At 42.6% G+C, this 113,702-nt stretch overlaps 2 protein-coding genes across 3 annotated transcripts; one reads left to right on the forward strand and one right to left on the reverse strand.

Moving 5' to 3' along the window:
- Nucleotides 1-8,058: 8,058 nt before the first annotated feature.
- RNF214 (ring finger protein 214) lies at nucleotides 8,059-43,699 on the reverse strand. Of its 2 annotated transcripts, none has more exons than XM_056542788.1 (15): nucleotides 43,642-43,699; nucleotides 42,130-42,355; nucleotides 40,392-40,451; nucleotides 40,097-40,237; nucleotides 39,602-39,741; nucleotides 30,457-30,525; nucleotides 28,677-28,773; nucleotides 26,345-26,433; nucleotides 25,432-25,522; nucleotides 13,523-13,621; nucleotides 11,900-12,174; nucleotides 11,243-11,384; nucleotides 9,841-9,933; nucleotides 9,682-9,759; nucleotides 8,059-8,245 (listed from the first exon to the last, which is right to left on the reverse strand). In XM_056542788.1, exons 2-15 carry the CDS (start codon nucleotides 42,283-42,285, stop codon nucleotides 8,180-8,182), a joined length of 1,596 nt encoding a protein of 531 aa, XP_056398763.1. In that variant the 5' UTR covers nucleotides 42,286-42,355; nucleotides 43,642-43,699; the 3' UTR covers nucleotides 8,059-8,179. The 2 variants fall into 2 exon arrangements, with proteins under 2 accessions (XP_056398763.1, XP_056398764.1); XM_056542789.1 differs by lacking the exon at nucleotides 43,642-43,699 and adding an exon at nucleotides 43,608-43,627.
- PCSK7 (proprotein convertase subtilisin/kexin type 7) lies at nucleotides 43,661-112,441 on the forward strand. The gene is made up of 16 exons (XM_056542787.1): nucleotides 43,661-43,776; nucleotides 47,829-48,292; nucleotides 51,013-51,147; nucleotides 51,473-51,638; nucleotides 51,923-52,013; nucleotides 55,821-55,875; nucleotides 65,191-65,329; nucleotides 65,880-65,980; nucleotides 70,622-70,789; nucleotides 73,316-73,423; nucleotides 74,004-74,106; nucleotides 104,047-104,203; nucleotides 104,313-104,407; nucleotides 106,583-106,682; nucleotides 106,931-107,048; nucleotides 108,450-112,441. Exons 2-16 carry the CDS (start codon nucleotides 47,876-47,878, stop codon nucleotides 108,861-108,863), a joined length of 2,367 nt encoding a protein of 788 aa, XP_056398762.1. The 5' UTR covers nucleotides 43,661-43,776; nucleotides 47,829-47,875; the 3' UTR covers nucleotides 108,864-112,441.
- Nucleotides 112,442-113,702: the final 1,261 nt, after the last annotated feature.

Below are 113,702 nucleotides of genomic sequence, written 5' to 3' on the forward strand. Positions count from 1 at the left end.
CTGCTGCATGAATCTAACATTGGTGTGAATGGGTTTTCTGTTGACCCATCTAAACTGCAAAATTTCTGTGGCGGAATTTAATTCAGGATTCCAGAATATTTGGCGGAAATCCGCAGAGATTGCATTGCCATCAATGGTGACAGCGCAGGTCGAGCGGCCTTAGTGCCAAGGGATTTACAGTGGCACCCGTTGCGGACAGAAACTTTGCATGGAATATCTCCAGGCAGAGATTCCATAGTGTGAACATACCCGGCCATAGGCTTACTTTCAGGACCTGCATTTGTTGCATTTTTTTCTGTTTTCCTAATACAAATTGTAATGTACTGTATAGGTCACATGATTCAATGATTTTCTTTGACTCGCATCATCTGTAATGTAACAAAAGAAAAAAGAAAAGCGTAACAAAACACTATAGAAAACCGCAATATTTAAACAAGATTTTTAGATAAGAAAAAAAATACAAGAGTTCTATGTGAGAAAAAGACCACACCTACAGCACACTATTTTTTTTTTGGGGGGGGGGGGGGGGAATGAGACGGACCCCAAAAAAGGAACCAAAAGTGACGTAAAACACCACAAAAAAACACATTGCTAATAGAGCATTTTAGATTTCTCTAGTAACTAACAATTAAAGGGGTTATCCAGGAAAAAACTTTTTTATATATCAACTGGCTCCAGAAAGTTAAACAGATTTGTAAATGACTTCTATTAAAAAATCTTAATCCTTTCAGTACTTATGAGCTTCTGAAGTTAAGGTTGTTCTTTTCTGTCTAAGTTCTCTCTGATGACACGTGTCTCGGGAACCGCCCAGTTTAGAAGCAAATCCCCATAGTAAACCTCTTCTAAACTGGGCGGTTCCCGAGACAGGTGTCATCAGAGAGCACTGAAAAGAACAGACAGAAAAGAACAACCTTAACTTCAGAAGCTCATAAGTACTGAAGGGATTAAGATTTTTTTAATAGAAGTAATTTACAAATCTGTTTAACTTTCTGGAGCCAGTTGATATATAAAATTAAGTTTTTTCCCGGATAGCCTTTGGGAGTTGTAGTTTTGCAACATCTGAAGGCACATTGGTTGGGAAACACTGAGCTGCAGTGTAAAAATGAAGACTGTGTGTGACACCAGCCTTAAAGTGTCTTTGTGACACGTAGTGTATGTAAATGATTAAACGTAAATTCATATCAAAATGAATCACTTATCAATACAATTTTATTAACCATTAAGTATGTGCACTATGTAAACAATGCTGTCATCCCTAGAGTTGTCGAATGCCATAGTCCTATAGGCGCATTATCAGATTGCACCAGTACAGATCATGTAAAATCCTCTAGTCATTACACAGTGGGAACTGTCAGTATGGTGGGCACGATAACATGGCCATATTGTGTGTAACCCCGAAAGACTCCTTTAAAGGGATACTAAACTGGAAAACATTTTTTTTTAAATCAACTGATGCCAGAAAGTTAAACAGATTTGTAAATTACTTCTATTTAAAATCTTAATCCTTCCAGTACTTATCAGATGCTGTATGTTCCAGAGGAAGTTCTTTCTTTTTGAATTGACCACAGTACTCTCTGCTGACACCTCTGTCCATTTTAGGAACTGTCCAGAGTAGGAGTCAATTCCCAAAGCAAAACTCTCCTGCTCTGGACAGTTCCTAAAATGGACAGAGGTGTCAGCAGAGAGCAGTGTGGTCAGACAGAAAGGAAATTCAAAAAGAAATGAACTTCTGTAGCATACAGCAGCTGATAAGTACTGGAAGGATTAAGATTTTTTTTTATAGAAGTAATTTACAAATCTGTTTAACTTTCTGGCACCAGTTGATTGACAAAAAATGTTTTCCAGGGGAGTACCCCTTTAGGGTCTATTCACACGTACAGTATTCTGCACAGATTTGATGCGCAGGATTTTAAGATGTGATCAGTTTACATTAAAATCTGCAGCAGAAAATCCTGCGCAACAAATCTGCACAGAATACTGTACCTGTGAATAGACCATTAAGGTGACTTTACTGCTGGACAGAATATTGTTCATTTAGACTGATGTTTAATTCTTTTCTATGCGTTTCACTGTGGTTTCTTTGCAGGGCATTTTTTTATTAATTTTTTTTACTTTTTTTTTCATATTCTCCAGGATATAACTATCCTGCAATGGAACGAGAAGGAAGTCTGCCTGTAAAATGTTCTCATCCCCTCCACAGAAATGGCCTTACAGAAATATACTTCTCTTAATGTTTCTCATGGTGTAATGTATATATTTCTCAGTTGGATGTTCAATTGATTTTATAGATGTTGTAAAGGATGTGTGTGTCTTATAAAAAAACGAAATGTAATAGTGGATGTTATGTCTGTGAGGTATACATGGGACAGGAAAAATAGGTGCAAATCCAGGAAATACTTTATAAATCACATGCACACATATAAGTGATCGTCCAAATACACCTACACACAGAAGGAATCTGAAGGAGACTTGTAGACAAAGTTTGGTTCATTGTACATCTGCCCATATGCTGGATGATAGTAGAGTGCTCACTTGTAGGGAACGTGTAGATAGGACCCCTCCCTTGTAGTTAGTTTGACCTCTGGATACAGGACCCTCTCTGTAGGTCAGTGTTTCCCAACCAGGATGCCTCCAGGTGTTGCAAAACTACAACTCCCAGCATGCCCAGACAGCCGAAGGCTGTCTGGGCATGCTGGGTGTTGTAGTTTTGCAACAGCTGGAGGCACCCTGGTTGGGAAACAGTGCTGTTGGTAGTTTACCTCCTGTATATAGGACCGCCCTGTAGGTAGTTTACCTCCTGTGTATAGGACTGCCCTGTAGGTAGTTTACCTCCTGTGTATAGGACTGCCCTGTAGGTAGTTTACCTCCTGTATATAGGACTGTCCTGTAGGTAGTTTACCTCCTGTATATAGGACTGCCCTGTAGGTAGTTTACCTCCTGTATATAGGACCGCCCTGTAGGTAGTTTACCTCCTGTATATAGGACTGTCCTGTAGGTAGTTTACCTCCTGTATATAGGACTGCCCTGTAGGTAGTTTACCTCCTGTATATAGGACCGCCCTGTAGGTAGTTTACCTCCTGTATATAGGACTGTCCTGTAGGTAGTTTACCTCCTGTATATAGGACCGTCCTGTAGGTAGTTTACCTCCTGTATATAGGAACGCCCTGTAGGTAGTTTACCTCCTGTATATAGGACTGCCCTGTAGGTAGTTTATCTCCTGTGTATAGAACCGCCCTGTAGGTAGTTTACCTCCTGTATATAGGACTGCCCTGTAGGTAGTTTACCTCCTGTATATAGGACCGCCCTGTAGGTAGTTTACCTCCTGTGTATAGAACCGCCCTGTAGGTAGTTTACCTCCTGTATATAGGACCGCCCTGTAGGTAGTTTACCTCCTGTATACAGGGCCGCCCTGTAGGTAGTTTACCTCCTGTATATAGGACTGTCCTGTAGGTAGTTTACCTCCTGTATACAGGGCCGCCCTGTAGGTAGTTTACCTCCTGTATATAGGACCGCCCTGTAGGTAGTTTACCTCCTGTATATAGGACTGTCCTGTAGGTAGTTTACCTCCTGTATATAGGACTGCCCTGGAGGTAGTTTATCTCCTGTGTATAGAACCGCCCTGTAGGTAGTTTACCTCCTGTATATAGGACCGTCCTGTAGGTAGTTTACCTCCTGTATATAGGAACGCCCTGTAGGTAGTTTACCTCCTGTATATAGGACTGCCCTGTAGGTAGTTTATCTCCTGTGTATAGAACCGCCCTGTAGGTAGTTTACCTCCTGTATATAGGACTGCCCTGTAGGTAGTTTACCTCCTGTATATAGGACCGCCCTGTAGGTAGTTTACCTCCTGTGTATAGAACCGCCCTGTAGGTAGTTTACCTCCTGTATATAGGACCGCCCTGTAGGTAGTTTACCTCCTGTATACAGGGCCGCCCTGTAGGTAGTTTACCTCCTGTATATAGGACTGTCCTGTAGGTAGTTTACCTCCTGTATATAGGACCGCCCTGTAGGTAGTTTACCTCCTGTATACAGGGCCGCCCTGTAGGTAGTTTACCTCCTGTATATAGGACTGCCCTGTAGGTAGTTTACCTCCTGTATATAGGACCGCCCTGTAGGTAGTTTACCTCCTGTATATAGGACTGTCCTGTAGGTAGTTTACCTCCTGTATATAGGACTGCCCTGGAGGTAGTTTATCTCCTGTGTATAGAACCGCCCTGTAGGTAGTTTACCTCCTGTATATAGGACCGTCCTGTAGGTAGTTTACCTCCTGTATATAGGAACGCCCTGTAGGTAGTTTACCTCCTGTATATAGGACTGCCCTGTAGGTAGTTTATCTCCTGTGTATAGAACCGCCCTGTAGGTAGTTTACCTCCTGTATATAGGACTGCCCTGTAGGTAGTTTACCTCCTGTATATAGGACCGCCCTGTAGGTAGTTTACCTCCTGTGTATAGAACCGCCCTGTAGGTAGTTTACCTCCTGTATATAGGACCGCCCTGTAGGTAGTTTACCTCCTGTATACAGGGCCGCCCTGTAGGTAGTTTACCTCCTGTATATAGGACTGTCCTGTAGGTAGTTTACCTCCTGTATACAGGGCCGCCCTGTAGGTAGTTTACCTCCTGTATATAGGACCGCCCTGTAGGTAGTTTACCTCCTGTATATAGGACTGTCCTGTAGGTAGTTTACCTCCTGTATATAGGACTGCCCTGGAGGTAGTTTATCTCCTGTGTATAGAACCGCCCTGTAGGTAGTTTACCTCCTGTATATAGGACCGTCCTGTAGGTAGTTTACCTCCTGTATACAGGGCCGCCCTGTAGGTAGTTTACCTCCTGTATATAGGACTGTCCTGTAGGTAGTTTACCTCCTGTATATAGGACCGCCCTGTAGGTAGTTTGTTCCCTGTATATAGGACCGCCCTGTAGGTAGTTTACCTCCTGTATATAGGACTGCCCTGTAGGTAGTTTACCTCCTGTATATAGGACCGCCCTGTAGGTAGTTTACCTCCTGTATATAGGACTGTCCTGTAGGTAGTTTACCTCCTGTATATAGGACTGCCCTGGAGGTAGTTTATCTCCTGTGTATAGAACCGCCCTGTAGGTAGTTTACCTCCTGTATATAGGACCGTCCTGTAGGTAGTTTACCTCCTGTATATAGGAACGCCCTGTAGGTAGTTTACCTCCTGTATATAGGACTGCCCTGTAGGTAGTTTATCTCCTGTGTATAGAACCGCCCTGTAGGTAGTTTACCTCCTGTATATAGGACTGCCCTGTAGGTAGTTTACCTCCTGTATATAGGACCGCCCTGTAGGTAGTTTACCTCCTGTATACAGGGCCGCCCTGTAGGTAGTTTACCTCCTGTATATAGGACTGTCCTGTAGGTAGTTTACCTCCTGTATACAGGGCCGCCCTGTAGGTAGTTTACCTCCTGTATATAGGACCGCCCTGTAGGTAGTTTACCTCCTGTATATAGGACTGTCCTGTAGGTAGTTTACCTCCTGTATATAGGACTGCCCTGGAGGTAGTTTATCTCCTGTGTATAGAACCGCCCTGTAGGTAGTTTACCTCCTGTATATAGGACCGTCCTGTAGGTAGTTTACCTCCTGTATATAGGAACGCCCTGTAGGTAGTTTACCTCCTGTATATAGGACTGCCCTGTAGGTAGTTTACCTCCTGTGTATAGGACCGCCCTGTAGGTAGTTTACCTCCTGTGTATAGAACCGCCCTGTAGGTAGTTTACCTCCTGTATATAGGACCGCCCTGTAGGTAGTTTACCTCCTGTATACAGGGCCGCCCTGTAGGTAGTTTACCTCCTGTATATAGGACTGTCCTGTAGGTAGTTTACCTCCTGTATACAGGGCCGCCCTGTAGGTAGTTTACCTCCTGTATATAGGACCGCCCTGTAGGTAGTTTACCTCCTGTATATAGGACCGCCCTGTAGGTAGTTTACCTCCTGTATATAGGACTGTCCTGTAGGTAGTTTACCTCCTGTATATAGGACCGCCCTGTAGGTAGTTTACCTCCTGTATATAGGACCGCCCTGTAGGTAGTTTACCTCCTGTATATAGGACTGTCCTGTAGGTAGTTTACCTCCTGTATATAGGACCGCCCTGTAGGTAGTTTACCTCCTGTATATAGGACCGCCCTGTAGGTAGTTTACCTCCTGTGTATAGAACCGCCCTGTAGGTAGTTTACCTCCTGTATATAGGACCACACTGTAGGTAGTTTACCTACTGTATATAGGACCGCCCTGTAGGTAGTTTACCTCCTGTATATAGGACCGCCCTGTAGGTAGTTTACCTCCTGTATATAGGACCAACCTGTAGGTAGTTTACCTCCTGTGTATAGGACCGCCCTGTAGGTAGTTTACCTCCTGTATATAGGACCGCCCTGTAGGTAGTTTACCTCCTGTATATAGGACCGCCCTGTAGGTAGTTTATCTCCTGTATATAGGACCAACCTGTAGGTAGTTTACCTCCTGTGTATAGGACCGCCCTGTAGGTAGTTTACCTCCTGTGTATAGGACCGCCCTGTAGGTAGTTTACCTCCTGTGTATAGGGCCACCCTGTAGGTAGTTTGTTCCCTGTATATAGGACCGCCCTGTAGGTAGTTTGTTCCCTGTATATAGGACCGCCCTGTAGGTAGTTTGTTCCCTCTATATAGGACCGCCCTGTAGGTAGTTTTCCTCCTGTGTATAGGACCACACTGTAGGTAGTTTGTTCCCTGTATATAGGACCGCCCTGTAGGTAGTTTACCTCCTGTATATAGGAATGTCCTGTAGGTAGTTTACCTCCTGTGTATAGGGCCACCCTGTAGGTAGTTTGTTCCCTGTATATAGGACCGCCCTGTAGGTAGTTTGTTCCCTGTATATAGGACCGCCCTGTAGGTAGTTTGTTCCCTGTATATAGGACCGCCCTGTAGGTAGTTTTCCTCCTGTGTATAGGACAGTCCTGTAGGTAGTTTACCTCTTGTATATAGGACCACCCTGTAGGTAGTTTGTTTCTTGAGTATTGGACCCACCCTGCAGAATTTTTTTTTAAATCTTCAGGGAGGAAAGCTAACATAAAATACAGTGACCCCCCCCCCCCCCCGACCTACGAAGGCCCCAACATATGATAATTTCAACATGCGCTAGCCTCTAAGAGGCCATCACATGTTGAAGGCAGCATCAACATACGATGCTTTTGTATATCGGGGCCATCGCATAAACGACTATCCGGCAGAGCAGACTGCTTAAGCTGCTGTCTGATAGCTGTTTACGGTGCCCCATAAGCTCCGGTGATGGTCACTTACCTGTCCGTGGCGCTCCAGGACGTCATCTTCGGGATCCCCTGCATCGCCGTCACTCTCCATCGTCGTCATCACGTCGCCGCGCACGCCGTCCCGTCATCCAATAGGAGCGGCATGCATAGTGACGTAATGGCGGCGATGAGGAACGACGATCCCAGGCAACAGAGACGTTCTGGAGTGGCGGGGACACCCCGGGGACGTGGCGGCGATGGACGGCGACATCCAGAGCAGCGGTGACAGGTGAGTACAACGTACTATATTTAACATTGCACGGATCCCTCAACATACGATGGTTTCAAAAAACGATTGTTCATTTGGAACGGATTACCATCGTATGTTGAGGGACCACTGTACATACTCAACTCAGCTCCCCGTAGTAACCGGTGACTTTTCCTGCTTTTAGGCCACAGGCAGCTTTTTCCTGCAACCACTAGAGGACAGGAGCATCTCTATCTTTGGGATATGCACAATGATGTCACTCACTTGAGATTCTCCAGACCTCTAGTCGCCGCAGGCAGTGCTAAGCCACAGACATCATAGGGCGTCCTGTTGCCATCTTCCCTGTTGGAATGTAGCGGCACAACTGGCGTGTTCTTACAGTCCTCTGGCTCAGAACCAGTGGCGGGCCACAAAAGATTATGTCACAGGCTTTATACGGCCTGTTTTTTCACAAGTATTAATCCCCTAAATCCAAAAGAAATCCTTTCAATGTGTAGCACTTTCTAGAATAGCTCTAAGGAATATGTAAGTACTTAAGATCAAGCACAATCATAGTTTTCCTTCAACACATGTTTATTATAGAGTTCTTTCTGTACACTGACATGTTGAAAAGGAAGTTTGGCATTCTTCTGTGCAGCAAAACTCCAGCATCCATGGACTACAAAGTCATATCTGGTCATCGCTGGCTTGGGCAGAATGGGCAGGTGCTGTCATGGCTAGTTAAAGACCAGGGTTTAGCACACTGCGGAAGAAAGGAGGAATTTTACTGCAGAAATGATAAAATATATGTACATAATCAGAAAGCCCAATCTACAATGAATGGAACAACTTGTTACTCTACAAACCACATTACATTTACATGATTAGGAAAACATTGTCTGCTTCTACATAAGCAAAGTCTTACACTTTTTTGCTTAATTTAAACATTAGCAAATAGGTTATATATAACAATAAATTTTATAAACCCAACATGGCTGGATCTCACTACACACACAGGGTTTGTTTGCAGTCAGTGGAGACACAGGGGTCTGCATAGGAGCTTATTATACACTATTTTTTAAGACCATTTACAAAGTTGCCTTATTATTTTATTTTAGAAGCTCTGCATCAATAAATAAAAAGATAGCTGCCGGGACCTGCCGCGGCGCGTAAATGTACCTCATGGTGTATTAAGTACCACGTCATCATGACGTACATTTATGTCCATTGTCATTAAGGGGTTAAAGCATTAACCTTTATAAAGTAAAATGTGCTGCTTCTCATAGAGCTAAGAATACTCATCTATAAGGATAAAATAAAAACCTAACCCAACATTTCCTGTGCTTCTACCGGTTAGATCCAAATCTTTGCCTATTAAGGTATTATTTTGTTAGGCCTAGCATCCCAAAAAGAGCAGACAATCACAGATTCATCAGTGTGGGTACGAAAAAAAGGGGGCATATGACAATTTTTGACATGTTTTGGGGACATTGGACATGAGACCCAGGGACCCCTTCATGTCCCATATCTGTATGGCGTGGTGGGCCACTTGCAGTCCAGTCCTTATTATAAGTGATGTCACATGATTTCTTCAGCCAATCACCACTGTGGCATACACAAAACATCCTAGTGACAAAGCTTGATGGGTTTCTCTGAACATGTGAAGTCATCACTGCCTGGTGTAAACTGTGCATCAACATCACAGTCACTTTTGTTGTAATCAGAGAAGTAAAAACAATCAGCACAATACACAGCACTAACAACACTACAACCTACGTGGAAAACAGAAAAGCGGTCTGAGGCTGGGGCCACACAGCGACTTTGGACGCAACACAAGTCGTACTGCCTAAGACTGCCATGTCACACTGCAGACACGGCGGATACTTTATGACCAACAAGCGATTGAGACCTGAATGTAACGAGAAATGTATCGGAGATTGATCTCTTGTAACTGTTGTGTCATGGCCACTTGGTGGTTGCAACATGGCCCCATTCACCCACATTATCTGCCATTTTGCACAATCCCTACAGTGCTGTGCCACAACCAACATTGCCATGTAGCCCTAACCTATTATGGACGGGGAATGTGTCTACTTCTAACTGCAAATGAGAAAAACTCCATCAGGGAACCAACTACGTGTATAGTACTGTAACACATGCGATGCATGCTCTGTAAATCTTTATTTCTACAATACCTACCTCTCTGTGTAAGGCATGGTTACAAGACGTGGGCTGCCGGTCATGTGGCTGTACAATCTTCTGGCAAATGAAACATACCTGGAAAAAAAACACGTGTGTAAATAGTTTTTTGCCCATTGTAGAATAGTTTTTCTCACACACAAATATAAATACTTATACCTGTGGTCGCCCTGCATATCCTCCATAAGCTGAAGACAGAAATGTAGAGGTTCTTTGTGCAGGTGGATACTGCAGCCTGCCATGGCCAATAGGCTGAGAAAATAGTACATCAGATCAGAAAAAAAATTCATTGCCTAGCACTGCTTGCATCTGTACAGATACTGGACAAGCATAGTTGTGCAATATGAGCTCAGTGATCAGCAGCATGAGATGTGGATGGCAGTAGGATATAATTATAATATATCCTTAAAGGGGTATTCCAGGAAAAAACTTTTCTTTATATATCAACTGGCTCCAGAAAGTTAAACAGATTTGTAAATTACTTCTATTATAAAATCTTAAAATCTTTCAGCACTTATGAGCTTCTGAAGTTAAGGTTATTCTTTTCTAAGTGCTCTCTGATGACACGTGTCTCGGGAACCGCCCAGTTTAGAAGAAGTTTGCTATGGGGATTTGATTCTAACACATGTCATCAGAGAGCACTTAGACAGAAAAGAACAACCTTAAAAGGAGTAGTCCAGTAGTGAACAAGTGGTGAACAACTTATCCCCTATCCTAAGGATAGGGGATAAGTTGCAGATCGTGGGGGTCCAACCGTTGGGGCCCCCCGCGATCTCCTGTACGGGGCCCCGACAGCCCGCGCGAAGGGGGCGTGTCGACCCCCGCACGAAGCGGTGGCCGAAACGCCCCCTCAATACAACTCTATGGCAATCTCCGGCTCTGCCATAGCGATGTATTGAGGGGGCGTGTCAGCCGCCGCTTCGTGCGGGGGTCGACACCCGCTATCTGGCCGGAGAACCTGGCCCCCCGTACAGAGAGATCGCAGGGGGCCCCAGCGGTCGGAACCCCTGCGATCTCAAACTTATCCCCTATACTTAGGATAGGGGATATGTTTTTCACCACTGGACTACCCCTTTAACTTCAGAAGCTCATAAGTACTGAAAGGATTAAGATTTTTTTAATAGAAGTAATTTACAAATCTGTTTAATTTTCTGGAGCCAGTTGAGAGATAGATATATATATATATATATATATATATATATCTATCTAAAAGTTTTTTCCTGGATAACTCCTTTAATACCAAATCTTTGTTGCAGTTTGTTTCATAATGATTCCTTCTAGATCTTATTTAAAACCCAATAGACCTATTTGGCCTTCAATGGAACCACCACATCAAATGTTCTATGTATCAGCCTCATGAGTTCTGATACATGGCTAAAATACTTGCTTCAGATTTGCTACACTTGCATTGCGTCCATGTTCCACCACACTCATGGTCCCTATACAGTAGACCTTATTAATCAGAAACAATTGTGGTCTGCATTATGCCGCATTAACCACCTCCTCCAAAGTTTTTATTAATCCTTAGCTATGTTCCCTATAAGACAATTACCAGTCTTACCTTTGTAACTGGGTTTGCAGATTCTTTTACTTCATCCTGTTCTACATGCGTTTCGACAAGCTGGCACAACGCCTCAACAGTGAGGCCAGACAGAGTGCCCCGTTTCATCTTAATCTTCTGAAGAATGTTAGTTAAGTGCCCCCTACACAAAAAGACAACACAGTCAAGGAATGCAAATGCTAAGAAAGAGCATTTTTAAACCCCCCCATAAAAGACACTGGCAAGTGAAAAAAAAGCATGTGTCTTGACCAGTGTTTCCCAACCAGTGTTCCTCCAGCTGTTGCAAAACAACAACTCCCAACATGCCCGGAAAGAAAATACTGCAATGTGCCACAATGCAAAATATGACAACTTCATGATAGTAAATTGATGCAGTTTGTTCGAGTTTCCCACTTTTATACACAGTCAGTATTGTGATCATGTGTTCTTTGGTCATCTATTTGGAGCAGTGTTTCCCAACCAGGGTGCCTCCAGCTGTTGCAAAACTACAACTCCCAACATGCCCGGACAGCCTTCGGCTGTCCGGGCATGCTGGGAGTTGTAGTTTTGCAACAGCTGGAGGCACCCTGGTTGGGAAACACTGGTCTTGACCTACCAGTAAAAACCTGTAATATCATGACAGTGCTACACTGCAGAACATGGTCACGGTATACTTACTTAGTGTATAGTGGGAACCTGGCTTGTAGCTTCTCAAGAATTTTGCTCAACTTGTCTGTGCCAGGTGGACCAGGGACATCAGAGTTAGCTGCTGGGTTTTGAGCAGTACTTGGTAAGCTTGAAGGTGATGCCACATTACCAAGGAAAGATAATGGATTAAATGGCATTAATGGGGGACGCTGAAATGGCAGGGAAGCTTTTCCTTGGAGTCCAGCATCTGTAGCTGCCATTGACTGAAGAGGGGCGAAAGCAATTTTCTGCAACATGAGGCTGGGCTGGAAATAAATAAAGAAGAAAATTAGTAGAGGAATTGGTCATTTGTCCCCACTAAAGACTCATTCACAACTGGGAACCCCAGAGATCACTAGAATAGGGATGTCAGGCCACTTATTCTTCCTCATGGTACGACCGCCATGAAGCAGAGTTTAAATGGAGGGGTGGTCAAATATGTGCAATGCCACTCCACTAATGGTCATCAGAGAGTAATAATACAGTCAGTGCATGATCTTCACTCCTCAACACCTCAGCAAGGAGGACAGAAGGACTCAGAAAACAGTGATCTAGGGGTGACAGTGATATGGCTCACAGTGATCAGGCTTTTCTGATCTATTCTGTGAATATATATATATATATATATAACTCAGTGTGTGTGTGTGTGTGTATGTGTGTGTATGTATGTGTGTATGTATGTATGTATGTATATGAGTGTATATGTGTGTGTGTGTGTGTGTATATGTATGTATATGTGTGTATGTGTATGTATGTATATGTGTATGAGTGTATGAGTGTGTTCCAGCAGCACGTCCAAATGGCTAAAGATATTAACACGAAACTGTTACTTATATGTCAACAACAAACATAGGATAGGTGATCTAGCCCTTACTCACCCCCATTTGCCAGGGTCGGGGTTTTTGTTTAAAGTCCCATACAAGTCTATGGGAAATATATGTTACTGCATAACTTCCAAACGGCTGGAGATATTTCGATAATACTTGGTCACATGTTACTTATATGTTCACTTAAAATATAGGATAATAAATGTAACCCTTAACTACCCCCATTTGTGAGGGTTGGGGTTTTTGTTTAAAGTCCCATGGAAATCAATGGGAAATGTATGTTCCCACATAACTTCCGTACGGCTGGAGATATTTCAATACCTGGTCACATATTACAGGTCGGAATATGAGGACGGGATGAGAGGTCAAGATAGGAGGTCAAAATAGGAGGACGGGATGGTCGTGATATGAGGACGGGATAGGAGGTCAGAATAGGAGGACGGGATATGAGGACAAGCTATGGGGTTGGGATATGACAACAATATAGGAGGACGGGATATGAAGTCAAAAGCTTCCTCTGTTGATTTTCCTCCACAACAAGGATTAGGAAAGAAAAACCGGGCAACGCTGGGTGATAAAACAGAAACAACACAAATTGCTTAACTGAAGCAAACACACTGAAAATACATTCTCTAAAGCCAATGCTGGCCAATAGCATTCAATCTTATTATAGATTGTCAAAGGCAAGATGGCCATGAAAGAAAGAAAAAAACAAAGTCGGAAAGGCAGAAAAAAAAATCAATTTATTATGTACTCATGTATCCAGAAGAGCAGAGAGGTAACTTACATCGGATGGTGGAGGAGTCAGATTTGGAGCCATTATGGAGGGTAGACTGCTCAGCCGGGTGCCGTTATTCACCTGTCTAATTTGTTTTTCAAATTGCTCCTAAAAGAACATTAAAAAGAAAAATTATTACATCAAGATCATACTACTGGATGTTTGTTTAACCCCTTATAGACCAGGCCAATTTTCACTGTAGGACCAGAGTGTTTTTTGCACATCTGACCACTGTCACTTCAAGCATTAATAACTCTGGGATGCTTTTACCTTTCATCCTGATTCCGAGACTGTATTTTCGTCACATATTCTACTTTATGTTAGTGGTAAAATTTTGTCAATTCTTGCATCATTTCTTGGTGAAAAATTCAAAAATGTTATGAAAAAATTGAAAATTTTGCATTTTTCTAAATTGAAGCTCTCTGCTTGTAAGGAAAATAGACATTCCAAATAAATTATATTTTGATTCACAAATACAATATGTCTACTTTATGTTTACATCATAAAGTTGACATGTTTTTACTTTTGGAAGACATCAGAGGGATTCAAAGTTCAGGAGCAATTTTCCAATTTTTCACAAAATTTTCAAAATCGGAATTTTTCATGGACCAGTTCAGGTTTGAAGTGGATTTGAAGGGCCTTCATATTAGAAATACCCCATAAATGACCCCTTAATACAAACTGCACCCCTCAAAGTATTCAAAATGACATTCAGTAAGTGTTTTAACCCTTTTGGTGTTTCACAGGAATAGCAGCAAAGTGAAGGAGAAAATTCAAAATCTTCATATTTTACACTCGCATGTTCTTGTGGACCCAGTTTTTGAATTTTTACAAGGGGTAATAGGAGAAAAAGCCCCCCAAAATTTGTAACCAAGTTTCTCTTGAGTAAGGAAATACCTCATATGTGTATGTCAAGTGTTCGGCGGGCGCAGTAGAAGGGTCAGAATGGAAGGAGCGACAATGGGATTTTGGAGAGTGAATTTTGATGAAAAGGTTTTTAAGGGACATGTCACATTTAGGAAGCTCCTATGGTGCCAGAACCGCAGAAACCCCCCACATGGCATACCATTTTGGGAACTACACCCCTCAAGGCCCGTAACAAGAGGTCCAGTGAGCCTTAACACCCCACAGGTGTTTGGCGCCTTTATGTTAAAGTTGGATGTGTAAATGAAAAAAAAAAAAATTTCAATAAAGTGCAGTTTTTCCCCCAAATTTACCACTTTTACAAAGGGTAATGGGAAAAAATGCCCCCCAAAATTTGTAACCCCATCTCTTCTGAGTATGGAAATACCCCATGTTAGGACGTAAAATGCTCTGCGGGCGAACTACAATGCTCAGAAAAGGAGTCACATTTGGCTTTTGGAAAGCAAATTTTGCTGAAATGGTTTTTGGGGAGCATGTCGCATTTAGGAAGCCCCTATGGTGCCAGAACAGCAAAAAATAAAACCCACATGGCATACTATTTTGGAAACTATACCGCTCAAGGAACTTAACAAGGGGTACAGTGAGCCTTAACACCCCACAGGTGTTTGACGACTTTTTGTTAAAGTTGGATGTGTAAATGAAAAAAAAAAAAATTTTCACGAAAATGCTGATTACATTTTTACAAGGGATAATAGGAGAAAATGACCCCCAAAATTTGTAACCCCATTTCTTCTGAGTATGGAAATACACCATGTGTGGATGTCAAGTGCTCTGCTGGTGCACTATAATGCTCAGAAGAGGAGGAGCGCCATTGATCTTTTGGAAAGAGAATTTGTTTGGAATGGAAGCCAGGGGCCATGTGTGTTTACAAAGCCCCCCCCCCCAAATGTGACCCCATTTTGGAAACTACACCCCTCACAGAATTTAAGAAGGGGTGCAGTGAGTATTTACACCCCTCACAGAATTGAATAAGGGGTGTGCAGTGAGTATTTACACCCCACTGGCGTTTGACAGATCTTTGGAACAGTGGGCCGTGCAAATGAAAAATTAAATTTTTAATTTTCACGGACCACTGTTCCAAAAATCTGTCAGACACCTGTGGGGTGTAAATGCTCACTGTACCCCTTATTAAATTACATGAGGGGTGTAGTTTCCAAAATGGGGTCACATGAAGGGGGGTTTCATTGTTCTGGCACTATGGGAGCTCTGTAAACACACGTGGCCTTCAATTCCGGACACATTTTCTCCTCAAAAGCCCAATGGCGCTCCTTCTCTTCTGAGCATTGTAGTTCGCCCGCAGAGCACTTTACATCCACATATGGGGTATGTTCTCATTCAGAAGAAATGGGGTTACAAATTATGGGGGGCTTTTTTCCTATTTTCCCTTGTGAAAATGAAAAATTTAGGGTAACACCAGCATTTTTGTAAATATATATATATTTTTTTCATTTTCCCATTCAAATTTAACCTGTGGGGTGTTAATGCTCACTATACCCCTTGTCATGTTCCGTGAGGGGTTTAGTTTCCAAAATGGGGTCACATGTGGGTATTTATTTTTTTGTGTTTATGTCAGAATCGATGTCAATCACCACTCTAACTCCTGAGCCTTGTTGTGCGTCCGCAGAGCATTTTACACCCACAATTGGGGTAATTCCGTACTCAAGAGAAATTGCGTTACAAATTTTGGGGGTCTTTTTTTCCCTCTTACCTCTTGTGAAAATAAAAAGTATGGGGCAACACAGCATGTTAGTGTAAATTTTTTATTTTTTTACACTAACAGGCTGGTGTAACCCCCAACTTTTCCTTTTCATAAGGGGTAAAAGGAAAAAAAAAGCCCCCCAAAATTTGTAGTGCAATTTCTCCCGAGTACGGAAATACCCCATATGTGGCCCCTGTTTCCTTGAAATACAACAGGGCTCCGAAGTGAGAGAGCGCCATGCGCATTTGAGGACTAAATTAGGGATTGCATAAGGGTGGACATAGGGGTATTCTACGCCAGTGATTCCCAAACAGGGTACCTCCAGCTGTTGCTAAACTCCAAGCATGCCTGGACAGTCAGTGGCTGTCAATAAATGCTGGGAGTTGTTGTTTTGCAACAGCTGGAGGCTCCGTTTTGGAAACACTGCCGTACAATACGTTTTTCATTTTTATTGGGGGGGGGGGGGGGGGGACGGGACAGTGTAAGGGGTGTATATGCATGGTTTTACCCTTTATTTTGTGTAGGTGTAGTGTAGTGTAGTGTTTTTAGGGTACATTCACATGGATGGAGGTTTACGGTGAGTTTTCCGCTAGGAGTTTGCGCTGCGTTGAAATATTTGCCGCAGCTCATACTTGAAGCAGGAAACTTACTGTAAACCTGCCCGTGTGAATGTACATTCAAATGGGGGGGGGGGCAAACCTCTAGCTAATTCAAAACTACAACCCCCAGCATGCACTGACAGACCGTGCATGCCGGGAGTTGTACTTTTGCAACAGCTGTAGGCACACTGGTTGGAAAACCTTCAGTTAGGTTCTGTTACCTAACTCAGTATTTTCCAACCAGTGTGCCTCCAGTTGTTGCAAAACTACAACTCCCGGCATGTACTGATCGCCGAAGGGCATGCTGGGAGATGTAGTTATGCGACAGCTGGAGGTATGCAACTACAACTCCCAGCATGCCGAGACAGCTGTTTGGCCATGCTGGAATTTGCAGTTTTGCCACAGCTGGAGGGCTACAGTTTGGAGCTGGCTGCTGTGCCAAAAAGGATCTGCGCTTGTTTTGGGGCTATGTTGTGAGATTACCATAATACTGTGGCTAGCTTTTTGCAAACTGGTATTTCCTTTTTGAGTTTTCTTCTTTTGCCTACAAATCCCATAATTCCATTTTCCTCCCTCCCACACATTAGCCACCCCACCCATTGAAACATAAATGAGCTGCATCCATTCCAAAGACTTGTGCTTTACAATGAGGGTGCTTACAGCTGTTGCATTAGTTGCAGATTGATCTCTCTCCCACCAAGTGATCGCTCCACCCATTGAAGCAGACAGGCTCCCTGTCATCAGCTGACTAGTAAGTCAGGTCTCGGCTGCATTGCAACCTGGGAAAAATCTGAGACAACAGGCATTTTGTATGTTGATAAAAATAAATATTGGGGTGAAAATCGCATAAGAATTGTGAGAAAACCATCACACACAGGTACAGACACTATATTACGAACTACACTAACTCTACAGCCCCTATAGCATAGTCAAATAAAAAAAATCCTGGAATACCCCTTTAACTATCAACTACAAAAACGACAAAAAGGAGCGCTCCATGGTGCAGATAAACTATGATAATGGAAGCATAGATGGTAAAGGTTGTGCTTACCAATATGAGTTGTGCAAAGGCCAGCACAACTTGGAAAAAGGCATATATGTGGAACCCTCTGCTGCTACTCCACAATAAATGCAATGAAACCAACGACCTCCAAACCAGTGAACAATAAGGTGCTGAGGGACCAGGCGATAGGTAGAACAATCCGTTTATTACCAACATGCAACGCGTTTCGTGCAACTGCGCTTCATCAGGCATGGTGATGCCTGATAAAGCACAGTTGCTCGAAACGCGTTGCATGTTGGGAATAAACTGATTGTTCTACCTATCGCCTGGTCCCTCAGCGCCTTATTGTTCACTGGCTTGGAGGTCGTTGGTTTCATTGCCTTTAACTATTGGACACTTATTCCCTATCCAGATGATAAGGGATAAACATCCCTGGGATTTCGATAAAAGGCCTCCCCAACCGGGCCCCCTGATGGAGCAGCACTGTGCAGACTCCACTCTATTAATTGTCTTTGGGATCACAGAAGAGTACAGCCCTGTGGAGAGAGTATAAGTGCCTATGATGGAAGAACCCCTTTAATTCACTCATGCTCAACCCTGTGCTGTCTCGAGGCTCTTACTAACTTAAAGGGGTACTCCGCTGCTCAGCAATTGGAACAAACAGTTCCGAATGCTGGACTCGGGAGCTTGTGACATCATAGCCCTGCCCTCTCATGAAGTCATACCCTGCCCCCTCAATGCAAGTCTATGGGAGGGGGCGAGACGGCTGTCACGCCCCCTCCCATAGACTTGCATTGAGGGGGTGGGGCATGACATCATGAGTCAAAGAACTTTTGACCCTGGGAAGCCCAGGGTCACTGAAACCCTTATTATCTCCCACCCCTAAAATTTAACCTTTATTCATGTGTTATTAAAAGAATTTATAAGGTGAGTATATAATTTAAAAACTACGGGCTTGTGTGTGCTTAATAGTGTTATTTATATTTCATCCAGTTGTCACTGGTAAATGAATTGGTCCATATGTGGACTGCAGTTCCACAGTATATTGCACGCACAAGCTGACGATATTAAAATGCTGAAAATGCCCCCTCTACATGTTTCACTACTTCCGTAGCGTCCTCAGGAGGGAAAATGGGCATCAACTCATTGGTCTACCTACTGAGTATTTATACCTTTAGGGAACTCCCACTTTCATAGATCCACCTATCATAAGTTCATTATTTAATGCGCACCTGTGTAACGCTAATTTGGACCAATCAGGTCCTGTTTACTGGTATTACCTATATCTCCATCAACCTATCATCATTCCGGAGTTATCTCCCCGTCATCATAGCGGACAGGCGCTGAGTGGTGACGCGCATGTCATCTGATTATTGACGTCCAATCCTGAGCTTAAGACCGTGCACATACCTTGTTTGCGTTCCACACATCTGATGTTTGCGCTCCACTTCGGCATCCCGCCTCACTGCGCATGTCCGGAAATCGCGCTTGCGTACTTGTTCATTACCCGGACTTAGCCCGATGTTCACGGAGAGCACTGCGCATGCGCAAGGGTAATCAAAGCTTAGGGATAGCTCTATTAATAATTGTTTATTGACCAACTGGTATTAGAAGTTACTGTATTCCCATAAATGATGTATTAGGTGATATATTGAGTGTTTCTTCATATGAATATTTTATGATGGTAGTGTATGGTGAAAAATTGATTATTAGCCCCACAGATCTTGTTTAGCAAAATTATCTGCTCTTTAGCAGGGCTATATAGGAATGGTACCAAAGACTGTCCAGAATAATACCTGTATTAACTCGAAATATATAGATATAATCCATATTTTGTATGACGCGGGATATGTACTATCCCCAAGATGTATATGAGTTTCCCCAAGAGAGTGTTATATATCATATTTAGTGTAAAGGCAGATATATAGGTTATAATTTCCTTTGTTCTAGTATCCTACATATCAGATATCCGGTGTCCTACACTCTTAAAGTTGTTCTAATACCTTTTGTTACCCTCTTCCAGATGTTATAGGGTCTGCCCATCCGGACACGATCCCATGATCCATCCAGCCATCAAACCACATCATTCCATCCTTTCCAGCAGTGTGTCTCCTCATGGTGAGTATCAAGTTATGTTATAGGAAATCATATGTATAGAAGCTGATAACCTCTTGAAATGTTAAGGTTATATGTCTATCAGGTAAGTGCACTGGTGGGTGGATCTTTCTATGGGTGTGGGTTATCCTATGTTTTATGGAGACCTTTCATTATCTCACTCATCTATATAGCTATATTTCTTTATTTGTGGTCCTGTCCATTCTCTCAGATGAGGAATGCTGCATAGGAGAAGCCTTTATTGAGGCCTCTCGGTGATAGACACTTAAGTCTGTATATCCATTTAGCTTCTTCCCTTAGAAGCATTCGGTCTATGTTGCCTTTTCTCGGGCCCAATCTCATATTGCAGATACCCCAAAACTTTAGACCAAGTAGGTTGTTGCTGTGCACAGCGTGCATATGTCTTGATATGGGTGTGTCAACTCCTGTCCTAATATTACTTAGGTGTTGACTGATACGTCTCCTGAACTTCTGCGTGGTTTTACCCACGTAGAGTTTTGGGCATTCACATTGGGCAACATAGACTATATTCCTTGTTTTACAATTAATAAACTGTCTGATTTCATACTCCCGTTCATCCACTGGATTTTGGAATTTCTTTGTTTTTGGTAGAAACTTACAGAAACTGCAATTACCACATCCGAAGGACCCCGTTATGCGATTAGACAGCCAAGTGGTAGGTCTGTTCTTTTGCCTCAAGTGGCTGTTGACCAGAATGTCACGCAGATTGGGTCCTTGGCGAAATGTGACCTTGGTTTTTTTTCCCAATCACCTCTTTTAATTCGGGATCTCTATAGAGTAGGTGCCAGTGCCGATTTAGTATTGCCATTATTTTGCCACTTTGGCCATCATATGTGCCTATGCAGCGTATCGGCTGTTGTCTTGCATCGTCTGTCCGTGAGTCTCTAAGTAAGTCTGATCTGGCACTCCCTCTAGCCCGATGGTAGGCTGCTTTGAGATACCTTTTGGGATAACCCCTCTGTCTGAATCTCCTGAATAGTTCATTACACTCATTTTGGAATGAGGTCTCTTCTGAGCAGTTCCTCCTGGCTCTTAGATACTGGCCAGTCGGAACACTTCTCTTTAACGACCAGGGATGCCAACTGGTCCAATGAAGCAAGGAGTTAGAGGATGTCGGCTTCCTGTATATCCTGGTTTGTATACAGTTGTTTTCATCAACAAAGATATTGAGGTCCAGGAAGTTAATTGATCGGCCACCTATTTCATAGGTGAACAACATGCCAATGTTATTGTCATTCAAAACCGAAATAAAATCCTTAAACAGTGCCCCATCACCATCCCACAAGATGAGGACGTCATCAATATAACGTCCCCAAAATAATATGTGCTCTGTGTATGTGCTTAAAGTGTCCCCAAAAACTATAGTGTCCTCCCACCACCCTAAAAAAAGATTTGCATAATTAGGTGCACATGACGCCCCCATTGCTGTGCCTTGTGTTTGGTGATAGAATTTCCCATTGAAGATAAAATAATTATGTGTCAACACAAAGTAAAGAAGTGAATAAACAAAATCATTGTGCTCTGAAAAGTAAGTGCTCCTGGTGCTCAAAAAGTGTTTGACAGCTTCCATGCCTAGCTCGTGGCGAATGTTGCTATATAAGCTTTCCACGTCAATGCTGGCTAATATCATCGATTCTGTGACAGTGATGTCATGAATTTTAGTGAGGGTGTCCTTAGTATCTCGTAAATGTGAAGGTAGTGTAGTCACAAAAGGTGCAAGGACTTCATCAAGGTAGATACTCGCCCCCTGTGTCAGGCAGTCATTACCCGACACAATGGGGCGCCCCTTGATGGGATCGGTGGATTTGTGTGTCTTGGGAAGTGCATAAAACGTGGCTATGGTGGGGCGTGGATTAAACATAAATTTAAATTCTGATTCTGAAATCAATGATTTATCTCTGGCTTCGATCAGTAGCTTCCTGTATTCCTCAAGATACCCATTCGTAGGGTCAGAGCTCAGGATCTCATATTTATCCCTATCCACCAGTAATCGCATCACCATTTCTATGTAATTGGTTTTATTCAAGACCACAATGTTGCCCCCCTTGGCAAGCTTATATAGCAACATTCGCCACGAGCTAGGCATGGAAGCTGTCAAACACTTTTTGAGCACCAGGAGCACTTACTTTTCAGAGCACAATGATTTTGTTTATTCACTTCTTTACTTTGTGTTGACACATAATTATTTTATCTTCAATGGGAAATTCTATCACCAAACACAAGGCACAGCAATGGGGGCGTCATGTGCACCTAATTATGCAAATCTTTTTTTAGGGTGGTGGGTGGACACTTTAAGCACATACACAGAGCACATATTATTTTGGGGACGTTATATTGATGACGTCCTCATCTTGTGGGATGGTGATGGGGCACTGTTTAAGGATTTTATTTCGGTTTTGAATGACAATAACATTGGCATGTTGTTCACCTATGAAATAGGTGGCCGATCAATTAACTTCCTGGACCTCAATATCTTTGTTGATGAAAACAACTGTATACAAACCAGGATATACAGGAAGCCGACATCCTCTAACTCCTTGCTTCATTGGACCAGTTGGCATCCCTGGTCGTTAAAGAGAAGTGTTCCGACTGGCCAGTATCTAAGAGCCAGGAGGAACTGCTCAGAAGAGACCTCATTCCAAAATGAGTGTAATGAACTATTCAGGAGATTCAGACAGAGGGGTTATCCCAAAAGGTATCTCAAAGCAGCCTACCATCGGGCTAGAGGGAGTGCCAGATCAGACTTACTTAGAGACTCACGGACAGACGATGCAAGACAACAGCCGATACGCTGCATAGGCACATATGATGGCCAAAGTGGCAAAATAATGGCAATACTAATTCGGCACTGGCACCTACTCTATAGAGATCCCGAATTAAAAGAGGTGATTGGGAAAAAACCCAAGGTCACATTTCGCCAAGGACCCAATCTGCGTGACATTCTGGTCAACAGCCACTTGAGGCAAGAGAACAGACCTACCACTTGGCTGTCTAATCGCATAACGGGGTCCTTCGGATGTGGTAATTGCAGTTTCTGTAAGTTTCTACCAAAAACAAAGAAATTCCAAAATCCAGTGGATGAACGGGAGTATGAAATCAGACAGTTTATTAATTGTAAAACAAGGAATATAGTCTATGTTGCCCAATGTGAATGCCCAAAACTCTACGTGGGTAAAACCACGCAGAAGTTCAGGAGACGTATCAGTCAACACCTAAGTAATATTAGGACAGGAGTTGACACACCCATATCAAGACATATGCACGCTGTGCACAGCAACAACCTACTTGGTCTAAAGTTTTGGGGTATCTGCAATATGAGATTGGGCCCGAGAAAAGGCAACATAGACCGAATGCTTCTAAGGGAAGAAGCTAAATGGATATACAGACTTAAGTGTCTATCACCGAGAGGCCTCAATAAAGGCTTCTCCTATGCAGCATTCCTCATCTGAGAGAATGGACAGGACCACAAATAAAGAAATATAGCTATATAGATGAGTGAGATAATGAAAGGTCTCCATAAAACATAGGATAACCCACACCCATAGAAAGATCCACCCACCAGTGCACTTACCTGATAGACATATAACCTTAACATTTCAAGAGGTTATCAGCTTCTATACATATGATTTCCTATAACATAACTTGATACTCACCATGAGGAGACACACTGCTGGAAAGGATGGAATGATGTGGTTTGATGGCTGGATGGATCATGGGATCGTGTCCGGATGGGCAGACCCTATAACATCTGGAAGAGGGTAACAAAAGGTATTAGAACAACTTTAAGAGTGTAGGACACCGGATATCTGATATGTAGGATACTAGAACAAAGGAAATTATAACCTATATATCTGCCTTTACACTAAATATGATATATAACACTCTCTTGGGGAAACTCATATACATCTTGGGGATAGTACATATCCCGCGTCATACAAAATATGGATTATATCTATATATTTCGAGTTAATACAGGTATTATTCTGGACAGTCTTTGGTACCATTCCTATATAGCCCTGCTAAAGAGCAGATAATTTTGCTAAACAAGATCTGTGGGGCTAATAATCAATTTTTCATCATACACTACCATCATAAAATATTCATATGAAGAAACACTCAATATATCACCTAATACATCATTTATGGGAATACAGTAACTTCTAATACCAGTTGGTCAATAAACAATTATTAATAGAGCTATCCCTAAGCTTTGAATACCCTTGCGCATGCGCAGTGCTCTTCGTGAACATCGGGCTAAGTCCGGGTAATGAACAAGTACGCAAGCGCGATTTCCGGACATGCGCAGTGAGGCGGGATGCCGAAGTGGAGCGCAAACATCAGATGTGTGGAACGCAAACAAGGTATGTGCACGGTCTAAAGCTCAGGATTGGACGTCAATAATCAGATGACATGCGCGTCACCACTCAGCGCCTGTCCGCTATGATGACGGGGAGATAACTCCGGAATGATGATAGGTTGATGAGATATAGGTAATACCAGTAAACAGGACCTGATTGGTCCAAATTAGCGTTACACAGGTGCGCATTAAATAATGAACTTATGATAGGTGGATCTATGAAAGTGGGAGTTCCCTAAAGGTATAAATACTCAGTAGGTAGACCAATGAGTTGATGCCCATTTTCCCTCCTGAGGACGCTACGGAAGTAGTGAAACATGTAGAGGGGGCATTTTCAGCATTTTAATATCGTCAGCTTGTGCGTGCAATATACTGTGGAACTGCAGTCCACATATGGACCAATTCATTTACCAGTGATAACTGGATGAAATATAAATAACACTATTAAGCACACACAAGCCCGTAGTTTTTAAATTATATACTCACCTTATAAATTCTTTTAATAACACATGAATAAAGGTTAAATTTTAGGGGTGGGAGATAATAAGGGTTTCAGTGACCCTGGGCTTCCCAGGGTCAAAAGTTCTTTGATTAATTTTCACCCTAACCCATCCTGGGAATTGGTTGTTGCGGTTATGACATCATGAGGGGGCGGGACTATGACACACCAGCTCCTGGCGCCGGCTCCAGCTTTCTGAACAGTTTGCTCCAAACGCTGAGCAGAGGAGTACCCCTTTAACTACTTATGGTCTTGTTGCTACCTCTGGTAAAATTTAAAGTGTTGTCCAATTCAGAAAACTCATTTTGTAACACCATATCAGAGAAATCTGGAGAGAATATATAGAGGTGGGGGATGATTATGATGCTCAGCTTTTGACCAGGATACACATTTACTACAATGGGTATCTCTCGCTTTGAAAGACTTGTCCTGCCCAGCTCTACATGGGGACTGTGTAATGCTTCATTTATCCTTTGGTGGCACTGTCAGGAAATACTTACTGCCAAGATGTCTTGCAGATAATACAGCTGATTGCCTGGGATCCCAAAAGGCAGACACTTTATGTTCAGCCTATAGTCTAGCAAATTCGGAAGGGTCCACATGGTAAAAATGTAATTTACATATTAATAAAGAGTAAACCGCCCTATCATAACCCCGGTCAGTCTTTTGCTCAGGAGTGTTTGAGAGAAGTCATCACACACCTGAAGATTTGACTTCATTTGCTGAATACCGGAAAGCCTGGCATCCCACCGTTGCTTTAGCTGAATCCATTCCAAATTAGGAGGAGCCACCCTTGGAAGAGAGATATATAATTTTTATTGAATATATATATATATACACACTTTTTTATTCATTTATTCATTATTCATGGCTAAATCTTGAAACTTATTATCGGTATCACACTAAACTATGAGACAGATACAATTTTATGTCTGACACAAAATTTTGTCACTCTTGGATAAAATCGACACTCTAGAAAACATCTGAGCCACATTTAGTAGCCCTCAGATAATTCTGCATCCTCGTGGTCTGCCCACTGCATATTTCATTGCAATGCAACTTTAGTCAATAGGGGGAAAAGAGGGGTTCAAAGCTGACATATCGCACATGACTATGATGCATCCACACCAGAATTTATTTTTAGTGAAATACATAAGGGCAACATCCTTCAGTACTTTATAGTAATTGGCATCAGTCACAGTTACCAGTAAGGCTCACAGTCTGACTTACCTCCAGTACAAATGATAAGACTATCAATATCTGAAAATGAAGCACACATATGTACCAATAATGATACACGTGGAAGTAAGTGATCCTACGGGCAGTCATTTTTTCGTGTGTGATGACTGGAATATTTAATTGTATCATGTTCATGTAATCTGTAATAATCATTCTATTAGACAAGGTCTTGTGGTACATGGGCTCCTATATGTAAATCTTATAAAGCAGCCAGAAGATGATACATCATAAGGTATATCCACTAATGAGGCAAGATCATACATAGTGCATTAGTTCTGCTGAAGTTAAACCTAATAGCCATCTAGCCAAAAGTAGAAAAAAAAAAAAAATAACATATAGAAATGATTTACATGCATGTCCTGATACTTCCCATACCTCAGATATGAAAGTGTGACCTCAGCTTCCTTTTCTGCCTCCTCTAATGATATGAGTAATAGGTCTCTTCGACTCTCCAGGGACATGACCTATTGTGGAAATGACTACATATTAGCCTAGTATAATAGACAGTTTACTTATTTCACCCAGACAAGTTTTCACACACACATATTAGGGAAACTCAATCTTTTAAGGGACATTTCTATCAGAAAAGTGTATTTTTTAACTAAATATCCATTACTATAATCCACAAACTCGTTTTATTTATGACTATCAAGTTTGTACATCAAAGAATTGAAATATTGAATGATATTAGCATGTAATTTAAAAAGTCTTTCATATGGCTCGACCATCGTGCAGTCAGGGCTGGATCATTAGTGCAGCTCTTTACTGTAACCATTGTCAACTGTAGCACTCCTCTGTGCTCACTCCTGTCCTATCAGACCGCAGCATGGAAACAGAGAGGAGGGGTTTAGAGTACAGCCTGCAGTCATTGGATGAAGAGACCTAGCAAGGCAGAGCAGACTTAGGGAGGATGTGAATGTATGGTAAATGAGGGTGAGCTCACTGCTTGACTCAGACACAACCTTATCTGAGCAGTAGATGTCAGAATAAGTGAGCAGCAGAACAGAGGGGTTTGTGAGCCAAATACAAAAGCTAAACGTGAAAGACATGAAAACAATCTGCATGACCTATGAGGAACATATGTGAGCATTATTTTTTTCTGTGATATGATAGGTATGCTTTAAAGAGGACCTGTGGCTTCTCCTGACCTGCTTTAATAAATACTTGTATTTCCTATGAAATATCAATCCTAGAACATCTTTCCCTATGGCTCTGTATGGTGCCATTAATCCGTTCCTCCTAAACATTTATGAATATAGTAACCCATACCCCTCCTCTTTATTCACCCATATCCCTTCCCTTTATCCATATCTCTTTCTCTCCTTAGGCTTAATATGATGGGCATATGTCTTTTTTGAATCATACTAACTACCGTGTTTCCCCGAAAATACACCCTACCCCGAAAATAGGCCCTAGCTGGATTATGGGGGTGGGCTGCAATATAAGCCCTACCCCAAAAATAAGACCTAGACCAGTGGTCTCCAACCTGCGGACCTCCAGATTTTGCAAATGTTTGCAACATCTGGAGGTCCGCAGGTTGAAGACCACTGACCTAGACAATGTCCGGGCTGCAAATATTAAAAAACAAACTTTAACTTACCTTCGTCCTCCGTTCCCCCGTTGCTAAGGAACCGGCCTCACTGTCCTCCGCTGTTCTCGCTGTGGTCCTGGTGTTGGGACGTCACAGAGCCTTCAGCCTATCACCGGCCGCAGCGATGTCCGGCTGATGATAGGCTAAACCCACTGTGATGTAAGAAGCCGGCTGGCTTCTTACATGACAGTCGGCTCAGCCTATCATCGGCGGAGGCGGGACATCGTTGCGGCCGGTGATAGGCTGATGATAGGCAGCCCGAGCACAGGAATAGATACAGCGCAGCGGCTGATAATTATTTTGGGGGGGAGAGAAGCTGCGCTCGCGGATGACAAACGATTATTACCCCGATGTGGGGTATTGGGCTGATAAACCGGCGGGAAAGGGGGTAGAGACATTGGGGGGCAGAGCTGCGCCCATCACATGATAATAATGTGGGGAGGGGGGGTGTAAATACCGTGGAACTGCCATGTTGTTTAATGTGCAAACCGTACTGTAAATAAGTAAGCCCCAGGAAGGATGGTGGCACGAAAGGGCACTGGCACCTTCCCTTTCTGGCAAGAGGAATAAGCTATATTAAATGTAATACAAGTGATGGTACATATCTTGGAAAATAATAAGAGGCTGTGAACAGGAGAAAGAGGAAAGTCGGGAAATCGAAAGGAGGTGGAGATGAATGGTGGGGCAGGGCCTAAACTGGAAATTGAGCAAAATTTAGGGGATTTTGGGGGGGGGGGGGTTCTCTCTTTTTCTTATGTGATGAAGTAGTAATATTGTAATTGAGATATAAAGGAATGATAATATAAAGATTTAAAGAAAAAAACATCTAGTAGGTATAAGAGAAGATGCTTTAAGAAAGTTATTTCACAAGGAAAGGTTTAACAGTTTTTTGTAAATGTTGTTAATTAAATTACATTTATTTGATTATTAGTAAACATCACAACTGTCCATGTTCTATATGGGAACAATACGTAGGGGATTCCCTCTAAAATAATTTTACTCATTATGACAAGAACAATAAATATAACAGGCTAAAATTTTATATCTGCAGCAAGTTTTAATTTAAATACAAAATGTTATGATCCATGAGAACACATATCGGGTACCTGCCCATACCTCAGCTCTTTTGGCATACTCTATTTGCTCTACTGCAATCTGGTTAATTTCACTGTCTTTTTTTCTCAGTACAGTCAATTCAGTGTCCCACTCTTTCCTGTGAAACAAGTAAAATATTAATGTTGGTAATGCATTCTAAAATCTGATTTAATATTAAAATGCATTACATGCATCACATTGGCCCTCATTTACTAAGAGTTTTGTGTAGGTTTCTTTGTGGGTTTAAATTCCCTACAATTTATTTCCCACGGTATTTACTAAGGTTTCCCACATTCTGCACTTTCCCTATACTTTGCTTTTTTTATACTTGCTGCTGCTCTGTCTGGTTTTCCTCAGCTCAAATCCACCACATTTTAGAGAGAAACCTTAGTAAATATGTTGGGTTTTAGTGAAAATGTCGGGAACACGCATTTTTTTTGGTGACCACGCCCCATTTTCCCAACGGCCACGCCCCTTTTTCGGGTTTTCTTAGCAAAATGGAGAGTTAGTCAGGTTTTTTTCAATTCTGACGCAAATTCTGGCGCATACAGAATTTCTGGCGCACAACCTGACAAAACATGTCGGGTTTGCATTAGTAAATGAGGGCCATTGTCTCTAAGCTAACATATTGGCCCTCATTTACTATTGCAAACCCGACATGTTTTGTCGGGTTGTGCGCCAGTTTGTCGCATTGCGCCAGAAACTCTGTCTGCGCCAGATTTTGCGCCAGAATTGAAAAAAATCCCCATTAACTCTCCATTTTGCTAAGAAAACCTGAAAAAGGGCGTGGCCGCTGGGGAAAGGGGTGTGGTCTCAGAAAAGGGGCTGTTCTCAACATTTTCACAAAAAAAACACAACATATTTACTAAGGTTTCCACATAAAATGTGGTGGATTTGAGCTGAGGAAAACCAGACAGATCAGAGCATGTGTAAAAAAAAAAAAGCAAAATGTAGGGAAAGTGGAAAATGTAGGGAAACATTGGTAAACAACGTGGAAAATAAATTGTAGGGAATTAAAACCCACAAAGAAACCTACACAACACTCTTAGAAAATAAGGGCCATTGTGTGTAGCAAATAAATTGGCATAAGCTATAGTAGCTGTAGTGAAATTCATCCATGCCAGCTGTACATTGCTTCCAGATAGAGCAGTGTTTCCCAACCAGGGTGCCTCCAGCTGTTGCAAAACTGCAACTCCCAGTATGCCCGGACAGCCGGTGGCTGTCCGGGCATGCTGCGAGTTGTACTTTCGCAGCAGATGGAGGCACCCTGGTTGGGAAACACTGAGATAGAGTAACACTGCAACCGTTTCAGTCCAAAGCACCAAACTATACTGTGTCCATCATGTCCATATCCTAAGAACAAAGCAAAAGGCATGAAAAATCCTATCGAGCAAAAGAGAGAAGTTGTGCCAGAAAAAGGAAGTAACCACCATCTCTACGCTCAGGTCTTGCTGCACTTCTCCACATTGCAACTACAACACCAAGAAGAAAAAGTTGAGAAATTATGGAAATCAATGGCTCAATATTGAAATGTCAAAGCTTTTGTGAAATGATAGTAACACTTTGGAGGCACCAGGTACTGTTCTCTTGAGGAATTGCTGGTCAGAGGGATCATTTCTCATTTACAACAGGGAAAAAACTGAAAAGCCATAAATAAAAACCCTTATCCAAAACTGCTATATTTTTGAAGTTTATAAAACTAACTTCATGCTGATATTTCATGTTGTGATGCAGGGTTGCTTTAAGGTGAACAAAGGTCATTTACAAAAGTGTTAAGAAGGACCTGAATATGATCACTTACCTCTCTGTTGCTTGCTCAGCAAGTAAATCTGTGATTTTTTGCTCAGCCTCATTGTGTTCTTTCTGAAGGCTGTAATAAAAGAATATTTTAGAAGTTCATCTTCTGACATGCCTGAGATCACTAGGAGTGCAGCAACTGGGACCCCCTACCCGTGTCAGGAAAAAGTGGGTCCAAATCCTTGGCAAGTTTCTCTTTTTTTAATGCGAGGTGGAAATTCATTGTTCGGTCACACGCCAATAAAAACAATGGCCCAGATTTACTAAGATTGTGGGGTTTCCAGAATCCCTATGCATTAGGGTTTTCCTTTCATATTCCATTAGATTTAGTATGTCTGGTTATATATGGTTAGCTTAGCCTGAAAATTGACCACTTTAACCCCTTAAGGACTCAGTCCATTTAGGCTTTAAAGGGGTATTCCAGGAAAAAACTTTTATACTATATATATATCTCAACTGGCTCCAGAAAGTTAAACAGATTTGTAAATGACTTCTATTAAAAAATCTAAATCCTTCCAATAATTATCAGCTGCTGAAGTTGAGTTGTTTTCTGTCTGACAACAGTGCTCTCTTCTGAAACCTGTCTGTCTCAGGAACTGCACAGAGTAGAAGAGATTTGCTATGGGGATTTGCTTCTACTCTGGACAGTTCCCGAGACACGTGTCATCAGAGAGCACTTAGACAGAAAAGAACAACTCAACTTCAGCAGCTAATAAGTACTGAAAGGATTAAGATTTATTAAAAGAAGTAATTAGAGATGAGCAAAGTTACAGTAATTCGACTCATCACGAACTTCTCGGCTCGGCAGATAAGCAGTCAGGCAGACGGTCGATCCACTACCGCCTGCAGCACTTTACGACCCAGACTAGCATCAGCCGATGCGAAAGTATGAACTCGGTAAAACCTCGAGAAAGTGTGCAAAGACGACCAGGTAGCCGCCTTGCAAATCTGCAAGGCCGAGGCTCTATTCTGGAGAGCCCAGGATGCCCCAACAGAACGGGTAGAATGAGCCACAACCCCGAAAGGAGGAATCTTCCCCTTACAGCGATAGGCTTCCGAAATGGCAGACCGAATCCACCGAGAAATGGTGGCCATGGAAGCAGGTTGACCCTTACGACGACCTTCCGTAAGGACGAAAAAGGAATTACACTGACGAAACGAAGAAGTGATGGAGAGATAAGACCGAACAGCCCGAACTACATCCAGCTTGTGTAGTAAGCGCTCCTTAGGATGAGAAGGAGCAGGACAAAAAGACGGGAGGACAATGTCCTCATTGAGATGAAAGGCCGAGACCACCTTAGGTAAAAAGGAAGGATCTGGCTGGAAAACAACCTTATCCTGGTGGATCACCAGAAACGGAGAATGGCAGGAAAGAGCTGCCAGTTCAGACACCCTCCGGATGGAGGTGAAAGCAACACAAAACGCCACTTTCCAAGAAAGGAGGCGGAGAGACACCTCTCTGAGGGTCTCAAAGGGTGCACCCTGGAGGGCACTCAGAACCAAATTCAAGTCCCAAGGGGGAGAGGGTGACCGATAAGGAGGAACAGCGTGCGCCACTCCTTGAAGGAAGGTCCGGACATGAGAATTAGAAGCCAGGGGCCGCTGGAAAAGAACAGCAAGGGCCGAAATCTGACCTTTAAGTCAACTGAGAGACAACCCTAGTTCCAACCCCGACTGCAAAAAGGAGAGAAGACGGGGAACAGAGAAGGTTGCCAGGGAGAAGTCCTGAGCTTCACATCAACGAAAATAAGACCGCCAAGTACGGTGGTAAATTCTTGCGGAGGAGGGCTTACGAGCCTTGAGCATAGTGTGAATGACTTGGGAAGAGAACCCGCGGGCCCTCAAAACCGCGGTCTCAACCGCCACGCCATCAAATGCAGCGACTGTAAATTGGGGTGGCAAAGAGGACCCTGAGAGAGTAGGTACGGGCGGAGCGGAAGGCGCAGTGGAGCGTCGACCAGGAGCCTGACTACGTCGGCGTACCACGACCTTCGGGGCCAATCTGGAGCTACCAGAATGGCAGGAACGCCCTCTGCCTTGAGCTTCCTCAGCACCCTGGGAAGGAGCGGAAGATGAGGGAACATATAGGGTAGGGAAAACCCCGCCCAAGGAATCACTAGGGCGTCCACGGCCAGGGCCTGAGAGTCCCGGGACTTGGACACAAAAGGAAGGATCTTCCGATTATGCCGGGACGCGAAGAGGTCCATGTCCGGAATGCCCCAGAGGTCGCTGAGCTGCGCGAAGACCTCCGGAAGTAGAGACCACTCGCCGGGGTCGGGTGAGGACCGACTGAGGAAGTCCACTTCCCAGTTGGGCACTCCCGGAATGTGAATCGCCGAAATGGCCGGAACCTTGCTCTCCGCCCAGGAGAGAATCTTGGTCACCTCGGCCATGGCTGCCCAGCTGCGAGTGCCGCCCTGTCGATTTATGTACGCCACAGCCGTGGCGTTGTCCGACTGAACGCGGACAGGACGGGACTGAAGACGGGACTCCCAATGAAGAAGACAAAGAAGAAACGCCCGTAATTCCAATATGTTTATCGGAAGAAGGGTCTCCTGGGGAGACCAGAGTCCCTGAACCGTCAAATCCCTGAACACGCCGCCCCAGCCTGACAGGCTGGCATCCGTTGTTACAACCTGCCAGTGAAGGGGAAGAAACGACTGCCCTTGGAGAAGAAGGGAGGAGCAGAGCCACCAGAGCAGAGACTGACGGACTCTGCGAGGGAGAACAATCTGACGATCGAGGGACAGAGGAGACCTGTTCCATCGAGAGAGAATCGCCAGTTGAAGGGGGCGGTAATGAAACTGGGCAAAGGGTACGGCCTCCATAGTTGCCACCATTCGATCAAGGACTTCCATACAAGTGCGGATGGAGAATGATACCTGGGTCCGAAGGGAGCGGACCCCGACCGGAGCGCCAGACGTTTGTCCGGCGGAAGACAAATTCGGGCAGAGGCCGTGTCGAATCGAAGTCCCAGGAAGGTTAGAGACTGGGTATGACGGAGGACTGACTTGACCGGTTGACTATCCACCCGAAGCGAATCAGAGTGTGGAGAGCGACGTCCAGATTCTCCAGAGTCTGGGCTCTGGTTGGAGCCTTGATGAGAAGGTCGTCCAGATAGGGTATCACCGAGATTCCCCTCGACCATAATAGGCCCATCACTGGCGCAAGGATCTTTGTAAAGACCCGAGGAGCCGTGGCTATACCGAAGGGGAGGGCTACGAATTGAAAATGCCCCTCCAGAACCACAAAGCGGAGGTACCGATGATGGCCCGGAAATATTGGCACATGGAGGTAGGCATCCTTGATGTCCATCGATGAAGGGAACTCCCCTTGTTCCAGGGACGCCACCACCGAACGGAGAGATTCCATTCGGAAGTGGCAGATGAGAAGGTGACGGTTGAGACGCTTGAGGTCTAGGATTGGTCGCACAGAACCGTCCTTCTTGGGGACCACAAAAAGATTTGAATAGAAATCCCGAAACCGTTCCCCTGGAGAAACGGGAACGATAACCCCCTGGAGAAGCAGAGACTGGAGAGCCGCTCGAAATTTCTTCGCCAGAGGAGGAGACCGCGGGGCCCGGGATCGAAAAAAGTGATCCCTCGGAAGGGAGGCGAATACGATTCGGTAACCGTTGGACACCACGTCCCTGACCCAAGAGTCCCTAAAGTGTGAGGTCCAGATGTCTCGAAAAAGCAAGAGATGACCTCCCACCCGAGAAGAAACCGCGGGTGGGGGCTTCACTTCATGTAGAAGAGGGTTTGCGGTTGCCCGATTTGGGCGCAAAACGTCCGGACCGGTTGGAGTCCGACTTCCAAGGCGGGCGTGCCCGGAACGAGGGAGCCTTCTTGTCCCGCAAGGGCGCCTGCCCGGACCTTTTGCTGGAGCCAGAGGTCCCAAAGGACCAAAAGGAAAAGGACTTCCTTTGAGGTAACAAGGAACTCTTACCTCCCGTTGCCTCAGAGATAATCTCATCAAGGCGTTTGCCAAAAAGACGGCCACCCGTAAAAGGAAGCTCAGTGAGAGACCTTTTGGAAGCGACATCCGCATTCCAAGCTTTAAGCCACATAGAGCGGCAGAGAGCCACTAGGTGACCCACAGCAAAAGGCAGAACAACGGGCTGACTGCATGGAAGCTGCGCACAGAAAGTCCCCAGCTTTAGAGCATTGGAGAGCCAGAGCAGATAGATCCTCTGGGGGGGATCCTGCTAAGATATCCTGATGAAGCTTTTGGCACCACTCCGACAGGGCCTTGGACACCCATGTTGAGGCGAAGATGGGAAGAAGAGAAGAGCCAGCCGCTTCAGAAGCAAACTTCGCTAAAGATTCTACCTTCTTGTCCGTGGGATCCTTGAAGGCAGCGGCATCTGCCAGAGGCAGTTTAGTCGCCTTAGAGATCCGGGAGATTGGTGGATCCACTGAGGGAGGGGAAACCACCTTAGCGACAAAGTCCTTGTCAAATGGATAACGTTCTTGAATTGTCTTGATTCCCGGGAACCTCTTGTCTGGATGTTTCCATGCAGATTCCAGAATGTCGTCAAAGTCAGCGTGAGAGCTGAACCTTTGGGGTGCTGGCTTAGCACGATGAAAGGATACTCCTGGAGTGACATTCGAAGATCCTGGGACCTCTAAGTGAAAGGTGTCTCTTATGGCTGTCACCAATGAGTTCACCGTTGCAATAGAGTCGGCTCGGAAGCCTTGTCCACCAGTTCACCAGGGGAACGGGAATGAGTAGAGGCAGTCCTGGAGGGGGGCGACCCTGACCGGGTACTCGGCTCTGGCGCGGCAGAGCGGCGACTCCGAGAACGTCCTCTGGAGGAGCGACGTTTGTGCCCAGATGACAGGGGGCGCGGGACCCACGAGGGGAACGCCCACGTCTATCTGAAGACTCAATTGAAGAGTCAGACGAGGGACCCCTAGTGCGCTTGTGGGAGCGTGAAGTATGAGGAGACGAGGAGCGGGCCCTCTCAGAGGTCCTGCGAAGGGAAGACCCCTTCAAGGCGGACACCACTTCCCGGGAGCCCTCAGCCACCAAACGGGAGACTTGGTGAAAGTAAGCCGGCACTGAAGCACCCGGCTCGTAGCAGCATCGCGGCTAACAGCCGCGTATAAGGTGCTGCCGGCAAAGTGAAAGCAAGCCGGCGCTGAGAGCGCCCGGCCCGTAACAGTGCCGCGGCTGACAGCTGCATATAAGGTGCTGTGGATGTAGTCGCACCAAACACACACACACACACAACATAAAGTGAAGTGCCCCATATTACATGCCCCCTCAGGTGCCACTGCTCCCCCAGAATAAAGTGCAACCCCTGTATAAGCCAGCCCCATAACCTGAAGGTGGGCCAAAAACAGGGTGTCTCCAGAAGTTGCGAGTACGTACCTATGGAGAAAAGGGGGGGGGGGGGGGGAGTACTTACCTCAGTCAAAAGAACTTACCTAATGGAGTCTTCAGTCAGCTTTAGTTACCTGCATCACGCCTGGCTGCTATGTGCGAGCGAGGCGAGCAGGGAAATAGGGGGACCCGGACCCATGAGGTACCAACCCAGGTGCTGACCGTTGGCGAGGGGGGTGAACAGCGCATATATGCAATGTCTGTGCCCCCTTACTGGCAATGGGGAAACAGAGAACCGGAGTCCCTGAGTCCCCACCTGAAAAGAGGAAAGAAAAAGGAATTAAAAACTAACACGTCCCTACGTCCCTATACTAGGAGAACAAAAAATCAGAAGACCTGATCTGGAGAATCCAGACCATGTCCACCTCCTTCAGACACTAAGCTTAAACTGATTTGCTCAGAGCCTGGGAGGAGCTGACTTTTTTTTATTACCATAGTGTCACACCTCCTAGAGACAGCAGCATACACCCACGGTCTGTGTCCCCCAATGGAGCCGATAGAGAAAAAGTTTTTTCCTGGATAACCCCTTTAACCCCTTAAGAACTCAAAACAATCTTCGTTTTTGCAATTTTGTTTTTTCCCTCCTCATTTTCTAAAAATCATAACTTGTTCAATTGTGCACCTATAGACCCCTGTAAGGGCTTGTTTTTTGCGTCATCAATTGTACTTTGCAATGACATTACTTATTTTATAACAATCTGCGGTGAAACAAAAAAAACATATTTGTGGAATGGAAAAAAAAAAAAGCCATTTTGCAACTTTTTAGGACTTCCGTTTCTTCACAGTGCACTTTTCGGTAAAAATTACACATTATTTTTATTCTGTAGGTCCACAGAGTTAGGGCTCGTTCACACAGAGTAATTCAAGAGGAATTTACTCGAGTAATTCCTCTTGAATTCTCCGCTCCAAACTAATGCACATCTCCTCTGCCCATTGACTTTAATGTTTTTTCCGCTGTCCTGTTCACACTGCGGAAATTCTGCTAGCAGAATTCCGACGCTGAATTCCGTTCCGCTTGAAGAATGAGCATGTTCATTCTTCAAGCGGAATCCGCTAGCAAAAATCAATAGAAGTCAATTGCAAAAAAAATTCCGCCCGACATAGTTTTTGTGCGGAATTCGCTCCGAAATGACTGAAAAACCCTTCACTTCTTTCTCCCTCATTTCCGCGCTGGATTCCGTGCAAATTCCGTGCGAAAATAAAATTCTTTTTTCCGCCTGTAAATTTTTCGGCGTGAATTACTCTTGATTTACTCATTGTGAACATAGCCTTACAGGGATACCCAATTTATGTAGGTTTTATTTATTTTACTACTTAAAAAAATTATAACTACATGCACCAAAATTAGAATGTTAAAAATTGTCATCTTCTGACAACTATAACTATTTTATTTTTCCACCTATGGGGCTATATGAGGTTTTTTTTTTTGGCGCTGTGGTCTATAGTTTTTATCGGTACCATTTTTGTTTTGATGGGACTTTTTAAATTGCTTTTTATAACTATTTTTATGGTATATGAAGTGACCAAAAATTCACAATTTTGGACTTTGGTATTTTTTTTTACGTGTACGTCATCGGTTCAGCTAACCTTATATTTTAATAGAACGGACATTTACGCACGCATGACTTTTTTTAAAATTACATTATTATATTTAAAAAATAAAAAACGGGGGTAATTTAAACCACTTTTCACTTTTTTTAGCCCCCTTAGGAGGCTATACCATGCAATATTTTAATTGCATACACTGTTCAATGCTATGCCATAGCATAGCATTGATCAGTGTTACCGTCGCTCTGCTGCTCTAGCCTGCTGCACAGGCATGGAGCAGTAGATCACCGATCGGATGACAAGGAGGCAAGTGAGGACCCTCCCGTCATCCAGTAAGCTGATTGGGACACTGCGATTCTGTCTGAGCTGCAGGGATAGTTTTACTTTCAGTTTAGACGCCGCAATCAACTTTGATCGCGACATCTAAAGGGTTAATGCCGGGCATCGGCCCGATCGGCAGCATTAGCCATGGGTCCTGGCTGCCCCTAGCAACTGGGACCTACGAGGTTTAACCCGTTTTCTGCTTGTTAGTGGCACTCAGGATGTGCAGGTACGCCCTGAGTCCTTAATGACGCAGGACGTAAATGTACGTCCTGGTGAGGTGGTACTTAACGCACCAGGACGTACATTTACGTCCTATGCATAACCGCGAGCATCGGAGCGATGCTCGCGTCATGCTCGGCAGGTCCTGGAAGCTGATAGTAGCCAGGGACCCACCCGTAATGACGGACATCCGCGATCGCGCGGATGTCCGCCATTAACCCCTCAGATGCTGTGATCAATACAGATCATGGGATCTGCAGCATCCTGGTACTTTGAATGGATGATCGGATTGCCCGCGGCGCTGCCGCGGCGATCCGATCATCCAGCATGGTGGCCGGAGGTCCCCTCACCTTGCTCCGGCCGTCTCCCGGGGTCTTCTGTTCTGGTCTGCGATGGAGCAGACCAGAGCAGAAGATGACCGATAACACTGATCAGTGCTATGTCTTATGCATAGCACTGAACAGTATTAGCAACCAAAAGATTGCTATAGAGATAGTCCCCTATGGGGACTATTAAAGTGTAAAAATGAAAGTAAAAAATAAAAAAAAATTTGAAAAACCCCCTCCCCCAATAAAAACGTAAATTGGCCCATGTTCCCTATTTCACCCCCAAAAAGTGTAAAAAAAAATATTTTATATACATATTTGGTATCGCCGCGTGCGTAAATATCCCAACTATTAAAATAAAATGTTAATGATACCGTACGGTGAACGGCGTGAACGTAAAAAAAAAAAAAATTCCAAAATAGCTGCTTTTTTATAACATTTTATTCCAAAAAAAATATTTTAAAAAGTATTAAAAGTTTTATATAAGCAAATATGGTATCAGCCCTCATATCACCGCTTATACGGAAAAATGAAAAAGTTATAGGTCTTCAAAATAGGGGAATTTTAAACGTACTAATTTGGTTAAACAGTTTGCAAATATTTTTTAAGCGCAACAGTAATAGAAAAGTATATCATCATGGGTATCATTTTAATTGTATTGACCCAAAGAATAAAGAACACAATTATAACTACATGCACCAAAATAATGACTTTTATATTTTCCGCATTATTCCGGGGGTATATGAGGGCTCATTTATTTGCAATGTGGTCTTTTATCGGTATCATTTTTGTTTTGATGGGACTTTTTGATCGCTTTTTATAAAAAATGTTATGGTATATGAAGTGACCAAAAATGCACACTTTTTGGATTTTTTTTTTTTACGTGTACGCCATCAACTGTGCGTATATTTTAATAGACAATGAAGAAGAAAGACAGCACAAGACTCAGCCACTGTGCAAGTGACAATCTAGATGGCCAATTCAGAATATCCACAGCAAATCGAGTATAGGTCACAACAAGGAAGTAGCAGGCTCCCAAGTAGTGCAAAAGCTGTAGTCTTTTATTGGTAACCCCAATAGTTAGCCTTTGGTGGGACACAGCTGTTGTCAGTGATTGGCTGTCACTGCTTAGTAGTGTGAGGAGCGGGGGTCCAGCTGATGTCCCATCAGGAGCTACGGGGAACCCAGGAGGAGAAGGGGGGGGGGTAAATACCACCCCCAGCCTAATATAAAGTACTTCAGGGTCTAGATAACCCCTTTAAAAATGTCCCCAGACAACTCATTCAATTGCATAATTTATAGGATATAAAGCTCTTTATGTTTAACCTATGGAAACGAGAATACCTTTCATTCTTGCTTTGCAGTTTTACCAATTCTGCACCCAGATCCTGTTCCTTCTGGGCGTGTTCCCTTCGCTCTTTTTCAATCTTTTTTCTAGCCTCTTCTTTCTTAATCCTCAGATCTTGAATGTTTTTTAGATATCCCTGAAGGACAATAAAGATTCAGTGTCTTATGAATGATTAAACAAGGACCATAATCTAAGCCATAAAACAATCAAAAAAAAAGCACTGATTAAAATATATAATTTATTTATTTTATACTAACCTTGTCCCTGCCTGTCAAGTAATATCGCCCTGATAAAAAAAAAGTATATCTTTTTCTGGCAAAAAAAAAAAAAAAGAGCATGGGTATGGAGGGATAACAGTCGACTGAAAGAACATTTGGCTGATGTGTATGACCAGCTTCCATGAAGACAATATTTAGGAGAAATAATAAGAGTTTATAGTGATATATGACCAGGCTACTTATCACCTGACATAATCTTCTGTCCCTTCATACCTTGTGTTTTAGTGTTTCTTCCTCATTCTGCAGCTTTAGTTGTTTAATCTGCACCTGTATCTGTTTCTCGGCCTGGATCTGTCTGTCCAGAACCTCCTGGTAACTGTCTTTTAGGAGTTCTCTACGGCCAACGAGCAGCTTCTGCAGATATATTGTTAGTACATTAGTAAGTACATAGGGGATCCTTGACAAAATTACACAAACAATCACTATATGCACTGTGAGAAAACAGACATGGTCGCACATCCACAATTTGTATTTTGATCTACTTACTTCTCACTATATATACACTCACCAAGAGCTTCTCTGTGTCCTTTTCGGTAATGGTTTCTGCATCTTTCTGATCACGCTCTGTCTAAAGAGGAGGACATAACAGAGCAGAACACAAAACCTGAATACTAATTAAAAAAAAGGTGCCTCCTAAACATTTAAAGAAAGGAATACTACAAGGAGGAAAGGTCGACCAGTTGCCCATAGCAACCAATCAGATTGCTTCTTTTATTTTTAAAAAGGCCACTGAACGGTAAAAGAAGCAACTTGATTGATTGCCCTATTTTGACCACCTCTAACTTTTCCACTTTTCCATATATATGGGGCTGTATGATGGCTTATTTTATGTGCCATGACCTGCAGTTTATTTTAGTACCACTTTTGTGTATGTGCCTTTTTAATCGCTTTTTATAATTTTTTTGGGGAATGTGATGTGATTTTTTTTTTTTTACGTTTACGCTGTTTGCCGTATGGGATAATTAACATTATATTTGATGGATTGGATATTTACGCAAGCAGCGAAACCAAATATGTTTAATAATTATAATTTTTGACACTTCTGTAATGAAAACAAGGGGCTTTTTCACATTAGTTTCTTTTCCTTTTTTTTTTAAAGGGGTATTCCGGCTTTAGATATTTTATCCCCTATCCAAAGGATAGGGGGTAAGATGTCTGATTGCGGAGGGCTGTAATGCCCCTTCTCATAGACATGAATGGACGTCACACGGGGGGGGGGCGTGGCGCTACGTCACATTTCCAGTCCCGAAAACATCTGGTTTTCGAGCTTGGAGACGCAGCTCCGCACACAATGCGGGTGCTGCAGAGTGATCCCGGAGGGTCCCAGTGGCAGCCCCCCCCCCCCCCCCCCCCCCCCGCTATCAGACATCTTATCCCTTATCCTTTGGATAGGGGATAAAATGTCTAAAGTCGGAATATCCCTTTAACTCTCTTTGTCCCCATAGGGAACTACCTATAGCAATCATTAGATTGTTAATACTGTTCTGTGCTATACATAGGCATAGGACTGATCAGTATTATCGGTGATCTTTTGCTCTGGTCTGCTGGAAGGCAAATCAGAGTAGAAGACTTCGTGAGAGCGGCGGAGGCAGGTGAGGGGACCTCTTTCCGCCATCTTGGCTGATCTGATCCCTGCCACGGGCGATCATATCAGCCATTACAGTCGTGAAATGCAGTGTGATCTGTATTGATCACGGCATCTGAGGGGTTAATGGTGGACATCAGCATGATCGCCGATGTCCGCCATTACAGCGGGTCCCCGGCGGCTGATAGCACCCGGGTCCTGCCGTCCATGACACGAGCACCGACGTAAATCTACGTCCGAGTGCACGAAGTAACAGCGCATCAGGACATACATTTACGTCCATTGTTGTTAAGGGGTTAATAGTTATTGTCTGGTTACAGCCCATTTGCCGTAATCAGTTGGACTGCGCACCATGCTGGGGAGTAAAGTGTGTGTTGCTGCCTGCTTTACCCGGCTATTAGTAACTGTTAGATCAGGTCTCAGCACAAAGACCCTGAACGATCTAAGCTTTTGACATGTCTGTGCAACATAAGAGTAATGCTTTAAATAGTATGGGGACCAATGTCTTCCAGCAATTATACTGGAATGGATAAAAGACAAACTGGAAGGTACTGTTAACAGTATGGATAATAGATTGATGTAGGACTAGGATATGACTAGCTGCATTCATTTTATCAGGTATGGAGGTAATTTTCAGCATAGACTAAGCACAATATCTCACCTGCACAGCAATGCATTTAGTCAGCAGCCCATCAGGACTGCCAGGATCACATAAACTACTTTGCAGTGCACCATGGTTCATCTTTGTGTCTGGTGATAATCCAGCGCCCCCATCTGACATGTTTCCACCCAAGAGGTCAGGTTCTGCAGAGGGCATGGCACCTGTAGGACTTCTCTCCTCTGTACTGTCCTTGATGAGGTCCCTATCCGTGTTGATTAGTGACGGTCTTCAGAGACAACATTTATAGATTTAAAAGAATTGGAAAACTTAAAAAAAAAATCAGATCAATTTAGAATCTTCACAAAATATTTAAAATGTTTCCAACTAACATTACTCCCCCCACAATTCCATCACAAATGGTGAAGCAATAGGGGGCAAATCTGAGAAGTATTTAGATCAGCTTCATCCTGTCCAGTCTATGTCTACTGTGTACCCCAACTTGTGGCTCCCCAGCTGCTGCTGCAAAACTACAACTCTCATCATTTCACATCTTGTCCAGTTTATGTCTACTGTGTACTCCAGTGTTTCCCAACCTGTGGCTCCCCAGCTGCTGCAAAACTACAACTCTCATCATATCACATCTTGTCAAGTTTATGTCTACTGTGTACACCAGTGTTCCCCAATTGCTGCAAAACAACTCTCATCATATCACATCATGTCCAGTTTATGTCTACGGTGTACACCAGTGTTTCCCAACCTGTGGCTCCCCAGCTGCTGCAAAACTACCACTCTCATCATATCACATCCTGTCCATTTTATGTCTACTGTGTACACCAGTGTTCCCCAGTCTTCAGCTGTCAGGTCATGGTGGGAAAGCGACAGGTTCAGGGAACATTGCTATATACCAGTGTTTCCCTACCAGGGTCCTTCCAGCTATTGCAAAACTAACTCCCAGCATGCACAGACAGCTTTAGGCTGTCTGGGCATGCTGGGAGTTGTAGTTTTGCAACAGCTGGAGGCATTCTGTTGGGAAACCCTGCTATACACAGTAGACATAGACTGGACAGCATGTGGGATGATGGGGTTGTAGTTTAGCAACCAATGGAGAGCCACATGTCAGGGAATACTGGTGTACATAGTAGACACAGACTGGACAGGATATGTTATGATGAGAGTTGTAGTCTGGCAAACACTGGAGAGCCAAAGGTTATGGACTATAGGTGAACACAGTAGATGTAGACTGTACAGGTCATGAAATGATGAGAGTTGTAGTATAGCAACCGCTGGAGAGCTACAGGTTACAGAATACTGGTGTACATTCAGATCTCTCCAGGATGTATAGGAATATGTCACTGGTTATTCTCATACACATGCTGTATACTAGAGCCCAGAGTAGCCTGGGAAAAACTTTCCACCATACTTTACACTTCCTATCTACTCTCTTATCCTAAATTCCCGTTAAAAAATACTGCGTTTTTCTTGCTGTAACCCGCCGACACCCACCACCTCCTGCTACAGACACAGCCCGCGGTAAGTACCTCTCGGCCTCCCTTCTATCACCGCTCATCTTACCTCAGGCCAGATAAAAACTATTTACTTCCGGTCAATGCTGCTCACGTGACCACACCCCGGAAGTGACGAAAGGGTAGATGTCACCGCTCGGCCGAATGCGGAAGTGGAAAACGGTGAAGCGTATGGAGGGGACAGGTAAGTGATGACATGTGTTATTGTACGCGGAACCCCCTGCTGACAAAACTCTCATGTCTAACGCTAAGTCTGAATGACAGCTAGACTGCGTTTTTCTTTTACTCCTAAAATCCTGTCAGTCTGTGTTTCACAGGGGTCTCCTACAATACCTATTTAATGACAGGTATCTGATCTGTAGGGGGCGCTGTGTCTAGCCGGCAGTTTTAAGATGTAGAGCAGTGTTTCCCAACCACGGTGCCTCCAGCTGTTTCAAAACTACAACTCCCAGCATGCCCAGACAGCCTTCGGCTGTCTGGGCATGCTGGGAGTTGTAGTTTTGCAACAGCTGGAGGCACCCTGGTTGGGAAACACTGATGTAGAGACACCCGAGCTTCCTTATCTTACATAAGGGTATGTTCACACACAGCAGGATGGGATTGGGATGGTTTCTGTAGTAAACTCCATTTAGATGAATGGGGAGGTTACAAAAATTTCAGCAAAAACCAAAACACTGCAGCATTTTAATTGGAACGAATATAAGGCTGTGTTCACATATTCAGGTTTTTAATTGCAGTTGATTTGAATACATAACTAAGAATGGATTTGGAAAGAGGAGACATCTCAGTCTTTTATACCTATCCTCCATTTACAATCTGTTTTTGTCTTTGTATTCAGTTATTGCTATTTAAAAACCTGAACCTGTGAACTCCCCCTAGGGAATAACACACTGATCAGGAATGGTTAACCCTTTATAGGTCACTGTTTCCTAAGCAGTGTGCCATCGGCTGTTGCAAAACTACAACTCCCAGAATGCCTAGACACTCAGGACCCCCATTCTTGTGATTAGTAGGGGTCCCAGTGATCAGACTTTAGAACACCCATAGTTGTGGCACATTATGATAGGTCTACAATTATTGTAACGCATGGCTTGACAAATCCTAGGTCGCCGTGACCACTGGGAATGTCGTCCTGGAGCTTTTTGTCAGCCCTGTTTGTTAACCCCTTCCTGACCTATAGCCTGCATTTACATAATGGGTCAGATGACCAGTGCCAGGGAGTCTGGTTTGCATCATTCCACGCAGGGACCTGCTGGTAATGATTGACATGAGAGATGTGGCATTTAAACAGTTTTGGAAGGGAAATCTGTTGCTCTGGTAGTTACATTGTGTCGACCAATCTGTTCTCAGACTAGCCTGGGGCCGTAAGTCGGCATTTAAACACAGCGTATAGCAACAGGCTGTAGCAGTAGAGCACTGATCTCATAGATCAATGTAATGATTATGCATTATATTGCCAATCAAACGATTACAACATTTTTAAATGTTTCTAAAAATATAAAAACATACCCTGTTCCCTTTTACCAAACAATAAAATAAAAGCAATAAATAAAATAAAACTTTTTGGAATTGTCCATGCTACAAAATTATGATTCTGCACAGTGAACGACATAAACGCAAAAAAAAGTTTTAGATTGAAAAGGACCAACCCCCCGGCGATCTCCTGAAGGCACCCCATCTCTCCCCAGGGAGCGTGTTGACCCGCGCAAGAAGTCCCCTCTATGTATCACCTCTATGAAAGTGTTCGGGTATCTCCGGCTCTCTATCTTCAGCCCTCCTATAGAGATACATGGAGAGGACGTGTCAGCCACGGGTTTCGGGTGGGAGATAAGGAGATAAGTTTTACGGCACTGGACTACTCCTTTAACCCCTTAACAACCATGGACATAAATGTACATCTTGGTGCAGAGGTACTTTGCGTACATTTACTTCCTGTACATGACCGCGAGCACTGGAGCGGTGCTCGCGTCATGCACTGCAGGTCCTGGCTGCTATCGGCAGCCAGAGACCCGCCGGTAATAGCGAACATCAGCGATCACGCTGATGTCTGCCATTAACCCCTCAGATGCCGTGATCAATACAGATCATGGCATCTGCGGCAATGCGCATGTTTAAATGGATGATCGGATTGCCCGCATCACTGCTACTGGGATTCGATCATCAAAAATGGTGGCCCCACTCATCTGCCTTCATCCATCACCAGGGGTCTTCTGCTCTGGTCTTACCCTCAAAAAGCGTAAAAAAAAAAAAATTAATAAACATACACTGCTCAAAAAAATAAAGGGAACACGAAGATAACACATCCTAGATCTGAATAAATTAATCGTATGAAATACTTTTGTCTTTACATAGTTGAATGTGCGGACAACAAAATCACACAAAAATTATCAATGGAAATCAAATGTATCAACCCATCGAGGTCTGGATATGGAGTCACTCAAAATCAAAGTGGAAAACCAAACTACAGGCTGATCCAACTTTGATGTAATGTCCTTAAAACAAGTCAAAATGAGGCTCAGTAGTGTGTGTGGCCGCCACGTGCCCGTATGACCCCCCTACAACGCCTGGGCATGCTCCTGATGAGGTGGTCTCCTGAGGGATGTCCTCCCAGACCTGGACTAAAGCATTCGCTAACTCCTGGACAGTCTGTGGTGCAACGTGGCGTACGTGGATGGATGGAGACTAATTGCCTTGCTAATTGCCTATAATTTCCACCTGTTGTCTGTTCCATTTGCACAACAGCATGTGAAATTGATTGTCAATCAGTGTTGCTTCCTGAGTGGACAGTGTGATTTCACAGAAGTGGGATTGACTTGGAGTTACATTGTGTTGTTTAAGTGTTTCCTTTATTTTTTTGAGCAGTTTTTGGTATAGCCACTTGCGCAAGTGTCCAAACTGTCAAAATATAATGTTAATGATCCCGTACGGTGAACGGCGTAAACGTAAAAAATTAAAAGTCCAAAATTGCTTTTTTTGTCACGTTTTATTCCCCAAAAAATTAATAAAGTGATTTAAAAGTTTCATATACGCAAGTGTGGTATCGATAAAAAGTACAGATCACGGCACAAAAAAATGAGCCCTCATACAGCAGCATATATGGAAAAAAATGAAAAAGTTATGGGTGGTTAAAATAGGGCGATTTTAAACATACAGATTTTGTACAAAAAGTTTAATATATATATTTTTTTTAAAGCAGTACAATAATAGAAAAGTATGTAAAGATGGGTATTTTAATCCGTAATTTTTACGTAATCACTTTTACTTTTTATTTAAATTTCCTCACTAAAAAAATAATTTTTGGGTTTTGCCGTACATTTTATGGTAAAATGAGAGGTGTCATTACAAAGTAGAATTGGTCATGCAAAAATATGGGTCTGTAGATGGAAATATAAGAGTTATGGATTTTAGAAGGCGAGGAAGAAAAAAACAGACTCAAAAATAAAATTAGCCTGGTCCTTAAAAAGGTACTCCGATGGAAATTTTTTTTATTTTTTTTTCTAAGCTGGTGCCAGAAAGATTAAAAAGATTTGTAAGCGACTTAAAAAATCTTTACCCTTCCAGTAATTTTAGCAGCTGTTTGATACAGAGGAAATTCTTTTCTTTTTGAATTTCTTTTTTGTCTTACCCACAGTGCTCTCTGCTGACACCTGATGCTCGTATCAGGAACTGTCCAGAGCAGGAGAAAATCCCCATTGCAAACCTATGCTGCTCTGCACAGTTCCTGACAAAGACAGAGGTGTCAGCAGAGAGCACTGTGGACAAGACAAAAAGAAATTCATAAAGAAAATAATTTCCTCTGTAGCATACAGCTGCTAAAAAGTACTGGAAGGGTAAAGATTTTTTTAAATAGAAGTAATTTACAAATCTGTTTAACTTTCCGGCACCAGTTACATAGTTACATAGTTACATAGTTAGTACGGTCGAAAAAAGACATATGTCCATCAAGTTCAACCAGGGAATTAAGGGGTAGGGATGTGGCGCGATATTGGGGAAGGGATGGGATTTTATATTTCTTCATAAGCATTAATGTTATTTTGTTCCATAAATGTATCTAATCCTGTTTTAAAGCTGTTAATTGTTCCTACTGTGACCTACTGTGACCAGTTGATTTAAAAAAAAAAAAAAAACTTCCACCAGAGTACCCCATCAAGGTCAAAATGGGCTTGGTCCTTAAGGGGTTAAATGGGCACTGTCATTTAAGACAAATTTTTGATTATGGTGTATTGTTCTCCACAGGTCCCAATGCCCTCCCTAGGTTGCTTCCTGTGTAATGGGCCAACACAATGCATCGGTTCTTCATTTCACTCTTGTGCCTTTGTCTTTTCTCCTGGCTCCTCTTCCTCTCACTTCCTACACACACAGTCAGCAATGACTCTCCAGGTTTGGGGGAAGAGCTGACCTGGGCTGTCCGTCTGGACCCCTCTCAAGGCTCTGGACGGAGAGAGGAGTTAGATGTTTTAGCAGAAAAACTTTCACAGGCCGTGGGGCTGGAGAATCGGGGCGTTATCGGGGAGTTAAAGGATCACTACTTATTTGCACATGTGAGAAGTGGTGAGACCAAGGAGCATACGCGAAGAAAAGTTCACGAGATGTTCACACAACATGCCAGCGTGCGATGGTTTTCGGAACAAAAGCTGCTGAAGAGGTCCAAGAGGAGCGTGCACTTTAATGACCCCAAATATCCACAGCAATGGCATTTGGTGAGACAGCCTGCAAGTATAAGCGCATGCTTTCCCTACACTCTGTAGAGGAGTCATACTTATAGTTGGGTGTAGAAGTATATGGACAGTGATGTCATCTTCATAACTTAGTCTTTGTACACCACTACAATGGATTTGATACAAAGTTATCAACTAGTATTGCATTTACCGTATAGGAATCGCTGCCTTTTTTATATAGTGCAAATCAGAGATCAAAAATGATATTATTTAATTATGTTAAAAACAGAAACAACAAACCTAAACCAAAACTTTTATTCAAGATATTCAAAACACACAAGTCTCAGCCACTATGAGTATCACAACACTCAACTGGACATTCCATATGGCCCAATGCAATACAAGTTATACAGTGCAGGCTGCTTGGTAGCATGTATGTTATATATAGTGTCAGGGAGAACTCTATAGGTTAGAGCAGTGTTTCCCATGTTGTCCGGGCATGCTGGAAGTTGTAGGTTTGCAACAGCTGGAGGCACCCTGGTTGGGAAACACTGTTAGAGAGTCAATAAGGCCTTTCCTTGCCCTTCCTGGTCAGCCCTAGCTCTCCACAGGTGCACTACTAAGTGCATACTATGTATATTAAGGTCCTGACTGTAGCCACCAATAGGTAAATGTTAGGAATAAAGGAACAAATGACTTTAGAAGTAAATAAGATACACTCCAGACCACTATTCATTTATGTGGTGTCTTCATAAACCAGGGCCCGCATATAGCATTATCAATGGCGAGAAACCGTGACCCTCAATGTCCCATAATAATTTATGATTGTATGAATGTCCCTACTTGTTTCAGAAAAGTCTCTTCAGGGGACAAGGTAGGAAGTGGGTAAAGACCAGCTGTACAGCGGGCTTATATGATGATGAACAGCTCCATGTTGATGTAGGCTGATAGAGTGCTGTCCTTTTGAGTATATTTGTTTCTTATTAGGCAATACCACACCCACACGCAACATCTTATAGCTGCAGGATGTTGCTGCAACATCATGCAGCTATTGGTCATTGTGTGCATATGCAGTTTTGTGTATAAAAAAATAAAATAAAAATAATAATTTAGATAAAAGCCAGGGTCCCAGCCACCTTGGACCCATCAGAACCCCTCCCCCCAAGCAATATGGACCGGGGCTCTCAGCGAGGAACGCATGCTGTAGATGGCATGTGCTTCGTTCCTTTCTCAGCTACTCTGTGGATGGAGGATAAGAGAGTTTTCACCGGGCAACCTCTTCAGTGTGTAATTCCTATAAGGTTAATGTAATATATTGAAGAATTAAAGCTGAAATTCTACAACTCAGTCACAGATTGATGGTTTTGCTTATCATTGTGTTTGTGTACAAAGGCTAAACTGGTGGCTATTGTGTCCCTGCCCAGGTGGTTGTGGTCCCAACGATCGCTGACTTTCTTGCATGTTTTATTTTTATTTTCTTGCCTGCAGTGATGCAGCTGAATGTGTAATAGTGACCAGTGGCATGTACATGGACAATTCTCTCCTTCACAGTAGTACCTGTACCTCTTTGTCATAAAACTCTTAGGAGTTATATATTAATGTAATTTGTTAGTAGCACTATATGTTATCATTTACTTAAGTCTTAGTAAAGTGAGGTTGTCTCACCAGCCCTTATAGTGCATATGAATGTCAGAGACTGGTAAGAGCTGCATGATTGGACACCAATAATAAGGACAGAGAAATACTTTGTAGGGTTTTCCTACTATAAGCATTATAAAATGATTTTTAAATGACTGTAACACTTAAAGAGTACCTGTCACTAAATTAACTTTTCTAAACTAACTCAGGCTATGTTCCCTAGCTACACTTAACATCCCCCCTGCTCTTAAAATGTTTTTAAGAGCTTTAAAAAGCTCTGTATCTTACCTTTTTTCTTGCTCACATAGTGTGAGCTGCTGGCAGGAGGATGTGGGCGTGCCCTAGCAGGCGCTATGTCACTGAAGCCTGCTGGGGGGACCACTTCCGCCCACACTTCACCGAGGAGGAGCCGGCAGACTCATTATTTTACAGCCAGATGCCTTGCTCACTCGCAGAGCCCCTGCCATCCCTGCTGCCTCGCTCTCTCCATCCCCTGCAGCCTCACTCGCATAGCCCCACTCTCTGCACTCTGCACTCACTGCAGTAACTGACTGCTTTCATTCTCGTTGCCTCCAGCCGCACAGCCCCCCTGTCTTCTCACAGAGAGCAGGGGTCAAAGCCGCAGGGACTGTTAGCGGAGTGCATGGCTGACAGCTGTAGACAGATCTCCCTTCCGGAGCTGCTACGAGCCCAGCGCTCCCTCCCGCCTTTCTGATTGACAGGCAGGGAGCAGCGCTGTGCTGGTCACGTGTCCCAGCCGCAGTCTGAGATTTTGGACTAATGCCAGCATGAGTTCAAAATCTATACAAAGGCTTGTGGCCAGGACTGCTAGGGAGACCTCTAGTGGTCACTTTTTTAAACAGCAATAATAAATAAAGTAAGCAATTTTTTTTTTTTTTTTTTTTTTTTTTTTTTTTATCAAAACCAATTTGAAAGTTGTTCATTATTCATTAATCTATCATATATAAAAGGTTTGTTTGATGAAAGGTACTCTTTTTTTAAAGAGAATTGTCCTCACAATAATTTTGATGTGTTAGACCTCCCTATACTCTTACTTTGTTACCATGTTGTGGATTTTTGTGGAACCCTTTTAACCTATTCTTCTGATTTTTTTTTCTTTCCAGCACAATACCCGTAACCCTGGAATGGATATTAATGTTACTGGTGTATGGGAGAGAAATGTGACCGGTTGGGGAGTTACGGTGGTGGTCGTGGATGATGGGGTTCAGCACACTATCCAGGACATTCAAGCTAATTATGTGAGCAATCTAGAACCAAAGGGCGTGGGGGTGCTTATGATGTCTGGAGCAGTGTTTCCCAACCAGGATGCCTTCTTCATGCCCGGGCAGCCAAAGGCTGGAGGCACCCTGGTTGGGAAACACTGGTCTGGAGACTGTCAGAGCAGAAATATGATGGTCTGTGGAGGTGCAGGCTAATATTCATGGGATCTCACAGCCTTATAATCCCCAGACTGTGCACCAATACTACCACCTAACACTATCCAACTAACAATGCCCAGAGTTAAATGAATTGTGTATTTAAAGTGTGTATAAGCAGAATTGTATAACATAGTTTCTCATACAGAGCCCAGAAGGAAGCTATGACCTTAACTCTAATGATCCAGACCCTATGCCACATCCTGATGGATATAGTGACAACCACCATGGAACCCGTTGTGCAGGGGAGATAGCAGCCGTCCCTAACAATAGTTTCTGTGCAGTGGGTGTAGCATTTGGATGCAGGATTGCAGGTTTGTAATACACTTTGTACCCATGCAACATCTGCTTCTAGTCATTTCAGTTGCTTCCTTCACCTATATGTCTGATCATGTCTAACAACAATGGCATTGCAGTGTTAAGCGCCACACCCTGATACAGGCCTGACTACATTTCATCACCAGTATCGCTATTTTATGACTCTGACTTACATGGAGGGATTTTTCTGTGACTCTGCCAACAGCTTTTGACTTTCTCTTTCAACATTGTTTGTGAACGTTGTACACTGATCTGTGTTCCTGCTGTTTGTCTTTATCAGGGATCAGAGTTCTCGATGGACCGCTCACAGACAGCATGGAGGCTATTGCGTTCAACAAACACTATCAGATCAATGACATCTACAGTTGCAGGTATCTGGATTTGTTTATGTTGCGTGGACAGAGCCTTTACTTACGTTATTTTTAAAACTTTTATATATATATTTACTCAATAATATATATGTGATTATATAGCACTGATCTGCGAATTTACGCATAGATATTGCAGGTAATCTCATATATATTATGTATATTGCACTGATGAAAAATGAGATTAAAACATAAAATTTATTCTTATACTGATAAAAGCTCCAAAATGAAAAAATTATCAAAAAAAGAGACACCCCTTATTCTGTGCCGCCATCATAGTGTCCACATTGAGAACATCAATATCTAACAGCAGTCTTACATTCCAGGAGAATCTGTAACAGGTAGTACTGAGCACTCAATATTGGCTCTGTATCCTTACATTCATAGTCTCTTGACTCCAAGGATATATATAAATGTATTCCACATGGAGATTGTACTGCAACCTATGAAGCAGTGTAAATAGTAGATATTTAAGACACGTCTCTATAAACCTTCAACCATAATTTTTCGCATGTCTACTGCCGTGGATATCTGCCAATTAATGTATTGCACTGTAAGCAAGTTTTTAATGCTTATCCTGTTAACATCACAGTTTCAATTTTCTATAGCAGCATAGGTATATAATTCTTATTGCACATAGTCCTTGTGGTTAAATATGGCAGCTGTCCGTAACCATAACTTTTAGACGCCTAAAAAGGCGCCTACAGGAACATGTAGAAGACATCTCCAATGAACGCAATACACCAGTGGCCTTACACTTCAAAAGGTATCATGACAGTAACTGCACAGATTTGAAAGCACAAGTAATAGAGGTGGTCAAACCACCTAGTAGGGGAGGAAAATGGGATAAACTACTTCTTAAAAGAGAGGCAGAATGGACGTATAAAATGCAATCAAACCGATGGGACTTAATGACTTTATCTCGTATTCATGCTTCATATTACCATTTTTTCCCCCACTTTTTTCATTTCTATTCTCATCTCTAGGATATTAGGCAGTTATCATGAGCTTCTAATACTTCTGTAAATAGGTTTAGCGGATCTATGTGGTTTCCCACTGTGTGTTTTTTTAGTATGATACTTGGTGTATTATGCCAGTCATATTATGGCTGATATGGTATACCGGATGGATATAATAAAGTTTCCATTTTAGTAGATATAGATACACATTTATGTGAGATTTTCTCCAAAAAAAAGTAAACTCGTAACGGTAGTGTAGATCTCATAACACTATTTGTACTCGCCTTCCTTGCATGCCGTGATCTTGACACGCAAACAGTTCTATTGCTAGACAACGAAATCGAGGCGTGGATACACTCGTCACATCAACCCATGACCTGTATATTCTCAGCTGCTAACATTGATTGCATCTCAGGTGTAGTCCAGGTGAGTTACCGGACACACGTCAGATGCACTGGGCGGCTATGATAGGCAGGTAAAAAATAGGGGGATGGGTTATCGCATATATATGCTAGCTCTCACATCAGTTAGTTACATGGCTGCCATCAGTGTCATGTCCACAACATGCTTCACAGCAGCTATGTAGGAATTTGATTCCTGATGAGCTCTTCGAATCGCCAGAATCGTAAGACTCGAGGATCTGACTAGCCACACCGGCATATCTGACCTCATCGAAGCAAGTCCAGGAGCACAGGCTTTTTTCTCTGCATCCATTAACAGCACCTTAATGCACATTGCACCTATTACCTATATGTGAACTATGCTCTTGTGACTATTTGCGACATCTATACAAGAATATATGTGGTGGTTACGGACAGCTGCCTTATTTAACCACAAGGACTGTGCAATATATATATACCTATGCTGCTATAGAAAATTGAATTTGTGATTTTAACAGGATAAACATTAAACCTGCTTACAGTGTAATACATTAATTGGCAGATATCCACGGCAGTAGACATGCGAAAAATTATGGTTGAAGGTTTATAGAGACGTGTCTTATATATCTACTATTTACACTGCTTCATAGGTTGCTGTACAATCTCCATGTGGATTACATTTATATATATCCTTGGAGTCAAGAGACTATGAATGTAAGGATACAGAGCCAATATTGAGTGCTCAGTACTACTTGTTACAAATTCTCCTGGAATGTAAGACTGCTGTTAGATATTGATGTTCTCAATGTGGACACTATGATTGTGGCACAGAATAAGGGGTGTCTCTTTTTTTGATAATTTTTTCATAATAATTTTGGAGCTTTTATCAGTATAAGAATAAATGTTATGTTTAAGTCTCATTTTTCATCAGTGCAATATATATATATATATATATATATATATATATATATATATATATATGTGTGTGTATATATATATATATATATATATATATATATATATATATATATATATATTAATGTATCACACACAATTTTCAAGTTCCCTATTTGCATTCATTTAACTGTGAACACAAGGCTCAAGGAAATAAAAATCCATCCTGGTTATGCTATTAGCACACAGGATTTGTGCGCCTGTGTGTCCATGACAGTCTTTTTTATTTTTATTTTATTTTTCCTGGTAATAAACAATGATTGTCCCAATTGAAAAGCAAGCAGAGGTATTGAACACTATCGGGGACATTTATCAAGGGTGGTCTACATGACTGGTTTTTCTACACCTTTTTTTATGTGTGGTGGTAATGGTGCAGGTCCTGCAATATATATATTTCTCTTCAGGGAAAAATTCTGTTCCCTGAAGAGAAATGTGTCCTCAACAGCTGAGCAAAATGCTGAGTCAGTCAAGGCACTGTGATTGGCTGAGACGCACACACCCGCCCCATACTATTGATTGGTGGTGGTGGGGGGGGGGCAGTCTTGCTCTGCTCACTATTTTGCTGCCTGGACACATTTCTCTTCAACAGCTTCTCCTCTCCCCCCTTCACTCTCTCCCCAGCTGGAAAAGTGAGCGGAGAGATTGGGGAAAAGCTGGGTACATCAGGTCTGAGAGCAGAGGGGGGGGGGGGGGGGGGAGTAGAAGCTGTTGAAGAGAAATGTGTCCATGTGTCCATGTGTCCAACGTGTATGCTTCTAGTGTAGTTGAAGGCTCTGCAACAAAGTTTTAAAACTTTTTAAAGAAAAGTTGCACTTCATAAATCAGTAACCACTTCAAACTGAACACCCCAAATTGCGTACTACAGCAGTTTTAGAAGAAATCATGTGGTGTGTCTTACGCCTAAATGTCACTCACTTTCAACGCTAGCGTGCCAACATTCTTCAACAATCTATAATATTTATACACTTAAAAGCAGCGTAAAATCCTTAATAAATGTCCCACTATATATCTCTCTCTCCACAGCTTGGATTGAAGATAGAGGTGCATCTCCTGCTAAAGTATTTAGCTTACAGAGTATTTTCTAGGTTTGGTACACTTGTATCCCCTTCACAAATAAGAACAGTACTGTTTAGAAAACGCTAATATATACAATGACTCCTCAGGTTAAAAATGTTATTTGTTTCGGGGCAACCATGGGAAGCTGAAACAATTGTCACTTCAGACAAAACTTTATGCAAACTATTCAGTGTTTCAAAAGGCCTCAAATTGTCTTTTCGGAATAAAGTATAACATATAGCTAATACAAATGAAACAAGTCCTTACTGAACTGCTGGACGTTGTAAACCAACTTCGGTCTTGAGGAGTCAGAGCCAAAGTAGCAGCTCACGCTGGCACTGCTTTTATAAAGCCAGCTTTGAATGCAAGCTGGGCATTTATTTTTTTATAAAATGTTTTTTAGTAGGATTGTATGTCTTCATAAATGGTTAATTGGTCCTGACTGTGCTCTTGTTTTATAGCTGGGGCCCTGATGATGATGGGAAGACTGTTGATGGACCTCATCAGCTGGGAAAGGTACTAACTATGCGTAACTAGGCAGAGTTAAAGGGGTTATCCAGGAATAGAAAAACACAGCTACTTTCTTTCATAAACAGCTCTACGTCTGTCCCCGGATTGGGTGTAGTTAAACAACTTGGCTCCATTCACCTCAATGAAACTGAGTTGCAGAACCACACCCAACCTGGAGACAGACAGGGAGAGTTTTTTGATAGAAAGTAGCTCTTTTTCTATTCCTGGATAACCCCTTTAAGATATGTCAGCCACTCTGTAATATTGTGTTTTGTCATTTTTCCCTTTATGTAGGTTACACTCTAGACAGTTGTATGCAGAGCTACTTATTTTCATTATAGATTTAGTAAACTCATTGTTTTCATGCCATCAGTCAGCAGACACAGGCTGCCTTACATTTACTTTTGTTTACTGTATAAAAGCAGCATATGCACTACCATAACTGGAAGCCTTAAAGGGGTGCTCCGGGGAAGTTAAAGAGGTACTCCGGTAAAAATCATCTGGTGCAAGAAAGATAAACAGATTTGTAAATTACTTCTATATAAAAATCTGAATCCTTCCAGTACTTATCAGCTGCTGTATACTACAGAGGAAGTTCTTTTCTTTTTGAATTTATTTTCTGTCTGACCACAGTGCTCTCTGCTGACACCTCTGTCCATGTCAGGAACTGTCCAGAGTAGAAGCAAATCCCATTAGAAAACCTCTCCTGCTCTGGACAGTTCCTGACATGGACAGAGGTGTCAGCAGAGAGCACTGTGGTCAGACAGAAAAGAAATTAAAAAAAGAAAAGAACTTCCTGTGAAGCATACAGCAGCAGATAAGTACTGGAAGGATTAAGATTTTTATATAGAAGTAATTTACAAATCTGTATAACTTTCTGGCACCAGTTGATTAAAAAAAATAGTTTTTTTTTACCGAAGTACCCCTTTGACTTCCCCGGAGTACCCCTTTAAGGCTTCCAGTTATGGTAGTGCATATGCTGCCTGTTATACAGTAATTATAAGGCAGCCTGTGTCTGCTGACTCCCCCCCCCCACCCCCACTGGAGTACCCTTTTAAGAAAAATAAAGATGCCCCAAAGCCACCACAATACCTGTTTTGTGATCCCTGTAGTCATCCATGTGCGGCTCTGTGTAATGTCTGTCAGCCAATTGAATGCTGTGTTATTGTAAACACAGTCAGCAGCACACACTGTAAATGTCTTTTCTTTCAAACTATCCTCCCATCCCCCCCAGCAATAAATCATAATATTCTTTTAATGGCAGCAGTCAATGATTAGATCTGCAGCAGGTATAAAGCAGTGTTATGTGTTAAGGAGACCCTGGGCTGTTTTTCTCCGGGCAAGATCCTCACACAAGGAGGGGAGGGGGAGGTGTGGCTGTGAAGCCAGACAAGACAGAAATCACATGGTGGTTGTCTTCCAGGAGGGTGGGGGCTAGTCTTAGTGAGGGATTTGCACTAAGACAAGGTGGATCAGATAATGATGTCTTTCTCTCACTCCCTGCATGTAAGTGACAGCTGAAAGAGGAAAACTGCTCTATATAGCTAATGAATGATATTTAGACAAATGAAGAGGTTGGTGAGAAGGAAAGGATGGACTATGGTTTTAGTTTCACGGAGTACCCCTGTAAATAGTCTTTCCACTACACGCATGTGATTGTTCACACTGATAAAGCAAATTCATTTAATAATGGAGTATTCAGTTGCATAAATGGTTATCCAGGTTAAAGGAGAAGTCTCATGGTCAACATTTTATAGTATTATGCCTGGGCTGCCTGCATATAAAACAATAAACAGGACTCACCTGCCGCCGCTCCTTTGGTATCCGCTCTGCTGCCGTCTTCTTCCTGGTTTGGCTGTGGTCAACGTGACAGACCGCGGCTCAGCAAATTGTCGGCCACAGCGTTGTCCTGCTTTGGCTGGCGATAGGCCGAGGCACAGTGTAATGCATTAAGCCATGCCATAGGTCACTGGGACTCATTGCATCACACTTCCAATCAACCAGTGTCTGGCAGAGGTGGGACAATGCTGTGGCCAGCGGTTTGCTGAGCCGCGGTCTGTGCAGGGTTTTCCCTGTCAACGCATCAAACCCATTGATCAGATTGAGGGAGTAACTTGGTGTTTCTCGAGCGCTTCAATTGGGGGACACATGGGTATATGCTGCTTGCCACTAGGAGGCTGACACTAGGCAAAAAACTAAAGAAAGTCGGTCCCTCCCGGCAGGATATATCTGCCTCCTAGCTCTGAGCAACTCAGTTTTAGCTTAGTGTCAGCAGGAGGCAAACGCAGGTCTGGAGCTCTCCAGACCTGGTCTTATTTCTTTAGATTTTTTTCCTAGTTTCAGATTCTAGTTAGATTTTCTCTTCCTTTTTTGTGTTCTCTAGTGTGGGGTGACAGGAGCATGGTGCAGCCTGATCCCCCACCTGCGAGCTAGGAACACGGTGCATTGCTGAATGGGCCGTTAACCCCCTCCTCGCCATCAGCCAGCACTTGGTGGTGTATCCCGGGTCCAGGTCCCCCGTTTTACCCTGTTTGCCAGCTGGCCCTAGCTGGTCAAAGACTTCATAGGTGAGTATACTGGCAGCTCTATGTGGGGATAGTATTACCCCCCCCCCCCCCCCTTTTTATTTCCTTCCCTGCCTCCATTCCCTTCCCTTCTATTTCTGGCCCTTTTTCTTCCTGTGAAGGGGAACTTTTTTCTGGGGAGGTAGGGGTCAACTTGCCTGATCCGGAGCAGGCTCTGTCCCCTACTCTTTTTCAGTGCTCATAGTGCCTTCCGGTGGGAGCCTCCGTCCCTGCATGGGGGTCGCGGCCCTTCCTTTCTCTGGATGACTACTCAGCAGACAGCTCCTCCTGGCCTGGGCCGCGGGCGAGGCACCCACTTTAGCCCACGGCTTAAGCTAGTTTTCCTTAGTTTTCCTCCCACCGCGGCCTCCATCCTGGCGCTCTCGATCCCTCCGGTGGCGCTTCCTGCGCCACGACTTCATGCACTTTTGTCTGGTGGGGCCGTGGGCAGTGTAACTAAATTAGCCCGTGGCTCCGGCCTACCCGTAGCTCCGCCCTCCGGCTTGCGGACCCGGGACCTTGGTGCTCCTCCTCTCATGAGCCGGCCAGTCTTTTGCACCGCAGGGATATATATGTCTCCTCCCCCTCCTTCTCCCGTCCTAAAGGGGCCAAGCACTTCAGGGGTCAGCTGGCTCCTCTACTACCCTGCTCCGAGTCGACCTTCAGGGCTCCTGGTTTGCACAGCTCGCCTCTCTGCAGCCTTCAAGCCCTGCATCTCTCCGGACACAGTACCTGGGTGAGCTGCACTTTAGGTGTGGCCCCTGCAGTGTCCTTCCGCCGGGTTCGACGGGCTCCCAAAGTTTTCAGCTCTCACACGGAATTTGACGAGCTGTTGGAAGTGGCCTGAAAGCATCTTGACAAACACTTCCATGGGTCTAAGGAGCTCCGGGCTCTCTTTCCCTTCCCTCAGGACCTGGGTGCGAAGTCTTCCCCTCCTACGGTGGACCCTCCTGTGTCACGGCTATCTAAATCCACTACCCTGCCACTGGCTGATGCCGCCTCCTTTTAAAGACCCCCTCGGATAAACGTATTGAAAATTTGGCTAAATTCTCATTTGAAGCGGCAGGCTCGGTCTTGTCGCCTGCTTTTGCCTCTACTTGGGTTTCCAAAGCCCTCTCGGTCTGGGCCGGTCAGTTACGCCAGAGGATTTTAGCAGGCGCTTCCCCCGGCAATTTGGCGGAGCTAGCTCAGCAGATTGCTAATGCCTGGGACTACAACTGCTCGGCCTCCTTGGAGTCGGCTCGCTGCGCTACTTTTGATTCGAGCAATCTGGTAGCCCTTCAGCATTCGATGTGGCTTAAAGCGCAACTGTCATGACATTTTAGTGTAATAACCTGCAGACAGCCTTTGTACTGTGTGCAGGTGGTGTGTACAGCAATAATTTTACCTCATATTTGCAGGCTTTCATGACGCTAAAAAGTGCTTTTAATCAAAGCCTCTGACTGCCGGATAGGCATACCACCCACACGCCCACTTTGTATCTCAGTGCTGGGACCGCTGTGTGATTGACACACAGGTCCCAGCGCATGCGCCCTTCAACCAATGTAACGTGCACGCTGCTGCGTATCATCCAGCAAGCGCTCGCTCCCGCTGCCGTCGTCCTCCTGAGTGCGCCTGTGCAGAGCTAGGTGCAGAGAGCGCAGGAGCGAGCACTAGCTGGAGGAGCAAGCGCTTGCTGGATGACACGCAGCAGCGTGCACGTTACATTAGTTGAAGGGTGCATGCGCTGGGACCTGTGTGTCAATCACACAGCGGTCTCAGCACTGAGATACAAAGTGGGCGTGTGGGTGGGCGTGGCGGAGGCGGGGCATCGCGTACCTCGCACCACGCCTATCCGACCGTCGGTGGCTTTGATTAAAAGCACTTTTTAGCGTCACGAAAGCCTGCAAATATGAGGTAAAATAATTGCTGTACACACCACCTGCAAACAGTACAAAGGCTGTGTGCAGGTTATTACACTAAAATTTCATGACAGTTGTGCTTTAACCTCTTAAGGACTATGGATGTGTATATACGTCCAATGGCAATGGCCCTTAACCGGGTATGACGCAGGCTCCTGACTCGAGCCCGCGTCATATGGCCCGGCCCTCAGCTGATTCCTGCAGCTGGAGGCCGGCGTTAATAGCCGACATGTGGCGATCGCCGCGGGCGGCTATTAGCCCTTTAGATCGCTGCTGTCAAAGTTGACAGCGGCGTCTAAAGGTGCCTGTATTCAGTCACTGGCTGTCCAGTGGGGTGGATCGCCCCCCCACAGCGCGATCGCGGGGGGGGGGGGGGGGTGCGATCCACTGCTGAGGCAGCCTGAGGGCTTACCTCTCCTGCTGCGGCGGCTCCGGCTCTCTGAATGATACAGCCTGGCAGGACCAGGCTTTATCATTCGAGTGCAGGGCACACTGATCACTATGGTTCTATACAACCATAGTGATCTGTATGAGGAATCTAATGATTCCTCCTGAAAGGCCCCCAAAGGGACTAAAAGTGTATAAAAAAAAGGTTAAAACACACACATTAACCCCTTCCTTATTAAAAGTTTAAATCACCCCCCTTGTCCCAAATTCCATATAAATAATATATAAACATAATAAAAATAAACATGTGGTATTTCCGCGTGTGTAAATGTCTGAACTATAAAAATATATCATTAATTAAACCGCATGGTCAATGGCGTACGCGCAAAAAAATTCCAAAGTCCAAAATAGTGTATTTTTGGTCACTTTTTATATCATGAAAAAATGAATAAAAAGCGATCAAAACGTCCATTCAATACAAAAATGGTACCGATAAAAACTTCAGATCACGTCGCAAAAGATTAGTCCTCGTACCGCCCCATACGCAGAAAAATAAAAAAGTTATAGGGGTCAGAAGATGACAATTTTAAACGTATACATTTTCCTGCATGTAGTTCAGATTTTTTCCAGAAGTACGACAAAATCAAACCTATATAAGTAGGGTATCATTTTAACCGTATGGACCTACAGAATAAAGAGAAGGTATCATTTTTACCGAAAAATGTACTGCGTAGAAACGGAAGCCCCCAAAAGTTACAAAATGGCATTTTTTCTTAAATTTCGTCGCACAATTATTTTTTTTTTTCCCGTTTCGCCGTAGATTTTTGGTTAAAATTACTTATGTCCCTGCAAAGTAGAATTGGTGGCGCAAAAAATAAGCCATCATATGGATTTTTAGGTGCAAAATTAAAGTGGTTATGATTTTTAAAAGGTGAGGAGGAAAAAATGAAAGTGCAAAAACAGAAAAACCTGTGGTCCTTAAGGGGTTAAAGCTTGGAATGCCGATGCGGCCCCTAAGCACTCCCTTACTGAGCTGCCTTTCCTGGGGTCTCGTCTCTTTGGTAAACATTTAGATGAGATCATATCTGAGGCTACCAGGAGCAAGAATTCCCTCTTACCTAAAAATCGTCTGCGCCATTCAGACTCGCAGCGGAAGGCTTCCACCTGTCACCCCTTTCGCTTCTCCGGCCACCAGGACAAATCGGCGACCCCTCAGGTTAGGAGAACACCCTCCTTCAAGACTCGTTCTTCCTGGAAGTCGGGGCTCCGTTCATACCGCCCCTCTTCCAAATCTGGGACTCGCAAACCTCCCACTGCCTGAAGGTGTGCCCCATCCGAGCCTTCGCCTCGGGTGGGTGGTCGCCTGTCCCTCTTTCGGGACATTTGGCTAGCGCAAGTTCAGGATGCCTGGGTTCGAGAGGTTGTATCCCAGGGCTATGAAATAGAATTTTCTTCTATTCCCCAAGATCGTTTTTCCTGTCCCGCACCCCTTGATTTCCCGCTCTTGCTGCAGATTTTCAGGTGGCCCTTCGCACCCTTCTGACCCAGGGTGTGATCGTGCCTGTCCCTCCTCTGGAACGTTTTGGGGTTCCACTCCAATCTCTTAGTAGTTCCCAAGGACGGCACTGTCCGACCCATTCTCGATTTGAAGCTTCTAAACCGTCATGTGCGCCTACGGCATTTCCGGTCAGGGGTCGCCTCCATGGATCCAGGGGAGTTCCTCTGTTCTGTGGACATATGAGATGCCTAATTAAACATTCCAATCTTTCCGGACCACCAGCGGTTGGCTGTTCCTGGGGGTCATTTTCAGTTTGTCGCCCTACCCTTCGGCCTGGAGACAGCTCCCTGAGTCTTCACCAAGATGCTGGCGGCAGTGGTGGCTCTTCTCCACTCTCGGGGTGTCTCGGTACTCCCTTATCTGGATGACCTTACTCATCAAGGCGCTCTCCCTGGAACAGAATCAGGTCAGACTCAACATTACTCTGCAGACCCTTTCCAGTTTCATTTGGATAATCAACCGTGCAAATTCCAACCTGTCCCTGTCCCAATCTCTGACCTTTCTCGGGATCTGCATCGACATGGCGGCAGCCCGTCTTACTCTTCCAGGAGTTATCGGGGATTTGCGCCCTTCGGCGGCCGGGTCCGGTTCCCGTCCGTGCCTGCATGCCAGTCCTGGGCAAGATGGTGGCAGTCCCCCATGGAGGCAGTCCCGTTTGCCCAATTGTGGTGCCGTCCTCTCAGTAGGCCATCCTCTCTCAGTGGGACAAATCTCTCCACCGCAGGATCCGGGCGAGTGGTCCCTTCACCTGGGCGGAGCATCACGTTCCGGCCATATCAGCGGTACACATCCCCAGGATCAACAATTGGGAAGCGGACTTTGAGTCGCTCCACCGCCAACCCTGGGCGAGTGGTCCCTTCACCAGGAGGTCTTCGCTACGCTGTGGAACTCCAGACGTGGATCTCTTTGCGTCCTGCCAGAACAGCACTTTCTGTTCTCTTTCAACACCCTCTTGCGTCTGACCTTCACATGCAGACTTTTTTGCAGGGCGTGGCTCACAAGGTTCCTCCGTTCCAGTCCCCCACTTCTCCTTGGGACCTTAACCTTGTTCTGGATGCTCTTCAGGATTCTCCATTTGAGTCTACTGGTCAGGTCTCCCTTTGTTTCCTTTCCTGGAAGGTTGCCTTCCTTGTCGCGGTCACGTCAATTCGCCGTGCGTCTGAATTGGCCACCCTATCTTGCCGTTCCCCTTTCCTGGTGCTTCACCAAGACAAGGTGGTCCTTCGGTTGGTGCCCTCCTTTCAGCCCAAGGTTGTGTCTTCTTTTCACCTGAACGAAGAGATTGTTTTACCTTCCTACTGCCCGTCCCCTTCTCATCCATGGGAGTTCCGGCCTCCAAGGCCACTATCTCTCGGTGGATATGCTCTGCCATTTCGGAGGCGTATCATTGCAAGGGTTAGGTGCCCCCTTTTCGTGTGACTGCTCACTCCACACGCGCGGTGAGTGCATCTTAAACAGTTAGCCATGGGGCTTCGGCTTTGCAGGTTTGCCGGGCGGCGACTTGATCATCTCTGCATACCTTTGCCAAGTTTTACTCTGTTCATAGTTTTGCATTCTCCGACGCAGGCCTTGGCTGCAAGGTTCTACAGGCGGCTGTTCCGTCGTCCGAATGAGTTCTGTGCTGGCTGGGATGTTAGTCTATCCCTCCCCAGGGACTGCTTTAGGACGTCCCATGGTCCTCTGTCTCCTAATTGAAGCGCTCGAGAAAAGTAGATTTTTGGACTTACAGTAAAATCTCTCTCGGAGCTTCTATTGTAGGACACAGCGCCCGCCCATTGGTAGTTTGGGATCAGCCAGTGTCTGTATTTTTTTTTTTCCTGGTCGGTTCCCTTCTTTTTTTCTGGGTGTTTGTTCGGACTGTTCTGTCTTGGTCGGTTCTTCTTCTGCTTTGGGACTAAACTGAGTTGCTCAGAGCTAGGAGGCGGATATATCCTGCCGGGAGGGGCCGACTTTCTTTTGTTTTTTGCCTAGTGTCAGCCTCCTAGTGGCAAGCAGCATATACCCATGGTCCTGTATCCCCCAATAGAAGCTCTGAGAAAGTGATTTTACGGTAAGTCCAAAAATCTACTTTTTTCCACTTGCTTGCCAAATAAATTGTAAAGTCTTTTCTACCTTCCCGATTGCTGTATTGGGCTCATTGGGCCATCAGCTTTGGGGTCCTTTCAGACCCAGCTCAGCAGTGAGGGTCAGGGGGCTTTATAAGCCTTAAACTTAGGCTAATATATCAGGGATATTAGCATTATAAAAATATCTGCTATTTTAAAAGTTGCTTTTAAAAAATATATTGTTTTACACTTTCCCCAATATGGCAAAAAAAATAAAAATATTATATATACTAAAAGGAAAAAGTTAACATCAGAAATTAGCAGTTTTATCAAAGATGTTTTTTAATTGCTTTTTGTTTAAAGAAAACCTGTTATCCATTTTAGGGTCTACACTCATGGCAGAATTGTCTGGATTTTTTGCTGAATTGGTGTGGAATCCAAGCGGAAATTCTGCAGAAGTGTGAATATGAGTGTGGACTCCTATAGAAGTGTATTGTGCTTTCATTTGAGGAGGAATTCCTCAAGCAAAATTCCGCTTGAGGAAATTCTGCCATGTGAATAGGGCCTTATGCTGCCTGAACCACACGTCATTAGGGCGATCATTAATGGCTTTGCACTGCCAGCCATGATTGAAAGGTCTCTCTCTGTTTAGGTAAACTGATAGATCTATCAAGTCCGGCAGGGCAAGGAGAAACCACTGGGGACCATCCTTATGACTTGTAGTTCAGCCAGAATGAATGGAATCAAAGGGTTCCTTTAATATTAGAAAATGAAACTAGTTTAATAAAAAAAAAAATATATATATATTATATAATATAAATTGTCCTTTGTCATGTCTCACAGATCTTGTTTTCCCCGATTCTTAGGCTGCTCTTCAGCATGGAGTGATTGCTGGACGGAAAGGATTCGGGAGTATTTTTGTTGTTGCCAGTGGTAATGGAGGCCAGTACAATGATAACTGTAACTATGATGGATATGCCAACTCCATCTACACTGTCACTGTAGGTAGGTGCCCTGTCCATCTTTTATTTTTTGGAATTTATAATGAGTGTTAGAGCAAATCCAAATGTTGCAGATCTGTTGTGAGAATCTCCACAATTTACAGTACAATGCATGTGGATGGGGTTTTAAAACTTCTACATGTAGTGGAATGAAATCTGAATGAAATGCTCATGCTGTTGATTTTCAAATTCTCACCTTGCACCGAATATTGCAGATATGCCATGAACTTCCACCCTGGATTCAAACCCTTGATGTAACATGCAGATTTTGCTGTAGAATTGCTGCACAATTTTTGAGCGACATGTGAACTTAGCCTTGAACTTGCCACTAATGAAAAATATTACCATTTTATATTATTGAAGTTAATCTGACCATATATATTACATAATTTTTGGTCAAACACACCGATTTTGGTGAGACTGCCCAACCTAAGGTAACGGCTCACCCCCTGACTCTCCTCCCTTTCCATGGCAGATGATATGGGAGAAAAGGATCATGTTGAATTTTACGTACCCGATACTTAAATTGATTCTTTTGTTATATTATTTTATAGGGGCTGTCAATGAAGCTGGCAAAATGCCTTTCTATGCTGAAGAATGTGCATCAATGCTTGCAGTCACCTTCAGCAGCGGAGACAAACAGATGAGAAGTATTGTAAGTTGTCTGACTGATTCCAGTGCAAATGTGGGAATTACGAATGGCCTGAAAAACAATGTTCTAGTTTTATCCTACCATTCTCTGCACCATTCTTAGTAGTGTTTTATTAACCCATTCTGACTATCTATATTTGACACAGTAATGAATATAATTGTAATCCACTTTAATGGAAGCATGTGTACCAACTTAAAGGGTTTATCCAGGAATACAAAACAGGTCATTTATTTAAAAAAACGCTCCCTGTCTGTCTCCAGGTTGGTTGTGTTATTACAACTTGGCCCCATTCGCTTCAGTTGAACTGAGCTGCAGAACCACACCCAACCTGGAGACAGACGGGGAGCAGTTTTTGGAAAGAAATTACCTGTATTTTTCCATTCCTGGATAACCCCTTTAAAGTGGTATGTGGAGTCATACATAGCGTCATACACGGCAGGTCCCGGCTGCTAGTAGCAGCCGGGGACCCGCCCATAATGGTCGACATCCGCGATCGCGCGGATGTTCGCCATAAACCCCTCAGATGCCGTGATCAATACAGATCATGGTATCTGGGGCAGTGCGGTACTTTGAATGGATGTTCGGATCACCTGCAGCGCTGCCGCGGTGATCCGATCACCCAGCATGGCGTCCGGAGGTCCCCTCACCTGGCTCCGGCCGTCTCCCGGGGTCTTCTGCTCTGGTCTGAAATCGAGCAGACCAGAGCAGAAGATGACCGATAATACTGAGCAGTGCTATGTCCTATGCATAGCACTGCACAGTATTAGCAATCAAAGGATTGCTATAGATGGTCCCCTATGGGGACATAAAAAGTGTAATAAAAAGTGGAAAAATGTAAAAATAAAAAGTATAAAAAAAGGGGAAAATCCCATCCCCCCCAAAAAATGAAAATTGCCAGTTTTTCCTATTTTGCACCCAAAAAGCGTAAAACATTTTTTTTTCATAAACATATTTGGTATCGCCGCGTGCGTAAATGTCCGAACTATCAAAATATAATGTTAAGTATCCTGCACGGTTAATGGCGTAAACGTAAAAAATTAAAAAAAAAGTCCAAAAATGCTGCTTTTTTTGTCACATTTTATAAAAAAAAAAATGATTACAAATGATCTAAAAAGTTTATATATGCAAATGTAGTATATAAAAAGAAGTACAGATGACGGCTGCAAAAAATTAGCCCTCATACCACCCTATATACGGAAAAATGAAAAAGTGATAGGTGGTCAAAATAGAGCGATTTTAGATTACTGATTTTGTACAAAAAATTTTAGATTTTTTTTTAAACGGTACAAAAATATAAAAGTATCTAGCCATGGGTATCATTTTAATCGTATTGACCCACAGAATAAAGAACACCTATGCTTTTTACTGGAAACTGTACAGTGTGAAAACGAACCCCTCCAAAATGTGCAAAATTTTGGTATTCATTTAAATTTCCTCCCTAAAAATTTTTTTGGGGGGGTTCGCCATACATTTTATGGTAAAATGAGAGGTTTCATTACAAAGTAAAATTGGTCACGCAAAAAACAAGCCCTTATATGGGTCTGTAGGTCGAAATATAAAAGAGTTATGGATTTTAGAAGGCGAGGAGGAAAAAACGAAAAAACACAAAAATAAAATTGGCCTGGTCCTTAAGGTGAAAATGGGCTTGGTCCTTAAGGGGTTAAAGGGGTACTCCGCCCCTAGACATCTTATTCCCTATCGTGGGGGTCCCGCTGGGACCCCCGCAATCTCCCTGCAGCACCTGGCATTTGTTTAGAAGGCCAGCTGCGGCACTGGAGGTGTGACGTCACGACCACGCCCCCTTAATGCAAGTCTATGGGAGGGGGCGTGGTGGCCGTCACGCTCCTTCCAATAGACTTGCATTGAGAGGGAGGGTGTGACATCACGAGGGGGTGTGGCCGTGACATCAGCGTCGCCTCGCAGTGCAGTGCCGCAGCAGAGATCGCGGGGGGTCCCAGCGGCGGGTCCCCCGCAATCATAAATCTTTTTAAAGGGGAAACTAGAGGGGGGGGGGAGGAGCATAAGGAAGGCCACTAGGAGGGTGGGGTAGAGATGAGAAGGCGAGGAGGGAGGAGAAAAAGGATGTCTCAAAGAGCCAAGAGGAAAAGCCAGTAGGGGGCAGTAGGGGAGGGGTAGAGGGAGCCAGAAACAAAGGAGGGGAGACAAGTAAAGTAGGACAGCCCCTCACAGGTGAGCGCAATCATACATCTTATCCCCTATCCAACGGATAGATAAGATGTTTAGGGGTGGAGTACCCCTTTAAGTGCTATTACAGAATAAAGTTCCATCTACAGCACACAATACAGGTCATAATATCCCAGAATCTTTGTTGCTTTATGACATAGTAATGTAGTTTGTACATATGTATCTTTTCCTTTTATTGTAGTTGTTTGGTTATATAAATATTGTATTTAATCGATTCCTGTATTTGACAATAAACTGGTTTAACAAAAACAATATACTTTATATGTACAGGAACTGCATGACAAAATATATTTCTGTGTATACTGTAATGAAAGAATAAATAGACTTGTGCAAATATTTAAAAGTAAAAATTTAGTGCGAAACCCAAGTTACGGCTACAATACAGCCATCTACTAAACCCCCTCCCAAGCAGTACATAAGGCCATGTTCACTGTGGGGAATTTGCTGCAGATTTTACCAGGAGATTTATTTGATGAAAGTGGAAGTGGTCTAATTTTTAATTTTGCAAAGAATAACATTTATTTGCTTTAACCATCATACCCATTTAAGCTCTCCATTTCTCTGCATTGTAGAAGAAAGAGCAGTGAAATACCAAAATTAGGGAGATGAACTGACTCCTCCATAGTATCACTACTCACTAAGGGTGCATGCACACCACGTTTTTGCAATACAGTTCCCGTATCAGGTTTTATATGAAAAACGGATTCTTCAAAACCTGGCTAAACTGTATCAAAACTTGTGTACAAATTTCAACCTGTATACAGTTTGGAAAATGATGTCCGGTTGCATCAGTTTTTTAAGAAAAAAAACATATACGTTGTTAACTTTTCACTCCATTTTGAATAGAGTTTCACTTGTTTGAAATTCCAAGAAAAAAAAACTGTGCAAAGTGAAAAACTGGTGAAAACTGGATGAAACCATACACACATACGCTTCTGTACGGTTCCCATTGACTCCCTTGTTAAAAAAAAAAAAAAAAAAAAAACGTATACGGTTTAAGGCGGTTTTTCACCCGGACCTAAAAACGTGGTAGGCTACAGTTTTGGGTAGGGGTAAAAAAAACATACAAAACCGTATTTGATGCAAAACGGACTAAACCGGATGATGCAGTTGACATATGGTTTACAATGTTAAGTCAATGCATACAGTTTTCTATACAGTTCCATACGGTTTTAAACTTGAAAACGCATACGGGAACTGTATAGCAAAAACGTGGTGTGCATGCACCCTTTCTCTGAACATACTGTGCATTAGTGCAGGGTTTTGTGGGTTTTTCCCTAATAAGCCACTGCCAGGAACACCTTTTGGCTCTACACAGCTTCTGGCTGGTCTTTTTAACTTGTGGCATGGTACCCGGCAAGCATGATTCTTGCCAGCACTGTGCAGGGAACTTCCATTCTCTTACATTTTTTCCCAGGCTGTGGACAATCCTTTGCAGCCTTGTTCGCAGGTCCTTCCTCTTTGTTATGCATGTACTTATCTCATACAGAGGAGGGGCAAGGGAACACTGGTGCAAAGTATTCCTTTTAATGGTTAGTGATCCCATATGTCAGTGAACACAGCAGCTCTTATGCGGCTGGTGTGGGTGCTGACAAAAGCTGTGATGTGATTGACTGCTGGGAATGGGACACAGAGGAGACAATGCCACACCCTAACTTCCTCTATTACGTCTCAGCAGGCCAATTGCCATAGAAGGAATATCCATAATGACATGCAGGGGACATCATTCTTACTAGTAGGGAGACCTCTAGTGGTCCGGACTATAGGCCTTTTTTCTTATAAATAAGCATATTACAAATAATACTTATACTCTCTGCCACTATGCATCAGAGCAAACTTTCCCAAACAACAGTGTTCATTTACATATAGCAAAACATTAAATTCATACAAATAAAAATGAATTGCACATGGATGCAGCAACATGACTAGGGGTTAGCAATTGCAAAACTGGACCATTGTAACTAAATATTATTTAAAAATAAACATGAGACACAGAATAAAGACAATATTTTAGAGTGATAGAACAAACATTTAATGGAGTGCATTCATGTAAAAAGAAAATACTGCAATGCGCCACAATGCAAAATAGGACAACTTCATGATAGTGAATTGATGCAGTTTGTTGGAGTTTCCCACTTTTATACACAGTCCGTATTGGGATAATGTGTTCTTTGGTCATCTATCTGGAGTAGTATTTCCCAACCAGGGTGGCTCCAGCTGTTGCAAAACTACAACTCCCAGCATGCCCGGACAGCCAAAGGCTGTCCGGGCACGCTGGGAGTTGTAGTTTTGCAACAGCTGGAGGCACCCTGGTTGGGAAACACTCATTTGGAGAATGCTTAGAAAGCTTTGAATGCTACTTGTGTAAAGGAGAATCTGTCAATAAACAGAATAATAAACATGCACATTTTAACTCTTCCCTCTACCGTTTTTCCTTAGGTGACCTCAGATTGGGATCTGCAGAAGGGAACTGGATGCACAGAAGGCCACACTGGAACATCTGCCGCTGCTCCTATAGCTGCAGGAATGATTGCTCTGATGCTACAGGTGCGGCCATGCCTGACATGGAGGGATGTCCAGCACATTATCGTTTTTACAGCTACAAAAGTACGGGACATTTTGTTTATTTATTTATTTTTGGCTTTTCATGTAGGACAGTGAATGTTTTAGTATTATGATCTGTTTATAGATGATCAAAAATGCATATAGTAATAGTGCACAATAAGTCTCTGTTCTCATCTGCTTTGTCAATTGAGTTTTTTCTGTTTCGTAATAGGCGCACCTTATACCTTTTTATACCTCCCTTATTGAGGTTTATTGGTTCCAAATACACTTACACTTTAAATACAGTGAAGAGTTTAATCATGCATAGGATAGACATAAGGCTATCCTTCATATATGATATGGCCTGGGACTATTCATAGTTTTCAGAATAATGGTCAGACTAGATGGGCCAAATGGTTCCTATGTGCCGACACATTCTATGTTTTAGTTAAGTTCTGTTCTTCATTGTTTTTACATTAATAAATCCACCATGCTGAGATATTTTTCGTGTCAAGTACGACATACAGTCATGGCCGTAAATGTTGACAGAAAAGGATTGCTGTTTTTTCCCTTTGTGTGTATTGGAACTAAACCAAAAAAGAGAGGAAAAAAAAGCTAATTGGACATAATGTCACACCAAACTCCAAAAATGGGCTGGAAAAAATTATTGGCACCCCTTCAAAATTGTGTAAAATTAAGATTGTTTCAAGCATGTGATGCTCTTTTAAACTCACCTGGGGCAAGTAACAGGTGTGGGCAATATAAAAATCACACCTGAAAGCAGATAAAAAGGAGAGACGTTCACTTAGTCTTTGCAATGTGTGTCTGTGTGTGCCACACTAAGCATGGACAACAGAAAGAGGAGAAGAGAACTGTCTGAGGACTTGAGAGCCAAAATTGTGGAAAAATATCAACAATCTCAGCGTTACAAGTCCATCTCCAGAGATCTAGATTTGCTTTTGTACACAGTGCGCAACATTATCCAGAAGTTTGCAACAACCTATGGCACTGTAGCTAATCTCCCTGGGTGTGGACAGAAGAGAAAAATTGATGAAAGGTGTCAACGCAGGATAGTCCAGATGGTGGATAAGCAGCCCCAAACAAGTGCCAAAGATATTTAAGCTGTCCTGCAGGCTCAGGGAGCATCAGTGTCAGCGCGAACTATCTGTCGACATTTAAATGAAATGAAATGCTATGGCAGGAGACCCAGGAGGACCCCACTGCTGACACGTAAAAAAGCAAGACTACATTTTGTCAAAATGAACTTGAGTAAGCCAAAATCCTTCTAGGATAACGTCTTGTGGACAGATGAAACCAAGACCGAAAATGGAATGAGGCCTACAGAGAAAAGAACACAGTACCTACAGTGACATATGGTGGAGGTTCAATGATGTTTTGGGGTTGTTTTGCTGCCTCTAGCACTGGGTGCCTTTGAATGTGTACAAGGCATCATGAAATCTGAGGATTAATAACTGATTTTGGGTCGCATTGTACAGCCCAGTGTCAGAAAGCTGGGTTTGCATCCGATATCTTGGGTCTTCCAGCAGGACAATGACCCCAAACATACGTCAAAAAGCAGATGGCAACAAACCGCTGGAGAGTTCTGAAGTGGACAGCAATGAGTCCAGATCTAAATCCCATTGAACACATGTGGAGAGATCTTACAATTGCTGTTGGGGAAAAGGCGCCTTCCAATAAGAGAGACCAGTTTGCAAAGAGAAGAGTAGTCCAACATTCCGACTGAGAGGTGTAAGAAGCTTATTGATGCTTATAGGAAGCAACTGACTTCAGTTATTTTTTCCAAAGGGTGTGCAACCAAATATTAAGGGTGCCAGTAATTTTGTCCAGCCCATTTTTGGAGTTTGGTGTGACATTATGTCCAATTTGCTTTTTTTCCTCCCTTTTTTGGTTTAGTTCCAATACACTCAAAGGAAATAAACATGTGTATAGCAAAACGTGTTACTGCAATCCTTTTCTGTGAGAAATACTTCATTTTCTTGAAAAATTTCAGGGGTGCCAACATTTAAGGCCAAGACTGTAGATGTGAACAGAGCCCTAGACTACCATATATTTTTTTTCTTTAGGAGCTGCAGACTTTACATTATGTGTTCTTTAAAAAGGCAGAAACGTTAAAAAAAATACAAAATTGCTGCTGTTTGGTCACATGACATGCTATAAACTTTTAATATGACCATTGTACATAATTTTTCAAGTAGAATCTGCTGAACCCCTTTTTTTTTGGCATTTTGACATTTTTCTGATCGATGAAATAATCGGCAACTAAATGATTATTAAAATAATCGTTAGCTGCAGCCCTAATTCACTGTATGTTGTCAGTCTTGAATAATACCATATATGAATTTAATAATATTAAGGAACAATCTTTATTTTGCCTGTGCTATTTTTCATTTTCTGAGGAGGCATTTACATCAGGATTTATGCCTCTGAGGCACGGATAAGTCAGCAGAAAGTAAAAACCGGATGAGCACGGATATATCGGATGCCGTTTATGAGTTTGTGCCGGAGTATTCATGCCTCAAAGGAACAAATCCTGAAGTGAATGCCGCCTGATTCCTTATGTTTCCGCAGTATGAAGACCATCAAGCTGACTGGGAAACCAATGGAGCAGGATTTAGTCACAGTCATCAGCATGGATTTGGCCTCCTAAATGCCTGGCGTCTTACAAATGCTGCTAAGGTAATGTGATATGGTGCCACATTCATATGCCATATCAATGTTTTTTTTAGATGATATTTTAACCTTAACCTATCCCAGTTATATTTTAGCTGTAGTAACTTACATTGATCAGACATTCTATAACCGTTAGAAAGGAATAAATTCATATCTGCTGTAGGATTATGGCGAGAAATGGCTCTCTTCACAATTCTGTACTAGTAAATAACTGAAATACAAAATTTTTGAGGGATACTTATTTTGAACACTGTGTTGCACCGTTCCTCTGTTATTCCTCCTGGATATAAATTCATACATTGACCCCTAGGTGGTGGTGTTCTCCTTGTCATTGGGGCATGACCAGATTAGATGACATACCCCGTTGTTAAGGGGAATGGTAATGTCTAGTTGTCCATTTTTTCATATAAATTTCCTGAAGGAATATCAGAAGAACGCAGATGTCAACTTTCCTGACAGGTGCTGTTTAGCATTGGTCCTCTGATTACAATAAGTTGCGACTAACTCTGAAATGATTTTCCTTCTATTGTTTTGAAGAATCTGATCAATGCTTTTACAATAAATCATATTCTCTCTCTGCTTGTAGGTGTGGGAGTCTGTTCCCTATTTAGCTTCCTATGTTAGTCCAGTCCTAAAAGAGAACAAAAATATTCCTTTGGCTCCCAATGTGCTGGAATTACGCTGGAATGGTGAGTTTTAATTCAACTTAACATATATAATTTAGGCCTCATTCACACTACTGTTGTGACACGGTAGTGTGATGGCCGGCGGGAAAATAACGGGAGAAAAATACAGCTTGCACCGTCAAACTCGGCAGGGGGTGGAAGGGAGTTCGACGGCCGTTCTTGACGGTGAGCAAAGACAGTATGTAAGAAGCCTTAGTTTCGGGCTATATTGGTACCGATTACTCATTACTGAAGTTCCTAGAGGCAATCTGAAGGGGCGGAGCCATGTAGATTCAGGGGGAGAACTTTGTCCCATAGCCCACTCTTCTCTGCTAACCTGTTATGACTACAGGTGTTTCCGTTGATCCCAGGCAGCCATCTTTCTTTTACCCAGAAGTACAACTATGCATACTCTCGGTAAGATACAAAGGTTTCTTATTTAATTAAGTTACCTCATTTTTAATATGGATGGGATTATATCATGTAGATTAGCAGACCTGGCTTCATAAACTCTCCATATTGAGATGGTAATAGTAGTTTATAAGCCTTTAAGTCTTCCTAATTAGTAGCGTACTATAAACTATATAGATAGTCGTGGTCAGAACTGGACGGGGTTTACTCCCATTTTATATATATATATATATATATATATATATAAATATATTTATATATATATATATATATGTGTATTTATGTGTGTGTGTGTGTAAAAATGCCCATTTGATATAATTTGAAGTGATGATCTCTACGCAAAGTAATGTACTGATATCTGAACTAACCTACTTCTGCGACTAATATTATTAAATAACATACTAATGTATCATTGATTTATATCTGACATTCTTTATATAATCTCATTTATATCATGGTCTGTTTATATTACTTTTATGTTAATTATTTGTAACCAATAAACCTTCAAATCAGTTTTTATAATAACTTTGTTATTTTATTATATTGCTAAAGTTACTTCTACCACTACTTCATAGAACTCATATCTGGGAAAATAGTCCCAGACATGGTGAATTGCATTGTTTGTATATTTTTGGCAATTCATAACGGTCATAATATTTTTAATATTTTTGTTGACCATAATTAATAATTCATAATCCATAAATGAGTTATTACCCTGGCATTAGACACACTTAAAGTCTAACCGTTGCATTGCACTTAATACATCCCCCTGCTTGTTCTGATGTCTGCTTTTTCCCAGTTGTATTGGTGACTACTTTGTTTATACTTGGCCAGTCAATAATCCTAGTCATAAGTCAATAATATGTAGCTGTAAAACAGGCTTTATATTTTTACCCCTTGTCAGGATAACATATAAAGCATTATAGAGGCACTTCGCCCCCCCCCCCCCCCTTAAATATATCACTGTTTAAGTTTTACAGGTTTTTTTTATACAGAGACTACTCTGGGCTGTCTGATAGTACTCCTCTGTGCTCTCTCCTGTCTGATAGTACTCCGTACTCCTCTGTGCTCTCTCCTGTCTGATAGTACTCCTCTGTGCTCTCTCCTGTCTGATAGTACTCCTCTGTGCTCTCTCCTGTCTGATAGTACTCCTCTGTGCTCTCTCCTGTCTGACAGTACTCCTCTGTGCTCTCTCCTGTCTGATAGCACTCCTCTGTGCTCTCTCCTGTCTGATAGCACTCTTCTGTGCTCTCTCCTGTCTGATAGCACTCTTCTGTGCTCTCTCCTGTCTGATAGCACTCTTCTGTGCTCTCTCCTGTCTGATAGTACTCTTCTGTGCTCTCTCCTGTCTGATAGGACAGGTGAGATCACAGAGGAGTGCTATCAGACAGGAGAGAGTACAGAGGAGAGCTATCAGACAGCAGAGAGGAGTGCTATCAGACAGGAGAGAGCACAGAGGAGTACTATCAGACAGGAGAGAGCACATAGGAGTGCTATCAGACAGGAGAGAGCACAGAGGAGTGCTATCAGACAGGAGAGAGCACAGAGGAATGCTATCAGACAGGAGAGAGTACAGAGGAGTGCTATCAGACAGCACAGAGGAGTGCTATCAGACAGGAGAGAGCACAGAGGAGTACTATCAGACAGGAGAGAGCACATAGGAGTACTATCAGACAGGAGAGAGCACAGAGGAGTGCTATCAGACAGGAGAGAGCACAGAGGAGTGCTATCAGACAGGAGAGAGTACAGAGGAGAGCTATCAGACAGCACAGAGGAGTGCTATCAGACAGGAGAGAGCACAGAGGAGTACTATCAGACAGGAGAGAGCACAGAGGAGTTCTATCAGACAGGAGAGAGCACAGAGGAGTGCTATCAGACAGGAGAGAGCACAGAGGAGTACTATCAGACAGGAGAGAGCACAGAGTTCTATCAGACAGGAGAGAGCACAGAGGAGTGCTATCAGACAGGAGAGAGCACAGAGGAGTGCTATCAGACAGGAGAGAGCACAGAGGAGTGCTATCAGACAGGAGAGAGCACAGAGGAGTACTATCAGACAGCACAGAGGAGTGCTAGCACCCTCACTCACTGGACTTTATCCTTTGGTAATATGTACAACATATAAAAAGTTTTTGTATCTGACAGTGCAATTTTAAAGCGTACCTGTCCTATGGCATAAAATGAATACATTAAAAAACACACAAGGCTTCCAAAGCCTATCATGGCTTTGCTGTTTTTTTCCTTTTGATGATCCGGTTTTAGCCAATTTGTACTGGTGGAATGCAGCGCTCTTACTTTTCATGGAGGGGACGTTACACGTGCAGTGATGACATGTGCTCTAATCTTCCGCCTCACTCTCCACACCAGAGCTGAGCCATCAATCATCCTTATTATTACTCTATCAAGACTTGTACGCACAGAAATGCTGCTGCCAGTCCTCGCTGTCACCACTGTCGGCACCCGTCACACTAAGCCTCTGTGACTTTACTCTGTATGCTAATTAGCCAGCTCAGAGCTGCAGGATCATACTGTATACCAGCTGTGCTGTATGCCCGGTACCCAAACTGTTGTTAACAGGGGGCAGATTAACAGGGGTCCGAGAAAATGAAAGATAACATTTTTCATTTGCACAGGCCACTGTTTCAAAAGTCTGTCAAACACTGGTGAGGGTGTAGTTTCCAAAATGGTAGCATGGGGGCTTTGTAAACGCACATGGCCCCTGACTTCCATTCCATATAAACTCTCTCTCCAAAAGCTCCTTTTCCTCTGAGCATTGTAGTTTGCCCGCAGAGCACTTTACATCCACACATGGGGTATTTCCATACTCAGAAGAGATGGGGTTGCAAATCTTCCTATTACCTCTTGTAAAAATTGTAAATTTGGGCAAAAAATTGCGTTTTACACATCCGAATTTTACGAAAAGTCATCAAACACCTGTGGGGTGTTAAGGCTCACTGGACCCCTTGTTATGTGCCTTGAGGGGTGTCCTTTCCAAAATAGTATGCCATGTGTTTTTTGTTTTTTTTTCCGTTTTATTTTTCATTTCTTTGCGGTTATGGAACCATAGGGGCTTCCTAAATGCAACATGCCCCCTAAAAACCATTTCAGCAAAATTCGCTCTCCAAAATCCCATTGTCGCTCCTTCCCTTCTGAGCCCTCTAGTGCACCCACAGAGCACTTTACGTTCACATATGAGGTATTTCCATACACGGGAAATTCAGTTACACATTTTGGGGGGCATTTTCTCCTTTTACCCCTTGTAAAAATTCAAAAACTGGGTCTACAAGAACATGTGAGTGTAAAAAAATTGAAATGTTGAATTTTCTCCTTCACTTTGCTGCTATTCTTGTGAAACACCTAAAGGGTTAACAAACATTCTGAATATCATTTTGGATACTTTGAGGGGTGCAGTTTTTATAATGGTGTCATTTATGGTGTATTTCTAATATGAAGACCCCTCAAATCCACTTCAAACCTGGTCACTGAAATATTCAGATTTTGAAAATTTTGTGAAAAATTGGAAAATTGCTGCTCAACTTTGAAGCCTTCTGATGTGTTCCAAAAGTAAAAACATGTCAACTTTATGATGCCAACATAAAGTAGACATATTGTATATGTGATTCAATATATAATTTATTTGGAATGTCTATTTTTCCTCACAAGCAGAGAGCTTCAAAGTTAGAAAAATTAAAAATTTTAACATTTTTCATGACATTTTGGAATTTTTCACCAAGAAATGATGCAAGTATCGACGAAAATTTACCACTATGATAAAGTAGAATATGTCACGAAAAAACAGTCTCTGAATCAAATTCATAAGTACAAGCGTCCCAAAGTTATTAATGCTTTAAGTGACAGTGGTCAGATGTACAAAAAAATGCTCTGGTCCTTAAGGCCAAAATGACCTTTGTCATAAGGAGTTAAAGGAAAACGGTAACCCGTTCACCCACAGGTTTTGATAAATCTCCCCAAATGTGTCACGAAAAAACATTTTAAGAATCACTTGGATAAATTTAAGCATCCCAAAGTTATCACTTAAAGGGGCACAGGTCAAATTTGGAAAATGAGCCTTTGTCCTTAAAGGGGTATTCTAGGATTTTTTTTTATTTGACTATGCTACAGGGGCTGTAAAGTTAGTGTAGTTCATAATATCGTGTCTGTACCTGTGGCTGATGGTTTTCTCACAATTCTTATGTGATTTTCACTCTAATTTTTTATTTTTATCAGCATACAAAATGACTATGATCAATCTGCAACTAATGCAACAGCTGTAGGCACCCTGATTGAAAACCACATGTCTTTTGAATGGATGCTGCTCATTTATGTTTCAATGGGTGGCGTTACTGATGTGTGGGAGGGAGGAAAATGGAATTATGGGATTTGTAGTCAAAAAAAGAAAAGTCAAACAGGAAATACCAGTTCACAAAAAGCTAGCCACAGTTATGGTAATCTCACAACATAGCCATTTAACCCCAAGACAAGTGCAGATCCTTCCTAAGCATGTCCATTACTGTCTGCCAGGTACATACTAAAATCAACTTATGGTGGATAACCCCTTTAAGGCCAAAATAGTCTGCATCATAAATGGGTTAATATAAAGTGTAAAATACATTTATTTATTTTTTGTTAGTTACAGTATATAAGCAAGCCTCATATCTTTTTCCTTTGTGCCTGGCTGAGTATATAGCAACAATTATTTGTATACTGTACCTATAATTTGCATACTCTAGGGGGAGCTGTTGACCTAATTTTTTTTTTCTAGTTATTAAAAACAGAAGAGAAGTGATCCGTAATAACAGGCTTTTGTTCATGCTTCATGGATCATAGATCAGCTCTTATATTTCCATTTATAAAGTACTTAGTAGTGGAGTAACTTACTGATACCTCCTAATCTTATATATAAACTCTTAGAGCAGTCTGCAATATAATGCAATGTCTGCTATGTTTATTTTGATTGCCAACAAGGCTATTAAATGTCATTCTCTAGATGTTATAATACGTGCTCTTGATATCAGTAATATAGTCCTGTACATATTACAGTCACTTTAATTGTAGAATATATATAGAGGGGGAAATTTATCAAAATTTGTGCAGAGGAAAAGAGAAGCAGTGGCCCATAGCAACCAATCAGATAACTTCTTTCATTTTGGAGAGGTCTCATTAAAATAACAAAAAAGGATCTGATTGGTTGCTATGAGTAACGGTTCTACTTTTCCTCAGCATGTGTTTAGCTCACAGAGAAAACATAGACGGGGATACATTGTAGCAAACCCTCTCCGAGAGAGCTTTTGGGTCGTGATGGATTTTCAGTATCAGAATGATATTAGTAACATTCCCGTTGACAGTAAGCAGAGACCTTTTAATATGCTCAAAATTGAAATGCAAAATGTATTTATTAATATTTATATGAGGCACCGGGTCTCACTACTGAGATCATGAGTTATTATCCAGAGAAGTGGGCGGCATAGTCAAAAGTTGTTTTTTATGACCGTGTTTTAATATAGTTGTTTTTTCTAGTTCTTACTTGTATTGTGTTGTTAATGTTTTTGTCTGCTTTGCATTTAGTATTTTCTATCATCTAAAGCTGGGGATTAGACAGGGGAACGGGGGGGGGGGGGGGGGTTATTCAAAGAAATTAGCACCACTTTTTTTTTTTTTTTGCTTTATCTGTGCCACATTTGCTTAAAATTTGGCGCACATTGTTAGCGCCATATTCAGATATTTAGCACCTGATTTAGTCTTGTTAGCCGTGGCTAGGTATTAAATCATGTGCTATTTGCCCCAAATTTTCAAAAGACCAAACACACTTCTGAAAATGAGGCACAGTTAACTCTCTTTGAGGTGCAAAAAAAAAAAAAAAAAATCCTAATAACACAAGTTTTTGAATATTCCCCCCCCCCAGTGTGTCTACTTTTAGGCTGCGGTTTCTACTTGTCATGCATTTGTTGTCTGCATTTTATTTAAAGGAGAAGTATCATGAAGAAAAACCTATACTCTTTCTAAAGGATAGGGGATAAGTTTTAGATCGCGGGGGTTTCTAACGCTGGGACCTGCCGCGATCTCCTGCATGGAACCCCAGCTCTCCTGAGAACGGAACGCGTCGACCCCTGCACGAAGCGGCAGCTGACACGCGCTCTTCATGCATCTCTGAGAGAACCAGAAATACAGAAATGCTGTATCTCCAGTTCTCCCATAGAGATACATGGAGGTGGGCGTATCAGCCTCCGCTTTGGGCGGGGGTCAACACACCCCGTTCCCAGGGTCTCAGTGGTTGGACCCCTGTGATCTGAAACTTTCCCCTATCTTTGAATAGGGGATAAGTTTTGCTTTGTGATAGTTCTCCTTTAAGCCCTTAACGACACAGGACGTAAATGTATGTCCTGGTGCGGTGGTACTTAACGCACAAGGACATACATTTACGCCCTATACGTTACTGCGAGTATCGGAGCGATGCTCGGGTCATGTGTGACAGGTCCCGGCTGCTGATAGCCGTGATCAATACAGATCACGGCATCTGCAGCGCTGCAGTCACTGAAATAGATGATCGGATTGCCCGCAGCACTGCCGCGGAGATCCAATCATCCAGCATGGAGGCCAGAGTTCCCCTCACCTGCCTCTGCTGCCTTCCACAGGTCTTCTGCTCTGGTCTAAGATGGAGCAGACCAGAGCAGAAGATGACCGATAACACTGATCAGTGCTATGCCCTATGCATAGCACTGAACAGTATTAGCAATCCAATGATTGCTATAAATAGTTCCCTATGGGGACTATTAAAGTGTAAAAAAAAAAAAAAGTAAAAATAAATGTGTAAAATCCCCTCCCCCAATAGAAATGTAAATTGTCCCATTTTCCACATTTCATCCCCAAAAGTGTACAAATTTTTTTTTATAAACATATTTATCGCCGCATGCGTAAATATCTGAACTATTAAAATATAAGGTTAATGATACCATGCAGTGAACGTTTAAAAAAAAAAAGGCAAAAATTGCTGCTTTTTTTTAAACATTTTATTCCAAAAAATATATAAAAAATGTATTAAGTTTTTAATATTTGGTATCAATAAAAAGTACAGATCACAGTGCAAAAAATGAGCCCTCATGAAAAAAGTTATAGGTCTTCAAAATAGAGGGATTTTAAACATACTAATTTGTTTAAAAAGTTTGCGATTTTATATATATTTTTTATATATATATATAAAGTGCAACAGTAATAGAAAAGAATGTAATCATGGGTATCATTTTAATTGTACTGACCCACAGAATAAAGAACAGGTCATTTTTACCGTAAATTGTACGGCGTGAAAACAAAACCTTCCATAATTAGCAAATTGGCAGTTTTCTTTTTAATTTCCCCACACAAATTGTATTTTTTTTTTTGTTGCGCCATACATTTTATGGTAAAGTGAGTGATGGCATTACAACGGACAACTGATCGCGCAAAAAACAAGCCCTCATACTAGTGTGTGCATGAAAATTTAAAAGAGTTATGATATTTTGAAGGCGAGGAAGAAAAAACGTAAAAATAAAATTGTCCTTAAGGGGTTAAGAAAGGGGTTAAAGGGGTATTCCAGGCCAAAACTTTTTTATATTTATCAACTGGCTCCGGAAAGTTAAACATATTTGTAAATTACTTCTATTAAAAAATCTTAATCCTTCCAATAGTTATTAGCTTCTGAAGTTGAGTTGCTATTTTCTGTCTAACTGCTTTCTGATGACTCGCGTCCCAGGAGCTGTGCAGCTCCTATGGGGATATTTTCCCATCATGCACAGCTCCCGGGACGTGACATCATCATTGAGCAGTTAGACAGAAAACGTCAGAAGCTAATAACTATTGGAAGGATTAAGATTTTTTGTAATAGAAGTAATTTACAAATCTGTTTAACTTTCCGGAGCCAGTTGATATATAAAAAAAAGTTTTTGCCTGGATAACCCCTTTAATAAACCCAAGAATGTATCAAATGTAATCTGTCTGGTTCAGTCTTTTAAACCTAGATTTGGCAAAAAGGGGGGTAAATGCAGTATACTACAAACACTATTGTGTGACCACAGCTTTAGAGAACAAAACATTGGCGAGAGGATAGTCTTAGATTTATTGTGCATATAGTGTTCATAAAATAGCAGTAATTTCCTAAATTGACCATGTTGATGAAAGTCGCTGTATATAAAGTACTGTGGTAATGAGACTTACCAGAACCATTCTCCGCAAAGTTTGTTAGACTTTGCTTATAATCCCTTATTTGACTGTGGGATTTGACTTTTTCATGGATTTGGATGCCGCTGAATCCTGTTTAACTTTGAACGGAATCCAAATAGTAGACACGTTACAGAGCGCAGAGCAATACGGTACTTCCAACAGGCATGTCAATGCGCATACCTTGTTCACGCCTAGCATAAAACTGTTTGGTTTTATTTATTTTTTATTTTTTGTGGTTTTTGCACTGTAAAATGTCATTTCTAGACATAACTTGTAAATATCATAAGTGTTTTTTATTTTCTCATTTACCCACAGAAATGTAAAAAAATTAAAAAACACGTGTTTTAGATTCATTGACTTAAATTTGGAAAAAACTATGGTCTTGAAAAACCTAATGTAAAAACACGGTACTGCAATCAGGATTTATTATTTAAGTCAGTATTTTCCAACAGTTTGTCTGTTTTGCAACTGTTTAGGGAAATGTCGACCTAAGCTATTTAAGGCTGGGTTCACACCACGTTTTTCAAATACGGTTACCGTATACGGTTATCCGCTAAAAAACGTATGGCAAAAACCGTATACAACCTTATGACTCCAAATGAAAACATATACGGTTTTTCCCCGTACGATTCTATCCGTTTGCATCGGTTTTTGCCAACGGTTTTGCTATTTTGTTGGAATTAGTTTTCCAGCAATTTAATAAAGTTATTATTGTTCTATTGAAATTCCAATCTGCGCATGTGTCAACTCCAAAAACGGATTAGAAAAACGTGTGCAACCGTATTCTGAAATTCTGTGTACGGTTCTCATAGACAACAATGTTAAAAGAATCGCATACGGTTTTCCAACCCGAGGCAAAAACGTGGTCGACAGCGTTTTTGCCTACGGTTGAAAAATCGGCAAAACGGCTGCAACCGTACACAACATTTGGAATACGGTTTACAATGCATTCTCTATGCACATACCGTATATGCCGGCGTATAAGATGACCCCCAACTATTACAGTTAAAATGTAGAGTTTGGGATATACTCGCCATTGAAGACTACCCCTCCTACCGCAATGTACAGTACCTTGTAGTTCCCCCCACATTAAGTAGGCAGCATGTTCCCCCACATTAGTAGGCAGCATATTCCCCCACATTAGGTATGCAGTATAGTTCCCCCCACATTAGGTTGGCAGTATAGTTCCCCCCACATTAGGTTGGCAGTATAGTTCCCCCCACATTAGGTTGGCAGTATAGTTCCCCCCACATTAGGTTGGCAGTATAGTTCCCCCCCACATTAGGTAGGCAGTATAGTTCCCCCCCCCCACATTAGGTAGGCAGTATAGTTCCCCCCCACATTAGGTTTGCAGTATAGTTCCCCCCACATTAAGTAGGCAGTATAGTTCCCCACACATTAGGTAGGCAGCATGTTCCCCCACATTAGGTTGGCAGTATAGTTCCCCCCACATTAGGTTGGCAGTATAGTTCCCCCCACATTAGGTTGGCAGTATAGTTCCCCCCACATTAGGTTGGCAGTATAGTTCCCCCCACATTAGGTTGGCAGTATAGTTCCCCCCCACATTAGGTAGGCAGTATAGTTTCCCCCACATTAGGTAGGCAGTATAGTTTCCCCCACATTAGGTAGGCAGTATAGTTTCCCCCACATTAGGTAGGCAGTATAGTTCCCCCCACATTAGGTAGGCAGCATGTTCCCCCACATTGGGTTGGCAGTATAGTTCCCCCCCCCCACATTAGGTAGGCAGTATAGTTCCCCCCACATTAGGTAGGCAGCATGTTCCCCCACATTAGTTGGCAGTATAGTTCCCCCCCACATTAGGTAGGCAGTATAGTTCCCCACACATTAGGTAGGCAGCATGTTCCCCCACATTAGTAGGCAGCATGTTCCCCCACATTAGGTTGGCAGTATAGTCCCCCCCCCCCACATTAGGTAGGCAGTATAGTTCCCCCCACATTATGTAGGCAGCATGTTCCCCCACATTAGTTGGCAGTATAGTTCTCCCCCACATTAGTTGGCAGTATAGTTCCCCCCACATTAGGTAGGCAGCATGTTCCCCCACATTAGTTGGCAGTATAGTTCTCCCCCACATTAGTTGGCAGTATAGTTCCTCCACACATTAGTTGGCAGTATAGTTCCCCCACATTAGGTAGGCAGCATGTTCCCCCACATTAGGTAGGCAGCATGTTCCCCCACATTAGGTTGGCAGTATAGTTCCCCCCACATTAGGTTGGCAGTATAGTTCCCCCCACATTAGGTTGGCAGTATAGTTCCCCCCACATTAGGTTGGCAGTATAGTTCCCCCCACATTAGTTGGCAGTATAGTTCCCCCCACATTAGGTTGGCAGTATAGTTCCCCCCCACATTAGGTTGGCAGTATAGTTCCCCCCCACATTAGGTTGGCAGTATAGTTCCCCCCCACATTAGGTTGGCAGTATAGTTCCCCCCCACATTAGGTTGGCAGTATAGTTCCCCCCACATTAGGTTGGCAGTATAGTTCCCCCCACATTAGGTTGGCAGTATAGTTCCCCCCACATTAGGTTGGCAGTATAGTTCCCCCCACATTAGGTTGGCAGTATAGTTCCCCCCACATTAGGTTGGCAGTATAGTTCCCCCCACATTAGGTAGGCAGTATAGTTCCCCCCACATTAGGTTGGCAGTATAGTTCCCCCCACATTAGGTAGGCAGTATAGTTCCCCCCACATTAGTTGGCAGCATGTTCCCCCACATTAGGTTGGCAGTATAGTTCCCCCCACATTAGGTAGGCAGCATGTTCCCCCACATTAGTTGGCAGTATAGTTCCCCCCACATTAGGTTGGCAGCACCCCCCCCCCCTCCCTCCCTCCCCACAGACATACAGCCTCCAGCCATATACAGTGTATGGCTGGAGGCTGTATGTCTGTGTGCTGCCCCCACTGTGAACCGGTCACGACTCCTCGGGCCCGGGGTCACATCTACTGCTATGGCCTATGGACCATACCAGTAGGTGCCAGGACCGGTTGAGCGGTGAACAGAATGCTGAAGAAGATAATCGCCGCTCATGCCCTGAAGAGGCGGCTTTCTTTTTTTCTTTTTAAAGCGAGATTAAAGGGGAAGGCTGGCGGCCGGCAGTGGGCCACATGACCACGGGCCGGGTGTTTGACACCCCTGCTCTAAACGAACGCCGTTTGCAGCAGGGAGATCGCGGGGGTCCCCAGCGTCGGGACGCCCGCAATGAGACATCTTATCCCCTATCCTTTAGATAGGGGATAAGATGTCAAGGGGCAGAGTACCCCTTTAATGACACAGGGCGTAAATGTACATCCTGGTGTCCTGGTACTTAACACACTAGGACATACATTTACGTCCTGCGTGGCAGGTCCCAGCTGCTATCAGCAGCCGGGGACCCGCTGGTAATGGCGAACATCAGCGATCGTGCTGATGTCTTCCATTAACCCCTTAGATTCCGTACAGATCACGGCATCTGTGGCAATGCAGGCGTTTTAATGGATGGACGGATCGCGAAACAGCCGCAGGGGATCCAATCATCCAACATGGTGGCTAGAGGTCCTCTCACCTGCTCCGGCCGTTATCCTGGGGTCTTCTTCCAGCAGACCAGAGAAGAAGATTGCCGATAATACTGATCCGTGCATAGCAATAAATAAATAAAAATAAATAACTAGTGTAAAAAAAAAAGAAGTGTAACATAAAGTAAATAAAAAATGTGAAAAAGCTCCTGTACTTGAAATAAAAAAATGGTTCTAGTAAAATGCAGTGCTAACATTTATAATGTTGTGCCTACTAAAGAAATGAAAAATGGATATTGTGTTCTCTTATAGTTCATGAAAACCTTAAAAGAGGTTTTCCATACAGGACAGCCTTTATTTATATTCCGTATTATAGTCCATTGAAATAACCAGAATATGAATAATAGCATGGATGGCTTTAAAGGGGTACTCCAGTGAAAACCTTTTTTCTTTTAAATCAACTGGTGGCAGAAAGTTAAACATATTTGTAAATTACTTCTATAAAAAAATCTTAATCCTTCCAGTACTTATTAGCTGCTGAATGCTACAGAGGAAATTCCTTTCTTTTTGGAACACTGATGACATCACGAGCACAGTGCTCTCTGCTGACATCTCTGTCCATTTTAGCAACCATGCATAGCAGATGTATAGCAGATGTATGCTAAGGGCAGCATGGTGGCTCAGTGGTTAGCACTGCTGCCTTGCAGTGCTGGGGACTTGGGTTCAAATCCCACTAAGGACAGCAATAAATAAAGTGTTATTATTATTATAACGTCAGCAGAGAGAACTGTGCTCGGGATGTCATCAGAGAGCATTCCAAAAAGAAAATAATTTCCTCTGTAGTATTCAGCAGCTAATAAGAACAGGAAGGATTAAGATATTTTAATAGAAATAATTTACAAATATGTTTAACTTTCTGCCACCAGTTGATTTAAAAGAAAAAAGGTTTTCACCGGAGTACCCCCTTTAAGCACTAAAGGGTCTTGTTGTTCTAAGAAATATCATTGCATAAAAATCCAAATAGTATCCATTTCCCTTATTATGCATAGTATGGTATATTGGCATGTCATGAATGCAAAACAGTTCTTGTCCAGGCCTATTTTTTTTAGATAAGAGCAAGATATTTTACATAAAAGACCTGACATAGTTCTTGCTGGTGTGAAATGTTGACATGAACACATATTTTGTGAATATCTTGTGTTAGAGGAAATACTAAGAACATCTAAACAGAGAGAACAACCTAACCTTCAGCCAATTCAAACAAATCTTTAAATACACACTGCCAGTTCAACAAACTTTGAAATGATCAATAGCACAAGTGAGTATAAGATACTTTGTAATATAACTTATTGGACAAAAATGCTTCTTTCTCCTTTTATCAAGTTTCTGTTACAATCTGTATTAGGTTTGACGCGCTTTGTATATGATGCTGTGCTAATTTTATGCCCCAAAAATGGATCATTATGTTCAATAGGTCAGACATCTTGTATGTGTTAGCCATTTTGTATATATTCTAAGTAGGCCCAAGTAAGTTCATCAAAAGGCCACAACTTATAAAGTTTCTTCTCTACAAATGTGCCAGTCTGACAGAGGAATGTACTCATTGGGGGAGATTCAAAACCTGCCCAGAGGAGAAGTTGCTGAGTTGCCCATAGCAATCAACCAGATCGCTTCTTTCATTTTTGAAAAGGCCTCAGAAAAATGAAAGAAGTGATCTGATTGGTTGCTATGGGCAACTCAGCAACTTTTCTTCTGGACAGGTTTTGATAAATCTTCCCCATTGTCTCCTTAGATATTAATGGCTGCTGAGATAAGACATGAGAAGACTAGTTAGCCAAATTCTCTAGACCAGGGGTGTCAAACTCAAATTCATCGGGGGGGCCGCATCAGCAGTTTGGTCAGCCTTCATACCGTATATTCCGGTGTATAAGACGACTTGGTGTATAAGACGACCCCCAACTTTTACAGTAAAAATGTAGAGTTTGGGATATACTCGCCATATAAGACTACCCCTCCTACCGCAATGTACAGTACCTAGTAGTTCCCCCCCCCCCCCCCACATTAGGTAGGCAGCATGTTCGCCCACATTAGGTTGGTAGTATAGTTCCCCCCCACATTAGGTAGGCAGTATAGTTCCCCCCACATTAGGTTGGCAGTATAGTTTCCCCCCACATTAGGTTGGCAGTATATTTTTCCCCCACATTAGGTTGGCAGTATAGTTCCCCCCACATTAGGTAGGCAGTATAGTTCCCCCCACATTAGGTTGGCAGTATAGTTCCCCCCACATTAGGTAGGCAGCATGTTCCCCCACATTAGGTTAGCAGTATAGTTCCCCCCCACATTAGGTAGGCAGCATGTTCCCCCACATTAGTTGCCAGCTTGTTCCCCCACATTAGTTGGTAGTATAGTTCCCCCCTATATTAGGTTGGCAGAACCCCCCCCCCCCCTCCTCCCTCCCCACACATACACCCTCCAGCCATATACAGTGTATGGCTGGAGGCTGTATGTCTGTGTGCTGCCCCCACTGTGATCCGGTCACCGCTCCTCCCGCCCGGGGTCACATCTACTGCTATGGCCTATGGACCATAGCAGTAGGTGCCAGGACCGGTCGAGCGGTGACCGAAACGCTGAAGTAGATAACGTGCCGCCGGTCAATTACCAGGGCCTGCACGCATCCTCCTGCGATGATCATGCCATCCTCCTGTTCCTCCCGCGTCTCTATGGTTGTACGCACGGGACGTCACTGACGTACCGTGCATACAACCATAGAGGCAGAGGACCGAAGGAGGATCGCTACGCATGCGCTGAAGAGGCGTTTTTTTTTTTTTTTAAAGCGAAATTAAAGGTGAAGGCTGGCGGCGGGCCACATGACGAGGTCTGGCGGGCCGCGTGTTTGACACCCCTGCTCTAGACGCCACTAGCACAACTCACCTAAGTTAGGGGGGTGAATAGAGAGACGGGTAGATAAGAAACTGTGAAACAAAAATGTTTGTCCCATTAATAATATATATAAGGTAATCAGTAGTACATATGATATTGTCATATACTGTTAAGTATTGTACAGGACATCAATACATATCTATTATTTTTATATATGTTTCTCACTAGGAGTATTGGTCAGTGCTTGCATTCCTAAGACATGGTGGGAATGTGATAGCGTCTCAAGTATAGACTTTAATAATGAGCCTCTGTGCCAGTCTTGTGTAACAATTAAAGGGGTACTCCCGTGGAAAACTTTTTTTTAAAATCAACTGGTGCCAGAAAGTTAAACAGATTTTATTTGTAAATTACTTCTATTAAAAAATCCAGTACTTATTAGCTGCTGAATACTACAGAGGAAATTATTTTCTTTTTGGAATACAGAGCTCTCTGCTGAATCACGAGCACAGTGCTCTCTGCTGACATCTCTGTCCATTTTAAGAACGGTCCAGAGTAAGAGAAAATCCTTATAGCAAACATATGCTGCTCTGGACAGTTTCCTAAAATGGACAGAGATGTCAGCAGAGAGCACTGTGCTCGTGATGTCAGCAGAGAGCTCTGTGTTCCAAAAAGAAAAGAATTTCCTCATTAGTATTCAGCAGCTAATAAGTACTGAAAGGATTAAGATTTTTTAATAGAAGTAATTTACAAATCTGTTTAACTTTCTGGCACCAGTTGAAAACTTTAGTTGTGCTTCATTTCATTTATTTTCTTTTTCTTTTCTTTTTTTTTTTTTTTTTTTAGAAAATTGCTTATTTTTTTCTACTTTTACCCTGCAAGTATAAACATATATATATATAAAAAAAAAAATATATATATATATATATATATATATATATATATATATATATATGGTGTATATATATATCAAAGTATTTCTCTTAGAGAGGCATCACTTCTGGTGTATGGGGATTCAAAAAAGGCTTTCCAAGGGCTTTCTAGGAAAGTGAATATGCAAAGCAGCTCATCACATTCCATGGACATCAACTTTAGCTCCAGTTATGGAATCCAGATTCCGTAACTGGAGCTAAAGCTGATGTCCAGGGAATGTGACGAGCTGCTTTGCATATTCCTATGTATATGTGTGTGTGTGTGTGTATATATATATATATATATATATATATATATATATATATATATATAAAAAGCAAAATCATCGGTAGTTGCAGTATCTTGTAATACCTTTTTTATTGGACTAACAAGATTTTGTAGAGACAAGCTTTCGGGATTCCTCCCTTTATCAAGTCATAAGCATTTCTGAGCTCACAAGGAGAAAACACAGGTTCTATCTCACAAAATATGCAGGGGTTAAAACAACATTAGTGAAGAATGGACATTAAGTTGGGCCATAAATTGTATAGCAATAGGACGATAGATACAGATAAGGATGAGGAGGGGGGGGGGGGGGGGGGGGCTGGAGAGCAGAGGTGAGAATAGTGGTTACGCTGGACAGACAATTTTACTACAGAACCATAGACTGAAGATAAGACTAGACAGGGGAGGGGGGAGCAGGGGTGTGATGGTGTTAGAGCAGGGAGAGAGTAGAGAGATTAGCAAAGGTTATAGGAAATTTTGATAATGGGATAAGAAGCTTAAATCCACATTAAGTCCTCTGTTCTTGGAGTCATAAAGAACTATCATTTTGGCTTCAAATGTCTTTCTTTCCTGGGTGTTCTTGAAGTTTCCTTTCAGGATCTTGATTTTGAGGTCCTGTAGGGAGTGACCTGTTTGGGTGTAATGGTGTCCGACTGGGGTGCAATAGTCCTTTTCTCTATGGTTGTTGATGGACGATCTGTGGAGGTTCATCCTTTTATTGAGTGGCTGACTGGTCTCACCAATGTAACATCCCAGGTCACACTTGGTGCATTGTATCATGTAGACTACATTCTCTGTGGTGCAGGAGTATTGTCCCTTGATGTTGTATGCCTTGTTGTTGTGGGAGGCCTCAGAATTTGTGCAGATGTGTTGACAGAGTTTACAGCGCGGTTTGGCGCAGGGTTTGGTCCCATTGTCTGTATCTGATGTGTCTGTGGGTAGTTTCCTATTGACCAGTTTTTGTTTTAAGTTGGGTGGTTGTCTGAAGGCCAAGATGGGTGGTTCAGGAAAGATTTGCTTTAACACCTCATCTTCTGCTAGTATTGGCTGCAGGTCCTTGATGATTTTGCGTATTTCCTCAAGGGTGGGATTGTATGTGGTTACCAGTGGTATGCGTGATGAGGTTTGTTTCTCTCTGTATTGCAGCAGGTGTTCACGTGGTGTTTGAAGAGCAGAGTGGATTTTCTTATGGATGGTCCTTGGTTTGTAACCTTTTTGTTTAAATTTCTCAGCTAGCGTTTGTAGATGTGTGTCTCTGTCATCAGGGTTGGAGCAGATGCGGTGGTACCTGATGGCTTGGCTGTATATGATGCCTTTCTTGGTGTGGGACGGATGGGAACTTGAATTGTGTAGATAGCTGGATCGGTCTGTGGGCTTTCTGTATACAGATGTCTGTATTGTGTCCTTGTTTATAGTTACAGTGGTGTCCAGAAAGTTTACACTTTCTGTAGAGAAGTCCATTTTGAGTTTGATGGATGGATTAAATGTGTTGAAGGCATCATGAAATTGTTTGAGTTTATCCTCTCCTTCAGTCCAAACAATGAAAATATCATCAATGTATCTGTAGTATCTGTAGGGTTTGTGAATTTGGGTATTCAGGAATCGCTCTTCAAGGTAAGCCATGAACAGATTGGCATATTGTGGTGCCATCTTGGTCCCCATAGCAGTTCCCATCGTCTGTAGGTATATTTCATTGTTGAAGCTGAAGTAGTTGTGTGTGAGAATGAATTCTATAAGTTTGGTGATGATCTGAGGGCTGTATTTCTGGTTGTGAGTCTGATAAAGGGCTTGATAAAGGGAGGAATCCCGAAAGCTTGTCTCTACAAAATCTTGTTAGTCCAATATAAAAGGTATTACAAGCATCTTGGCCTTCAGACAACCACCCAACTTAAAACAAAAACTGGTCAATAGGAAACTACCCACAGACACATCAGATACAGACAATGGGACCAAACCCTGTGCCAAACCGCACTGTAAACTCTGTCAACACATCTGCACAAATTCTGAGGCCTCCCACAACAACAAGGCATACAACATCAAGGGACAATACTCCTGCACCACAGAGAATGTAGTCTACATGATACAATGCACCAAGTGTGACCTGGGATGTTACATTGGTGAGACCAGTCAGCCACTCAATAAAAGGATGAACCTCCACAGATCGTCCATCAACAACCATAGAGAAAAGGACTATTGCACCCCAGTCGGACACCATTACACCCAAACAGGTCACTCCCTACAGGACCTCAAAATCAAGATCCTGAAAGGAAACTTCAAGAACACCCAGGAAAGAAAGACATTTGAAGCCAAAATGATAGTTCTTTATGACTCCAAGAACAGAGGACTTAATGTGGATTTAAGCTTCTTATCCCATTATCAAAATTTCCTATAACCTTTGCTAATCTCTCTACTCTCTCCCTGCTCTAACACCATCACACCCCTGCTCCCCCTCCCCTGTCTAGTCTTATCTTCAGTCTATGGTTCTGTAGTAAAATTGTCTGTCCAGCGTAACCACTATTCTCACCTCTGCTCTCCAGCCCCCCCCCCCCCCCCCCTCCTCATCCTTATCTGTATCTATCGTCCTATTGCTATACAATTTATGGCCCAACTTAATGTCCATTCTCCACTAATGTTGTTTTAACCCCTGCATATTTTGTGAGATAGAACCTGTGTTTTCTCCTTGTGAGCTCAGAAATGCTTATGACTTGATAAAGGGAGGAATCCCGAAAGCTTGTCTCTACAAAAATCTTGTTAGTCCAATAAAAAAGGTATTACAAGATACTGCAACTACCGATGATTTTGCTTTTTGCATCACTGGACTAATACGGCTACTCCTAACTAATCTATATATATATATATATATATATATATATATATATATATAATATTAGGGCCCGATATTGATTTTTTTAGGACCGATACTCTGTGGAGGTTAGGTCCGATAGCCGATAACTTATACCAATATTCCGGTATAAGTTATCGGCTATTTATGTGAAGAAGAAAGTTTAATAAAATGTTAGATATAAAAATATGAAAAATTATATATAAGAAAGAAAATGTAATCAACAAACTAAAAATATTTTAATGTGAAAATCAATAACCTTAATAAAAAATTTAAATAAAGATAAAAATAGAAAATAAAAAAATGAAATTTGAAAATTATAAAATGGAAATAAAATAATGATTAAGAAAAGCCCATAAAAAACAGTGAGGCTCCAATGGGTCTGGGATTGTTAATACCAAATCCGCCACAATATATATTTAGGGTCCACTGCATAGTATGCTTCAACATAAAATATTGGGGGGGGGGGCTCCCTGGTTTGTAGAACCGCTAGCCCTTGCCTCCCACGAAAAGGAGGGCCCCAGGCCAGCCGTAAATGGGGGACACAGGACCAAAGAACCTTCCAGCCCCATGGACCCCTGTAAACCCCCTACAACCTATTCAGGAATGTGCCACTCTTCAGCAGCGCCAATCCCCCATATTCGGCTTTATATTAAATGTGGCACCACCTCATTAAGCTAAAAGTAGAAATACCCAAAGAAGTAGGGTTACACTCATGGGCTACTAAAAAATATAAATACAACCTAAATATAAGAAAAAACTAAAAAGAAATAATAATTTTTTCATATTTTTATATCTAACACATTTTATTAAACTTTCTTCTTCACATATATTTATATCTATCACATTTCAGTATTTCGATTAGTATTAGATTGACACATAACTCTGGTTCTGTATAAATCCAGATGGATACACATAGACCATTTTGTGGATAACATTTATTCACAATTGGGGTACACATATATAGAATTTGATATAGTTTTTATTTGCGTAGTTATTAGGTGGATCGCGCGGGTGCATGATAGCGTTGGCGGTATCCATGGCGATATGCCACACGATCGCAGTCCAGGACCTTGCTGGGTAGTATTTTTTATATCCGGCAGCATCAGGTCACGAGCAGTCATGTGAGGAAGCTGCGATCATGTGTTCTGAGAGAGCACATGACGTGTTACGTGACCCGGATGCAACTCACCTAGAGCATGTTTGTGATTTTTCACGCATGCTCTATTGCATTGTTTACAAGCCGAAGCGGCCATTTCCTTTATTACAGAGAAGGTGAGAGGCTCCTATATTTCTGAATGGATTTAATTATTGATTTGCTACAGCTGTATATGACTATAGATTGTTATAATGGAGCACTGAATTTCGGGCCCTATGGATTTTAATTGTGCACTTTCGCTATGCAATGCACTTTGAATGCACTTTGCACTTATATATGTGATTTAGAAAGTTTGTACAGTGATCCCTCAACGTACAATGGCCTCAACATACAATAGTTTCAACATACAATGGTCTTTTCTGGACCATTGTAAGTTGAAACCAGACTCAACATACAATGTTCAGACAGTCCAGATCTGTGAAACGTGTCAATGGCGGAAGAACCGACCAATCAGAATGGGCATTTTACTGGTAAAACATCTGTATTACTGAAGCGTATGCACTGACTGATGTCTGGTAGCGCCCCCTACAGTACAGGGAGGTATTACATGTTCTGTACACTTTACCTGTGCCAGGGTTAGCTGCTCCTTTTGGACACCAGGTGAGGGCGGCTCCATAACTATTTTCGGACACTGTGTATACTGTACAGGACCCTGAAGAAGCTCCTGTCCTCTACATAGACCAGTGTTTCCCAAGCAGGGTGCCCCCAGCTGTTGCAAAACTACAACTCCCAGCATGCCCGGACAGCCTTTGGCTGTCCGGGCTTGCTGGGAGTTGTAGTTTTGCAACAGCTGGAGGCACCCTGGTTGGGAAACGCTGACATAGACAGTGATTACAGCTCCCAGCAGATCTTTCTTACTTTTATATATAAGGATTTGCTTTATCTATATTAGTTATCTACTTATTTTTCTTTAATCCTCACTGTTTCCTATTTTTGGATGACATTTTGGGGCTTCAGAACCAATTATCAGGTTTCCATAGAGTTCTGGTCTCAACATACAATGGTTTCAACATACAATGGTCGTCCTGGGACCGATTAATATTGTAACTTGAGGGACCACTGTATATTATTGCTTAATTGATGTTAATGATTAAGACCCTCCTATTTTGATGTATCGTTGCTATTTTTGTGTGACATGAGGAAATAAATCCACTTTTTTTTGCATTGGAGTGCTGCGCCATTTTTGTGGATGTGTGTACACTTTTTTTTTTTTTGTTACATTTTATGGTAAAATGGCAATTGCATTAAAAAGCACAATGGGGCCTGCAAAAACAAGTTCTCATGTGACAGAGTTAAGGCTCTTAACGCGGGGAAGAAAAAACAAAAACCGCAAAAGCCAAAATTGTCTGTGTCCTGAAGGTGTTGGAGGTGAACTTCTGCTTTTACTTTTAGACTTCATTCATTTCCTTGGATTATAAAAGTCATGGTGAAGTGTTCTGCTTGTTGTGAAGTGGCCGTCATGGGTCTAGTAGATACTATTTGGACTAGAATGGTATTTTAATAAAATATTTCGACATAGCTTTACACTCGAAGTTAACCCATTAAGGTATTTTAGGGGATCTGAAGTGAGCAGGAATGCTCTGCTGCAGGGAACATTGTCCACCTGTCTAGGCATTGTCCACATTGTCCAGGCCATAATAAGAGGCGGACTGTGCGGCCAAGTTTGTCTTTTTTGTTAGGACGACGGTGAGCAGGGAATGTATATTGAACACATTGCATAAATCACAGTGCCGCTTCTCCGTCCCCCTCTCTTTGTAGACGTCAGGCCCGTGTCTGATTTATGTAATGGATGATGACACTTACAGGATAGCTGCCAAAGTCACAGTACAACTAGAGCTTTCTCCTTAACCCTTGCTTTCCTATCACCAGCTCCTTTCTGCCTCTGCTGATCTTAAGTGTGGGGCTACGGGCACATTCACCTCCTGGGCACCTGCCAAGCCAAACTCTGTATTTCTCGCTCTCTCCTTTTTAGGCAATGTTTACTGCTTCTGACTTGGCCAGCAAAGAATGTGAAGAGAGAAAAGAGCAAGTAGAGTGTTGTCTGGGGAAAGAGGGGGGTGGAGGAATACAAGAGAAGTGAGGGGATGAAGGGAAGAAGAGATCCACTAGTAATGTGGTCAGGATGTATATGAGGAAAGAGCAATATACACCATTACTCATGGCTGCTGCATTGTTTCTGTATATTATCCTTAGTGTGTCCAGTTGGTTAACCCTTTACACTCACAGAGGACACATTCTCCTACCGATTTCTTAACAAGTTCAACGCATTTACTTGCACATTTATTATCATCACTCTGTACTAACTACTGTAATATATATATATATTGTAAGGATTCCTCCTTGGGGATTAGCTCCGGGATCGTCCTGGACACTGCCACGGGACACGTTTCCACTCAATAAACCCGCAGACAACGGTTATTCATGCATGCCTGGCACCTTGCCAGTTTTATTTAGACAGGTTGCAGGTAAAACAAAACATAACTCAGGAACAAACCAAAGTCCTAGACCGTCTGGTCACTGACTACACATATCAGCATGCCCTGACTACTATCTGGTGAGCTACCCTCATCCAGCATAAAACATGTGCCCCTGCAACCTGTTACTCACAGTTCACACCACTTCTTCACTTCTTGGACCGCTCACAGTTCGCTGTGTGTTTCCTCAACAGGGTCCGTGTGTCTCCCCCTACAGCGACATGCTGTTACCCAGGGAGAGCCCCAACTATTCTGTTTCTTTTCCTTTTAAACACACTTTCCCTTCTTGATACCTCATTAATCAGGCCACAGGTGGAGCATTCAGCAGAGATAGCAAGGGAAATAAACCCTTTACTTGCCACACTGCCACAATATATATAAATATACACATACACACAGTCATGGCCGTAAATGTTGGCACCCCTTAAATCTTTCAAGAAAATGAAGTATTTCTCACAGAAAAGGATTGCAGTAACACATGTTTTGCTATACACATGTTTATTCCCTTTGTGTGTATTGGAACTAAACCAAAAAATGGAGGAAAAAAAAGCTAATTGGACATAATGTCACCAAACTCCAAAAATGGGCTGGACAAAATTATGGCCATCCTTAACTTAATATTTGGTTGCACACCCTTTGGAGAAAATAACTTCCTATAACCATCAATAAGCATCTTACACCTCTCAGCCGGAGTGTTGGACCACTCTTCTTTTGCCAACTGCTCCAGGTCTCTCTTATTGGAAGGCGCCTTTTCCCAACAGCAATTTTAAGATCTCTCCACACGTGTTCAATGGGATTTAGATCTGGACTCATTGCTGCCACTTCACAACTCTCCAGCACTTTGTTGCCATCCATTTCTGGGTGCTTTTTGATGTATTTTTGGGGTCATTGTCCTGCTGGAAGCCCCAAGATCTTGGATGCAAACCGCGCTTTCTGACACTGGGCTGTACAGTGTGACCCAAAATCCGTTGGTAATCCCCAGATTTCATGATTTCTTGCACACATTCAAGGCATCCAGTGCCAGAGGCAGCAAAACAACCCCAAAACATCATTGGACCTCCACCATATTTCACTGTAGGTACTGTGTGCTTTTCTTTGTAGGGCCTCATTCTGTTTTCTGTAAGATTAGTAGAATGATGTGCTTTACCAAAAAGCTCTATCTGGGTCTCATCTGTCCACAAGACATTTTCCCAGAAGGATTTTGTCTTACTCAAGTTCATTTTGGCAAAATGTAGTCTTGCTTTTTTATGTCTCTGTGTCAGCAGTGGGGTCCTCCTGGGTCTCCTGCCATAGCGTTTAATTTTATTTAAATGTCGACGGATAGTTCGCGCTGACACTGATGCTCCCTGAGCCTGCAGGACAGCTTGAATATCTTTGGAACTTGTTTGGGGCTGCTTATCCACCATTCGGACTATCCTGCATTGACACCTTTCATCAATTTTTCTCTTCCATTCACGCCTAGGGAGATTAGCTACAGTGCCATGGGTTGCAACCGTCTTGATAATGTTGCGCACTGTGGACAAAGGCAAATCTAGATCTCTGGAGATGAACTTGTAACCTTGAGATTATTGATATTTTTCCACAATTTTGGTTCTCAAGTCCTCAGACAGTTCTCTTCTCCTCTTTCCGTTGCCCAAGCTTAGTGTGGCACACACAGACACACAATGCTAAGACTAAGTGAATTTCTCTCCTTTTTATCTGCTTTCAGGTGTGATTTTTATATTGCCCACACCTGTTACTTGCCCCAGGTGAGTTTAAAGGAGCATCACATTCTTGAAACAATCTTAATTTTCCACAATTTTGAAAGGGTGCCAATAATTTTGTCCAGGCCATTTTTGGAGTTTGGTGTGATATTATGTCCAATTTGCTTTTTTTGGTTTAGTTCAAATACACACAAAGGGAATAAACATGTGTTACTGCAATCCTTTTCTGTGAAAAATACTTCATTTTCTAGAAAAATTTAAGGGGTGCCAACATTTACAGCCATGGCTGTATGTATGTGTGTGTGTGTGTGTGTGTGTGTGTGTGTGTGTGTGTGTGTGTGTGCATCTATATATATATTAATATGTGTGTGTGTGTATTTTTTTTCTTATTGTATTTGGATATGTACAAACTTTTTGTATCAATTGGAAATCTCTCTTGCTTGTCCTCCATACTTTCAGTAGTAAAATATATGATCGGGAGATTGTCCAACTAAGAATTATACTGGAGAAATAACTATTTTAACATTTTAAGGTCAAAACTTGCAGCTAATACTTTTTCCCCTTATAATAGTGCAGCTCAGTATTGCCAGATGTATTTGAAAGCAGCTTATAAAACAAAAGATCGGAGACCTCTGCCATGAAGCTTATGCTCTATCTCAGGGCTGTGACAAATGGCACTTATCACCCATAGGCTATTATGGGGTCTGTTTAAAAAGTACTGGGGGAATTAGTCATTCCCTGCACCAGGCCGCAGTAGCAAAATTGCACAAATCTGTCACTCTGTGGTGCCTTGGGGAATGATAAATTCCTATTTATCCTAAGTATTAAACACGTCTCCATTTTTCTCAATAAATATATTTCAGTGGTGCTATTGACATAAAGTATTCACTAGGTATTGGTAACAACCCAAGCTATCCATACATACAAAGAAACCAAAACAAATAAGCTCAGGAATAAGTTATGTGAAATAATGTGAAATGACACAGGGCAAAAGTATTGTACACATTTAGGGTGCGTTTCCACAGGGCGTATACGCAGCGTAATTTATGACAGCAGCGGGAAATACGCTGCATATTCCTCGCTCACTATACACACAGGGCTTTCCGGCGGCAGCCCTATGTGTATAGTGAGTTTTGTAGGCGGGGCCGTGTGCCGGCGTGACTGTGACGCGCGGCTCCGCCTCCAAAACTCACTACACACACTATTTGACGCTGCCGTAAATTTTGCGCAGCGTCAAATACTCTGCGTATACGCCCTGTGGGAACGCACCCTTAGAAAGGGAGATGCAAAGAGGCCTGGAAAGTCAAGACAACAGCTGAAATCTATCAGTAATTAACCCCTTAAGGACCACAGGTTTTTCACCTACAGACCAATATGAGGACTTGTTTTTTGCACCACTTATTGTACTTTGTAATGGCATCAGTCATTTCGCCACAAAATGCCACAAAAGGCAAAACAAAAAAAAATTCTGGGGCAAAATTGAAAAAACAAATGCCCTTTTGGAACTTTTGGGGGATTCTGATTCTACACAGTGCACTTTCTGGTACAAAAAACACCTTATCTTTATTCTGTAGGTCCATACGATTAAAATGATACCTACTTATATAGGTTTTATTTAGTTTTACTTCTTTAAAAAAAGATACCTTTTTGCACGAAAGTTATCATATTTAAAAATGTCATCTTCTGACCCCTATAACTTTTTATTTTATTTTTCCATATACAGGGATGCTAATTTTTTGCACCGTGATCTGTAGTTTTAACTGTACTATTTTTGTTTTGATGGGACTTTTGGATCACTTTTTTGACAATTTTTTTTTTTTAGGTTACGCAAAGTGATAAAAAATACGCAATTTTGGACTTTGGAATTTTTTTTATATATTCGCCATTGATCGTGCGGTTTAATGAACATTATATTTTTATAGTTCGGACATTTATGCACTCAGTGGTACCACATATGTTTATGTTTATTTTTGTTTACATATTTTTTTTCTTCTATGGGAAAAGGGTGGGTGATTCAAACTTTTAATAGGGAAGGGGTACTCCCCTGAAAAACGTTTTTTTTTTTTTTTTTTTTTAAATCAATTTGTGCCAGAAAGTTAAACAGATTTGTAAATTACTTCTGTTTAAAAATAAAAGATTATTCCAGTACTTATCAGCATCTGTATACTACAGAGGAAGTTCTTTTCTTTTTGAATTTCCTTTCTGTCTGACCACAGTGCTCTCTGCTGACACCTTTGTCCATGTCAGGAACTGTCCATAGCAGTATAGGTTTGCTATGGGGATTTGCTCCTACTCTGGACAGTTCCTGACATGGACAGGGGTGTCAGCAGAGAACACTGTGGTCAGACAGAAAGGAAATTCAATAAGAACATACAGCAACTGATAAGTACTGGAAGGATTAAGATTTTTAAATAGAAGTAATTTACAAAGCTGTTTAACTTTCTGGCGCCAGTTGATTTTTTAAAAACTAATTCCAGTGACGTACCCCTTTAAAGGACATGTCTGGTGCTCACTTTTCTTATTGTATGCGTTCCGGGCTGCAAAAAAAAAAAAAGAAAATAAGCTTTCTCTTGCCTGCCTACACTCCCCTGGTACACTCCGGTACAGGTGTTCGGTCCCCGGGCTGTATTCTTCTTACTTCCTGTTAGCCCGGCACGTCACACGGAGCTTCAGCCTATCACTGGCCGAGGTGGAACATCGCTGCGGCCGGTGATAGGCTGAAGCTCCGTGTGACGTGCCGGGCTAACAGGAAGTAAGAAGAATACAGCCCGGGGACCGTACACCTGTACCGGAGCACCGGGGCAGCGTAGGCAGGTAAGAGAAAGTTCGTTTTCTTTCCTTTACTGTTTTGACACAATTTTTTTGTCCCCATATTACATGCAATCCTTACAAAATTGCATACACTGAACAATGTTATGACATAGCATAGCATTGATCAGTGTTATCGGTGCTCTACTGCTCCAGTCTGCCTAGGCTGACTGGAGCATCGAGGCACAGATCGGATGGCGAGGAGGCACGTAAGGTCCCTCCCACCATCCTCTTATATGTTCAGAACACCACAATTTCACCTTGGTGGTCCAGAACAGCCCACAGAGCTAGTCGGATTGTTTTTTCTCCCGCTTAAGATACCGCAATCAACTTTGATTGCGGCATCTAAAGGGTTAATACTGAACATCAGACCCACCAGAGATGTCCGGCATTAGCCACGGTTCCTGGTTGCTGCTAGCAACCGGGATCCATTGGGTATGAAGCGTGCTCAGCTCCTTAGCATGCTTCATATAACGGGAGCAGGCAGTGGGCGTAAATATACATCCATTGTCCTTAAAGGTTTACTCCGCTACCCAGTGTCCGGAACATTGAATTCCAAACGCTGTGTGCTGGCTTCCGTGTTCACGCCCGCCCCCGTGGTGACGTCCTGGCCTGCTCCCTCAATGAAAGCCTATGGGAAGGGGGCGCGACGGCCGTCATGCCCCCTCCCACGGAAGCCAGCACACAGCGTTTGGAATTCAATGTTCCGGACACTGGGTAGCGGAGTAACCCTTTAAGGGGACACATTAATGATGGAAGAATGAAAGAACGGATTTACGGAGACATTCCTGACAAATATCTGCTGCCATCTACCAGTATGTTAAAGATGAAACGTGAGTGGACATATCCGCAAGACAATGATCCCAAACACACAGCCGAGGAAACTCTCAAATGGTTTCAAGAAAGCAAATAAAGCTGCTAGAATGGCTCAGCCAATCACTTATATCCCATGATTCATAGAAGAGGCCCACAGAACCTTCAAGGTTTGAAGACTGTTTATGTGAAAGAATTGGCCAAATTCCCACCAGAGTAATGCATGCCACTAGTTTCTCCATACAGGATGCCTCTTGAAGCTGGCGTTACCAACAAAGGATTTTGTACAAAGTACTAAATACATATCAGTAAGCGTGTTCAATACTTTTTTCCCTTTGTCATTGTACATTATTACATAGCTTTATTCCTAAGCTTATTTGTTTTGGTTTCTTAGTATGTATGGATTACTTGTGGTGTTACCAACATCTGGTGTACATTTTTATGTTCATAGCACCTTTTATATTAAATATATTTAGTGAGAAATGGTGAGAGAGAGATTCTGTTGGGTGTGTATAGACTAGACTATTTTATCCCCTTGTTTTTGTGGGATATCCTATTATACCAGCCAGACAAAGCCTATAGGGACACTCTATTGCCCTCTTTCACACAATGAACCCCTATGCAGACATTTAACATGTACACTGAGAGTGTTCTCAACTTTCAGGATAAGTTTAGGGAAAATGTAAAGTGACCTGAGCCTCACTCCCATACATCTTTGTAATGCTATGGTTCGTTTTTGATACGACTTGGTCCTTTCAAGCCCTGCTCCATAAAAGGTAATAGTAGTTGTGCTAAATGGGAAGAAGAGAATATACTTACTATAGCTTTCCTATAAAGAGGAGTTTATATTACTACATACCATCTATATCGCCTCCTGTTACATAAAATGAGGCTCCTATTGGGATCCATAATAAATCCTATGTTAGCGAATAGAATACTAAGGGAATTACCGTATTTTTCGTCATATAAGACGCACCTAATTTTGTAGGATAAAAATCTAGAAAATAAAGATTCTGAACCAAATACAATGTAAAGTATAGGACAGTGATCTTCAACCTGCGGACCTTCAGATGTTGCAAAACTACAACTCCCAGCATGCCCGGACAGCCGTTTGCTGTCCGGGCATGCTGGGAGTTGTAGTTTTGCAACATCTGGAGGTCCGCAAGTTGAAGACCACTGGTATAGGAGGTAATACTCGCGTGTCCCCATCACCGCTGCCCTGGATGTCGCCCTCCATCGCTGTCGTCGTGTCCCCAGGTTGTCCCCATCGATCCGGAAAGTCACTGCTGCCCGATATCCTCGCTCTCCGTTGCCGCCATGACGTCGCTACGCACGCCGCTCCTATTGGATGACGGGACGGCGTGTGTGATGACGACAAAGAAGAGTGCTGGCCATGCAGGGGATCCCGGTAAGGTCCCTCCCGGTGTCCTATAAGCTGTTCGTGACGCCGCGATTTCACCGGGCCGGTCCCGAACAGCCCGGCTGAACAGCAGGGTTAGTGTTCTTTTCGCTTCAGACGCGGCGGTCAGTTTTGATCGCCATGTCTGAAGGGTTAATACAGGGTATCACCACGATCAGTGATGTCCTGTACTAGCCGCGGGTCCCGGCCGTTGATGGCCGCAGGGACCGCCGCGATAGGTGTGTATTCGCCTTATAAGACGCACCAACTTTTCCCCCCCAGTTTTGGGGAAGAAAAAGTGCGTCTTATACGGCGAAAAATGCAGTATGTTAGAATTATGTTGTTTTTATAGATCATATATATTATAATGTTATAATTCTTGTAAGCAGAACAATTTCTGGAAATAATATTGAGGAAAAGGACAGATCTTATGGATTGCCTGCACACTGTAGACTGGTCGGGGATCTGACCATTATATAGGCTTATTAGAAGAAAAGCTTCTTTGTATTTTTGGATTTGTTTTACCATTGTTCAGTAGTCTTCCCTTGATAATAATATTAATAATCCTTCCATTACTATTCCTAGTGACTGCGGCTGATCTTCTGCTGTCAGGCATGAGGACCATAGAGCATGTAGCTGTGACAGTGACTGTCACACACCCCCGGAGGGGAAACCTGCAGATACAGCTGTTCTGTCCAAGTGGAATCTCATCCCTCATTGGAGCCACAAGGAAAATGGACGTGTGAGTAAGATGATGGGGGGCGCATGGCAACTTACTTTTCTCATATATTCGTTTCTAGATCTTGATGTAATAATGGACTTTATATAACTAATATTCTCATAATTTTAAGTGATCCAAGTGGTTTCACTGACTGGACATTCTCCACTGTTCGCTGCTGGGGAGAGAATGCAGAAGGGACTTACAGACTTCTGGTCACAGACGCAGGTAAGCCTCCTATTTTAGGATGCATTGTGTCTACACTACCTATTCCTGTCTAAATTTACAAATATATAAATGGCTCCTTGCGTACTAGGTGTTTACGCAGTTTAGTATATTGCCTGTCAAGTCAGGCTTTTATTATATGAAGATCTTTTGTACGTTTTATTTTGATGGTAACAATCCAAAGGTAAAATATTGAAATATTCCAGTTTTACCTCTAGAGCACACAATAGGACATGTGTTGTATGGCTGTAGGTCTAGATAAGGCAGGATAGCAACACTAAACACTGCTTGTAGATTTTGGTAGTAGCAGAGGATCATTTAATGTATAAGGCCTTCATCCAGGCTTAATTGGTAGATATCTCCTTCTACACACATAGGGAGACCATTATCGATGGCTGGGGAGAGCCTGGCTGGGACCACCCTGGTGACTCAACCCCTTAAGAATGCAGCTCCTGAGCCCGCGTCATAGTGGGTTGATCCTGGCGGCTGTTAGCCGTGTCTAATGCTGGACCTCACCGATTGCGGTGATGCCTGGCATAAACCGAATAGACGCCTCAATCAAAGTTGATTGCTGCATCTAAAATACATTTTTAAAAAACAGTCCCGGCAGCTCAACGGTGCTGATAGGGACCACTGCGGATAACCGCTATGTCCTGATCAGCTGAGAGGACAGCGGGAGGGCCCTTACCTGCCTCCTAGCCATCTGTTGCTCTGAAGCTCCAGTCAGCCATGGCAGGCTGGAGCAGCAGAATATCAATAACACTGATCAATGCTATGCTATGGCATAGCATTGATCAGTGTATGCAATCCAAAGATTCTATGTAATTGTCCCCTAGGGGGACTAAAATATAGTGTAAAATAAAAAATGATAGTTAATAAGTGTGAATTAGCCCCTTGCTAATAAAAGTTTGACACCCCCCTTTTCCCATTTAAAAAAAAAAACTAATAATTAAACAGTAAATGTCCGAACTTTAAAAATATAATGTTAATTAACCGCATGGTCAATGGCGTATACGGAAAAAAATACCAAAGTCCAGAATTACTTATTTTTGGTCACTTTTAGAGATGAGTGAAGTTACAGTGATTCGATTCGTCACGAACTTCTCTGCTCGGCAGTGACTTTAACCTGCATACATTCAGCTTTCAGGTGCTCCGGTGGGCTGGAGACTCTCTCCTAGGACTGTATCCACCTACCGGAACACCTGAAAGCTGAAATAATTTATGCAGTCAGCAACCGCTGAGCTGAGACGTTCGTGACTAATCGAATCACTGTAACTTCGCTCATCTGTAGTCACTTTGTATACCCTAAAAAAATGTATAAAAAGCGATCAGAAAGTCCCATCAAAACAATTTTTTTTTTTTTTTTTCACATTTTTTCCCACAAAAATTTTTTGGGGGTTTTGTCATGGATTTTTTGGTGAAATGATTGTCATTATAAAGTAGAATTGGTGGCTCATAAAACAAGCCCTTATAAGGTCTGTAGGAGGAAAATTGAAAGTGTTTTGATTTTAGAAGGTGAGGAGGGGAAAAAGTGAAAAAATTTTACAACTCTGTGTCCTTAACGGGTTAAAGCCCTGTTCCTAGATGGTTTTTAAAGTATTTTTGATGATTTCTCTGAATCACTGCAGCATTTTACAACAAATTGTAGGCTGTTGTAATGAGGTAGGCCAACCCTGTTTCATGCTGCCTGTAATTTGGGAATTATGAAACTGCTGATAGATTCCCTTTTTAAAGGAATTGCCTCAATAAGACTGGGTTCACATTACTTTTTGAAGGTAGGGGAATTGGGCCATATCTCATTCATTTCAATGAGCCTCATTTTTGCCCCGTATTCGGTTTTCTGACCAGACCTAAAACCGTGGAGCGCCCAGTTTTCACTCACCAGATCCGGTTCCCGTATCTTCAAAACGTGGTGTGAATGCACCCTGAGACAAATCTATTCAATATGCCTGAGGAGTACGTCGCTAACCTAGAGCCACTGTTGCTTTGACCGATGTAGGTCAGACATCTATTACATGGTCAGCCAATAATGTTCTGTCAGCTTGTAATTCTACTTTTCCCCTGTATTGGCTGGTTTCACATTCCCCCAGTGATTTGTTAGACTTATCCCTTGTATTGGAAAGATGATATAATGAATAGTGTATTTATGCTTCTAATAAATATGCATTGCTTAAACAGGATATGAGCCCGAGACTCTTAAAAGAGGTGTTTTTCAGACATGGCAACTAACACTCTATGGTTCCTCATGGACAACTGAGGATGTGGCTGAAAGAAGAAGGTAAGATGGTACAAGGAAACCTTATATTTTCACTGTTTCTCTAAATTTAGGTGTTTTTACTTGTATGCTCAAACCCCAATTGCCATGTACTTTCAAGGGTTCTCACTACATGTACTTCTTTATTCTGATTACATATATTGTTTATTCACATTTAGCAGAAGCTTTGATGCTTACTACAGCAGAACAGTCTGAATCTGAACATACAACATGCATATACTGTACTGGTGAATTCTTCTCTTTTTCTACAGGCTGGTAGAACTGTCTCAGGGGGGTCAGTTTCTGAATGATAATTTCTCGCTTCCTTGTCCCCCTGGATTGGAAATTTCTGAGCAGGACAGCTATACCATTACCAATAACACCCTTCGGGTAAGATTCTCTATGTACAATGCATTCACAGAGTCTTTCAGATTTTTCACATGTTGCTATGTTGTGGCCTTTTGCTAATATAAAAAAATAATCTTTTTCCCCATAATTCTGCACACAGTAGCCCATGATGGCAAAGTGAAAACCGAATGTTAGAAATCTTTACTAGTTATTGAAAATAAAAAGAAAAAAATATTGCAGTAACATAGGTATTCAGACCCTTTACTCAGTACTTAGTTGAAGCTCCTTTAGCAGTGATTACAGCCTCCAGTCTTCTTGGGTATGACGCCAAAAGGTTTGCACATCTGGATTTGGGAATTTTCTGCCTTTCTCCTCTGTAGATCCTCTCGGGCTCTGTCAAGTTGAATGGGGATTGTTCCAATGGCTCCAAGTCAGGGCTCTGGCTGGACCACTGTAAAGACATTTACAGAGATGCCCCTAAGCCACTCCTATGTTGTCTTGGCTGTGTGCTTAGTCATTGTCTTGTTGGACAGTAAACCTTCTTCCCAGTCTGAGGTCCAGAGCACTCTGGATCAGGTTTTTATTAAGAATGTCTCTGTACCTTGCTCCATTTTGCTTTCCCTCAACCGTGATCGTCTACCTGTGCCAGCTGCTGGACAGCACCCCACAGCACGATGCTGCCACCACCAAGCTTCACAGTAGGGATGGCATTGGGCAGGTGATGAGCAGTGTCTGGTTTCATTCAGATATGACCCTTAGTATTGGGGCCAGTCAGACCAAAGAATGTTGTTCCTCAAAGTCTGAGAGTCCTTTATGTGCTTCTTTTGCAAAAAGGGTCTGAATACTTATGTCCGTGTCCAATTCACAGCAAATTAAGCACTTGGTAACATAATCTTAAAGAGGTTGTATGAGATGGATGCGTGCTAAAATACCATGAACAGCTTATTTGCAAGAGTGGTACTGGTCCTAGTTGAGCACAATCCTTCGGCTTCTGCATCGCCAGTCATCAGGCATGAAGCGAAGCTCACTCTGTGCACCAGATGACAGGGGTGCTGCAGGAGAGATCATGGGGGTTCCCAGCAGCCGGACCCCTGAGATCAGACATTTTATCCTTTGGATAGGGGATAAGATGTCTAGGGGCGGAGTACCCCTTTAACCAATTTTCAGCTGTTTCCATCTTTGCTGCTCTCATCGCTCCACTCAGTTTCTAACTAGCTGCAATCTTGTGACTGGAGAAATTGGTGGGGTCCAAACAGTCAGGGGTTAAATGCTTGTGACTGGGAAATTTGAGGTGATCGGTTATGTAATATCTCTACCAAAGATCTATCCTTTGCAATACATTGTAGAAAGCAATGATTTTTATTTAGAACTCTTAGTGTAATGTACATAATGTTATTGATATGTTTTCTCGTCGTGTAATTTTATTCTTTTTGTCTTTACCAGACCCTTATGCTGCTTGGCTGTTTTGCTGTGTTCTGGTCCCTGTATTACACTATAGAGCTCTACCTTTCCAGAATTTCTAGTAGTGGCGATCTAGACCTAAGCTGTGAAGGTTCTTCCTGCATCCTTTCCCGACACCCGGGAAGTCCCAGCCCCCGCCAATTAGAAGCTGGCATTGAGACAGAATCCTTGCCTCTGTGTGGCATAAATGACACTACTGTGGAAGATGAAGAAGATGAGGACAACGTGGAGCACATTGCACTATACAGACATCCGTCCTCCTCCAAACAGTTTAGAGTGACGGATGTGAGCGTGGCAGAGTCCCGTCATAATGTGACCTCTGACTTCCAGAGGTACAAGGACACAGTAAGACATAATACACGTGACAGTGATACAAACATAAATGAGTATGGATAAGAGAAAACCGCAAAGGCTGTCTGCTGAATGGACATCGTGTCTCTGATACAAAACAAGGATGCACTTCAGAGTATTTAATTTAAGGTTATATGCCTTATTCATTGCTTTATTATCATGTATGAATGAGTCATACATTTATTATGTTATGAAACTGTAATACCAGTCGTCCATGTTTCAGTCTCATGGTGGATGGCATGTTGATTGACAGCTGTCAGAGACAAGCAGAACCTGTGAGCATCTGTCTTGTCCTGTCTGGATAGTCTCAGGGTACATTCACAAGTTAATAACTGCGTCAAGAAATCTCCTGCGAGTTTTGCTACCATTCACTTCAGTGGGTCCGTGGGCAAAACTGCCACTACCATCTGAATTCATTGAAGTAAATGGTAGCAAAACTGGCAGTGGATTTCCTGAAGTGGAAAACCTGCTGCGAGTTATTAACATGTTAACATACCCTTAAAGGGTTATTCTCATCCTAAAGATTTATGTCCACAGGATATTCCATAGATGCCTAATAGATGCAGGTCTAAACTCTGGGTCCTTCAACTATCAGGAGAACAGGGGTTCCTATACCCCCATCATCCAAATTCTGCTGGATGCTTATCACTTAGAAGGCAATGAAGAGGTAGGTTAACCTGCACATGGCCCTCTCAATTGAAAGTTGAGCAAGCAGTGAGACCCATGTACTCCCAAAAACTGAGGGGTCTAAACCTGCACTTATCAGGTACCGTATTTATGGCATATCCAGTGAATGGGAATATTCCTCTACACAGTGCTGGATCCTTAAGATTTTGGAAGTGCTGATACAGTTCACAGCATATGACTTATTTTATGTTATTACGGGTGATCATGTTTTACATGCAGTTTTATGGGATGCTAAAGTAAAACTCATTTTATACAGGAATCTTTTTAATATGTAGTGAATTTTGTATGGGAATCTTGGATACCTAATACATAAATTATTCTAAATCTGATTCATACACTACATGAATTTTTCCATTTATTGCATAATTCTTACCAAAGTTGCCTCTAAATTTGATGCTTTGTGGAAGAAAATCTTGATAAATTGATATATTGATAAATATTTATTACTACCCAGACCCAGATAGGAATATCTCCGCTAAGTAAGGAAAGGATTCTTTATCTTGACAAATTAATTGATTGTTTTGGTTTTTAATGGTCCTTGTCCATCATGCCAAAGTAAAATGCAGTTAGAAATTGTGGTGTTATGACTGTATGCAAAACATACACAGGTGACATTTTTTGGACTTTATTTTTGTGAATTTGTTTTGTTCTTGTAAAAGAGTCTGAGAGCAGTTGTGTATCAAAGAGCAACACAATGGACATAGTAAAGGCAATGGAACACATTGTTCACAAAATATATTTAAAGAGGTCCTCAGCTTGTCCTATATGTCAGTAAATGTGCGTATTCCCCACAAAATAACAATGTTGGAGAATCTGATCTTAGATCTCTATGTTGTACCATCAAATTCTTACTCTTCCTAGAAATGTATTTATAAACTGACAACTGGGTGTTACCATTCTACTTGTCGATGGGGCATCTCCCTATTCCAATGCAGAATCCGGCACGGAAATTCTGACTTGTGAACATGGCCTAAATGTTAAGCATTTGGGGACACATTTCATCGACATAGGGTTCTTGGTTTATTTATATATTTCAAGAGCAATAACAGAGGTACAGCGTAACACAGAGTTCTAGGGAAAGATGCTCCAGAACTGTCAAGTTTCAAGAAGTTATTATAAAATGGACATGTCGGGAGAGCTGACCAATCCATGCAGAAATGAAGTATAAAGAATACAAGTGCATTTTGGGGGATTTTAGCAATACCAGCTACCGGTCATAGAACCTGTGTGATGTTTCCCTTTTGTAGTGGTCTGTGTTCCTAAAATGTTACCTCCAGTCTAAGCTTTAACCAACCAACCATCAACCAATATACTCCCGTGTAAATGTATCTAACTGGGATAATGTCTGAGAAACAAGGTTATCTTGGTCTACCAGTCAAGAGACAGAACGACAAGTCGACCGGCCATAACAGCTACAATGTTTGACCATGTCCACTATAGATGAGATGCCTGGAGCATCATGTGACCCTTTATGACATTTAATTTAATACCATTAACATTATTGTGGCCTTCTAATAAATTTCTATATGGCCCCGAGAATATCTAGTAATGTCCTCTACGTAGCCAAACATCAAACATGTAAGTGAACAATTTTTCAGCTAAAAGTTTCCTACTTTTATTAAATTTTAAAGAAGCGATCTGATTGGTTGCTATGGGCAAACTGGTCGACTTTTCCTCAGCACAGGTTTTGATGAATCTCCCCCTATGGGGGAGATTCATCAAAACCTGTGCTGAGGAAAAGTCGACCAGTTGCCCATAGCAACCAATCAGATCGCTTCTTTCATTTTTCAGACGTGAAAGAAGCGATCTGATTGGTTGCTATGGACAACTGGTTGACTTTTCCTCTGCACAAGTTTTGATTAATCTCCCCCATAGTGACCATCCTTTTTATTAAAGGGATATTATATGTAGAATCTACTTCCCCCTCATTCAAACTCTCTCCCAAATTACAATACATTATAACAGTGAGAAATAAATAAAGAATTTGTTCTATTTGGGATAAGCCATTACCCCTCTCCTACTCACAAACCTATTAGGAAAGACTGAGAACACATGTATTCGCTGCAAGATTTCATCAGCAAGGTTTATTGTAGAAGAATGACGTTTAATTGAAAATGAATAGAAGAAATAAACGCCCGACATACAATACTCTTTACTAGGGTCACAGTCCGATAGCGGAACAATTTCTAAAACCAATGAGATTGGTCAGGATCGTCATGACAAACGAAAAGTTGTGTGTCCTGTTGTAAGTGATGTGTAACATCATAGAATCCTAAGAACTTTACTATCAGATTGTTTACATTAGCGCCTAAAGTGTGTAAAGTTTCCCGACCGCCTGCTGCTAGGCCCAGTTACAGCCCGCCATGCAATCATGTTTGGAGGTTTTCAATGAAATAAACAAAGCTTTGTCTTAAAAGGTGGTCAGCAAACTCTAAGGGTACGTTCACACGCGCAGATTTTTTAGCGGGTTTTCCGCTGCGTATTTGAAAGTGGGCGGGCTCGGCTGTCCGCAGCAGATTTTTCTCGGCGGAATTTACGCTGAGGAAAATCCGCCACAGTCCCTACTGACTTCAATGGGGCTTGCAGCGGATTTTCCGCAGTGTACATTCCGCCGCAGAAAATCTGCTGCGGAAAGCAGAGAAGAGCCCGCCCACTTTCAAATATGTAGCGGAAAACCCGCAAAAAAATGTGCGCATGTGAATGTACCCTAAAGTAGGATAGTGCTACATAGTAAAAAATAAATAAATAAAACATGGGAGATAAATATATTATGGGTGTGGAGAATGATTTATACAATATACATTGGAACCATGAAACATAATCTCTTTTATGATTTAATTTATTGTTATTTTTATGAGGACATTTGTGGATGTTTGGATGAAAATGAATGCTTTGTTGTATATTTTATTTTAAGGGCAATAAAAGGTTTTACATGGTTTAGTGTGTGTTTTGTTAATGTAGGTGCGAAATGTTGTGTTGTTGAACCCATCATGTTGAACAAGCCGTCTGATCTGCAGGCAGAATGTTATGAAGAAGGACAAGCTGAGCAGATTCTATAGTTTTGTGGGGAAAATTCAGTATAACTTGCAACTTATTCATTGAAGTTGCAGCTCGTTCTGGGCTTAGGAGTCCAGTGGGCGGTCCAAATCAGTGACTGATTGCTATCTCTGTATACTTAGTTAAATAGAGCAGGCTGTCAGTCCTTGAGTGAGAACGCCCATTGGACTCCAAAGCCCTGATGATGGTGAATTTGGAATTTTAATTCTGAGCCCCAATGGGGAGGGGGGGGGCATGGACGAATACAAATAACAAGCTCTGTACAGCACTGCGGAATATGCTGGTGCTATAAAAACAAAGGTGTTAAATTACAATTTAACTGGATGATGACGAAGGCAGCAGTAGTCTTCAACCTACGGACCTACAGATGTTTCAAAACTACTACTCCCAGCATGCCCGGACAGCCATGCTGGGAGTTGTAGTTTTGCAACATCTGGAGGTCCGCAGGTTGAAGACTACTGAGAATGGATTTACAGGCGGAGAGTTCACTCGAGTATAAGCCGTGGGGGGCTTCTTCCTTAACCCCTTAAATCAACTGGTGCCAGAACGTTATACAGATTTGTAAATTGCTTCTATTTAAAGATCTTAATCCTTCCAGTACTTATCAGCTGCTGTTTGCTACAGAGGAAGTTCTTTTCTTTTTGAATTTCTTTTCTGTCTGAACACAGTGCTCTCTGCTGACACCTCTGTCCCTGTCAGGAACTGTCCAAAGCAGGAACAAATCCCCATAGCAAACCTCTCCTGCTCTGGACAGGTCCCCATCTTTCCCCATGAATACACAGAGCACCTTTAAAAAGTGCTTTTATTCATTGAAAAAGTTTATTTGCACAAAATCTGCACTTAGCAGAGATAAATAAGACCCATTCACTTCAATGGGCTTTCGCAACTGAATTCTGCAAATACCTAAGACATGACATCTTTTTTGCGGAATTTTAGCTGCAGAATGTCCGCAGTGAAAATTCTGCAATGTGAATGGGACTGCAGAATCCCATTAAAGTTATAAGGCTATAAACACATGCAGAATTTCCATGTGGATTTCAATGCGGATTTCAATGCAGAATTCTGCCGTGTGAACAGCCTAAGGTGGAGATAGATATAATACAGACTGTATATGTGGAGTTTTTTTTTATTTTATTTATT

Source organism: Hyla sarda, chromosome 10 (assembly GCF_029499605.1).
Source record: "Hyla sarda isolate aHylSar1 chromosome 10, aHylSar1.hap1, whole genome shotgun sequence".
Lineage (NCBI taxonomy): Eukaryota > Metazoa > Chordata > Amphibia > Anura > Hylidae > Hyla > Hyla sarda.

What these genes read in the sequence shown, in the direction of transcription:
- RNF214 (XM_056542788.1), bottom strand. Translation starts at nt 42,285, where the DNA reads ATGCCCTCTGCAGAACCTGACCTCTTGGGTGGAAACATGTCAGATGGG. An exon ending in CTAAATGCATTGCTGTGCAG is followed by an intron (nt 40,452 to 42,129) that starts GTGAGATATTGT and finishes CCTCCTCTTTAG; the next exon opens with ACAGAGCGTGATCAGAAAGA. An exon ending in CTGCAAACCCAGTTACAAAG is followed by an intron (nt 9,934 to 11,242) that starts GTAAGACTGGTA and finishes CTATTTTCTCAG; the next exon opens with CCTATTGGCCATGGCAGGCT.
- PCSK7 (XM_056542787.1), top strand. Translation starts at nt 47,876, where the DNA reads ATGCATCGGTTCTTCATTTCACTCTTGTGCCTTTGTCTTTTCTCCTGG. An exon ending in GACCTCATCAGCTGGGAAAG is followed by an intron (nt 55,876 to 65,190) that starts GTACTAACTATG and finishes CCCGATTCTTAG; the next exon opens with GCTGCTCTTCAGCATGGAGT. An exon ending in CATCTACACTGTCACTGTAG is followed by an intron (nt 65,330 to 65,879) that starts GTAGGTGCCCTG and finishes ATTATTTTATAG; the next exon opens with GGGCTGTCAATGAAGCTGGC.